Raw genomic sequence first — 144,179 nt, forward strand, 5'->3', positions numbered from 1 at the left:
GCAGAATACTTAGATGTTGCATACTGATCTAAATTGAAATCAGAGAGGGCAGCCCTGGATGCAGGGGTTAGCAGAGAAATGATAGAAGCAGCATTTCTTCTCCCTCCTATGTTCTGAAATATTGCTTCTCTTCTCTTTTCATTTATGCACACTTTTGGTCTCTATCCATCTTAACCAGAGCAGTGCAGAGGCTTTACTCTTATAGATGCTTTGCGTTGTGGGTTTGTTTTTTTTTTTCTTTCCCTGTTTGTTTGCCTTTTGTTTGTTTGTTTTTGTTGGTTTTTTTTCCTCTCCTCATTTGCCCCCTTTCCTTTCCTTCAAAGAGCTTTCTTGCCTGGAAAATCGCAGCCACCTGCTTCTATTGTGAGGCTGCTTGCAAATGCGAACAGCCACTTTACTGAACACAACTGCCTTTGGGCAGAAGCAGGCCCAGCTGGGACTAAGATCTACAAGTGGACAATTAGCAGCCAAGTAGTGGACTAAAGCTGGTTATTTTTATTGCTGCCCTGAGGAGATACATCAGCCAAGGCAAAACATTAGTATAACCAGCAAGCTGTAAGCATCTGAAACTTCTGCAGGCCCTGAAAAGCCTGTGTGCTACATTTCTGCACAGCACTGCGTAGCAGGAAGATGTTTTTCTCATCATTATGTTTGTAGCAAGAAAGCTATTGAAAGAGAAGCATGAAGCACCCTTGAATATCATTTTTCGTATCCCCATTTTAAAAGCCAATTTTGCATTTTTAATTGCTTCACCACTTCATGGTTTTTCAGTTCTGGCTGCCAGCACCACTGGTCACTGATGTGCCAGAATGGCATCTTCCACTTGTGCGTGCATGAGGTGAGACGGTGACCCTCTCTGCTAAACCCACACCTCCAGAACCAGCCCAGAGACACAGGGCAGACTCGTGACTCATCTGTCCAGTTCTGCTGCCAGAGAAACTGAAAAGGAGGTGGCTACAGTTTTCTTACGCTTCTTTGTGCCATTGACACCATCAACCAGCACTGCTGTTTGGCAGAGCTGGGCTGCCCTGTGAGGTGAGGATGCAAATCAGAGGTGGACATTGCAATGGAGAAGTAGCCTTAAGTTGTGGATATGCCAGTGTGAAACTACAAAGCCTGCTGGGAATGACTTCTCTCATCATAGATATCATTTGGAATTCGCTTCTTCCCGATTTTCAGGCGTGTTTTATCGCAGGAAATGGGACATTAGAGACAGGACTGGAACTTCTTGTCTGAATCCTCCACATACTGTTACAAATGCTCTTCAAGCCACAGTGACAGCCCATGTAGTGCCAACCTGGCAGCTGAGTTCCCAGAATAGATACACGTGATTTTTTTTTAAATCCGTTGTGATGTCAGAAAACTCCTATTTTTAGCCTTTGCCTCATCTATCAGCTATAACTTGCTCATGGTTGCTGAGCCATAAATAAAAGCTAGCAGTTAACATAGGCTAAGATTCACAAAATCATTTGAAGAAGTTAAAGATCATTAAGAGAGAGCCAGAATCTCTCACATGGCTTTTATTGCCTTAACCTCATGGCATGATGAGAGGCATGAAAATGTGATGGAAATACACAATAGTTCATTGTAATGCAGGGAAGCTCTTTCAACATATTTTATATCTATTATAGTGAAAGACTTAAGGCACCAAGTAGATAAATGTTTTTGCTCGGCCTAAAAAAGTCAAAGGCTGAGAAGGGGGAACAGACAGATACTTGTACTCCACTTCCAGAACACAATTTGTCTCTCCCGCAGTTACTGGAAGGAACCGTCTCCTAGAAGCGGACTATAAACGCAGCTTTGGGTGAAAGTTTCATACGGAGACATCTGAACCACACGTATCAGAAGTGAAACCAGGCATTACAGTCTGCCCACCTGTGGGTGCCTACGGCTCCACCAGTGAAACTCCCCAGCAGCCCCAGGGTCCTCAGCACAAGCTGAAAGCCCAGCAGGGTGAATCCAGACTGTACCCCTCCTTGCTCTTAAAATCCTCTGGGACCTTTCAAGGTTGTGCCAATTGGCAGGGCGTTGACCATTAGTCTTTCCAGACAGACCAAACCCCGCCTCAGTTCTAAATCACAGAATCACAGAATGTTGTTAGGGATTGGAAGGGACCTCGAAAGATCATCTAGTCCAATCCCCCTGCCAGAGCAGGAACACCTAGGTGAGGTTACACAGGAAGGCGTCCAGGCGGGTTTTGAATGTCTCCAGAGAAGGAGAATCCACAACCTCCCTGGGCAGCCTGTTCCAGTGTTCTGTCACCCTCACTGAGAAGAAGTTTCTTCTCAAATTTAAGTGGAACCTCTTGTGTTCCAGCTTGAACCCATTACCCCTTGTCTTACTGTTGGTTGTCACCGAGAAGAGCCTGGCTTCATCCTCGTGACACCCACCCTTCATATATTTATAAACATTGATGAGGTCACCCCTCAGTCTCCTCTTCTCCAAGCTAAAGAGACCCAGCTCCCTCAGCCTTTCCTCATAAGGGAGATGCTCCACTCCCTTAATCATCTTTGTGGCCCTAAACATCTATTCGGTCAAAGCATTGAACACATCTCCCACAACCAGTGAATAAAAAACCATCACAGAGTCCAAACAGCAACATGAATCTCGCTAAGAGGTTGGTAGAGATGTTGTACATTTAAGTTAAAAGTATTCGCTGTTCTTTGTTCTGAATTATTTACCACAAAGCAAGAACATGCAACGGGACTATGATTATTTTGAAAATACAGTCAGAACCACTCCTTTCCATTACTGTAGGACAAGCAGTAAGAACACAGTCCTTCTGTCTGGAATAATTTCTTCAAGAGAACTGCAGTGAGCTACAGAAGATAGTGCAGAGTTTATACAAGTACATGTCTAGGATTATTTATCTCTGTGGTGGAAGTGCAGGTTTCCACCTGGTGAATTTGATGTTGTTTCAGATAGGGATTCTTGAAAGATTTCAACTTTAGATTAAAGATTTGTGAACATCACATGAGTGACAGTACAGGAAGTTTGCAGGTGATCTGTTCAAAGGTATACAGTATTTGAGGGCAGAATTATTTTAATTCAGAGGGTTTTGTATATATATATTTTTTAAAGAAACTAAAGGAGACTTGCACCTTAGAAATGCTTAGATACACACCTAGATTGGCAGTCAGGTTAAACCACAAAGCTCAGTACATTTACTTATGTGCTACACTTTAACATTAATTTTGAGAATTGCAGATTCAGTGCTTTTCACTTAAACCAGTACAGAGCCTGCAGTAAGGTCAAAGACAGAACATTCCTGTGCCCTGTGCAACTCATGCTCATTCCTGGCAGGTTTTCATCTCTCTACCGGGAAACTCCTTCAGGGATGCAGCCTGTTCACCCAAAACACCTGTTCGTTCCCACATGGTACCACCCTTACAAGGCCTCCTGATGTGTCTCAGCAGCTTTCCAGTGTTGAGCAAGTTGACCTTAAAACTTGAAGTCAAGACCATGATGGCTTAGCATATTCAGAGCCCCTGATCAGCTCCCTCTCATCAATTGATCCTAAATTAGTTTAAAGTTAATTTAAATGATATTCATCTTCTAGGATTTGTTTGCTGCCTTCAAGCTATGCTTTGCAAAAGACTGGAATATCTAGGGAGTCATAGGTTTTAAAACAAGTATACGTAATCCTTCCAACATGGAAATTCAGGGCTGAATTTGTGGGAAGCCAACAATTCATGGAAACATAATTCCAACTGAAAGATAAAATTAGCGAAGGCAAAAATATAAAGGGAAAGTAAGGGGCTATGAGATTATGTCATGCAATCTTCTGGGATAAAAATTTTAAGTCTGGCTTCAGACTTCAGTTCCCAAGGCCTGCCACTAGATGGTAATAAAAACTAAAATAATAAAACAGACTTGGCATAAACATCTCTGCCGACTTCAGCCACAGGAGTTTCCCAATACTACACCACAGCCCCTCTGTGTCTGTGAGCCTGGAAGAAAGTCACTTGTCCCCTCGAAGTCCAGCAGACTGATCTTAACTCCTAATCACAACAACTTGCAGCAGCTGGGCTCTTCAGCTGTGCTAGGAAAGCGCATCGCACAGGGGTACCTGCCAGTGGGGCCGGCTAGCGCGGCCACAGGGCAGAGCTGACCCATGTCACAGTCCCCTATAGGCCCTGGCTACACGCCACACAGGAGCTTTAGGCAAGTCTTTGCTCCACATTCACACAGGCACCCACCTTCCCAGAAGCTACCTGTGCTTTAGACACCGCTCCCAGCTGAGCTGGGTTTCCTGACCTGCAGTTCAGAGAAGAAAACAAGTTTTTCCTGGACATATCACAGAAATGACTGGGAGGGACTGCTAGGCTTTGTGTCACATTAGTACCTTTTAAGTCTGGTTGTGGCTCAGGTGTCCCACTCCTCCACTGTATTTAGGGTAAAGGGGAGATATGTCACCTCCACTTTCTGCTCACAAAGATCTCAATTTCTCTCAGATTGCTTAATCTACTGAAAAGTGTTCAGCAAACCAGCAAATAATTGTAGCCTTCAGCTTGCCTGGAGCAGATATCATACCAGACATCGAGGCAGGTCTGACTGGACCCGTTCATAGGGTGGCATCATGTCAGGGTCCAAGATCATCTGAGATAGTCTGGGACAGAGACAGGCTTTTGGCAGAAAGGCTCACTGCCAAAGACCATCTCTTATATTTTCATCAGGTTTTCTACTGTGCAGTTACCTCAACTAGTTTGGTCTCATCCTCTGTTGTCAGTTCTGGTGATGGGAGTGTGGGGTTCATTGCTTTTCAGCTGTCCCATCTAGCCCATTCCTAGGATACTTCCTTCCTTCCTCTCTCTGCCTCTCCTTTGGGCTGACTTTACCAAAATCACCAGACTGAGAACTTCAGCTGTCCATTTCTAGTCTTTCCTGAATACACTAGGAGAGATCACACTTGGTCTGCACTGTGCAAGGCAGTCACACAGCTTCAGGAGTCCAGCTTCTCTTCAGATGCAAGATGACATGCATAAGGAATGGGAAAGATTTGCTGTTGCCGACCAGGGTCACTCATTACCTTTCTTGTAGCGAGGCAAACCCAGGGTACCATGGTCCTGGCTGCAGAGGGCTCCCGGGAGGGGACACTTGCCTTTCCTCTTAAGGAAGGTCTCCACAGAGCATCCTCCTCAGCATGGCACAGTAACCAGGCAGGGGCTCCACCTACCACCACTTCCACAGAGATTACCGTCTCCCTCTAGCAAGACTTGAGTAGTCTGGAAGGAAAATCTTAAGCAGAACATTTAAAAAACCAAAATAAATGGGACTGCTTGAAGCACCACACTGCTCGAAAGGTGTCAGGAGCTAAATTATTCCAGAAGCATCTAACCATATGCTGTCAGGAAGAATCATATGTTGGCAGAGAGAAGATGGACAAAACAGCCTGATGGATCCCTTCTTTCCATCCTAGCATCTATAACTTCTCTGTTAATGACTTGTAATTGTGTCCTGCACGTCAGGACACATTTTTATTCCATGCTTGATAAAGTGCCAGGGTCAGTAAGATCATTCAATTAACTGCACAGTCCAATACCTCCCCCAGCATCAAAACCTCCCATCCCAAATCAGCAGGGATTGTATTTCTGTACCTCGGCAAGGGCCCAAGGGAGAAAGGAGCAGAGCAGAGAGAAACATTCATTCCCCTCATTTAAAAATGTAAAACACATTCAGGACTGCGTGTAATAGTGTTGTAAATCTTATTTCCATAAAGTACCTCCAGGGCTAATTCACGAGACATTAATCATATTCCAGCTTCTCCCAGCTGTTAACTCATCTGCAGGGTTTTTAATAAAAGATGTTGTGTGCATTTTCAAGAGGCAAAATGGTACCAACAAGGGTTGGTCTACTCAGAGCAGAGATTTCTGTGGTCTGGAATGAAGGCCACCTTAGAGGCTCTCCAGCTCCTGCCCAGCAGGTTTCAGTCCCCAGCTGAGCCCTCCCTGGCTCCGACCAGGGTTACCTCACCCTCCATTCAATGACGCCCAATAGTGACGAGGTTTGGCCAAGGGACAGGCAGTAATATCTTTCCAGGTCACTTTGTGCAAGTGCAGTCTGATTTATTCCCAGCCAGCTCATTGGCATTGTTCAGTGGCAGAACCCTAAATTATTCCTTTAAATTTATTTTGAAATTCCAAGCACTGCTTCCCTTCCCCTAACCTCCTGGAACTATAATCTGATTTGTGGATAAACACACTCTTTCCTTTTATCCCACCTGTCTGAAAGTTCTCTTTCCAGGAAAGGCCTCATTTCATCTCTGTGTCATGTTGGGGAGGTGAAAAGCTCTCAGGGGGTCTGCCGTTTCAGGAAGCAGGGAACACAACTGTCCCCAACTAGGGAATGTGACAGCACATCCAGGGAGATGGGACGCACCTCTTTAAAATGCTGCACAGGCAAATCTCCCTTGGTGAGACAGCAAGTGAATCCAAGTTGCAGCAGCAGCTGCATCTGCTCACTCATCCCCTGGGCCTCACCAAGTCCTTGTCTCCTTTTGCTCCTTGCAAAAGTAACCTCTCAGATTGCCAAGCTTGTCCCTTTTCCTCCAGGTGAGCCTGGGATAGCAGGGGAGAGTTGGCTTCATGTTACCAGCCAGGCAGCAAGTCTGCCCTCATCCCCTTGTTCTTCAAGCTCCTTTTCCATATACAAAGCCAGATTTGGGAGGACTGCATTGTCTAACTCCATGCCCTAAACCAGCTTGCCAGCTAATCCTGTTTTAAGTGTACTCCACATTTAAGGCAACACCACTGCGACTACAGAAGCCCCTCTCTTACCCCACTTAATTACGCTGAATAACATTAAAAGCAGCCTCAAACTACAGGAGCCCAGTTGTCAAAGGGAAAGTGGCAGAGGTTTTCCAAAAGCAGTTTCCTCTTCACCGTGAAAGCTACAAAAATTAAAAGCCATGAATCACCGACATTAATCAAAAAGGGAGAAAGCTGGGCATCTTCCCAATATCACAACCGGTAGTTTCCAGTAGTGGTGCTCACTCAAGGTAGTATTTCCGCTGGATAACTCATTTTTGCTTTGAATTATTTAACCACTTAAAAAAAAAAAAAACCACACCACCACTTTACACTGAAGTGCCCAGGTGTTTAGATCTGTTGTTTTCCAAGTAAAGTGTTTCAACTTTCTTTTCTCAAGTGAAGTTAATCAGCAAATTTGCCTCAATTCCTCAAGTTGTGTCTTTAGAAAGAGAAATCCCTGATTTTACTAAATCTAGGAAAAAAATGTCTTTTTTTTTTTTTAAAAAAAAAGGACATGGGTAATAGAAAGCCAAATTAAGCACAAGTGGGACCGCATTCAATTTAGACAAAGCCACAGTGAGAGGAGAAATACGTCTTAGTTTTTACTGGAGGAGAAAAAGTGTAGAAGTTTAGGACTAATTGTTGGTAGGCAAACTGCTCTGTACTTCAAATTGTCCAGCTTTCCCCGCAGTTGTGTTTTTTTTTTTTTTTCCCTTAAAAACCAGCTTCAACCTCCTTCTCTTACCATAAGCAGCTGCGATGTCAGTGCCCTCCTGTGATCCCAGATGTAGAATGGGACCAGCAGCTATTCCCAGCTTCCCAACTGCTTTGCCAACTTGAAGGACCTCAATGGGTGGTTTAAGGCTGACAGGGATTTCTCCAGGCATCTCCCAGCATTGGCTGAACTTTCAGCCAGATGCATCACAAGGGATGCAAGGCAATCAGTGCCTGGACAGGCCAGTGAGCCAAGAGACTGTACTTGCACATCTTGCAGGGGTTGGCTGCTGCTGCACAACAGAGAAGGGAGACCAGCATTTGCTGGGAACAGGGACCTGGCCCTAAACCCTCACTGAGTACACAAACCAGGGGAGGTCTAACCTCACCAGTAGGTCATTCAAGTGCATGTGAGAACAAAGCAAAAAAATACCCAAGCAAATCAGAGTCAAAATGCTGATTGGTGCTGCACTTGGGATAAGAAAGTACAGTCCGTGCTCCAAACCTTTTGTCTGTTGACACCTACAAAACTCATGCTCCCAAGCTCAGCACTGGCACAGATGCATCCCCTTGGGAATGTACCATCTGCAACTCTCTCCTCAAAAGAGCTTGTGCTGCCTCTCTCCTCCCTTCTCTTTACCTGCGCTGTGTCTTTTCTAGGAGCCTTTCTTCAGAGGTGACAGTTCAATACTGTAGCTACTCCAGATACGCCACTCTCCAAAGAAAGGGGAACGTTTTTCTGTGATTGGAAGCCTCTCTCCTACTAGTCCACTGCCCACTGTGTTGCAAGCCTTACTCTCCCCTCCTGTTGTGTCTCAGCTTAATCTTTAACACCATAAAACAGTGTTCCAGGAATACCTCATTAAAGGCAGAAAAATTCAAGAGCATGTTATCTAGCACCTTGACTGTATCACAGCTAAAACGTGGTCTTGCAAGTGACACAGCCAGAAAAAAACCAAACAAATGAACCACAAACTACAACAAAACTCACAAGACCAAACCAACCAACCAAACAAAAAACCCACCAGAAAACCAAACAGCTTCAATTCATTTTCTCACCTTTGTTTTGCCTTCATTCCTAAAGGATGTTGGTTTTGTTTTAGTATTTCTGTAGGATACCCACTGCCCCACATTGCCTTTTACTGCGAGAAAACAGACTCTCCACATCATTACCAAAGAACCTTGTTCACACTCTGAATTTTTCTGCATTTCACCTTGGAAAGTGCCATTCATATCACTGCTATTATCTGTGTACTTCTTTTGAATAGTAAAAAAATCAACCAACCACAAACCAACACCAAATGCAATTAAACCTATGTGATGCCAGCAGTTATCTTCACATTTTCCATTGTATGAAGTGTCTGCACTTCCCTTCTCCCAGCCCCCACTGAAGAACCAACGCTCCCCCCAAAAAGTCCCAAATTGTCACACATCTGGCAGCTAGCAATAATTATTTTGGAGTCCCACGGCTGCAACTCGACAGAACCACCATGAGTTCTGTGAGCAACTTAATTTGGTCACCTTGGATAATCTATTTGTTTTCTTAGTGTTATGTAGTTTAGATTGATTTTTCTATTATTTTCAGCCCCACAGGAAAGAAAATTGGTAAATAACTTTTTTTTTTTTGGTTAAATTGTGACAATCATTAACTGTCAACAGACCATCAGACGATCAAACTGCCACCAGCAGAGATCACTCTGTAGGGGGGAAAAAAGACCACAAGCTCCATAGGCAATCTCAGGCCAGGCTTAGGCAGAGCTAGTATTCAGTGAACACAACCAAAGCCAGACAGGGCTCCTGCTTCTGGCCCCACAGAACCATGGAAATCCAGTTTTCCTCTGTGAAAAAAGGCATTGTGGACCCATAAGGGTGCAGTATGTCTTTGCACCTCTGGAAGAGCACAGGCACACACAAGACATAGCTCTGAGCCTTCCCCTGCAGAGCTCAAAACCTGCCTGGTCAAATCCTGTAGCCAAGCATGCAACAAACTGTCTGCCAACTGCCCTGCTTGCAGACCACGTGTTGATACTGCCCTGCATCCTCTCAGTAACACATCCATGAACACTGGTGGGAAGATTAAAACCACCCTCAGCTCTGAGCTCCAGACTTAAGATACAGGCAAAGCCAACTTCTCCATTCCCCAAGCCACTCCTTATTTTGCCCTTTCTCTGATTTTTCTTGCTCCTCCTCTTCCTCACCACCTACTCAACCTCTCAGGAAAATCTCTAGCAGCAGCTTCACATCTTCAGACCCTCATCTTCACACTGAACTCTCCTACTTCACCTGATCCTTAGACAATAATACAGCACACCCCAACACTTACCTGAAAGCCTGCATCAAAAAAATACTCTCCAAGATCTACCCCTGTCCCAGCCCTCCTCCTAAAGCAGCCTTCTCCTGCTGGACTTTGCTCCTTTTAGCTCCAACTCACGACAGCTGCGGCAGGCAGGGCTGATTGAACAGGGCTGGTGAACAGCAGGGTGATAGGCACCTCTGTTGTATGTGAACACCAGCTCTTCTGAGATGAGGCACCGTTAGCATAGAGGGTGGGCAATCAAACATCACCTCTTTTTCCCCTCTAAATGTAAGATTTCAGGAAGTCAGGGAGAAGAACACCTCCTGTTTAGACAGCATTGTTCATGTAGCAGCATGACAGAGCAACATGCTCCTCTACAAAGTATCTGCTGGTATCATAAAACAAAGCTCTTGCTCCCAGGATTAATATAATTTGGGGACTGGGACATAGTTCTCCTAGCAACAAAGATCCTTCTCCTTAAAATTCCCAATTTGTGGAATGTCAAAGCTATCTATGTGCCAGCACCTATCCTTAAGAAGCAATTTACCCTCCATTTCGCTCCAGCCAACCTGGCCATTTCATGGCTCAGAATAGCACACATCCACAGCAACACTCTTCTTTTCACAGAAGATGGAGGGAAGTGATACCATTCAGAGGGACCTTGAGAGGTGGGCCCGTGTGAACCTCATGAAGTTCAACAAGGCCAAGTGCAAGGTCCTGAACGTGGGGCAGGGCAATCCCAAGCACAAATACAGACTGGGTGGAGAAAGGATTGAGAGCAACCTTGAGGAGAAGGGCTTGGGGATGTTGGTTGATGAGAAGCTCAACGTGACCCCGCAATGTATGCTTGCAGACCAGAAAGCCAACCGTGTCCTAGGCTTCATCAAAAGAAGCATGACCAGCCTGGTTGAGGGAGGTGATTCTCCCCCTCTATTCCACTCTGGTGAGACCCTACATGCAGTACTGTGTCCAGCTCTGAGACCCCCAACATAAAAAGGACATGGACCTGCTGGAGTGAGTGCAGAGGAGGCCACAAAGATGATCAGAGGGCTGGAGCACCTCTTCTATGAGGACAGCCTGAGAGAGTTGGGGTTTTTCAGCCTGGAGAAGAGAAGGCTCCAGGGACATCTTATAGCAGCCTTATAATACCTAAAGGGAATGTACAAGAAAGCTGAAGAGAGACTTTTGACAAGGGCATGTAGTGATAGGACAAGGGGTAATGGCTTTAAACTGAGAGTGGACTCAGATTAGATATAAGGAAGAAATTCTTCCCCATGAGGGTGGTGAGGCACTGGAACAGGCTGCCCAGAGCAGCTGTGGATGCCCCATCATGATGGTGGCTACAGGCTTACCAAGGTCTCTTACTGTCACCAGTCTGCCTTGTTCAATGTGGTGAGGTTGCACCCTGGCTGGTGAGGGTACTGCTGGCACTGCGGTCACCCTCTGTCCCCAGTTTGTTTTTCCTTTCCTTGGCTTTCCTTTCCTGCTAGATTTAATGGGAAGAGAAGATGGGAAAGGGAGGACGGAAGGAGAAAAACCTGCCCCCGTGCTCAGACTGTCAGTGCCTAAACAGCAAAGACTGAGCCAGGATGTGGTGGTTGTTTGCAGCAAGCACATCTAGAAATTAAAGAAATAAGTCACCAGGTAGGTGGGGAATACAGTGAACCACACTTCCTACTGTCGCATGTACAGCGCTTTTACTGACTTTGGAATGACTGAGGGGATAAGACCACACAGCTCATGTGCTTGGTTGTGAGCATAAAATTAGCTTGTGGAAATCTGCATTTCCAGGGTGCAGCTCAGCTCTGGTGAAAGCCTCTGGCAAAATCCTACTGCTTTAATAGCATGCATGGAGAAATCCAGAAACACCAGGCACTCTGTTGATGTAACTTGATGGATTTGTCAAACACATTTTTGAAAATTTACTGTGTTTTTATGTGGTGCAGAATCACGAGCTTTTTCCTGTGTTTGATACAACTTAAATGCCTTGAATTGCTTATAAGAGAAATCTGACTTTTTGTGTGCTGGTGCCATACCACATCACATTGAGGCAGAGAGTTTGGAGGCAGCATGTGCCAAGGGTAGGAAGAGAGCAGTTTGCCATGGTGGGACTGTACTCTGTGTATGAGTCTTGACTTGACAAAGTGGGAGGCAAGCTGAACTGGTGGTATTGCAGGCTTTGGGAGGATGGGAGTGTGTGCCTGGGATCAGCAGAGCTCTCTTGCATTAGGTTTGCAGGATGGCATAGGAAAAGCATTCCCATCACTTGGCAGCTGGTGTAGGACTTGTGCAAAGGGCAGCAGGGAGGAGAGGACTCCCAGGTGGTGGTGGCAGATCATGACAAGGAGATGGCTGCCTGTAAGAGATAAATGTGTCTTGCTCTGCCAGGTGATGTGGCCTCAGGGTCTAAAGAGAGGGTAAGTGTCCCAGAAGATCCATGGAAGGAAGCATTAGATCTTACTAATTGTCCCGTGGGTGAAGGAAGGAAGAACAGCTATGCTCTGCAAGATACAAATGCTCCTGTGAAGCTGAATGCATGTTGGGTTGGGAGGAGGTGTATTTGCAGTTCCACAGGTGAGATGCTGGTCCCCTGGGTCTGTTAGTTAGGTCTCTTCACAGCCCAGCTCTGTCCCTAGCTCATTTAAACTTTTTTCCCCTTAAGTAAGACTTTGGCTGGCAACAGCTGCTCCACTATCAGTGATGACAAGTGGAGAGGAGTGTGGAGCCAAACATGAAGGAGGAGCAGAAGGAACAGTGATGGAGAGCAGCAGCATTGCAGCGGCTTGTTAGTTTTGGCATTGGCCAAACTGGAAACAGGGACATGTAGGAAGCAGGGTCAGGGGAAAGTGAATAGCAGAGAAGCCATGGAACATTTCAGCAAAGATTTTGCACAGTCGCTCAGCACTAGCACTGCTGGTGCTGTTGTGAGTGTATTTCAAGCTTTTATTAGTCTCTGGTCCTCACAAGCCTGGCTGCAGCAGTGGAAATGAGGTGGGAGCAGGGTTTCTCCAACTTGTGAGCCAGAGCCTCTGACTGCTGCCTTCAGAAGTTGGTGATGCTGGGGTCTCCCATGCCCGTGACAGAGGTTAGAGCCTGACCAAGCTCCTTTACGGGCCACAACTAAGACCATCTAGCTTGCATTGCATCTCTTGTCCTCACAGATGTGACAAGGATGTATAGGCTGATGGGGCATGAAATCATGGTCTCAGCCATGCCTACAGTCTACTTGGACAAAACAGTGTTCTCCCTTCTTGTCAGGGAATGAATGAGGACTCTTCTGAACACACATGGGGTTTATACTTACCATGCAAACAGACTCTGTGAGCTACAGAGAGATATTGCCTATGTTCACATGGACAGGAACTGTTAATTGAGGACAGGCAGTGGCACTCGGGAAGAAGGAAGAGCTTTGTGCTGGAGGCTCCTTCCTCATCACATACACATCCTCCTTGTTGGTCCCAGCCAGAGACCATCTGAGCCTTGCTAATGCTCAATGGAAGGCAGAAGAGGTGGAGGAGGTGTGGGTGCTCCCCGAACAGCAGCGCAGGCGTTCAGGGCTGTAGGAACTCACTTGTGCTTATTTCCAAGCCTAACCCTGGCTCTTGGACTCGGTGCAAAGAGCCTCAGACATCAGGTACATTAACAAGTAGGCTTTAATGGTCCTCAGCAGGCAACCTCAGCCCTGCCAGGCTTCCCGCAGCACAGATGGGAAGATCAAAGTTGTCATGCGTGAGTGCCAACCTGACTGATGGTGACATGGGGGAACAAATATGATTAAGCGGGAGGGATAAGGCTCTGCCCAGGTCTTCCCTGACAGCAGTAGGAGTTTGAAGAGCAGCTGGTGTTGATCTAATGGCCTGTCCTGGGTTGGGAAGGATGAGGAGCAAGTGGGGGAGGTGCCCAGCCCAATTTCACACAGTGCTATATGGCAGTAACTCAGCTCCGGGCACTGCAGTTTTCAGCCCTTCCCTTTGCTCTGAGTGCATGGGGACAATCTCTCCTCCTCGCCCCAGACCTCTGTTCTGTAATTCAGAGCAGCACTATGGTGCACACTGAGCTTGGGTCTTTTCAAACCTGAGCCTGAGAGGGGGATGGGGAATTTCCCTGCTGTGATCCCACTTCTGATGCTGACTTTGTAACAGACACTTATCATGAATTAATTATGCATTATTAGCATCCATTATTCATTCCTATTATGTGTACATACATGTGTGGCGCTGAATAATAAAGGAATTATGCCAAACAATTAGATGGCCCTCCACCGAGAACAGCCTTGAGAAGAGGGGGTGTATCACAAACAGAGAGGGTTTAGTGAGGACTGGCATCAAACTAGTTGGGGGAAGGAGGCAAACAGACCATGCAGGAGGAAAGCCAGGGCAGAAGGCAAGAAACTGGAAGAGATGTATGACTTACAGCTGGCTGAACAGACTATTTTTCATACGAGTGGCTGAACCTAAAGCAATCAGAGGAAATTTGGATCAACCATTTTGGCAAAACAAAATAACACCCTAAGGATCATTAAAGTCAAGACTAAGTGGTTCCTTCAATAGGAAAAGAAAAGCTTCCTTTATTGTCTAGTCTAGTTTTTAATGTCAGGCTAAACAAAATTTGCATCAGTTTTGAAATTTTAATAAAGGCCATTTCAAAACATTTCAGTTTGATGTCAAAACAAAAATGTTTCAACACGTCTTGCATGCTTTTGGCTGAAACTGTTTTTGGAATTTGACCCAAATTTGCACACAGGTTTGGTCTACTTTAAAAAGGATATTTTTCAGCTATTTGGTATATTTGTTTTGATTATTCAAGGCATGGTGGGGAGGGTTGAGGAAGGAATCCCCCAGTGCTCGGAGGAGAAAAGCAGATCAACCAGCAAACCACCAGAGCTGCAGCAAAGCCAGAGAGGGGAAGCTCAGGTTTTCAGAATGCATCTCAATTGATGGAGATAATTACGAGTGCCCCATTTCCAATTTCTTCTGGGAATTCTCTTATTTAATAAACTCATTCTAACCAATTGATCATAGCCCCTCCAGTACTCAGCACATGTCAGAACCATTTTTAAGATGGAAGAGAACACTTTGGATGTAAAACAGGAGCCAGTGCCACACTTTGTAGAGATCTAAATCTACCTTAGCTGTAGTACAATTGAACTAACTTGCTCTCTTCACATGCCCACTACATAATATGTTCATGAATGTCTGCTTCTGAGCTTTGGTCCGTGCTGAAACCAGAGTTCAAAAAGCTCAGGAGAGGCAAGGACCAGTGGGACTTGCCCATGGTGTTCCCTGTAGGCTGCACCCAAGCTGGGGAGCTCCAGCAAGCAGCTCAGATGAGTGACACAGTGCAGTCACCTATCCAATGCAGCTTGGAGACATCTTGTCTGTGAGCTGTTTTGGGCTGATTTCAGTAGGCTGAGCCCAGCAGGACAAGCGTGTTCATGTAAACCTTCTGGAGGGTTTTGAGCAGACAACTGCTTGGCTGAGTCTAGATTACTTCTCTTGCTCTCTTTTTTTCCCCCTATATTCTCAGTGGAGTGTTTGTACCAGCATAGTTCTAGTGAAATAACGAGACAAAGAAAAAACTTTTTCACAGGAGCATCCAACATGCTGAAGACCTTATTTTCTAAACTGATATAATTAAACCAGCTCCAAAAAGAAAATCAACAACTGCTTAGGTGAGCTTTAAACCTAGGCTTTTAAGTGTATTACATTAGACCTACACAAATGCTGTGAGGATGCCCTAATTTCCTATTGCAATTTAGTCTGAACCCATGAGGAAAACATTAAAATTAAGTCCTCTGCCTCCAAAATAAATTCTTCTTAGCCCAAACTGAGGGCACCCAGACTAGCACGGTTCACTCGATTCAGCTACCAGTTCAGATAACTGGTGTAGGCAAAACCTTAGCCATGTGAAGATGGTTTGTTCTCCACACAGAGAGCAACGATCCATTCAGCTATTTCATCTGGCCCATGTTCTAGCAACAGTCCAGGTTTACAGGAAGCAGAAATACGGGGATAGGGATTATCCTGGACTGTCGTCCCGGTGTCTGGTTTAAACAGAGCTCAATGTAACTGCTCTGTAAGTAAAGCTGGGGGTGAGAAAATCGTTTGCATTCCTCAAGGAGGCTGGGAAGCAGCAGCTGAGGTTTGCATTAAGAGTAACACATCTCGAGGGAGAGAGAGGTCCAAGGCTCACAGTGGCACATTTGTCTGCTGCAGCTACAGCTGGATTTTGTCATAGTCAGGTCCCGTGGGGAGTTACAAGTCACTTTTCCCCAAGAGACACAAGCTTTTTTGCAGCTGCTGAAATTCCCAGAGTGATGAGGGCTGAATCAGAGATGCTCACCCTCCTCTTTCTGTTGCTCATGCTCTCTCAGACCTGCATCTCTCATATACCCTTTCTATCCAGAGATGCTTTGTCTGCACAGAAAAGTTGCATAACCTGATCTAGGTGTTCCTGCTCCAGCAGGGGGATTGGACTAGATGATCTTTTGAGGTCCCTTCCAATCCCTAACATTCTGTGATTCTGTGAAATAAAGACAGACATCTGCACAAACCCTCTTCTTGGTGCCCGTTGTACAAGATTTCAGTGCCAAAAGTGTTTCTGCCTCCTCCTCAGTGACAACATCGCTAGTCCTAGGGCTTCATAGCCAGCCCCAAGAAAGTGAATGGCTGCTTCATATCTCTCCTTTGCACTCCTACCTTCCCTCGTCAGGAAGACTCAGGTACTGACTGGTACCCTTTCAGAATCAGGAGAAGGGTGCCAGGAGCAGCCAGTATCCTCTGTTGGGTGGCTAAAGCAGCACTGCTGGCCTTGCAAGGGGCTGTGCAAGGTCCCATCATGGCCACAGCTGTGACACTGCTTTTGATAGAGGATATGGAGACCAAGACACAAAGCCAGCAGCCAGCACCACGTACTTTTGGCTGGCAGGAGCTCAGCACTGCGGGCAGGCGCAAGCAGAGGGAGCAGCACGCGTGGAGCAGCCAGTGGTGGCTTATCAGCCAAATGCTTCTTGGGGCATCCCACTGAGCAATCAGACCTTTGTAGGAACAGCAGTAGAATTTTGCAGGCCTGGGGCTGCAGAAACGAGCTGCTGGCAGACTGCTCGTGCCCAAAGGGACTTTGCAAAGAGCTGGGTGGGTGGCTGGCAGGCTGGGAAAGGAGCCATTCAAAAACAGAGGGAAATAATTTTTCCAGCTCAGGTGTGGTTTTGATGTTACATATGCATTTTTTTCAGCCTAAATGAGAATGAAAATATCAAATGAAAAATAAGATCTAAAAGGGACCAAATAAGCACATTTAAGGTGCTGAAATATTATCCTGGTAATTTTTGCGTTTCATTTCCTGGTTGATCCTTTAAATGCCATGTATTGTGAACCATAAATTAATATACATTTATGGAAAAAAGATGGATCTTTTTCGCTTAGAGCATGTTTGCATAGGGTTTTTTAAAATTTTTTTGAAAATGTATGATTTATTGAGACCTTCTCCATCCCACATTTACTTTTGACTTTACAGAATTGTTCTTTGATTACTAAAAAAGCAAATAATTCACCGAGACACTCATAACCCCTCTCTGGCTTCCTCCAAAGACTACGTAAGCAAGGCCATGACTACGGTCGTATACCCAAGGGACTCTATATCTAGACTTTCAGAGGAAATCAAAAAGTTGGAGGCCCGTGACCTGAGGCTCATCCTCAGCCCTGGGGGACGGGGCTCAGCCGATCAGGGAGGAAAGCTTTTCAAAGAAACCCCACGAGAGACAGACGGCTTGTGCCTCTGGTAAGGGTGAGCACACAGGACACCCAGATGTGCCTTTTCCCCTCCAACCTTGCTGTACTTTTCATTTTTGACTGGGGAAAGGGGCCAGGGGGAATTTAATTTTGCTGCTTTAGACACATACAGGCTCATCTGCAATGAGAACATCGCTGTGGTCATTAAAAGCAAACAGAGCACGCTGACTCCCAGCATCAACGTTGCTGCAGAGGGACAAGGTGAGAGCTGGCAGGCCTCCAGGGAGCCCATGACTTTCCCAAGGTAGGGGACAACTGGCTTATCTGGGCCAAGGTGAAGGCATTCTCCAGACAAGGAACCCAGCCATCCACTGGAGAATGGGTAAAGACTGAATTTTCTGTCCCCAAGACATAAATAATCAGTGCAAGAGCCTCAGCTGGAATAAAAACACGTTATTTCACTGGCTTCTCATTACCACTGCTGTTTCATCAGTTCTTCACAAGACAAAGCCACACTAACCTGGTCTAGTGATGGTGGCAGCCCTATGTGAGGTTTGTGTGGATGATGCCCACCACCAGTGTCTAAGGCATGGAAACCTGGGGGCCACGTGAAGGGGACCCCTCACCAGACCGCAGCACGACTGGCCAGGCATCCTCAGCATTGCTAACAGCAGAGACACAAAAGGTTCCCTCAAGGTGGGAAAACCCTGGCGCTGGTGGGCTCTTCTGCTTCCCCAGCTTGGCTCACAACCTTGCAGCAGAGGATATATTATGCTTGAGATAAAATACGTTTGAATTGTGGTGTGGTAAAGCCCCAGATTAGCAGCGTGCTAGCAAAAAAGCACCAGAATGATGCAAGATCAAGCAAGAAAGGTCAAATTTGTTACATCAACCTCTATTTTGGCTGAAAATGTATTCACTTTTAGCATTAAAAAAACCTTTCTCTCAGGGTTAGTATTTTTTTGCAATTTATGGAAAAGGCAAGCCACTGCTGTGTTGCTTTTCAGGAATATTTTTGGATTCGTTAAGGCTCCCGGGGTACCCAAAGCTAAAATTATTATTTGGGCTTTGGTTGTTATTGCTGCCAAAAATAAATCAAGACCAAATCCTCAAACAGAATCTCATTAGGGGTTCTTTAAAGGTCAATTTAAAGAATCCCTACAAGATGGATTATTCAGTTTGTGTTAGAGCAACCTGGCCTGGAGCTTGGCACACGTCTGAAGAGGTGCAAGTCCCCCTCGTCTCTGCAAGCATGCTCCCTTGACCTTGCGCCCACCAGAGCCAAGAACCATGCATCACTGGGCTGAAGAAGCAGCCATAGCAAATAACAAAACAACTGACTCAAAAATCTCGGTGCCCTACAGGGCCTGAAGCTGCTTCTCCCCAGGGCATGTATCAGCACTGGCATTTGGGAATGAGATGAGTACATGGAGATAGAGCTGGGGGTAGGGAGAGAAGTGACATGATAGCGCTGATGAGCCTCAGAAGCCATAGTGGGACATCACAAGTTCCCCCAAACAATCTGGTAGATGCAGAGAAGCTCATGATGATGAATTCCAAGTCCTGAATTTACATCTTTGAAGCTATCATTGTAAGGGAAAAGGTTAGACTATTTTTTGTTTGTTTGTTCATTTTCTTAAGTGGCAGCTCAGACTAGGGCAAACACCAGAAGGATAAGCACTGAATTGGGCTAAATATTTCATTTCCACAGATGCTGACATCAAGTTTGTAACAAAGAAATTCTTCTGCATTGTGGGGTTTTTTGGGGGCGGGGGGATGGGTGTGTTTGGTTGGGGGTTTTTTGTTTGTTTTGTGTTGTTTGCAGGATTTCATTTAGTTTTATTTTTTTTAAAGAACCTTCTGCTAAATTTGGGGTGTTCAAGGAAAAAATATAATTAAGGTAAAAAAAATTACTTGGAACTTGAATGAGGCACGTTACAGGAAAAAAAGAAAAAGGCTGAAGGAGTAAAACTACATCACCTCTGCCTTTCTTACAATTTTCATATGCTCAGCTGATCTGCCTCGTGCAAAGATCAAGGAGGGCTTTGCCCTAATTTCTGGCAAAGAAGAGATTTTTGTTGAGTATCACCAGAGATGAGGTTCAAGTTTAGGCAGAAGGGATTGCAGTCCATGTCACAGAAGGCCTCCCAGCTTGCTGTTCCCTGTGCTGTGAGGGGCATCACAAACATCAGGGACCTCACCCGGGATATGCTTGGATTTAACAAACCCCAAAGACGTGTTCCTCTGTGGCACCGCACCCCAGGCACGCAGGGACATAGTACTTCTGGTACTATCAGTGAAGGGCAGCTAAAGAAAGACATGATGCTGAAGGAGCCACAGCTTCCTTTTGTTATATTTCAGAGAATCATTATAATACTTCACAGGAGAAATTATGTTCATGCTTCAATGCAGTGAGCAAAAGCATCCCATTTCCCTCCTCTGCCATTCGGGCTAAATTCAGTTCTTCCTGGTGCTGGTATCTTTGGAATACATCCACTGAACTTAGTCTGGATTTCCACAGTGGCATCTGGGAGCGGAACATGGAATCTTATTTATTTATTAAGGCTATATGGGTTTGAGATTTGTTGTTGCAGGAGGAATCTTCCTCAACATTTTTTACGCTCAGCTGCAGAGGGTTCAGTGCTACATTCAGAGGAACAGAGCCAATTATCAGAGACAGGGCTGCAGCCGGCTGCGCGTTGCAATCCTCCTGTGCCGCTGCCGAGTGCCAGCTTCCAGGAGATCCGACCAGGGTCTTTCCTGGCTGAGGAGCCTTTGACGTCGTTGCTGATGCAGAGGCAAGGGAGACACGGATGGATTAAAATAGCACAGCTATTATCAGCTTCACTCAAAATTCTGGTTCATTTTAAATTCATTTGTCAGGAGAACAAGAAAACTGACTTTTTTTCTTTGAGCGGCTGTTCTCCCTCCTGACTCCAGAAGCATCTCAGTGCCAGGAACAGCAGAGTCAAAGGCCTCATGACAGAGACACCATTTGGCTCCCAGGGATGCTCCCAAATTCTTTCCAAACAAAACCAAGTGGCAGTGGCTCGAGTTGTGTGTCCCACTGGACAGCGGTGACATACAAGAGGCCAACCCTGTCCTACTGCCCCAATTACTTTTGAGGTAATGAGCCAGCCCACACAAGGCGAAGTCTCATGAGCCTGCTGCAGTCAGAAGATATTCTCTGAGCCGGGAACTGGAGTTCCAGTTTCACCTTCATTTCTGGGCAAGTGTCCCCCTCTCTCTTCTGCTCTCTTGCACTTAAGCAAACAACCATTAACAGCACTTCCCACAGGCAGAAACCCAGCCAACAAGAGTAATGGGTAGAGACTTGACAGGACCTGGTTCGGAACAGGGTCCTTGCGCGGCTCAGCCAGGCCCTGCACACACACAACAGCCCACCCAGGGGAGTTCCCCGCACACAGCCATCCCCTGCCACAGCTCGTGCTCAGCTCAGGATTTGAGGTGGTGAGAGCCTGTATCCCATGTGTGAGCCAAGCTCTGCCTGGGGGGAAACAGGGAGAAGCGTGGGAAATGGAGGAGGAAAAGCCATCATGGACAACAGCCAGTGTCTTCACAGTACCTCTGCTCTAACAGCTACAGGCTTCCTCAATTGCCCCCCTCTCTTCCCTTCCTCCACAATTCTGCTTCCCCCTCCTTCCCAGCCTCTGGATCAGAACACGCTTTCCTTTCTCCTCCCTCCCTTCCCTATGGTAATTCTTGCTGAATTCATGAAAAAAAGATGAACACGTTTCACACACAGCTGCCCATCTCTGGAGACCACTGGAGCGAGAGCAGGAGCTGCATCGCTGGGTACTCCGCGGCAGAGCCCCTGGGACCCATCCTCCCCTTTCCTGGGGATGGGGCTGCTCTGCTGACATGCTCAGCTGGGCGTGAGAAGGGCTTGTTAGGGATGGAGGACTCCTGCGGGCCCTGGCCATGGCACGGGCAGCGCAGCCCCAGCACACCCTTCGCTCGCTGTCCTCTGCATGTCTTTGAGGAGGGATTCATCCCCTCTCAACTGTTTCAGGGCAACCCCTGGTCTCCAGCTGGAGAAAGACACTTCCCGTTCATCCACCTCAGCCCCATAGCACACGGGCAACCTGTCCAGGGAAGGGGAATTTAGGATGGGCAGTCTGTGGTTTTATGATATTTAATGTAAGTGCTGCAGCTACTTCCCAGTAAGAAGACATGGAGCACATGAAATGCCTGCCTTCCTCCAGAGCCTGTCATGAAGTTTGTAGAGAATCACTATAGCCCATCTCTGAGGAGGGGCTCCCCAGGGCCATCTGCCCTCCTGAGCAGCTGGCGGAGCAGCCTGTGACTCGCTGCATTCTCTCTCCCTGCCAGTCCTTGCTGTGCTTTGCAAACCCCTGATGGTCATCGAGGTTCTTGCTAGCTCTGCTCCCTGCTGTGCTGGAGTCACCTTGTTGGATTTCAGGTGTGCTCTGGGCCTCAGCACTCCGTCAAAAAGGAGGTGGTAACATATCATGATGTCAAGGGGCTGTGATGTGCACAAGCAGAAGGCTACCGAGAAGCATTCAGCTGCCTAAAATATGAATTCAGAAGATGTCAGTGATTTTGTCCAGCTCCTCATTGCTGCTGACCACACCTCTTTGTGAGGCAGAGCTGACAATGTAAATTTTGAGTGGGAATAGCGGCATTTGACAATAATGGCACCTAATGCTATTCTTTTTGTGACACCAGTGCCCCAGTGCTCCTGAATCCTGACCCCACCACAGACCTGTCTCTGCTGGTGCCCAAAGTAGAGCTGGCACAGGAGCAAAAGCACATTGGCTGGGCTTGTGGACTGGCCCCATCACTAACTGCAGTGACTCTTCCCCAGACACCACTTGTTCATGAAGAAGTCTCTGCTCTGTGTGCTCCTGCATGCTGGAGGCTCTAGATTGTTCCCTTTCACTGTTCACTCAGATAATCCAAGTGGGATTTCCCCCTTCCTGGCATAAGCAGCATCTTGCTGATTTGGGGCAGCTATGTTGATGTGCTAATTGCTGCCCTTATCTACCTCATGAATGCAAGCTAGAAGGATGCTTGGATGAGAGTACATGGAAAGAAAGGTGTGATAGTTCTTCAGCTGCCCCCTCCAAAAACCAGGAGTCTTACCCCTGAAAAGCACCCACTGGTGAAGAAGAGGCCACTGGTTGCCCTGAGGAACGGCAGTTTGCTCCAGCCCACAGACTGACTGCAAAAACATGCCCACCCCTGACTAACCCATCCAATTCAATTAAATCCCAGAGCTGTTGGACCAGAGTTAAAAAGTAACCAGTGGAGAGCAAAGCAGGATTATTGCATTCCTTTGGGAAGATTTGTTCCCTATGCAGGGAAAACCCTGTGCTTCCCCTCCTCCCCAGCTTTGGAAGAATTGCCTACGCAGTTTTGATTTGGTATTTCCCACCTCTCTCCCTTTTTTCAAATCCTTGGTCTTGCCACACCTTCTGCACTGGAAACAAAGCCTTAAAATAGATTAGAGGAGAAAGGGAAAAGAAAGCATGCTGATCTCCCAATTAGCACAGAGCACTTAAGCAGTCAGACCTTTGCATTTTAATTGTAATCACTCCAAACACAAAAAGCTGAAGTGACAAACCCCACAGCTAATTCCAGCTGATTAAGTCACTCCCCATTGCAAGGCTTGTGTATGTTTCTGGTTTAATTCCTTGGCCTCTGGACATAGCCCGCTGATAAAGGCAGTGCTTTATTTTTACTCTCCTCCACCCAAATGAGTTTGCTTCGCTGAATCCTATTCTAGAGTCACGTCTGCATATCTGAGCTCTTTCCTCTGGTCTGGACCATATCTTGTGGTGCTGGGGACATCCGCAGCACTGAAGGCTGGCGGCGTTGGGTGAGAAGCAGGTGAAAGCAAAACAAGAGTCAACACAGTTCAAAACATCCCAGAATAACTCAGGTGGGAAGGGATCTCTGCAGGTCTGTGATCTAACCCCTGAACAAAGCAGGACTGCCTTTGAAGTTAACTTAGATCCTCAGGTCTGTCCAGTCAAATAATGAATATCTCGAAGTATAGAGATCCCACAACCTACCTGGGCCTGTGTTTTGATGACTAAATGCTTTCTCCGTGGTAATTTTTTTCCTTTTATCTAACAGAATTTCCTCTGTTGCAATTCTGCTTCTCATCCTATTACTGTGAAAATTAATTAGGACCAAATTAAATCAGAAAGAGAGTACACACACCCAAGAAGAGCTCCCAATCCTCTTTGAAAAGCAGGGTGCACAGCACAGCCTCAACTTTGAGCACAGCAGATTCAAACCAAGCCACAGATTCAGACTTGCTAGAGATTTAGCTCCAGATCAAGATGTGCATAGCTATGTACACAAATAGACGTGACTCTCAAGAAGCCACCTCTCCACAGCCTTTGCCAGAAGCGGCCCCTCTTTCCATTATTCAATACAGATACAGTGTTGGATCTTCTGACATAGTCAGTCCACTCTTCCCACCCCTGTCACTACATAGTGCCACCAGTTACCCCTTTAACCACAGAGACTTTCTATTTGAACCTGATGTGGTCTCCTTTCAGCCAGATACACCTAAGATAAGGTCAGGACAGAGACCAAAACCAATGACATCTGTCACTGGTTGAATCAACATCACCACAGCAATACTGTGTGTGGAAAGACAAGCAGCATATACCAGAACAGTGCAGAAACATGTGAAGAACAATACACAACTAGAGTTATGCACACTGGATCAAACTCCTTGCATTATTGTCCCTACACTAAGTCCTGAAGATGCCCGGGCCATCATGTATCAGAGTAGGATCAAGGTGTGTACCTCCAATTGTGAGACTGGCAATTCTTTTTGAAGGTCCTGACTGAGAAAGCTAGGACAAAAGTTAAGAAGAAAAATAACTAGGAAAACTGTGTGAGACTAGTACAGAACCCTGTAACACATTGATTAAAGAAGACAGAGAAGCAGACAAAAGGTGTAAATCTAATGTGACATTACATAGGAAACACCCTTTGAAGGATAGAATGACCGGGTCCCCACTGCTTCATGACAAGATGCTGTTCTGGGCTAGTCATGGCTCTACTCAGGAGGAGCTGGTTGTTGAAGGACCCACAGAACTGAAGGTTTACATGACCTTTCTGGTCCCCATTATTCCTGTTGCTTCAGCACAGGAGCCAGCATGAAATGTCAAGTTGGTCTTTTGAGCTTAGAAGCAGTGATGTGCTGCAACTGTTGTACAGAGCTCACAGAAGGGTTTTCTTTGCTTATTGTTGCTTTGTAAATTAGTTCCTTTAATCAAAGTGTTCTTTACCTAAGAGCAATTCTTGGAAGCAAAAGTAGATGTGAGGGCTCAGCTTTTCTCTAGCAGACATCCCTCTCAGGTCCTGCAGCTGGGTGCAGAGGGGCTGGTGCAGCACAGCTCATGCCAGTGAGCAAGGGAGAACCAGGTTCCTGGTCATCACCACTCTATAGGGCAAGGGATGTACAGTGTTACCTCGTCTCTGCCACTTCCAGCTCTGCAGGTGCTCAAATGCACTCAGGATTCAGTCTTGCATAGTCAAAATATGTACTTCAAAGACATCCCCTTTCTGTAGAAGGGGTGGCTCAGACTTTATGTTTAGTACATTGTGTTCAAGAATATCAAAGCCCAAAACTGTGGACAACGCTCAACTCAACTTTAATTTCCTCAAGTAAGTAGGGCTGCACTCATACAAACACATTATTTTTTTTGATAGTCAAATTAAAGCAGCAATTCTCACAGAAGGGTGGGACATGAAGAGTGTATGGCTTTACACTGAATCAGATATTTCATACAGTAGGCTTAATTATTTTTTAGCACCATCTGAAGAAAAGAAACAAAGTAAGTAGTCTCATAGAATTGGGGCAGGAGGAGAAATCCTGTTCACAGCATAGATCCAGCAGTTACAGTCAGAATGTGGGCAGGCTCAGCTCCCTTCTCTGCCAAAAGGGGTTTGAAGCAGCAGGTCCCACACCTCTGGGGTATGGAGGGCATACCAGGCTGATCTACCCCCTCATTTTGGTGGCTTTCCCGTTTACAAGCGTAACAAAATTTTCATTGTCACGGGAGGTAGAGGCAATGGACTGCACCCCCAGAGCATGTTCTCCAGCAGCAAGTAGAGAATGAGTTCAACTTTGCACCCAGGAAGGGGTTGGGAAATGGTAGGAAGCAGGCAGGCTTGACACCCTCCCTGCTATTCCATCACCTGCCATTAAATGCTTTTTGGCTGTGTGTTCAGGGAAATTCCTCACCTGTGGATATGAGATCACCCCATGCACCATATGGGTCCTGACCAAAAGAGCTTGCTGACCAAGAGTGGCAGACGCACTCACTCCGATAAGGTCCAGGACTTTCAACATGGCAGCTGCTGGCTCTTTTGTGCCCTTATTTTCATGCCTCCTGTACCCCACCGTGGGTCCCACCACATGTGCACTTTGGTCAGGCACCAACCTCCACATAACCCCAGGGCACAGTCAACAGTCAGGGTCCTTAGACAGCAAGGTGTCACAGCCCAGAGAAGCTTCTGAACCATGACCATATAAGACCACAGTTCAGATTCTACCTGCTTATAAATGGAACTGGAGACCCTCTTTGAGTGGTTTTCCTTGGAGCAGCAAGACTGTGATCAGAAGCCCTCCTCCTGGAAACTGGGATGTCATCCAGGGAGACTTCCTGGGATTGAGTGCCCTCACCACCCGCTTTCCCCTTGGTGAATGATTATTTCTTCCGGATATACCCTTGGGTGAGCCCTCAGCTTGTCCCAGCCCCAGATGAGTGATCCTATCTTCTGGATACCATTGAGTGACAATTTCCCTTTAGGAGTCAGTACATGCAGCTTTAGATCATCATTCTTGTGAGTTGTTGTGTAGTAACAACATCCCTGACTACTACATCAAAACTGTACGGTGTTAAATGTTATTGGAGTGGTGTTTGACTTTGGATTATCCCCATTTCTCATTGGTTTCTGTTGTCTGGTTTCAGTTTCATAATGAAATAAAGTGTGTTTGAGCTAATCCTTTGTTTGGGTTAGTTCTGGTATACCTCTGTGACACCAAGGAGGAAAGAAAAGCATCTGCCCACCTCCCCTCTTGCTCCCCAATAAACAGAGTGAGGGACCTAGCAGGGTAAATCCCAAGATGCTCAGGAAGAGGCCATATCGACTGTGCAGATTTCTCACGCCACAGACCAGCTGGAGCCAGACCAGCAAGTCTTGCAGACTTTGACCACACACACTACAAAGGAACTGCATCCAGGAGGCATCACCTCAAATCCTTCTGCCAAGGTCCCTTAAAAGAGCTATTTGGTCTACAGAGAACTGAGGAGCAACCCAGACATTTCACAATATTGATCCCTCATCTCCCAGTCAGGCAGGAGGACAGGACTCCCCTGCGAGCATGGCTCGGACAAGGAATTCCGGCATCCTTCACAACCGAAGGGAGCCTGCTCTGTTTGCTCTAGTCTCTCTCAGCCACCTCCTTTCCCTCTTGCTACATACTTAGAGAAATAAATCATTTAAATAATCATCCTTAAAGGAGAAATACAAACCCCATGTAGGTAAAGGATTTTAACACCGTGTTTCTAGGAACAGAAGCACGAATAAGTTACTGGAGCTCACCATTCATGCGTCTACATTAGCAAATACATTTGCCTGCCATTCCAGGGCCTGACCACCCAGGTGCGGTAGCTGCAGGAGTCATGCATGGCATTTAACTATGTCCACTGCCTTCAGATTTTCAACCACTTGATGAGCAAGAAGACAACAGCTTCAATAACAAGAAACAGCCTGTGCAAACCTGAAGTATTAGACACCATGGTGGACCCTTAAGACATCCCAGGAAGTCCCTTACCCATTTCAAGACTTTGTTAGAGAACTTCTGCCACCCCACCCCTTCTTCTAGAGCTCAGGCTCTCTTGCATTCCAGCCTTTGAGGTCAGGGCTTTCATCAGATATGTTTTGGCTGTCTCAGATTTTACCTTTTTGAAGAGAAGAGTTGTCCCAGCAGTCCTGCTACCAAATGCCACTAGATCTTCTGCGATGATGGGAAGCAGCAGGAGTGGAGCTGCACTGTGAGTTGTGACAAGGGCAATCACAGTCCCACAGTATCCAAGCATAACAGGACTAGCAATGAGATCAATTGACAACCCAGTAACTGTGAGACAAACATGAGACAAAGACACAAACACAACGACAATCCCACCAGCAAACCAGGACAGAACTGAGCACCAACCCACCAGCAGCACAGCTCATACCAAGACCAGGTCCCAGCTGAAGCTGTTCAGGCTAATTAGAGCCTGTTAGTGCAGGCAGGGCCCTAACACAGGGTAGCAAACACCAAGACTCAGGTGTGCAGCCCTGGTTTGCTTTAGTGGGTTTACCTGCTGGTCCCCAGCACACAGCCTGCTGTAGGAGGGATGCCCCTCACCTTCTGCAGCTCACTGGGGTAGCACAGAAACTTCAAATACATGTCAAGGAAAGAGAGAAAAGTCACTCTTCTTTCTTTGTCTCTTTGGCTTTAATGTCCCTTGTGCCAAAGTCTGGTGGGAATGGAGGCGTGTTGGTAAAAGCAATGGAGAAAAGGCAGAGGACAATAATGAGCTGCATGGCTTAGTCCCTGCAGCTGAAATGGGAGATGGAGGGCTGGGTTCACAAGAAGCTTCCACTCCTCAGAGACACAAAAGAGAACAAAGACACATCTCCACGGGCAAACCTAGTGTGTGTTTGAGTCCACCACGGTATTGAAAAATTCACAGCACATTAAACAGAGCAAAGATATTCAGCCTGCCAAGGGACTCTGGCCCCTGTGTTCTAGTTAGATGTCACTGGTACCAAGTTCTTCCAGGCCCAGTCTTACTCCTCATTTCTTTCTTTTCTAAGTACAAATGATAACTATGCATCTCCTTTGTTACATTCATACTCTCAGGAGCCTTTCTCCTTTCTCGTTTTTATTTCTGCTCTGTGTTTTGCCTTTGTATAATGCATCCTGTCTTCTCTATTTGCCTTCTGGCTGAAACACTTAGCTAGCTGAGGTTTCCCCCTCTTAAGATTTTCCTCTCCTCTTGGAAAGCTTACAGAAGTGCTGAGGCTGCAAGCTTTGTCCCTCTCAGGAAGATGCATGGAGCAGGTAGGGTTGTTGTCCTGGGACTGTGGGATATTCTGAGGTTAATTTGTGAAATTAACTTCAGACTCAGCAGCTGCTGTGGCTGCTAGTGCTCCAAGGGAGAAGGAAAATGCTGATGGTAACAGCTGCCTCCATGATTTATGAGACATATAGGAACATCTAGCAAGCTCCAGAGAGTTGCATATAGAAGGGGTTTTTCCTGTGAATTACCTTCTTTAAGAAAAGGTACTAGGCACATGTTTGAAGGGGAATTGCAAAAGACTCCCTCAGTGGTGAGCAGTTTCATCTTCCTTTTGGCTGTCTACACATCAAACCCCTCCCTGCCATAAGGAATGATGACAAAATGAAGACACTTTCAGGGAAACGATCCCCTCTGTAAAACACTGTCCACTCACCTCTAAGGTCTGTGGAGAAGATATTTTTCACTATCCCAATACCTCAACATGGCTTTTGTCTTGTAGTCGCAAGTAGGTCAATGTGTGCGCGAATACTCAGGGCAGTGAGAAGACGAATGAAACATCATCTTCGGTTTTATTCTTCTTGACACCCTTCTGTGCACAACCTTTTTATACAATTAGGGTGACCCAGAGTACAAAACAGCTTCCACCCATGCAGCATGCATGTTGTCATAATATAATAGGTTGTAGGAATTTCTCCCTAAGTTCCAGAGCAGATACCTTATCCTGCCTTCAAGAGCAGTGCAATGCTTCCCCCAAATCCAGCTGGGCAGTTCCACCAGTAAATAATGTCAGCTGATTGGGATGACAGTCCTATCTCCTCTTTCTGAACCATCACTGGAGGGGGAGTAAGCTCTCCTCTGCAGCAGAATCCTTGTAAATTCCCCATCAAGACCACAAATTTTCTCTGATTCTGCCATGCTTCAGCAGATAGGTTAGTGCACCTGAACTCTACTGTTTTGCTTTTTTATGCCATTCTTGAGTGCTCCCTCTTGCTCTGCTTACATACCTCCTGAGGCATTCACGTGCTCCTGTAATGTGAATCCTCATCGCTGTTTCATAACATGAAGCCAGGTGGAAACTTTATCCAACAAAAATGTAAAAAAGAGCAGTCATGTACTTCTATGCCACTCTTGTTTCCACTGCATAAATTATGGTTATTTCTTTGTCCAGCAAAGCTGATCAGAAGCACTGTAGCAAGAGAGTCCCAGATAAGGAAGTTACATTCTTCTGTGGAGGGTATACACATCTATGTATGTTGCAGGGGAAGGGAGCTAAAGATTTTGGAGTAGGTACAGAAATACTGTTAGACACAAATATTCAATAATCTTTAGTTATTTGCCTTTTCACTTCTCCAAAATCTTGATTTTCACTTGAAGCCTATTATCTGATTAATAAACATTTAATGGTAGTTTCCTTTAATTTAACTTTTGCTAACAGGCTCTAGCAGTCACATTTATGAGAGCTTGTCTCCATGACAGAAACTTACTTTTTGTTTTTAAATGCAAACACGGCCCTGGATATATTCCCATGAATCGAAGAACATGTTGTTGTTTTTTTGAAGAAGGACTTAGAACTAGGCTCATGATTAATTCACCAAATTAAATTAAACCAGTTGGCAACTCTGATTTCAAGCTGGCTCATTTTCACCCATCTGACTTCAAAATGGCAGAAGAGATTTTGCTCAAACTTTACAAAAAAAAAAATAAAAGAGCTTGCCTTTGGGAAAAGGAGCAGAGACTAGAAATAGAAACATGAAATAGTAATACTGTTTGTGTATCCTCCTTGGTGATAAGCAGAAGAACTGACTTAACAGTGTTTCTGCCTGCAGGTGCATGGCAGGGGAGGAATGTCTTTGTCAGGCGACAATGATGTTCAAGTGCAGAACCAAGACGCCTCAGAGGCTCTTGGTCCAGCAGGAGTGTGACTGGTGGTGCTCAGCAGACTGCTGACTTTCTGTTCCTCTCCTAAAAAGAGGCTCGACCTTTACTTGCAGCACCTGCCTTTAAACTCGGTATTTTAAAAAACTGCGGAGCTGCTCTTGTTGCGATCTTCACAGCTCCCTGAGGAGTGTGCATCTCTGCATAGCAACTGAAAGATGAATCCAGTTGAAAATGTACTCATCATTCACCAATAAGCCCACAGAGTGAAAGAATATACAGTGTGAGGATGTGGGTGGGTGAGGATGGATCTACCCTGTGAGATCGGGTACATGGTGGATGGACCATCTCAAAACAGTACTGCTGTGAGCTCTATATCGTGCCACCAAAATGTTGGCTTTTCCTGCATGCTGAGAGTTCTTTCCTGAGGGCTTGTGCAGCAGAGATCTTTGACATGGAGCACGAAGAACGCAGCTTCATATGTGCCATATCTGCTGCTGGTGCTACTTCTTATTCCAATGACTTCTACTTTCTAATTGGTCTTGCATGTTTACCTGACAACATCTCCTAAGAGAGTGAAATCACTGCTAAAGCTGAACTCTTCTCTTGTCACATGAATGCAAGTGCAGGCGAAAGGGATGAGTAAATCTTTTTTCCATATGGTGGGTACAGTCTGAAGTCAGACCCTTCCTTGACACGCTATAGTGAACTTTAGGAAGCTCTTCTAAATCCTGATTTAGGACCTGACTTGTAAATACACAACACAAATGAAAGTGATATTTAACACACAGGCTACAGAGGTGAAGTTTCAGTCCGAAAAATTGAGATGATTATACAAACCCACCATCCATAACAGCTTGCATAAATCACATTCTTAACTCCTCTGTAGACTATTTTTCCAGCTATAGACCTTGCTATCATATTTTGTGCCTTCATTATTGCAAGGCCAGACTCCTGCACTCTGCTTAGTGTGACGTCAAAACTTAAATGAACCCATTAACAAAAGCTGGTGCAGACCCTGACATGATGCTTGTCAGCATATCTGTTGCTGGGTTGTTTGACCCCAAGCACACTAGTTTCCTGGTGGTTTGTAGGAATCAGGCTTTATGGTTTGGGGGCTTTTTTTGGCCAGGTGATCAAAGGCCTCAAACCTACCTGCTTTCAAGGTAATAGGCCCTCAGTTTCATGGAGAAGGAGCCTTCATCCCTTCAGCAGCCATGTTCTGGGATGCTGTGTTACTTTTGCCTTGTGTTTGCAGCAGCCTGCCCAAACAGAGCCTGCAGTCATGGAAAACCTGTCTACAGAGCCCTTTTGGTGTAAGAAACACAGTGACAGAGCTGGCTGTTGCAAGGGAACATGGGCTGTCTTCAGGTTGTTCATGACTGAACAGCTCTGTTTGGGGGAAGAAGTCCCTAAGTGGGATTCCATGTTGAATCCCCTGGCTGATATTGCATTTCCCATGGACTGGTGAGAGCACACGGAACAGTTAATATTTAAACTGTTGACACAGTGCCCGATTTAGACAGCTGCTTGAGCATCACCCTCATTTGGAGAAGTGTATTGTCTGGGGGAAAGCTGCATGATCTAAACAGCAAGCACAAAATGTTTAGGCTCCCTCAAGCCACATGTTTGCGTTGCAGCTGAGTCGGTTTGGCTCCTTCTACTCTCCAGGCACAGAGTAACAGGGTCTATTAGATGAGACTTCACAAGACAACTGGCTGGAAAATGTTTGTTGTTCTTTTCCTCCAAAACTCTGCATTTTTCTCAAAAACTGTTTAAAAAGTGAAATCATGGTGATTCAAATGAAAAGCTTTTCATCTGCCTTGAAATAAAAAAAACTTTATTTCATTTAAGTTTTTTAGTATCCATTTTTCTCTCAATATTTCTTTTTATAGATTTCCTTCCTTCTGCATCTGCCTGCCTGAAATTAGTCAATGTCAATTGTGTTAATACAGATCAAAACATAATTTATTCTTGGACACAAAATGCTCTGAAGACATATCAACAAAAAATAAAACCTTTTTGACACTGAAGTTTTCACATGAATTAAAGACATTAGTGTGAAATTTTCACGTCGACTATTTTTTAAAAAAATCTCTGTTTTTTCTCAAATTTAAGAGGCTACGTATTCACTTTAATGCATGATATTTGGCAGAGCAATGCACCAAACTCTGCCTTGTTCTACCTTCCAAACTTTTGGAGGTTGATCTGCAGTGGTATTTCCTGCAAATAGAAGGAGAATATTGATATTCCTGCATTCTGTTATACAAACTGATCTTGAGGATTTCTTCTTTCCAACAGCAAGAGAATTTCCAGGATAAAACAATCTGAACGTGTTCTTAATGTTTTTACAAACCTTGTGAATCACTTTGGATACTACTATTTTGCAACTTAAAGATGCAAGCCATTGAAAAGTCAAAGGAGTTTGGATGCTTTAATCATTTAAGGGATTTTAAAAATGTGGAGCTTTACCATTATTTGAATATTCAATATGTTTACTAGCACCATGAATGATAACAACATCCCTGCTGTTATCAACAAAAAAATCCTTTCAGTATCCCATTACAGAGGTGGGCAGGCATTGAATTTAAGTGTTGCTGCAAACAGTGCAGAACTACCCTATCTGGGCTTCCAGGGCATTTGGGTATATACTGGTGCCACTTACTAAGGATACGGATTAATATAGAAAAACTGCTGAAATTCTAATCTAGACAAAATATTCTTCAGAAAGGGACAGAGTTATCTTGGGCAGGTGTGAACCCTGAAGGTTGTCTATGGATGTGAAGCAGTTATTAGCACCTTGTCCCAAACTACAACTAGAAGAAATCCTTAAAGCTTTTTCCCTGTTGCAGTATGAGATCTTGCCATGGAAGCCCAGGGGACAATATATTAAATAGAAAAGAATAGCAAAGTAAAGTGAGATTAACAGGGCTAAAATATCACTTTAAATTAAATGAGATGGCAAGATGAGGAGTTTTTCCAGCAGCTAAACATAAACACGGTTATCTCTTTAATAAAATGAAGGCAGGAGGAAAAAGAGAATCACGGAAGTTCTCCAGAGTGGCAGGTTAGCAGGAACTGTAACTCATCATCACAGCTTGAGAAGATTTCTGTTGTGCTGGTCTCCTCTGCCCTATTCTCCCATAATTTAAGCATAAACATGGCAGACACTATCCACTTGCTATTTCTCTTTTAAAGGTACAAAATAATTGGCTTTTACTGTTTCTCTTGGAGGGGGGAAGGGGGCAGATGGGCGAAGCCTTTTTAGCTTTCATCTGTGATTGTGGTGAGGCTGAGACCCTCAAGAGTTTGGACATCAAAGACTGAGGACTGGATGTCTAGCTCACGTGTTAGGTTTCAAAAAGCTTCAGCTTTAAGTAAATATGGGGTCAGTGGGAAGGAAGTCCAAGAAGAGAGGGCAGCAATGCTCCAGGGCCGCCCCAACACTGTGGCTGTGCCAAGAAAGGGCAGCGTCTCAGCTCAGCAGGGCTTCAGAGCTTTTAAAGACAAGAACTGTCCTAGTGACAGGCAAGGAGACCTAAAAGTTGAATTGTCATCTTTGAAGAAAGCAAGATAACAGTTTTACATAGACTTCAGTGAAAAAAATCCAAAGGTAAAAATGAAACCTTCCTTCCCACCACCTGCTAAATACCATACAGCTGGTTTGCTGAATTGGTGGTGGCTTTGGTCGGTGATGGAGAGGGAAACAAGGACTGCATTTCACATGTTGGGTGCTGAATGCAGCTCCTAGCACGATTGTTTTCCTGAGATCCCATTGGCAACAGATCCCAGCTGAGAAAAGGTACATGTACCTGAATGCCCCCCTGGAGCATATTAGGCAGTGGAAATTTTTGATATTTTCCTGCCTGAGTGTGAGAGAGACATCATCTCTCTGCTTCAGGGATGCAAGTGTGGTCCTGTCTGTGGCAAGGAGACTTCCAGTATCCCACCAGTGTCTCTGCACTGCTCACTTTCCCTGTATTTTTAATCCTTAGGTGCATGCTTAAAGCATAAAGCCACAGAGGTATGGAGCAGACCAAGCTGTGAAGAATGCAGCCTGGATGGAGCATGGACACCCAGTGCAGTTGCAGTGAGGGACTTTGGGGTGGAAACGTCACTTTGCACCACAGGGATGTGCGGACTCAAAGCTAGCTCCCTCTTTTCACCTGCAATCAGAGCTGACCATATGTCCCACCTCCCCAACAGCGTCCCCCTGTGTCGCCACAGCCCCTCGCTGAGCGATGCCGACACACCGCACCACCCTGGCTGCTCAACACGTTTGCCCACGCTGCAACAGCTGTCCAGACAGCCTTACTTGCACATCCAAAAGTCATCTAGACGACCTCAAAAGGCCAAGCCTTTTAAACTTTTAAAAAGAAATTTGGGAGCTCAAGACAGCTTATCAAATGAAATACCTCAAGGCCTTATTCTAAGTGCATCGGTCATTTCTGAAAATGGTCCCATTTAATCCACTTTTTGTTAGCATGGCAAAGTCTAGAAGTGCTTGAATACTGTATTCGTTTGCAGAAACAGGACTCAAGAACCTTTGAGAATGTAATCTCTGACCTTTGTTCCTCATACTTACAGTAAGTCACTCACCTTATGGTGGAAAAATAAGACTGGGGATTTATTCTAATTTTCCCTTCTGCTTTAGGCAGTGTCATAGAGCTTGTGCATGCCCCAGCTCTTTGTTCAACCCAACAGAACACTTGGACATGCAGAAAACTTTAAGTCTTAGCAAAGTCCTTTGGACGCACATTTGAAATGGCATCACTACAGTTATGTTTAAAATTAAGGACAAATTTGAGTCCTCTGGGTGGTAAGGTTGGTTTGTTTTTCAGAGGTCAGAAATACAGATTTGGCCTAAAAATGGTGCCTTGAAAGTGGAAACATGTAAGAACATTCAAACCAGCAGAGAAAAAGTTGACTGTTTCTCCTTCAAAGGCTGTATTTTATGTGTTACTTTTGTCCTGGGGAGGGAAAGAAAAGCAAACCCAAAAGCCCAAGAAAGATTCCTAACCAATTAATAATTAACAGCGTTCAAGTACATTTATGTCCACATACAGCATTTGTTAAAAAAAAGAAATATTATTTGTGTTTTAACAGCTTTCTTCAAAAAAAAAAAAAAGAAGAAATGAATGTACACATTACATTATTTTGGCACTGGTATGGACCATTTTTAAAAACATTTGTTGTTAGTATTTATAACGGTTTGTACAAAATTGTAAACTATTTTTAAGTTTGTTTGTTTTTACTTTTGTTCATCACCACCTTTCAAAAACTGTCACTGCGGGAACGAAAAATATCCTAAATGGAACCCCAAAATAAAATCAAAGCAACTCTCCTCGCCCCTTCCCACCTCCCCTCTGCCCTCCTGCCCCGTCTCCCGAAAAGAAGATGAAGGAGACAGTTTTTGAAAGCACCCAGCAGTAACTGGTGAGCGCACTCTCCCCGGAGCCTCCTCCAGCACCTCTGACTGACACGGGACGGCTCTGAGAGCAGGAAGTGCCACCCACCAGTCACACCTTCCCACCTCTAGAGTAAACAAAGATGGCTCTTTAGGTCATTTTATTTTATTTCTTTGTTGTTTTTCCCTTTTTTTTTTTCCTCCCCCCCCCCCTTTTTTTTTTTTTTTACAAAAATTTCTACATCTAAATCACTTTGCTAGAAACATTATTTTTCTTTCATTTTTTTTTTTTTTTTACATTAAAGCAGAATCTGCTTTTGTGAAAAAGACAAGGATCAAGGTCTTATTTCATGCAGAAAATGCAAATTAAAGATCATAAAAATGAGTGGTTTGTTCTGGTTTTTGTTGGTTTTTTTTCTTTTTTTTCTTTTTTTTTCTTTCTTTTTTTTTGTTACACTGTACAGGATGCAATGCAGCCACTCATAGTATGTTAAGATGGTTCACAGCAGTCCCTTTTGATAATATACATTGACATTGACATTGATCTCCCTGTCCTGTTGTCATTGTTGTTCAGTTAGTCGTTTGTCTGAATTTCAGGCCACATAAGATGTCCCCAGTTAGAGAAGACGTTGCAGCTTCTTCATCTTTGAGGGAAAGATGGATGAGTGCAGTTTGGGAGGATGATACGTTGGCATAAATGGTCTAGATTTTCCTGGGAAGGATGTCCCAGCCTTAGAGGTCTAATCTTGTTTGCTTTCATCCCTCTTGGGATAACATCCCTGTAGTGAGCATATCGTGAGAGGGCATTTGTCCTTCAGAAACCAGTTTCTCTTCTGAAAGGGGATGTGATTTCACACAAAGACACAATGTTATGGCATGCCAGGCAATGGAAAGAGAAAGTACTGCAGACAGGACAATAGTCCTTCCACCGGGGTCATATGTACTTGCCAACAGATGCGATGTTTCTGGGTAACTCTTGAGGCTTTCCTTTATTCTCAGGTTTTCCATTTTCTTCTAGCTATTCATCTTTCCAGATGTTAGAAACGCTTCTCTGTGACAACTGCAGAGCCTTTCTAGGGGGTTGCTCACCAAGAATCTTCCCTTTTGGCCTGCAAAGCACATTGGCCCCAACCCAGTGAAGCTGTGGGATCCAGGCATGATTTTGAGCAGATGTGCAGTTGTCAGGTCTGCTTCTGTCCTCAGACTTGAGCAAGGGATTGGGCTTTGCTGGACTGGGGCACTGTGTGGGTTTAATCTCAGCATGTTTCTCTGCTTTGCCCATCCCCTTCTTGCTCCAGTGCAATTGAAATGAGAGAGGGGAAGGCTGGGGCAACCTCACCTCCCTTGCTAACTTCATCATCACCCAGCCTTGGCAGGGGCCAAAACACAGGGATTTCTGCCCAGTCTCTGCCTAGGAGAGATTCTGGGACATGTGTCCCTTCTCTCTGCCTCCAAATTCATGGGGCACAAGGCTGGTGAGATGTAAGACCAGCCTGGAAGCTGCACTAGCAAAAGATACATTCCTGTTCAAAATACCCCTGATGAGTCCCCAGATATCCCTGAGGCAGGTAGCACAGCAGTCCCCAGAACTTCAGGTCCTGTGGGTCACTGTCTCTGAAGAAGCAAGGTTAAGCATCTCCAGCTGTGTCAACACCAGCTCTCTCGTAAGGTGCACCTCCTCTTTGGCTTTGCACCTGACATGTCATGATATCGCACAACAGCCACTGTTGCAGTGAAGATTTACCTGCTCACCTCCTGCACTCACCACTGAGACCATCTGGTCTCATTGGGAATGGCCATTGCCTTAGCAAGGCTTGGTGCTGCAACAGCACAGGCTCCATGGCCCTGGGCACAAACAGAGGATGGTGATGAAAAAGGAGAGACCAATCAAATGCACCATCCCCTACAGGTGAAAATAAAGAGGACCTGCTCAAGGATAGAGCGGGGCCAAGCGAGTCTGTCCCAGTGTAGGGCAGAGCATCTGTCAGCAAAGAGGCAGTGCTGGTTCCTTTCTCTGCAGAGAAGAGTTGAGATCACCCACAGAGAGAAATGCCTCTCCTAACCTGAGATAGGGTGTTCCTGATGCTGAAAAACAGGCCATTGCCCCTTTTTTGAGTCCCCAAGAGGCACTGGCATCACAACAAAGGCAGTCACGTTTTCCTTCCTTGCTGGCCTGGCTTCTCCCAGGCTGTTGGTCTCCAAGCCCTTCTCACTGGGCTCAGCAGTACCAGGGCTATCTCTGCAAAACTGGGCAGCGTGAGCAACATGACAGCATATCCAGAGAAGCACACCGCGGTCAAAGACATGGGAAAGGGGTGGGAAAGTCAAGGAAAAGATGTTTAACCCTCCTTGCCTAGACACTGTCCACTGGGTGCCCAACAAGGTCCCCAAATAAGACCTGGACCCAGCATGTAACTGAGTATGGCAATTAACCCTGGAGCTGCCCATGTCATGCAGCTGGCATAGGACTGAGAGCTGGGAGGCATTAACCTTTACAGAAGGCAAATCAATACTGATCTACTGTTTAAAACACATACTGGAAGAGAAATTATCACCCTCTCCAAAAAAATAATGTTACTCACCACTGTGCTATCTCATCCTTTCTGGGAGAAAAGTCTGCCAGCCCAAATGCCAAGCTCAGCCTGTGCAAATGATAAAATGTTCATCCCTGTATCATAAAAGGCTTCACCAGCTCTCTTCTCCCCACTTTATCACACGTGTATTCAATACCACTCTGCAAGAGCTTTCTGCCTGTGGCACTGGCAAGTCCTGGCTATCTTAGATGGGAACAGGCAGCCCCCAGCATGGAGCCGAGAGCAGGACGTTCGGGATGGTTTGTGTCTATTGTCTCTAGCAGGGGGATGGTGACAGCTTAAGCTCCTTGGAGCAAGGGACCACATTTTGTTCCAGAGTTTTCTAGTCTAGAGCACAATGGGTTGCAGGAGCTCATGCACACACAACTCCTTGTTTTGTCTCCACAAAACACCTGTCCTTGCTTACCCACCAGTCCTTCTTGGCATGCTCATCAGCAGAAATGGCTGAGTCAGGGCTGTGTGGCTGCACCATGCTGATGTACTCTAGCTGGAGCAGCAGCTGCAGTGAAGTCTCACTGCTGAAGAATGGCCTTTCCTAAGAGGATCGAGACTTCCCTCTGATCTGTCTTCACAGAACGGATTTTTGTTGTATTTGTTTTTGTTGTTTTTCTAGGTTTTTTGGTTTTTAGCCTCACTGCAATAACACAAACAATACAATATTCATTGGCCCAGCTGTAGAAAGAAGCCACACTTCTGCCCCATGGAGGCAAGACTGTCCTCTGCTTTTCCAAAACACTACATGTAAGACAGACAGGCAATTTCTCACATTGATTTTTACCCTTAACACTCTTCCCAGGCCAGATAAAGATGGATCGTAACACAGAGGGTTACTCATGTCTCAGACTCACTACTATCATCATCCTTGGTATTCCACATCACTCATTTCTGCTAAGTAGAAGCTGCATGGAAACCAGATGTCCCTCAGTTCAAATTCAATCAGTGACCTACGCTTGAGCCCACTCATTTGTACTTCTGACCTTCTGTACTTCTGCTGAAGAATTTGTCTCTGCAGGGCCAATAGCCACTTAAACAGATAACTAAGCTTAACACAAGGTCCCAGCTTGGTACTGTCTTCCAAACACATCCTTCACAAAGGAAACAGGAACCCACGACAAGATTCTATTGAATTGCAAAGGGTCTTAAGATACTTTTTTTTCACATAGAGGGCTTCTTGGTACCTCTTCTAAGCAGTTGATCATTTCCGAGCACTTGTCATCCTAAACTAAGTCACAGGGTGGAAAGCAGCAACAGCAACAAAATCTTCTAAGATAAAGTTCAGGCTTGTACTGCCTTTACTCCATCTGCATTACATCATTTATACAAGTGATACCTGATTTAATCTTCATCTCCTTCACTACATCCCAAGGGAGAGTAAGGCATAGTGCAGGCTGGCTCTCCAGGAAGAGACTGTGTGTGCAAGAGATTAGAGTCTAATACACAGCCTTCTCCCACTGGCCCCAGGAATAGTGGAATCAAACACTGAAAATTTACTTACACACCATCGCTTCCACCTCTACTGCCCACCTCTTCTTTACTGTGCTTGGAGGTGGATCAGGGAGCCAGCCCTAAGGTCACCAGCCCAGCAGCCTGCGCCTCCGTGCAGGCACAGCTTTGCCCTCCAACCCCTGTGGGAAAAGTCTGGGGAAATGTGTTATAGTAGCAGCCTGGAGGACAGTGCTTCTTTATTACACTTGTCACCTTTCAGCTATTCTTTACTTCTGAATGTACAGAACCGTTTTTATTTGGTTTACATCAAGACATTAGTAATCAAACATTTTTTTTCGGAAAAAAAAAAAAGAACAAAACCAAACAAAAAAAACCAAACAAAAAAAACCAAATGAGAAATAAAACCCAAGCCTCAACACTATATACATCTTCTCCCCAGTCTCTGCTCCCCTCCCTCCTTTCCATCTTCCCTCCCTCCCAGCATCTGCATCAGGTCCTGCTTCCAGCACATAGGTTTCACTTCTCTCACCCAACCCATACCCTCAACCCAATTTCCATGTCTACTGTAAAGACGTCCCACCCTGCTTGGTAAGCCCAGTCTCACCTCCAAGAAAGCATTAGGTAACCCACATGGCATTCCTTCCCGGTCGGCTCTGATCTCTGACACCAGAGTAGAGCTCAGCCACTGCCTCAGCTTGGCACAGTGGTCGCTCCCCCACCACATCCCAGCCCAGCTCCTGCAACATTGTCCAGATGCAAATGATTGTCCCTGCCTAAAGGGACTGAGCTCATACTGATGGCAGTGTACCATGAGTCTCCCTCTATTTTCCCTGTTCCTGACCTCACCACCTCCCAGAGACTGTGGTCTCTGCCCACTGGGGACTGCTGCCATGGCTGGGTTTCCTAAGTGCTGCCTGCAGCTGCACCCAGCCTGACTCAGTGGAGGTCCCTGGTTTTCAGTGCTCCAGTCCCTTCAAAACTATTGTATTGCACATATATTTTCACTACCTCTCTCCTATTTCCTCTGCTTCCAAAGTTACCGCTCTCTCCTACCAACAACTTCTTCCTCATACCATCCTCTCCATCAGGATTTTGGTAACCAGCTTCCCTAAAGCCACTGTCCTTTGGTCTGCAGCTCCAGAGGTTTCTCTTCTGCCTGGTAACAGCTCAGAGATTTAAAACCCCTTCCTCCTCCTCCCCAGAAAAAAACAAAACCAACTCCCTCCCTCAGCCTTTATCTCCTCCTGCCAGAGCCTCTGGAGCAGATCTGGTCAAACAGACTGGCCGGATCAGTTCCCCGCATGGCTGTTTCTGGGAAGGGAATGTGCTGTCCATTGGACAGTAGAAGTGCCAAGCCTTGGCAGGTTCCCTACTTATTTGCAAGACATAAGCTGCTGGCGTGGTGTCGGATGTGCATGCAAGAAAGCTGGATGCCAGTTAAGACCTACAGTCCTGTTTGTTTCATGCACTGGGAGCTTATCCTATATACACTACGGGCTGGTTTATGCTCGAAGACATGAATATAAAGGTATACATTTTCCTTTTACCTTAGTAGCCAAAGCTTTATTTTCACCCATGGAATAGCAGGGGTTTGCTACCAGGGCTCTTATTTTCCTCTTTTGCTCATTCTCTTATTCTCTTTTCAGTTCTTAATACTCAAGGTAAAGGGGGAAGAAGAGGGGAACAGGTAGGATTACAGTCCCAAGGTCCTAGTTCCTAAAGGTCCCTGAGTGATAGCACTATACAGTATCAGAAAATGAAGCGATAGAGTTGTGTTGGCCATGTATATCCTGAGAGAGATTTCATTTGTATTTCTCCTCCTTCCTTCTCCTCCTCCACGTGCTTGCCTTAGGCTGTTATGCATGGGAAAGGTGCAAAACATTCTCCCCCAGCCCAGCTCCCTCAGGCAGCCTGGAGCATCCTTCATGCTCATATTACAATCTCTGCTAAAAAACATAACCCAGCAAGCAGCAATCCTGCCCTAAGCTGCAAACAAACCAAGCCCTGATCAGAATTGCCTCCTTTACCACTGCAGCAGAAGTCAGAAGAAGCTTGACTTTGGAACAACATTCATACTCTTTCCTCCCCTTTTCCTCACTGCTCTCCCTTCACAAAGAAAAGGTGGACAGCAGTGAGCACACGAGCTGCAGCGTGGAAATCCCCTCAACTTTTCAATAATACAAGATTTGAACTCACTGCATGAGATGTTCCTGCCTTTCCTCATGCTTGTGATGGCTTAAAACCTCTGATCCTTGAGTATGACTAGAATGCCTATTTTTCTCCACTATCTTCTTTCTGGATCACTGGACCTCAAAACAAGACATGGGTTTGTTGCCTTTCTTAGGGGTGGACACGGACAGCTATGGAGAAGCAAAATGGAGGTGCCACCTTGGTTCTGGAGGAGGGCATTTCTAAAGGCCTTCAGCATTCTTCCCTCACTCCTGTACAAGAACATATTTGTTATTATCCATCCAACTCACAGGACACTCAGTTGTTCTCCAGCTTTCTGCCCTATCACCAGAAATTATAAGGCAGTTCCTGAACTGTGAAAAGTCCTGACCGCACACTCTTTGGCAAAGATTATTGTGTAGGACCAAATAGTCCAGATGTCTGGATATACTAAGACTGACTCTATGAAGTAAAACTGACTTGGTAATACCAGGTCAGAAACATTCAAAGAGAGAAACTAGGATGACTCCTGATAAGAAAGAGAACCCAGCCAACAGAGAACCAAGGCAATAGCAAAGGAGCCTGGCTCCCAGTCCCAGCAGGTGAAGAAGTCAGCTGAGCAGTGCTTTTTCCCTGGAAAGCTTTTGGATTGTCGATATGAAATTCTGGGCTCAATCTCTGATTGAAGCCTCAAATATTAAACAATATTAAACAGAGCCCCCTGTGCCTGATCTCCAGCTGCTGGAGGCCCTGGGCTGTACCTGCAGGGTGCTGGATGGGGTCAGCAGGACCCCACCCCATGTGGGGCTCAGCGCCCGAGCAGCAAAGAGCACAGGTGGGTTTTGCATCCTCTGTGTGCTGCTGACCCTGCTGGCCTTTGGGACCAGCCGAGAGAGCTTTCAGATGCCTAACTTCTACCACACATTTTTCAGGCTTTTACTGCAACTATCAAATTACTGGAGTTCCTGAGTCATCTCCCTCAGCTTCATAATTTCTTACCACATGGCCATTTGTTCTCCTTTCAACCTTCTTATAACTACTTCTTTTTTTTTTCCCCCCACTTCTATCATTCTGACCACCCTTTACATTGCTATTACATATATAAAGGGTGTGTAGATATTTATTTAATCATCAATCAGCTGGTTAGACTCCCCTTAAAAACTCAAACTGCTGATAGGCAATCTCCATCTGGGAACTACAGTCACCTGACATGCATATATCTCCCTACAATATACTGCTGATGTCATAAAACACAACTTTATGACTTCCATTAAAACATTTAAAAGCCATTTGCAAATAGAATCCCACTAGAAAGCGTAACTTTCTCCATTGGTAAAGCTTTAACTTCCTGCATATTGGACAGACAAAACTACCCGATCCAACCCTAGCCCCATCATCCAGCTCCATTCGCTCTTCAGACTAATTCCTATACGGACTGATCTAGACCATGAACTGCAATGATATTGGGAAAAAACATTTTCAACAGCTTTGCTTCAAATGGGGAAACAAGCAAGAGATTGTTCTGCAGGGCAGGTGGGAATTAAAGTCTGATTTAACAATTGTGCAAAAACCTTGGTGGGTCCAGGGAGGTCTGGACTGAATGTGTGCATGTGTGATCATGAGAGCAGGAGACAGAGATTGGGGGTCAATGAGAAAGATGGATGCTCTGCTTTTATGTTTAAGATTCTGTTAGTGGAAAATGCATAAGACACAGTACTGATATAAAAAGAACAATACTTATTACTCTGAGTCCTGATCCTGCTTCATCCAAGTCAAGGCAAAACTTTCCATGACTTCAGTGTTACCAGGTCAGGCCTAGAGGGATTCACATTTTCATAGCACTGTACAGACATAAATTAGTGAATGAAAAGGCATGCATTAGATGCATCTGTCATCAGAAAAACAGAAATTGGTCTCAGAGGATCACTGTGCTCTCCCAAGCAGTGGGAATCAAGGAAAAAGGAAGAGAATGCTAGCAGGAAGATAAAGGGATGGCTGGATTCAAGGCAGGGGGTGTGCGTGTGTGTATCTAGCATGTAAAAACCTCCATCATGTAAGAACAAGGTTCTCATCATTAACTCCAGGAATGGCAGAATGACCCTAGGGTTAAAGATTTGCACTTGTGAATTTATTATTTTCATGGCTTTTATTAATATTATAAGGGAGATTATCAATCATTAGTGATTGCCAAAGTGGCCAATAATTCAGTGATTTTCCTGAAAGTCACTGGCTCCTTTGGAAAAAGTTGACCTTGCTGTCCAAGGCCAAGTTAACCTTCTGTACCTTTGTAACGAGTGCCTGTGAATGGAAGCTGCTATAGACTTGGGGGCTTCCACAAGCACTGAGAAGCTCAGCATTTTCATTGCAACCTTCACCCTGCCCAGTCTTTGAAGACCATCATCTTCCAGAGGGATGATGCTCCATGGAACTCTCCTGCATCCTTAGCTGCATTTTCTGCAAGAAGGGACACAGGGTGCTCTTGTATACACTCTGCATTTATTAACAGACATAAAGCAAGGTCTGATAGAAGCAGTACAGATCAGAGGCTACCAGCCCACCATTTGCTTCTGAACTTCTTAGGAAGGGGGATAGCTGATAGGTCTGGATTTTTTCGTCCTGAAGCAAAAAGTTAAATGACATCCCCCCTTTCCTGCACCTTGTCATAGGCTACGGTCACTCAGTGGGCTGGAGTGCAAAGTCCCTTGTCTGGCACAAGGAACAGGTAGAGAGGGGGAAGAGTTGAGTTTTCAGAGTTCTGCATTGCTTGTCTCCCCAAATTCAGTAAGAAAGATGCAGGGTGGGAATGATTAGGAAAAACCCCTCCTTTCAGGACTGAATCAGTTTAGTGTGTTAGGGATCAGATGCCAGCGGTGAACAGCAGCACTGTCCCATTGCTGATCCCCAAAACCCTCTCTTTCGTCAGCAAGTATGTATTTGCACAATCTACCTCCCCAGCTCTGTCTCTAATACAAGCTGGGACTCCAACCTTCAACCTCACAAAGTTGCAATGAGCAAACAAAACCCCGCTATTCCCCCCAAAACACTGCCGGTTAAATGTCATCTGTGTTCTCTTTCTACAAAAGACATTACAAAACCCCCCTCCCCAGCTCCCCTCCCCAGAAAACATGCTTGCGCACACACATCCGTATCTACATACATGTGCACACACATTCATACGCACATTCACACAGGAAAAACAGCTTGCAAACTCCTGAAGGTGGAAAAAGGCAACTTGCAAATGTGCCTTTGTTTTTTTATAAGCTCCCTCCTCCCACCCTCCCATAACCCCACATTGTCCCTCCCTCCCAAATAATTGCCTTGTCCTCCCCCCGCCCCGCTCTTCCAAAATAAATATTCTTTTTATTTGTTGGTTTAAAAGATTCTTTTAGGCTTGTAAGCAAGAGAGAGGGAGAGAAAAAAAGAAAAGAGAAGTCTCATAGCATGAGAATGAACCCCCACCATCTCATGAATCCGTGAAAGAATAACCATGAAGGGGTTAAGAGCGGTGACAGAAGAAAGTTAAAAAATATAATAATACTGAGAAGAGAAAGATGAAATTCAGTAGTGAAATGGAAGTGACGATAGTGCATTAGTGAGCACAGCCAAAGATAACCTATCAGCATCACCAGTTTTTGACTCAACTTCTTTAAATCTCCTTCCCTCACCTATTTTGAAACATTTTTTGGTGATTTTTTTTCTGTATTTTTTTTCTTTCTTTTTTTGGTGATTTTTTTTTTTTTTAAGAATTGTTTAAGTCCTTCAACAGGAAATCAAAATCAAGACAAACACATCCCTCCCTGAAACCAAATCCCCTCCCTTATGCCCCTCTCTCCCTTACCCTCCCTCCCCACACTCCGTGGTTCTACATGTGCTGAAAAGAGAAGAGTAAGCTTAGAATAAATCTAATGAATCAAAGGAATAAATGATAATGATAGTAAAGAGTAAAACCCAAACCCAAAAGACCACAACACTCCTGTGTTGTCATTGTCTGAGTGTCTGTCCCTATCTCTCGCGGAGGCTGCAGGCATCAATTTACATAGTACAACCAGTAAACAAGGTTGAAGAATCCAAAGGTGATGGGAAAAATGATTCGTGACCACTTGTCAATGGTGCTGACGTCTGTCAGGTCTGGGATTTTGAGCTTCAGCTTAGACGACCGCCGGCGGAGACGGCAATTGGCACGGTTGCGGGCTGCGGCATGGTGGGTCAGTGGGACGTGGCGGTCTAGGGTTGGGTGGTGACCAAATCCATCCCGAGAGGCCAGCTGCTTGCGGAACTGGATTCCTGAGCCTTCAAAGGACATGACAGAGTTTCGAGAGTCGCCAACGCTGCTCATCATGTCCGTGGCCAGCAGCTCATTGTTCATCTCCAGAGTGCTGAGGAGGATGTTACCATACGGATCAACCTGGAACAGGGAAGACAGAGAGAAAGGTAGCGGGCATGACCTGTGCACAACAGACTCGGGGCCACACGGCCAGGGATGATTTTGAACAGTTTTCTGTGTAACAGTACCACTGGATGGGTCACTTGTGAGCTCTGAACCTGGACTTCTGCATTTGAAAATGTTGTCCACTGATGCTGGAGCTGAAGGACTAGCCACATGTGCTTGCAGCAAATTTTTGAGAGGGCTAGTGTGATTCTGCCAACATATTAGGACCAAAAGGCACAGTGGTACTTTTGGGTACACCAGCCCCATGCAAGAGTATGGTCCTGATGAGACAGGCTTGAGGATGATGACAAAATGATCGAGGAGAAAAAATTCCCAGCAATCACCAGACAGAGGAACTGGAGTTCATGTCTCATGATGAGGAGAAAGTCTGCTCCATAGCTCACCCAGGACTGAGTGGACAGTGGAGCATCTGAATTCTCCTACCACAATGAAAGAAGGGGACAAACCTGCTCTCTCACCCTCTTCTCCTCGTAACGGTGGCGTTCGTTGTTGGCCTTGCTGATGCGTTCACTCTGTTTCTTCTGCTGCCGGGGGCCTCGGCCGAAGAATATGTAGTTGACAAAAGCATACTCCAGGAGTGCCAGGAACACGAAGACAAAGCAGCCCATGAGATAAACATCAATAGCCTTGACGTAAGGGATCTTAGGAAGAGTCTCCCGCAGATGGGTGTTGATAGTAGTCATTGTAAGCACCGTGGTGACCCCTGTAAGGAGAGGGTAGGTGCTCTATTACCAAGGTGAAAAGGTTTCCTGAAACACCACTCTCAGCTTCCCCATACCTCCTCCCAGCTGGACAACCTCAGGAGGGATGGAAACAGTGCAACTGGGAAGAAAATTTTCATTATTCTAAGGCCAGCTGCACAGTACAAATCGCTGCAGAAAGTAAACCAGCTGCCAACAGTAGGAGAAAATGTCAAAGCTAAGTAACATCAAGATGATGGAGATCAACATCCTCTGGACCTTGGTTCTTTATGTCCTCCCTGATCCTCTTTCCCTCAGTGTGGTAGGACACATTCAGTTTTGCTCTCAATCTCCCAAACTCTTCTCCTCCCTTTTTTCCACTTCATGAACTCGTAAGGCTTCCCTGGACACTACTGAATGCCTCAGTATCCTTGATATGAATTTACAATCTGCTGTTCCAATACCATGAATAGGAAAAAGAGTGAAGAGATTCCCTCTTCATGGCAATCTTTTTTGCCTGCCTCATAGACTTCTGTGTACATTCTTGACCCCATCAATTCCCACCTTCCTTTTGCCAGCCTTACTACTCTCACTACTTCAGTTATCATCTGTGCACACTTCTCCCATGGTTCTCACGCTCTCCTTTTTAGGCCTATTTGTATTTCCTGCATCTTAAATAAACATTTCTTGTTCTCATTGAACACTTTTTTCCCCCATCTACTCAGTCTCCAAAGCCTGGTGCACCATGATTATTCTCACAGCTTCAGTCCTCTTCTTCGGTTTCTTCTCACCCTCTTCCCTTCTCTGGACTGTCAGAGTGGTCTCAGATCTGTCTGACAGTCTTCCACCAGCTTCAAAAAGATGGCAATGAGCCTTCATGCTTCCTTTTTGGGGACAATAACTTTTCCTCTTCAACCTAGTCTTCTTTTCCCACTTCTCTAGCCCAGCTGTGATGTTCTTCTTACTACCTTGCTGATCTCCTTTTCTTCTTATTTCCCTCCTCCTCATCTCCCTGTTGGCAGCTTAGTCTCCATGACCTTAATTTGCTCTTCTGGTTTACCTCTGGGTAAAAAAAAAAAAAATTAAAAAAAATTGCTCTTCTGTGTTACCTCTACAGTGATGGCTCTCAAACCTCTCTGTGCATCCTGGACCTCTGCTTGTCCTCTTTCCCCTTCACTCTTATTGTGTCTTTAGTGTCATTCCTGATAAAAGATTTAAAGAACTAATAGTCTTCAATTCACAGAACAGTAAACAGAAGGGAGATATATTTATATACATACAATATATTATATTGTCTATATTTAGACAGTAGTCTAAATATCCAGAAATCTAGGGCAAAGAAAGGAGGAATATAATGTTCTCCACATCTCCATTAAGAACTGGACAAATTACAACGGAGACTTAGGACAGAGGCAAAGAAGAGCTTTTTTGACTACACAGGCAGGTAAATCTGGAGATAAAGTGCCCAGAGGAGGCTGTGGAGTCTCCTTTGGAGCTTTTTAAGGACAAGTTAGATAGAGAGCTGTCAAGAATAGTTTAGGGAGAGCTGTTCCAGTTCTGATCTACAATGTTTTTCTTCTGTCTTCTCCTTTGAATCCAGATGTCAGCAGAATTTCAGCAGCTGTGCGTCTCATGTCCACCCTTCTGCTTGTACTTTTTCTGTGCCAGCAATGTCTGCCACGGTCACTTTTTCTTCTCTCACTCTTTGTGCTCTTGTCAATGCAACTTACCTTTTAAATTTACTATGTCCTTCTCATTCCCTCCCTGTCTCCCTGCTCCCGTCTCTCCAAGCAAGCACAGCCAAATCATCCATTTTATATCTTTGTACACACCATCCCTCCTCTCAGTCTTCTCAAACTCTGTCTTCTCCTAGAGCTAATTTAAGCCCCCAACTTTTCCTGTGTAGACCCAGCATCTACCTGTGCTCCATTGCCTCTCTGAGCCTTTTCCCACTCTCAGATGAAATCCTTCTCCCTCCTTGGCTCTCTTATTTCCTCTGAACTTTCTATCATGTCACACAGCCCCATTCTCATATGCCAGCCATCCCCCCTTTCTCCTGCTCCTTCTTCAAAATCCTCATCTGCAATCCACCCCCACTTCCCTTCTGTTGCTTAGAAGACCTCGGTTTTTTTCTTCTTACAGGAAAACATTCCTATTTAGGGAAGTGTGTGCTTAAGATTAACTTGGACTTTAACTACTGTCCCACATTCGCCTTGGTTATAAAGGTTTTCATCTACAAAAAGTGTCTGTATGGGGCCTAAACCATCACAGAAACGTGTAATGCCACTTCCTTTATTTTTTCCACCTTTTAGCCATTCACTCACCATTCACTCACCATTCTAACTACTCTTCGGCACCCACCCTCAGCATTTATCATCCAACTAACCATTTCTGGCACACCTGGCGAGCAAGAGGTACCTAGATTTCTCTACTTAAGAAAACTAGTACATATCAGAGTGAAGGGCTCGTAGTATGTCAGAGGCTCCTGTGTCTGAGAAGCTGTGGCCATTTATGCTTTTGTTACAGAGCTAAACTTGCACCCACAGAAATTTATAGTAGTGCTTTTACAGATTCAAATAATACAGACTCAAGCTTGGGAAGTACTGGTACTTTCGAATGAAAAAATAGTTATTCTGGCTGCAAATTTGAAATTTGTTCTCAGGAAAAATGTCCTTCATTTGGGACAACAAGTTTGACAGACCTACGTGGCTTGCTTAGCTGCTACTTCATAAAGAAAAAGGTATTTTCTTTCTTACAGCCATCCTAGTTGATCGCCCTCAAAAAAACCGCCTTCTTCAAGATGCAATGAAAAGGTACATACCCAGTGCTACTCGTGCAGCAGAAGCATCGTAATTGATCCAGAAGGAGACCCAGGAGAGGATGGTGATGAGAATAGATGGCATGTAAGTCTGCAGGATGAAGTAACCAATGTTCCTCTTAATCCGGAAGCTCAAGGATAAGCGCAGATATGAACCTGTCAATGAGACATTAAGGGGAGATGTTGTTTGAGAGGAGGGCAAGGCTGTATTTATGGTAAGAGCTTAGGTTAGGAATCAAAGCTTTATTTGGAAAATGTTCTCAAGAGGCAGAGATAATGAGAAAACTCTCTTTTTTTCTTCATTTGGTTTTGCAGACTCATCAGTTTTTGGAAGAGGGCCCTTCAGAGGCTGCTCAGTTGGCTCAGAATATTAAGAAGAAAGGAAACTCTACATAAGTTATGTTATTGTGTCAGACATCATTGGAGAATGTCTGTTCGGTGCTGAAATTGCTATTATGGTACATGCCAATTTGATACATGCTTGCACAGGAGACTTCAACCCTATATCTGGACGCAGTGAGATGATTTTCCAGTGTTTCATGTGCTAGCTTTTCCTCCAAACAGCAATGAAGATCTGAATCATATTTTTCCTGTGCTGTTCTAAAAATGGGTTATGGTCAGACTGGGCAAATTCATATGCAAATGGAATACTGTTAGTTAATCTGTAGTTTTGGTGGTTTTTTTTTTCTCCCAAGTTGTTGCAACTTCCTCCTAATATTTTAGTAAACCTAATGGAGATAGTGAAGACAATAAGTACTTTTACTGTTCTTCAACTGGAGCCAGGCCATTTTAACAGGGACAAAGCGTGGCCTCTCTCAATGCTGTGAAACAAAGCCCAAGTCATTCGTCCTTCCTACCTCTGTCCCTTAGGCAACATAGCAGCCTGAAACATGGGTATAATTGTGGGTTGGCAGCTAAAGTAACAAGAGAACAACAGCCTTTAATGATCAAGGAGTTAGACTGGGAAAAAAGGAGGTTATGTTCTCTCACCATTATGTGCCATTTGCGTAGCTTGAACACAGTATTTCACCCGTTTTTTGTTGAAGGTCTTAACTGTTTAGACTGCAAACTTTTTTTGGAGGAATACTGTCTCTTGTTGTGGGTCTCTAGGTTACCATTGCAATGGGACCCTGCTCCTAGCATGTCCCTGAGGCACTGTTGTAACAGCATCACCATCTGCCACCACCTCTGATAGACTCAGGCTGTGATTTGATGGCATTTCAAAAATTGTCCTATTTAAAAGGTGTATGGCATGCTGTTTTGGCAATGAACTCCATGCCAGATCAAAGCGAAGACAGCAACCAAAATCTAAACCCCTCCGACTTTCCAGCTGGCAGCATCTGAATCGTCCAAGATATTCTCTCCAGATCATTTTATTGCTGTGCACAGATGGGTTTGCATCATGTCATAGGCCACTTGCTTTTCAACTGATATATTCTTCTGCTTACTATTGCACCTACATTAACTTTGAGAGCCATTTGCAAACCACATAAAAATAAGCTACAAGCTAAGAACCTTCTAAAGAGATTTTGTTTTGAGCTCAGTTAGTGTTTTGACTTAGAAATGAAAACACTTGCTGGGCACAGAAGATGCCTCTTTTCCAAAGGAACAGGACCCTAAGTTGAAGCCTAGATCCTAAGTTAGTGCCTCAGTATCCGCATCAGAGGAATAACCACATTGAGGTTGATCAGTAGAAGGTTTGCACATTGCATCACACCCCTTTGGCAGACACTCACCGGTGGTGAAGACCACTTCCCTGCTGACCAGTCTCTGCTCGATAATGGTGAACTGAGGCAGTTCTAGCACCTCCATCCCCGTGACAGCAGAATCATTTCCTTGCCAGAAGAAGACAATGTCATCAACTGTGTAACCATCTGCAGAGATGAAGAAGCACAGAGAGAGAACTAAGCCAACAAGCTGAAGCAGATGACACCCCCATTTTCACTAAAGTGATCTGGAAAAGGCTTCAAAAAAAAGCCCACACCATCTGATAACAAGCATAAGTCCTCCTTGCTGACGTTCTTTTCTTCTTCAGCTAAGCTTGGCATTACAGTCCTCGGAAGAGGAAAAAATTGGTCAGAACTCCCACTTCTGGCTAGAATTCACAAGAAAACGGTGCGAAGTGGTCCATCAGGCCTTGACCTGTGCTACATAATCTCCATGGCTGACATGACAGCGACTTGTTCATCAGGAGTCTCTGTCAAATGAAGCAAACATGGCATTTTGCTTTTTAAAAACTGCCTCCTTTTACCAGAAGGGGGAGACCACACAATACGTTCTGGTGGGGACTAGGCAAATCAAACACCTAAGTATTAAAAATTCCCAGAGAGAAAAAGATTTACAACAGCAGTTGAAAAGAAATTTGAGCACCAGAGCATCTCCCTCTTCTACATAGTCTCTGTCAAAATTTAAAGCCAGGAAGTGAACAAAGTCTCTGACATCAGAGGCTGCTTTTACCAAGTGCTGGCTGAAAAGAGCAGCAACGGGAGAAGAGAGGAAAGGGAGTCAGGCTGGTAACAAATACTCATCCCTTACATTTCAGGGTAATGGACTTGTTAACTCAGCCAAGGGTACAGCCTCTTATTTTAACGCCAAACAACACACGCCAGACAGGTCTGCACAGGCTGGAAGTGCTGAGGAGCCCAAAGCCGCAGTCCCAGCAGAAAGACTTCCCAGATGCTCTGGGCTCATGGGGAATGAGGCCCAGGGGATGGAATCATGCAGCTCTCCTTTCCACCAGTGTGATATTCACAGCCCTGCACGTTGCCCTCATGGGCAAGGATTCCTCTCCGCTTAAAAATTACTACTGCTTGTGGCAAGTTGAGTTTTGGAGCACTGCAGCTGCTGTTGCACAAGGAATGGCCTCTCATTCTAAGCAAAGTGCAGAGCTGCATGGGAGCACCTCTGTGTGCAAAGAAGCAGTAAGGTACAGACAGGTTTTCGTACGGCAATGGTGCAAGGCTTCCTTTAGAGCATGAACTTCATCTATGCCCACAGACAACTATTATTCACAACCTGCACTGCAGCACAACAGCCTCCCTTTTCCATAAGCCCTCACAGCAGAGAGACAGTTGGCCAGCAATACCCAGCAAGGCTAAAATCCACTAGCGAGAGCTGCCACCAAAACCAGCACCAGTATATTAGTGGGATCAAAGGACTGAAGGGCTGTTGAATGTACCATGAAGGAAAAGTTCTTCTACCTAGCCTTAGGGGACAAGGGTTACCCCAGATCATAGCTGAACCTTTAAGGATGGTAGCATCCTGCAGCTCCCGAGTGGATAAAGGGCTGAGCAACCTGGTCTGATCTCATAACTGACCCTACCTGGAGCTGCAGGCTGGACTAGAGACACCCTAAGGTCTCTTCCCAAACCGAATTATTCCATGACTGTGTAGTCCCCAAGCCCACATCCTGCACTCTCAGTCATTACTGTGCTTATTCGTGGGTACTAAAAAATAATAACTGTCTTCCAAATGCCAGGCCAGATCTGCTTCTGATGTAAATCAGCTAAGCCAGGGCTCCACCTCCTCCCCCCATGGCAAGTTCCTGCTCCCATAGCAGTAAGTGGTAAATCACCCACAAGCCCACAGAGACTTAGGACCCCTAGGTTATCATCTCATCTGCTGCACACACCGGAGCGTCACAGGCTGTTGCACTGCCTCGAGTACCCCAGCTTTGTGCACAGGAACTGCTATTTGCATCTGGCTGCAACGTCTCTCCCAGAATGCTGAGACCAAGTGTGGAAAGTGGCAAGAAATGGCCAAGTTCCCCACTCCTCCCGGTGGCTGGTTCCAGTGGCTCAAACACTCTCACAGCTGAAAACATTGTGCGATTTTACATTTGAATTAATCTGGCTCAGATGTTCAGAACACTGGTGGTTGCTCTGAATTTTTCTAGGAGGTTACCAAGCCCTTTCCACCAAGCACTCCCCTCTGCAGAGGTGCACCCAGCCTGTAAACAAGTTGCCTCTCCACCTCCTTTGCAGTAAACAAAGCAGACTGAGCTATTGAGGTTTCTCACTGCAAAACATCTGCTCAAGCCCTTGAACCACTTTTTAGCATCTTTTCTCAACCTCTTCTGGTCTCTCAACTTCCTTTCTAAATTTTGGAAACCAAATATAGACAAGAGTCCCTTTCCCCATCTCACCAGTGACATATTCAGATGCCAATCAATTCCCTGCTCTGACTCACAGCTCCCCTGGTTTATATAACGCAGGCTCACTCCGGCCCTTTTTGTTAGAGCCCTGCTACAAAACCTCCAGCCGTGGTGCTCGGGACTGCCATCCCTTCCACGTTTCCCCCAGTTGCTACTCATGTGGGTACGAGTCCCTCAGCCTGGCCCGCGCTCCCACACCCAGGCGCAGATCTCCACATTTAGCCATTTTCAAATGCATTCTGGACGTATTCAAATCGGGAGGTATTCAAATGCGCAGCAAGCAAGCCACGCAGACTGCTATCTTCATCATCCACAAATTTAACAGCAGTGACTTCAAATTTACTTCCTGATCAGCAAAGAAAATGTCAAATTACAGTAACTAATTTTAGGAGATATCGCAGTTAACTAGCTCAGTTCCATTTATTCTATGACCTGCTTGTATTGGGTACCAATTTTTTAATTTTTCTTTTTTATTATCACATTATGCAATATGAAATCAAACATGTTTCTCAGGAAGCCATTTTTAAAGTGATTCTAAAGGGAAAGGTTGTTCAGTCTAAAAATAAACATTTCACTTTGATTTCTAAGCTTTAAAAAGAAAACCAAATTTCCATTTTACTTTTAAAAAGTAAAAGAACTTTCACAAAGACTAGTCATTTCAACCTGAAATATCATAAAGTATTGATACGATGTCTTAAAATGTCAGATTAACAGCCTGTTTGCTGCCTGCCTCATCAGGTTTTTGTTAGATCCTGGCACACAGCTCAGAGATACATGCAGTGAGGGCAATTTTGGGAATGGAGAGATGGGATCACCAGGCAGTACCGGCACTGGTTTCCCTCCTGCAGGTAAGTGCTCTGAGCTGCTGTGGAGAAGGAGACCCCAGCTGCCTTCTGCTGCCTTACAAACCCAGCACCCCTGCACCACAAAAGGACTACTTTGATGGTCTGTTTGGGGGTTTTTTTATATGCACTTTTTTTTAAGCCAGCCATAAAAGGACTATTATTCCAGAGTTGCATGGACTTGAACGCAAACAAAATGGAGCCCTGCAGATTTTGACTGTGCAAGTGTGTAGAAGACAAAAGGCCTTAGGAAGGAAACAATTGAATCTCTTCATCTCTGCATGGATCTTAGAAATATTGTAAGGAAATGTAGCTTCAACTAACAAATTGGCTTGACATGTCCCATTAAGAACAAAATCGCAACATGGGGAACTGTGGGTAATTCTCTGCCTTCTGTTTTCTTGGTTGTACCATAAACTATTCTCGAAATGCTAAGGAGCGCCAGAAATGACATGTCATTAGTGCCTCCAGCAGGACCTAATTTACATCCCATTACCCACCACGCCAAGCGCTGCGCTGGCTGCGCATCCCAGGCAACCCGAGCGGCGAGCGGGAAGGGGGCTCCCAGGCGCAGGCAGGGCTGGTAAGGCAGCACGGTGCCTCCCGACTATGGATGCTGTGGGACCTCTTTTATGAAAGAAGCAATTCTCTGATAATCACCACTGAAGCTGCATCATCATTACTGTGAGATCTGCTGCTCTGGACCGCTCCTGCGGGGATCCTGCTGTGCATTTTGATGAGGGACAGCCGGACTCCCTCCACTGGCATGGCCAGGAGAGGTTTTCCATAGGTGGGGAGGCACTGTGGGAGGGCTTGGGTCACACCTCCTGTACAGAGCAAGGGCAGCCACAATGTTCCCAGGGCTTTCTTGGGGCTAAGGGAGGCTTCCCCTAAGGGTGAGAGTGATTTTAATACCCAGCCTGCTGCTAGAGCTCCATTTTCCCAGGCATTTCACCCACAGGGTCCCCTCAGGATAGAGTTTGGACGAGGGAGCCTGGTCCTTCCCCAGGAGACATCCTCCAGGAGGGGTGGCCCATAAGACCCCTGGGAGGCACGCCAGGAGCGGGAAGCTGTGGCTAGGGCGGGTGGCACCGCGTGGTGGAGGACAGACAAAAGGTATACGCACAGCTCTCAATTTCCAGTGTGCAGTTCTGCTGGTCCAGGGGGTACCTCCGCAAGTCCATCATGCAAGCAGCCGTGGTGGTGATCCTGAAAGGGGAAGGAAGGAAAAAAAAAAAAAAAAATCAGTTGCGTATTTTTTCTTGAATTAAAAAAAAAAAAAGGGAAATGAAAGGTAGACGTGAAAGTCAGGCAGCATTTGGGGCCGCTGTTTCCCTGGAAACCAGGGAGATCCATGGTGAGAGGTGTACGGGACTGAGGGGCTGGATGCAGCTCACCCTCAACTGCACGGCTTAAACCCTTCATGACTAACGTTAGCAAGGCAGTATCTCTGTTAACGGGGCAGGGAGGGATTTGTGTTCCTCCCCTGTCCCTCTCTGAAGAGAGACAAAGAAACCAGGAGCAGGCAGAGCTACAGGCAGAGGGGACAGGAGAGGCATGTCAGTTTGTAAGAGGGAGACAGCTGACATGCATCTGTAAAACAGAAGATGCATTAATCAAATTGTCCAGCAATGACCTATGGAGAGGAATAGCTGGCTATATTACACCCCCCTTTCCTCCCAAGTCACCCCAATGACCCTACTTGCAGCTCCCCATCCACTCCCACTCCATCACACGCACGTCAGCGCTGCCAAATCCAAAAGCCCAGACCCCACCGATGGGCCCTTCTGCTCCTGCAGGCTCACGGCTCTGCTAACAGAGTTACTCTTGGACAACCAATTGCACAATCAAGGTTCATGAAAGACGCAAGTGTGTGTGCATCTCCCCCGAAAAATAAATACGGGGAGAGAATGAAGGTTGGTGTTGTTTTTGAGGCGTCAGAGCACAGGGTGGTGACAGAGCAGCATGGTGCCCGTGGTTGGTTCACATGAGGGTGTGAGGGGGGTTTGTGTGTGCACCACTCTCTGGGATGGGGAATTTTGGGGTGAGATAAAGGAGGGAAGAGGGCATGAAGCAGGGACAGAGCAAATCAACAGCCGACTCACCAACCTGGCAACACTACCCTGGAGTTAAAAGGCTGGCCCTGTTTCTCAATTGTATTGCTCTGCTCACCCTTTAATGCAGTTTTCTTTCTGTGCAATGTATGTGTGCAGAGTGCTGATGAGGGGGGAGAGATTGGTGCATTCCCCCCCTCTTTTTTTCAATTAACCATCTGGAAGGCATTAATCAAGCTACACATTTTTTACTATGTAGGCATAACCAGTGAACTGTTAACAAGAAAGCTTTATCTTCTGAGCCCTGTGGCTTGGGAGAGAGAAAAGAGAGGGGGGAAAAAAAGAAAAAAGAAAAGAATAAAAGGCCAAGAAAGCAGAGAGGGTGACATGGTGAACCAGCAAAAAAAAAAAAAAAAAAGAAAAAAAAAAAGGAGAGGAAAAAAAAATCAATGATCGAAAAAGAGACCAGAAAGGGAGAGAGAAGGGCTGAAGCTGGACAAAAAAATCAGAAAGGGTGGGGGGAATTAGGGGCAGGAAGCACCCCCGGGAGAGAGGACAGCCCCTGGAGGGGTATCGGGTGGGGGCTGTAGCAGGGCAGGCGAGCGGCCCCCGCAGAGCTGCTGGCGCTTTAAGAAATCTCGTGTGCTAAATTTATCTCTCTGCTGTCTGTGAAGACTGTTTGTAGGAGATGAAGCCTTGAGGAGAGCCTTTGCCACTGCCTGCCATGCTATAAATAGATCCAAAGAGACGGAGGGAATTTATATATATCCTCACTGGGTCTAGATACAACATTGCAACTGCCCTTTCTCCGAGCAGGGGGCCCAAGTGAGCTCTTACCCTTTTATCTGTAATGCGGTCGGGGTGGGGGAGAAATCTCAGGAGGGGAGAAGGATAACAGGACAGGAGCCACTTAAAAATTATCACCATGGCTTCAGGATTGCATGTATTGCTTTTGCAGCCTCCCACTTTGGCATTTTTAGGAGGGCTGCTGGAAGCACAATGCCTCTCCCACCCGGAGAGCTGTGCACATGAGCCCACCGAGGAACAGGAGATCTGAAGCACACCTGGGGGGAGCTGCACCTTGCCAGGAAAGCCCAAAGTGTCCATCCTGGCCAGGCACCGAGACCAAAGAGTCATGAACGGGTATGACTCATTCCCCTATGCCGCACACAGCATATACTGTATATATTATACTGCACCCGTGGGAAATAGCAGTTACAAATGCATTTTCCTGTTTTCCCTAAAGTGCGAGATGCAAAAATGTATTAAATGAAAATTTTCCACCCCATTTGTGGGACCCTGTGGGCTAAAACCTTTCCATAGAGTCCATCCCAAAATTGCAGCCTGACTAACTTGGCTACACAAAGGACACCCAGGGGAAGCCTTTTCTGGTTCAAGAGGGACCCTCTCGCTTCTCGACAGGATTTGCTTATCACCTGCAGTGCTGCTTGGAAATGCAGAGCACGACACAGTGAGCTATGGCTACCACACTCCATGCGCCAAATTCTGCTCACACTAACAGCCAGCATAAATCCAGAGCCACTCCAGCGATTCTTGCAAGATCGCGTCAATTTATATCAGCAGAGATTTACATCAGGGCAGAATTTAGCCCTGTTAATTCAAAAAAGAAGAGAACCTCAGGACAGGTAGGACAGAAAGGAGAAAAGCAAGATTAAGAGGACATCTGTCCTCAAAAGCCAGATAATTTCTCTTTCCTTCCAATTAAAAGGCAGGTGTATCCACACTGTATAGTTCAGCATCCTCCAGGGATACCCCTGCTGGCTGCAGATCCCAAACTCCTGGTGATCTGCCCCTGTATTTAGACTTCAGATCTCAAAAAAATCTTCCTGGACACCAGCTTCACTTTGCCATATCCTGCTTGAAGTCCTTGGTGACCCACTGCATCACAACTCTGCCATTGCTTTACACAGCACCTGCCACTGTTGGTGAAATATCCACCTCTGGCCTCTGTGACTAACTCAACATTTTCTTGCCACTAGAGAGGCCAACGAGATTTCTCTAGCTCCTTTTGTGGCTGTATACTATGGGTAGGTGGGATTCGAATGGATGAGAGGCTTCACCCACCTCTTACACCCAAAGGGGAATGGGAGCAAAACTCAGGCACCCCAGTGGCCTTCTGGGGTCACAGCACATGCCATCTCTGGTCCAGAAGGCCACAGGACAAACCTCTGCTTCATGCTTTGATGACCATAAATGTATTACTTTGACATGCTCTGAGCTGTTGTGTGAAGAGATGTGTTTGCTTGGCACATAGAAGAGCATGGGGAGGGCTGGAGGGATAGATGGGGGAGTTGACCCTGAAGAGCTCCTGGTTGTCTCAACAGGGTTAACAGGCAATAAAGGTGGAAGGAAAGTAAGGCGCGGAATAACGAGCAGAAAATCAAAGAGTGATGACAGCATGAGCACTGATTGGGGTGGCAGGAGTGGAAATGAAAGGCAGGAGAGCAGATAGTGCAGGACAGGAGGCCACTGGGGTAAGGGAACAGAGGAGAGGAATCAGGGGAAGCAAGGGGTAAAGCAGCCTGGGGAAAGAGACCTGGAGAAGAACGGGAGGTTAAAAGACAGAAAGCAGAGCACGAGTGGATGCTTATTGTGAAAAAGGAGATGAGGAGACAGAGAACAAACCATCACCCTGCAAACAACTCTAGACAGAGCACGCTGCCTCCAGGAGATGCAACCAAAGTGAAAGGGAGCAGGGAGCGCGGGGGCCAGAGGCAACGCTGGGGAAGGATGCCACCTTCCCTGTGGCGTTAGCATGAGGCGCTGGCCCCTAGCCAGGTTGTGTCTTCTCCCTCCCTCTCCTTCTCTCACGCTTCTCTGCCCACCTCCCTCCCCTTTTAAATTCAAAAAATTTGTGTGGTGTGAAATTTCGCCTGCCTTGATGGCAATTCACAGAGACAATGCCCATGCAAGGGGAGAGGTTTGCCTGCGCTCTGCACGATGCCCTCAATGAAGCGGTCCTGCCTCCTCCAGCAGCCCAGCCTGGCCATCACCACCATCCTCTGTCTCCACCTCCCCTTTCCTCCCTCAATCTCTGCCCACCCTGTGGGTCTCCGGGTCAGCCCCCTCACATATCACAACCTTTACACCTCCTTCCCCACAAAAAAAGACATCAATACCCTTGCCCTGATAATTTCTCCTGAGTCTGCAGGCAGTCATGCTATCAAGCAGCCAAGTCCTCACTGCCCTGCTACTCCACTGCATAGCTTGCAGGTGGACACAGTTCATCTGGGGGGAGACAGGGCTGTGGAGAAACCACTGTATATCTCAAAAAAAACCAATCAAACAAAAAAAACCCACAACCACCAAAAACCAAACAAAAAAGGACATGCATTCATGACATGTCGAGAAGCTTTGGCAGCAGAAGCTGAAGTACCATGGATAACTTGCTCTGAAGAGCATACTTCAGCCCCAGGAGAGCTAGAGACCACCTCTAGGAAAGCAGCCACAGAGCTTTAAGTCAAACAGGATGAGTGCTAGGTCTCTATTTATTACAATGAAAGCTCTGCCTATCTGCTTGTATTGCCAAAGTAGATGCTGGCACACAAAGGGTAATGCAACCTGACCCTCCTGTCCCTCCACCGCTGCCTGCTCTTGCAAGCTGAACCCAGCAGCAGCAGAGGACTGTCCCACCACAGCTGCAGCTCAAAAGGGAATGCTCAAATTTCTGTAAGCCATCAGTCCTCCACAAATATTTGAGTTCTCTGACATGAACTCCACCAGCCATTTCATTCCCTCTCTGATCCTCCTCATTGCTGTTTACTTATTAATGGCTTCTTCTGTCTTATTTAGAATGATTATATAAGTTCACAAACATGGAGCAGCATAGAGCTCCAACCTGCTATTAAAACCTACCGCAGTCGAATGTCTTCTTTCCTAAAACTCAGTATGGATGAGAGTTGGAGGAGTACTGCACAAATACCCCTACTGTTGCCTTCCTAATAAAAGGAGGGACGGAGCCAGCAGTTCAGGCACTTACCCTATTTTGCAGTTACAGATTAAGTGTCAATTTGCAGGGACTAACACAAACACTCTCACAGTAAAAGATAAATATTTAAGTTGCTGGTTGCAACTTTTTGGATTTCAGATCTCCCAAGAAGCTGAAGATGCTCCTATTCCACACAGACTCCCAGAGCTCACAACAGTTCACAGAATGGGTGGAAACAGCTCAGGTTTTGCAGGACTTGTGCAGGCTCATCCCATGGGTCAAGTTGGACTAGTAAGGGAATTCTGGTGACTAAGAGTAGAGGGAGAGGCAAAATTGCTGTTTTGCTGAACATTGGGAAAAAACCAAAATTGAATTTTTACTCTGCACATTTTCAAAGTCAGTCATAAAAACATGCTGGCAAATGTCACCTTCTGCCTGGCAGCAAGCACAAACTTTGAAGGGCCTGGAGGGATTTATAAACCTGTGGTGAATTTTGCAATTCTTTTAACACGGTCTGATCTTTGCAAACTCCTAGAGGTCATGTTAGAACCAAGAGCAAGGCAAGGATACGGAATATTTTACCCCTGTGCCTGTTTGCCCCAAACTGACTCCACAAGCCTTGGCACAATCCTGCTAAGGTCATTCTGTTTCCAAAAGCATCTGTGCTTGCATAGGCATCCTTTGATAAATAACGGTGTGCACTGCACTCAGATGGGGATGGAAAAAGAAAAAGGTTCTTCTAAACTAGTACTCAGGGTACTGGTCATCTAAACCAACCATTTTTCTACCCTGGAAGAGTACAAAGCAGAGTTGCCTTGGCTGCAAGGTTTTGTTTTTCTGTCTCTCTATTCCAAATGCACCATGTGCCTGGCAAGTCGTCAATGGATTGGGGAACAAGAGAGACCCAAGTGGAACGTGTTTAAAAAGAGAATAATTTTTATGGTTGCTTCAGACAACAGTGACCTCCACTTAACAGAGCAGGAGGTCTCTTCCTTCCACAGCATCAGGCTGGGAGGAAGTCGAATTAATAAAACAGTAACCCATGACTTTAACCTCTAGGATTCAGCAAAAAAAAAAAAAAATAAACAGGGTCCAGGGATAGGCTCAGGCTGGTGTCTGGGATAGGATAAGCAGGAACACTAAGAGGTGCTGCCAGAGTGAGCCAGGGGTTCAGGGCATGCAAACTCTTTCAGTGATCTGTGAGGAGATGGTGGGAATCAGTTGTTTGTGGGTACTACTTGACCTCTATTTTTGCTAATAAGCAAGTCAGAATTATAGGAGATGTAGCACGGGCAGAAATTCCAGCCAGGCCCTGATCTTGCTTGCTGCTGTTCTTGCAACATTAACGATGGAGAAGCCGCTCTGGCTTGCTGCTTTATCCTGTTTTAGTGAACTCCAATTTCTTCACTGCTTCTAAGGTTATTCTGAAATTCCACATTATTAAACTTCCTTCCAGTGTTTCCAGCTAAGTCCCTCATCCCAGCCCTGGGAGGCACAAATGAAGAAGGGGATCCGTCCTTAACCTCAGCTAGGGAGCTGAGCTCCTATTTAAATTCTCATTTCCCCTCACCCACCTAACGAACTCTTCTCCCACCGCCACATCTTTGTGCTACGGAGCTGGCCCAGAGCAGAGCTCTGTGATGGGAGCAGCACAAGGCTGCAGAACGAGCTCCATGGATGGAAATAAGCCTAACTCTTTGCACCCAAGCTGTCAAAGGGGAGATTTCCATTGCCTTTACCTAACCTGAGGATGGAGTAGGCAAAGCTACTAGAGACAGGGTAGAGCCTGAATCATCTCTCACATTTCCAGAGAAACCTCTCTCAGAAAGGGAAAGGGAAGCAAAAAACACAGATTTCTTCCCTTCTGGCCTCTGAGGAGAAGAAAATTTCTCAGTGGTCTCAGTACAGAAAAATCTCCTCAATTTTAACCCATCAGACCATCTTCACTGCTGAAAATCAAATAACACTCCTGAAGAGAACAAGGACATGGCTGCAAACAGCAAGCTTCATGTGAGACAGGAGCAACCTTTCTACCAGGTGGATAACCCAAGAACCCCAGTCTGGGACCTGAGGAATGTAATACAGACCAGGCTGGGTCCTGATCAAGAGACAGGTTGGAGGTGGGACCTGTGAAATGCCCACGATGAGCTCCAACAGAGCCACAGCCGTGAAGAGAGGGCAGGACAGCCCTGGACACACCAAGTTGGCACGGGGGTCTCTGGTGCTGGATGAGTGAGTGGGTGGGATACTTTACATGTGACTGTTAACCTGCGTCTCTTCCCTGTGTAAGGTGAGCTAGAAGCAGTGTTCTAGCCGCTGCTTTCCTTGGAAACAAGGCCAAGAGCACAAGCGGGTCAGCAGTAGCTTGCTGCAGTGTGAGGGCTGACGTCCCCCAGGAGCCGCTGCCTCGCGGGGAGCAGCTGAAGGATGGGAAGATACCCCGTGAAAAGCAGACATTAAGTGCTCCCAAAGCAGATACGCTCATCTTCTCTCAGTCTAAAACTGCAAATTTTGAGTTGTTTGAAGTACGACAATTCTCTCCAGAGCCCTGCTATGCCTTGGCACCTTTGCATGCATCCAAAGTGCCTGATTTCTAAAACACACCTCATTGCAGTGACTATCGCGGGCAGGAATAAAATAAAAAAATAAAAATTAAAACCAAAAAAAACCCAACCAACGAACAAAACGCCACAATACACATGCATACACTCCCCACCACCGCTACCACCTTCGCAGGAGGAGATCCCTCATTCTCTCTGCACAGGAATTAGTCTCTGTCATCAAATTCCTCTGCAGTTTTTCAGCTGCTCAGTTTACATTGCCTGGGCTCCCCGCCAGACAGGCATCGCATCTCGCTCGCTGTCCGCCCGGCTTCACGCCTGCTTCCCCGCATCCCCAGCCCCTCTGCTCCCCCTGCGAGCTCAAGGATGCAGTCTGGGCTCCTCAAAGCACCTGTGCTGCTGGAATCCAGTTTTGTCCCTAATTAGAATGAAATCAAATAGCTTCAAGATTTCCCTTGAGGATATTTTAAAGCTGGTTTCAACTATGATTTCCAATTAGCATATGAGAATTTCAGCATTGTTACTGTTGTTTCTATTTTTAGGTCTCTGAAAACAGATAGCAAAATACTGGTGACATCAGCATTTGACAAGTGTCAACTTGTTTCACTACCAAGTGGATGCTACATGGTCTACGAAAGGAAATAATCTCATACGATAACGTATAGCTTGTAGGTGTGATAATGTAAAGCTTATTCAATATTGTGGCAGGGGTGGACTGGACAGTCTCTGGAGGTCCAGAGAAAGCCTTTGATGATTCCCTGTGTTGCTCAGATGTCAGTAGTGGTAGTAAGGCAGCTTGAAATAGCGAGGGAAATATTGACATAAGTGAAAAATTCTCTACATAAAATTAAGAGTGAAACATCAACATCCTCTGAAATGTTTTTTCTTAAATGAAAAAATTTCTCCCTAATTTTTCATTTAAAATTTGATGACACCAGTGCAATTTCTGACAAAAGCCATTAGGAGGAAAAATATGTTGAATTCAGCCAGTGCTATCCAGCTCTTCCTCACTGTTTTATCCTCCTTTGTCCACTACCCAATAGCTAGTTGCTTTGTCTTTGTGGGCAGCTCCTTTAAGCTTCCCTTCATATTGCAGACTTTCCACATCATTTTAGCACCTTCCTGCTGCGTGCCACGGGTGACCAGCTCTCCAATGTTTCACAGACCCTTTTAATTCCTGCAAGGTGTTTGGGGGCCAGGCAAGATCAGGCACCGTCATGCCAGGTTACGCCTCCTAAGAATCCTGTCAGCTCTGCCCGTTTGCATCTCCTCCCATACTCTGCCCTGGTGAGACCACATCTGGAATAGTGTCCAGTTCTGGGTCTCTCAGCTCCAGAAGGACAGGGAACTGCTGGAGAGAGTCCAGCGCAGCCACAAAGATGCTGAAGGGAGTGGAGCATCTCCCGTTTGAGGAAAGGCTGAGGGAGCTGGGGCTCTTTAGCTTGGAGGAGACTGAGGGATGACCTCATTCATGGTTATAAATATGTAAAGGGTGTCAGGAGGATGGAGCCAGCCTCTTCTCGGTGACAACCAATGATAAGACAAGGGGAAATGGGTGCAAACTGGAACACAGGAGGTCCCACTTAAATACAAGAAGAAACTTCTTCCCAGTGAGGGTGACAGAACACCAGACCAGGCTGCCCGGGGAGGTTGTGGAGTCTCCTTCTCTGCAGACATTCCAACCCCCCTGGACACCTTCCTGTGTAACCTCATCTGGGTGTTCCTGCTCCAGCGGGAGGATTGGACTGGATGAGCTATCGAGGTCCCTTCCAACCCCTGACATTGTGTGATTCTCTGATCCCGTTTTGTGTTTGCAGAGACAAATGTGCCCTCTGGGCTGGATCTGGGCTCCAGGACCCTATTTGGCCTTCTGGGATTTATGGCATTTGCAAACTCCCCGGGGAAGGGGGCAGGGAGCACCAGTCCTGCCTCCAGCCCTGCAGCAGCCCGGCATCGCTGCCCTGGCACAACCCGCTGCTAGTTGTGCATTCCTTCTGTTGGAGACCTGGTAACCAGCTTTTAATCCGAGTCCAGTGGGAGTTAATTTTGGAGTAAGCTTTTGTATCGAATGCTTTCCTAAGATGTAGCTATATTACATCTGCTGCACTCCCCTCATCCACTAATTTGCTAATTCTACAGAAAAAAAACAAGCATATGTTTTTCTGACACGCAACTTTCACAATGGAGCGGAGGAATAAAGGGCTTCATTTACTCATACAAACAAGTTATCTGAAGCCTGATCTTGTTCTCGCTGAAGTCCGAAACAAAATACCTATTGACTTCCACGTGAGCTAACTTGGACCTTGGGATCTGGTCCAGCGCCTGGGCCCGATCCTGCCAGTCGCTTGAGCATTTGCTGCAGGCAGGGGCCTGCCAGGGTGTCATCGTCCCCGGTCTCTGACATCAGAGACCGCTGGAAAGAAAAATGACTGTTGTGCCACAAATAGCATGACTGAGTCATTTTGATACAGGATCAGCTCAAAGGAGGGGGAAGCGACTTACAAGAAGGTAGCAGGAGAAGGAGCAGAGCTGTAGTATCTCGCTCAGGGAAAAACAAACTATCAAACAAAGGAAAAGAAATAGAAATTGTCTCCTTTGGCCTTCTTCCATTAGGGCAACTCCATTTCATGAATCCTTCTGAAAAATGCAGGAAAAGACTAAAAGCAGGCTTCAAAGTACAGGGAAGACCTGCACTTTTCTTCCTGTTTTCAGGACAAGCATGGGTGCATTTTTACAAAGATAAAGGGAACACAGGTGAATGACTTCTTACTTTATTACACCTGCTGTACACATGGCTATGTATTTTTGGATAGGATTGCAATTATTTGCACCTGCAAAACTGGACCTAGTACTTCTGTGGTCAGCAACATCACAGGTGCAGCAGTCAGTACAGAAAACAGCCCTAAAGAAATTTTTGTCCATACTACTATTAATAAAGCCAGAGGGACTACAAGCATTCAGGGCACCCGGCTTGTCCCCCAAAACCCCAGTGCTTTCAGGATGGTAAAAAGCCAGCCGCCCTGACCTGAGGTACATTTTGGGAACAGGAGCTGCAGTTGCTCAGTGCTTCATTTTTGCAGTTGCCATTTTCTCCAGGGGCAAGAGAGCAGCTTCCAGGAAAACCAGCCAAAAGTTAAAACAACACAGGCAGCTCTTACTATGGCCCTGGAAATAACAGGGGCAAACAGCTGTCATTTTCTTTCTTTTGGCCTGGATGCAATTTTCCTCATCTCACCCATTTATGCAGGTCATGCGAGGAAGCTGAGCTCCCTTCCTTGTGCTGCTGGGCCCCGCGGGAGGGAAAGGGAAGGGACAGTGCAGGAGGTGCTTGCACAGTGTCCCAGCCCAAGCCAGCTCGAGTACAAACCCTCTAAGGGCTTCTACTGCCTGTCACCTGTGCTGCAGGGTTCACATTCTCATTATTTGAGCTGACTAAATGGCAGCTGATAAAAATGTACTAACATTTCTGCTTCTTTTGCTGTGCAGGTGTGTGCAAAGAATTCCCACCAGCATGGGGGAGGCAGCTCTACGCTCAGGTGGGCTGGCTCAGCAGCAAAGAGCAGCCTGAGCTTAAGAGCGCTCTTTGCACCCTCCTTCCCAAAAGGCTGGACTTATGTTCCTATCTACTGCAAGTCAAAGCATCTTCTTGCCTAGCCTTCACTCTTGTTGTAACACAATGAGGAAATTTGGGGCAGTCAGCTGTGGGAAGGCTGCAGTCTTTCTGGTGGGCCAGTAAATCTGGCTCAGGGCTCCCTGGCAGTATCAGCCAAACAACGTCACTGGCCCAAGGTAGAGAGATAGATGGACCTGTCCCAGGAAGGGAGAGGCAGAACTGGCACAGAGTCACAAAGTTGGGCTTGTTGCACCTTTTGCTGTGTCCAGGCCTGGAGCAAGGGGCATCCACTGATTAGAAGGGAAAAATATTACATACATCATCCCACATACCACAGCCTGTCCCTCAGCACCAGCAACAACTGCTCTTTCAGCTTCCCAGCGCTTGCCATAGGGAAAGCAGAGGGCATAGCCACCTTGCTGCCCTGGCAGGACAATGCCCTGGGCAGCCTCCTACTTTGCTATGCCTATACCCAGCCTTGCCCTCCACAAAACAGACCTGCTACTTCAAGAGGAGGAAAAAAAAAAAAAAAATCATAAGAAGTCAGACTTTGCCACAAAACATGAAGCAGCAGAGGAGCTGATACTGTAAATGGGAAGGGTGGGTGTACTCTCTTTGGAGGAGAAAGGTCTTTCCTCCCCCTTCGCTGCACTGGGATGTAAGCCCAGAGCTGCTATCGCAATCATTTGTGAATGTGGAGGCAGGTCTAAAAAGCCAGCTGTGAATTTTGGTAGTGAAAAAAAATAGGCAAAAAAAACCTAGGAGAAAAGCTGAAAGCAGACAAATACAGGGTTGGGAAAATCATTGCCTAGATTTCAGCTATAGCATCCAAAACCTGCGCTCTTACCTATACCTTCAAACTCCCCTTTTAGCCACCTGCATTTAACTTTCTTAACTACCCTGGCATCTCCACATATCCAGATAATACAGTAAAGTCCAACATCTGCCACCTCCACCACATGCAAGCACAACACTTTCAAAGGCTGTGGACTTGCCTATGTTATTTCATTCCAGACACCACAAAAAGCCTCCTCACTGAGGACCATTCCCCTACTAGATATAAATTTTCAAGTATCAATCTTCAGAATTTCTCTGATAAAGAGACATTTTTTAACTGTACAAAAACATGTCTCCTATCTCGTACTCAAAAGTGACTAAAGTGATCTGACTCAAATGCTACAGAAATTCAGTCTTAGATACAAGAGTAATGAAGTCTTGTCTCCATAGGCCAAACTTGCAGAATATTACAAGCAACTGAAAATGAGTGTTTCAAATGGAAGTGTTACGCAACATGAATGACAATGACCTGAAATACTCAGAGCAGACTATATTCCCATCTCCAGCATTTGTGTGTAGCAGCACAAGAAACTTTGAAGGCCTGAAGAAAACAACCATTTCCAGCTTGGAGAAAGAACATATCCTTAAAACTGTGCAACACCTGAGTATCTTTTGGGTCCTCGGCATATCAGAATATCTCTGGAAATAGCAAAAGTTTAGATGAGATGTCATTCTCAACGGCAATGAAAGATTCCACTTAGACTTACCTCAGGCCATACAGGACAGTGCCATCAGGATGGAGCCTAATCATGCGATTCTTCACCGTCACCCCATGCAGAAAGGACTTCTTGTCATTCAGAAAATAGGTGTCAGGCAGCCATAACTGGTCAGCCACCCGGTTGTCCAGCGTCAGGTTGAGGGGAAGGTCGTTATACGCCAGGCGTTTGTCCCGCCAGCTCTGCTGGAAGTACATGGTGATGGTGTAGTCCTGGGAGATAAACATGCAAATGTCAGCCTGGATCCAGGATAGGGAGGTAACTCGGTCCCTTCACTACTGCTGCTGCCAAGACCTTTGGTGAGTCTCCAAATTCCTTGGCACTCAAGTGTTTGTGTCCACATCTCCACCAGTAGGGGGAACTGCGCTTTGTTCTGGGAAAATGGAAACAAGCCCGAGCTTTGTAGGGGATGAAATGACATGACTCCAATCAAACAAAGCTGCATCCCACTCATGTTGTCCCAGCCTGCTTAGAGTTTGGCTGCAAAACTAGTAGTAATTAGTACTATGGTAACACTGAGGGATGTCAACCGAGAGTGGGCTACACTGTGCCAAAGATTTCAAGGATTGATTTCTCAATTAAGTCATGTAAAGGTGTCTGGACACAATGCAGTTACGTTCACCCACCGCTTGTTACCACACAGTTGGTAAAAGTCAATTTTATTTTGAGCAGAAACCCAGGAGATTCCCAAGGGCACATGGAGAACCTCACCTCAAGACCAAGGTTTCAAAGCCAACCCAGGCCAGCCGTGACAAGCTATTAGCACTTGCCTTGTTATATGAGCTATATTGGGAGTTCATTGCCATTCTCAGGAAGGACATATGTGGAGGAAATCTGTCACCAGTGGAGCATGATCCACTGCTAAAGGGGCAGTTCTGTAACCAGCCCCAGCTAGCACAATGCCATATGTATCTCCAGCTCCTCTCCTGTTCAACAGTAAAAAAGTTGAAACTTAAGACTGTTGCTAAGCCAATAATTTTATAGAGGGCAGGGAGAGCTGTTTGGCGGCTCACAGCTGTACCTCTGCAGAAACCATACCAGTTGCTGGACAGTAACAGCACATCCAGGGGAGATCCAGAGGCCGCAGATCAGCTTATTCAGAGACACAGTATTGCGTCACCATACTAGAGGAACAATTAATTCTTCTCAGGTAAACGAGTAGTACAAGAAGGGGTCTTGTATACACCAATGACAGAAAATATTCTCACAATGGGTCTTAAATAGGCTAGTAGCCAAAATTTGGGGGGATAAAACAGATAGCATTAAAATAACAGGATGTTGATTAGTAAGTAGGTGCAACTCTTGCTGACAGTGGCCCTAGAGAAGTCAGTGATTTTTCACAAGTCCTTAAATGAACAGCATTTTTGCAGATGTGTGTAAATGACCTCTTCCCAAGCAGATACCACAGTGCCACAGGAATCCTCCTGACCACACAGTTTTGCATGATGGGTGTTTCTAATCTGCAAATTCCAGCTCTGTGCAAGGGGCTGGCAAGGACCTCGCTCACGCACTAACATCTGGGCTGAGCACAGAGGCATCCAGCCTGCCTGTCTTCTCCCACTGACTTCACTCGAAGCCAGGTTTGATTAGCACCTCTGAAAACAAGCACAGATAATCTCACATTATGGGTATGCCAGCTTTCAGATATCTAACTATGATTCACAAATCCAGACCCCCATGCATATCCAAAAGGTCACAGAGTAAAACTGTGCTGTAGATGGGATACAAAAGCTGTATCTGTCACTTTCTGTGTTATATTGAAAAGAACAAAAACACAGTGACAGCTTTCTGGCCAAGAAACTGTTTTGCTTTGCCTTTAAAAGGACTGCTAAAATCCTGCCTCAGAAGCCTCTCAATCCATCTCTCAGGGGCACAAACATTTTCATTCTAGTCAAGACCTTGCAAAGGAAAGTACTCTCCCTAGTTATTCTCCCAGGGTGTTTGGACCTGCATTGCAGTGAGAGCACAGAGGAGCAGAGCACCCAAATTCCTGGAGCCTCTTACCCCCTTGGTAACAGACTCTTCTCCCCTGGCTGTGGGAAACTCAGTTACAGAGGCACCATTTCCATTTTCCCCATTTGAGACCTCCACCTGCACATCTCAGCAAGCTGCTTCACTGACCTGCATTTTCCTAATCCTTGACAGAGCTCTGCAACACCTCACCCCTAACCAGGCCACCCTGCTGACATTGCAGGCTCCTGTCAGCCCTCAAGCAGCAGCAGACAAGAGGTGGCAACGATCTCGAGAAGGGCAAGCTGCTTACAAAGTGAACAGTCATTAACACCCAAGAGATACACCTTCTAAACACAGCTTCTGTACTTCCAGGATTGATGGGAACAAACTCATAAGGGTACAGAAATAAAAGCTTACACCCTAGCCCATTAGGCTGATGATGTTCTTCAGATGCAGAGACCTATCTGGGGAAGAACTGCCAGCTGAGCCCTGGGCTGAGCTCTGTTCTCAAATCTTCCTGGCTTCTTGGCACAATAGATTTATTTGGGCAGCATCACAGAAGTCTGGAGCACTTGATAATCATGGTTCATCTGGTGCCTGAGGTTTCCCTCAGCCCCTCTCTCTGCTGATCCCTGTGCTCCACTTCTTGTTCTCCTGCTCTCCCTGCCCCATGACATGGTTGAACAGTGGACAGGATTTCTGGGCATAATGAAAAGAGCAGGACAAATGTCGACCCCTCAGAGCTCAGTCGTTCCTGGGAGGACAGGTGCCACTGCCATACCGATGGGCACAGCACTGAGCTATGCGGAAGAGGGATGCTCTGCCTCCAGGCCCTGGGGAGAGGGCAGGGTACAGATCAGGGGGCTGTAAGAAGCCCTGATTTGGCCCGCTACAGCAAGTGAGATGGACCAGTACTCAGGAGATAAAGCAGTGAGCTTGTCTTCCCCTTCATACCCCATATCCTGGTCAGGCAGTTGCAAAGTACCCAAGTGACACCTTAGCATCAACACCTGGCCAGGCTCCAGAGCTGATGAGATCTTAATCTTAATCCTTTCAGAGGTGTGTAAAATAATGACCAAGGATGACATCGTTCTGCAGAAGCAGAACTGCCAGATGGAGACAGTGCACGCAGTTGTTGATAAGTTCAAGAATCAGAAGTAATGAGCCTGATTTCCACCAAGTTTTGAAAAACAATCCCTTTGTTCTAGGGTTTTATCTGTCAGTGGGCTAATACAAGGCTTCCCCAGACCTCCCACTAACCCGTGACATTCACAAGCCTACTGATGCCACAGATACATCACAAACTGGGTTTCTCAGCATCACCAGCAGATAGAAAGTTGGCCCATTTACCACACTCAATGAAGAGCTCCAAAACCAAACACACCTGAAGCCCATGCACCCCTTCAGCTCAGCACTGAAGCACTTTAATGGGACAACGCAGCTGAATTTCCCTGTCACCTCTGCTAGGGATGAACAAGTGGGATTTCTCTGTGCGTGCATACCCAGTAACAGCTGTCTCTGCTGCTGCTGGAGAAGCAAGTGAGCAGTGCAGCTTAGATCCTCTCCACACTGCACCAGTGCACCTCCAATAGCAACAAAAATGCTTCCAAATATCGTGTCCTGGATTCCACTGGGCCTTTCTGGAGGACCGTAAAGTGCTCAGGCGGGGCCAGGGTCTGGCCAAGGCAAATCACTGCTCTGGCAAGAATGGGAGAGCTTTGCAGAGAGCTCCCAGCTCACCTTGCCAGGTACACCTACTGCACCAGGGAGAAAAGGCAGGACCCATGCCTGTCCCGGGTCACCCTGTGCAGCCTCCTGCTTCACCTGGTGGCTACTGAGGGAGGAGAGGCAAGCCTGGAGGAAGGGAGATACCACTCCTCATCAGAAGCTCCATACAGGTTGCACTGTAAAGCCCTCTGGAAATTCTTCAGTGGGAACTTAGATTTCAGTTTTTAAAATACAAAGGGTGTGACAAAAGGAAGGGAGCTTCTGAAGGGTGGTCATGACCAGAAGTTATGTGCCTCCAACTAGTCCTCTGTTTTCCACCCCCAGAAAAAGCAAGCTTTCCAAAGATACCTGCAAACTTTCTCTAGCTAAGGTTTGCTACTGTAGCTTAAGTGGCCGTGTCAGCCTGTACCTACGTACCCTGACCAGCATCCCACTGCGGGAAGCTGAAACACTGTAGTCAACAGTGCTGGCAAGGGGAAAGACTGTTTCAGCCCCAGATGAGCCCTGCTGAGTCTCGCTGACCTACAAAGCACATGCCCCTTACACCAAAAGAGCTTGCATGTTTCAAAACAAGTTGTTCCTCTCGCCTTCATTTCTGTGGCCAGAGCCTTTGGTTTGTCCCAGGAGTCTGGTACCCAGTAGCTCACAAGCTGCACAGCTCCAACGCTGCTTCCAGCCCTTTTCTGTACCGCAGCACTCCTGCTCCCTGCCCTGCAACGCAGATCCGGTGGTCCGGCTGCTCGCGGGACCACACTCAGCCCCTCACAAAGCCGAGATGGCACCTGAGTCTGCAGGAAGGCTGCTCAGCATGACCGCCCTCGTGGGACCTCCTCCTCCACATGCTTCCATTCGGTCTGCACTGCCGAGCAGCGCCTTCCAAGCTGTCAGTCCCAGCCCCCTTTGCCTCCCCCACTCACAGGTTCTGCAAAGGCTTTGCTTGCTTTCTCTCTCCTCCTCCTTTCTGCGTGTGATGCACATGAAACAGAGGTGAGAGCAACACGTGGAGCCAGCAGACGCTCATGTTGCAGAGGTGCCTCCCTGCGAAGAGGGTGGACAGTTCACTTAGAGGTCCACAAAAGCTTAGTTGGAGACCTCACATGCTGAAATGACAGCGCATCCTACCAGCTGCTGAGGACGGGGCAGCCAGCATCCATCTCCAGACAAGAGAAGAAGACCGATAGTCATGGCCTTTCCTGATATTCAGCAGAGACCCCAAAGATGACATAAGATGACTGAAGAGGGAAAGGCTGAAATGTTGACAGGAGAGAGGCATGGATGGAGGACAGTATTTCCTGCAGAACCCCAGAGGCAACAAATTCAGTCATGCATGCACAGGGATTCCCCAGTTTCTCAGAAGACAGTGTAGATAAGTCTAAGGGAACAGCAGCTGAGGCACAGCAAGAAGTGAAATAAGCTGGCACCATTAGTATGAATTCAAGAATGAATTTCCAGAGGCTTATACCTTTATTAGCATCTACCATACAAGCCCTTGCACCTCCATCTTACAGAAACCCTTTGGAATGTAATGCTCACTTATCCTTAGAAAGCAAACCTGGACTCACCCTGGACCATTCCTCACTTGTACTGACTCTGTGAAGTCCGGGAGCAGAAATGAGCCCGCTGTCACAGGACAGCAAAGCTGCCTCTTGGAGCAGAAGTGTCCCAGGAGGAAGATGCCAGATCTGAACATAATGGGAACAAACCCACTTATGCAGAGGAATGCAAAGTTCCAGGAGGCCAAGGCAGTGATAGGACACATGAGTCCTGGAAAGGGGACTAATACAGGAGAGCAGATCACTGCTGATGCTGTGAGTACAGGTTGGTCGCCACTGAAACACTGACAAACCAGAGGGCAGGGTGAAGCTGGAGCACTTTGGGGCAGCAGATACTACCTGAGGCCACCACAACCCAGGTGAGGACAGGGGCATGTGGCCAGTTGCTTGAGGGCCAGCCATGCACATTGAGCAGTGTGCAGGGGTGCACCCAGACCACCAATGGACACAACACTTCAGGGAGTCAGCTCAGGGTGAGAACCTGAACTTCCTTGTCTACAACAGATCAAAGAACAGCAAGGGGTAGAGCAGGATCAACTGAGGCAACCCAGTGACAAGGGCAGCACTCTGCAGAGAGCAGCTTCAGCCTTTAACTGGAAAGCCACCTAAGGCACTCCTCCTTTGCACACACTGACACAGAGCGTCTAGGCTCAAGGATGGCCTTTTGGAGGACAACAGTGTGTGTCCCTTTCTGCTCACTGCAGTGAGAGAAAGAGTCCAAAATTAAGCAGCCCCTCTTCCCCAGAAAGAGCTGTGCTGCTCCTGCACAGTGTCATGTCAGCATGCAGAACGCAAACACAGTGTATGTCCCAAGTGGTATTCTTACAAGTGTGCTTGTGGTGATTTGGGAGACACAGTTGTACTGTGCCAGGCAAGAAGTCTTTCTACATTAGTATCTTGTCTTCAGTAACAGCAAAGAGAATAGCAGGGAGGAATACAAGCAGAACAGGGTGGCTGTTGTGATAGTTACATCTCCAGCTATTTGAGGTTTAAGGTTCTCCTGAGCTAGAACTTGTACCTTCTTAATTGGAGATACTCAGTTTCTCTTCTGAAAGTTTGTCTTATCTCTCAGAATAGTTATCCTTTGGAATCTGCAGTCTTCTGGTAGTGAGTTCCAGAGTTCAGCTCTTCACTGCATTTACATCACTCTAAAACAAATATGAGGCTTGCTCTTTTCTGATTCGCTGTAGTGTCTTTATTAAGTCAGTAAATAACCATATCCCTATACTACTCAAGCTTACAAGGTCCCACTCCCTTTTAGATGCTTGAGGGTTACTGAGCAGAACACAAATAACTACATGCATTCTCAAAAGCAGGAGAAAGGCTCTGATAGAGGCAGGAAGCAGCAACGGAGTGGAGAACTGTTGGATGGGTTAAATGCAGAACAGAGCCATATGATGTGAGTCTCTGCAATGAGCCTCTGTCCTGCAATGAGTTGTTGCACAGGAACAGACTGAAGGCAAGGTAATGGAAGTAACTTTCCACAGAGCCTGTGGAATTTGCTGTTACAAAAGCATGAAGTCAGAAGCTTAACAGTGTTTTGGAAGATCTAGGCATTAATGTGGAAAATACAGTCCAAGTCATAAAAGGAAGGAACTAACAGGAAAGAATAGCCCAAGGATGCAGAGCCTCCTGCTGCAAAGCAGAAGCTCCATCCTCCAACAGAAAGTCACCAGAAGTGTCCATCCCTGGTGCGCTCCTTCATGATCCCTCAGCACAGCTCCTGGAAGATGCAGATCATTGGCAGGTCAGGTCAGACCATTTTCCTTTGTGTTGTGACCCATAGAGTCCCCAGTATTAAACTTGTCCAGAGGCAGAAGTGTGCATTCTCTGTGGGAGCTACACTAGACATAGAAGCCAGGATTAGAAATGGAAGGAATAATGTATGTGAAAAGGTCAAATCTTTGCTCAGAATACAGTGTTTCTGGTAACATGGATGTCTCCCATGCCTGGTCCATTTTTTGTGCATGACAAATGACTCAGATACCTTTCAGAGGGGCTTTTAAAGTGAAGGTGACTATTCCAGGCTTCTAAGGGGAGGTTGTGTTTCACTAAGTGCTTGCAAGGTACTGGAAACACTAACTTTTCTGCAGGAGAAAGTGCACACTGCTCTTCTGCTGTTGCATGACTTTGGGCATGAGGGCTAAAGGAGGTTTTGCAACTTGCCTCTAGCACTAGCTGTGCCACTTTTTCCCCCATTACCCCTCCACCCTGACTTTGACAAAGCACCTCCTTTTAGAAAAGTGACCAAATAAAAGTCCTTCCCCACATAAGCAAATGACATATGGTCTCCTTGCCCAAGATCACAAAGGAACATTAGGAAAGCCAAGATGCTCCAGAAAGATGGAGAAAAATGGAACATCTGACTTAGTAAAAACCAAGCTGCCAATGCCAGAGACTAATGAACAGTTTGCTGGCTTCAACTTCTTTGATGATTAAACACCATCTCCTGTTCCCGTCATTCTTGGGAAAGAAATTAAAGGACAAAGTAGTCCTCAAGTTTGTTTCATTTTAAGGAGGGGGCAGGGGAAATAAGAGGAATTATTTTTAAATGGAGGAGACAGGATGTGTCTGCAATCAGTTGCAAAGAATTGGAACAGCATAAAATGGACAGGAGAATACATGAAGGACAGAGCAAGACAGCCACGGGTCTTCCTTAGCAAGCTCATTTAAGAAAACTACTTGCCCTCATAAGGGATTGTCCATTTCCATGCAGATAAATCAATGGCTCCCAGACCTTAATGAGCACCAGTTACTCTGACATAAGTAAATACCTGGTAGCCGTTTTTCCAGCTCTAAACCAGCAGAAAGTCTGTTCAGACTGTCACCTTTGCTTATGGCAGGAGGCAGCAGCTCTTGTACTTACTGTACTTTTCATGGGGAGAATATTCTGCCAAAATGCTGCTTTTAATCTCTCTTTTCATGCAAGCCAGTGCCCAGTTTACAAGTCTGAAGTTCTGCATGACAACCGCTATATATGAAGTGACAACTATTTTAGATACTGCCCTTCTCCCTAGCTTTCACCTTAACAGGTGAGAAAGCCACAATATCTTTCCACCTCCCTTATTTTTGAATAACCAGATGTCCTGGTTTTGTTAAAAACAAGTTTCTCTTTTAGTGAATTTTTTCCCTGTCAGCTAAAGTCTTCTTACTAACTGCTGTTTTCCTGAAAGTTAGGTACATGTTTTGGTAGACATAGCAATGGAATGCAAGGTCATTGATAATGATGCATCCCGCAAGATGTGCTAGCAGGATGTGAACTGAAAAACTGACCAACTAAAGTATTCCATCCCGTTCACGTCATACTTCATATAAAAGTGGAAGATCACGAGGATCTCGTCCCTTTTCCTTATGGCCGACATTGGGAGAGGACCTTGCGAGTTGTCCCTGCGAACTGAGGCCCAGTGACAGACTGGATCCAGTTCTGGTTGGCTGCAGAGTCCAGTCCAGGACTTCGGGTGCCAGCCCCACATCTGCCGGAGCGGTTGCCGGGACTTTAAAGATTGGTTTTCTATATTTTGTATTATTTTCTCTATTTCTATTAGTAGCATTAGTAAAACATTTTTAATTTTTTCAAGTCTCTTCTCTGTCCTTCTTTTCCTCCCAATCGCCTGTCCTTAGTGGGAAGGGGGGAGAGGGAGGGGCTAAAGGGGGAAGAGAGGGGAGAGGGTTAACAATACATCTGCCACGGTTTTATTGTCACCCTGCAATCAAACCACGACACCAGATGTCAGCACTGACTTGAGGATAAGGAAAAGCACCTTCCACCTGCAGTATCTCTGCCAGTAATTCAACGGGACAGGAATGTTTGGGTTCTAGGATGTGCTCTGTGCCATTCTGTGCTGCAGGCTTTTGCGCACTTGAACTTGTTTTCTTTAGGACCTGAGAAATACTTTGTATGGAGATGTTCCCCTCACTAATCTGATCTACTTTTGCAGTAATTTGCATGTGTTTAATTGCTGAATGCATGTCCAGAAACTGGGACAGATACCGACTATATCCTCAACAATGAGGGGTGTGCAAGTAAAGCATCACTTCGTTGCCCTATTTCTCTCCTGCCATGACCTATCCCTGCAACACCTAGATTGGTGCTGGTCCTGCAGGTGTAAGATAGAGGACATACCTAGCTGGATTCTAAGCCAAAAGGGCATTGATCTGCCCAGGACAAAGCTTTCAGACATTTGAACCTGTGTATCAATGTCCTATCTAAGCAGGAGGCAGCACCATATGTCATCTGCCTAACAGCCTCAGTCATGCTGGAAGCAGAGGTCAAGAGGAGAAAGTCAAAACTGGTGGGCACAGGGACGAGTAGCACCTGCTCTATCAGCACATGCAAACCAGCAAAATTGTTCAGTGTTACAGGCAGCAATCCCAAAATCACCACCTGCATCATGACATCTTCCTCGGGCAAGCTCTTAGAAAACAATGCCAGGCAGTTTCTCTTCTTAAACCATAAAATCTGTGAGCTACTGCATACTATTTCTGCTGGTCTGGTCTCCTCACTCCGTTCCCCATGAACTAGCGGCTGGGCCAAACCTGGAGCCCATTCTACCCCCAAAAGCAGGACTGTTTAACCTTCCCATTTCTGAATCATCAGCTAGCTTTCGCCCCAAACATCATCATAACTTGAGAAATTGTTTTTCCCAGAGAGGAACCACTTAATGAAAAATGGGCAAACTAATTTTTGGTTCCTACACCTTTCCATCCCAAACCAGGGCAGAAAGGCATGCTTTGTCCAGATAGCCAGCTAAGGCCAGAGAAGCAAGGCCACACCTTCAGTTCAAAAAAAGGTGATGCGTCAATTTGACCAGTTTTCAGGCAGAAAGTCATAAGGATGGTGCTTGCACTGTCTTCTCACTGACAAATGGGCTGGGAACTGGTAAGGCCTCATGGTAGCACCAGGAGAGCTAAAAACAGGTAATATGCTCACTTCAACAGGGAGGGAGCTCAGGCAGCAAGTCCCCAGCTGACTAATTCCTTTGAGGAAGATGACTAGTTAGAGGGGTGACTGGCCTGAGATAGTGCAGAGAAGGCAACAAGCTGACCCTCCCCTCTGTGAGAAGAAAAGTTTTGCCAAGTGAAGTCTTTCGCAGGAAAGACATGGATCCCAAACAGCACAGGTAACACGGGTACACTTCCCCCTGCTGGAGATCTTTAAAGCCTTATTGCTTACACCTATGTGCTGCTAGTGCATCAAGTGGCTTCATAAAACCTTCCCAAATCCCTTCTCTTTCTTACCATATTTACTTAAGGTAAAATCTTAACTTAGCCCCTTTTGTTGATTCTCTTAACCTCTCTCTAGGTATGCACAAGGTCACCCATTACCACAGTGTGAGACACAAGCATTAATGCACTATCTCTGTGGAGTCTCAGAGAAGTGTTATGATCACGCATTGCACAGCTGGGAAAGGGAGTCCGAAGGCACGCTTACTTTACATCAAGCTTTCTGGTTTCAAGTGCTTGGTGATTTAAAATAGATTATGCTGCCATAGGCTTCTGCTGGCCCGTGACAGGAAAACATGGGGGTTGCAGAAAGACCACCTTTACCTTCCACTGTTCGTCTGCACTGATCTGGTGCAATACACAACTGCCTTCTACACCCTTATAAGCCACGGGACGGTGCTGGTGCCTGTATCCCACCTCTTCCCCTCTCTCACCTAGCTTCTTCCAGCTCCTGTTTCCATACATTCCCAGCACTATCCTTACTGCCTTACAGCATGTGTTGCCAGTGTCCTCCTGCATACACATATGGGACATATCTAATATACACCCATTAAAGCTCAAAAATGTGTTTAATAATCACTTTGCATTTAAACACGCTACAACTAGCCTATTAGAGCAAATTAAATTTGCGTGAGACATTTGAGCAGTGACTAGCGAAGATAGTTTCTGAAGTCCTTAGAAAGATGGGGGAAGGAAACTGGATTATGTCAAGGGAAAGGTGATGCTGGAAGACTACCAATGCTCCTTAAACCTTTTCAGAGGGGCTTCACAGCCTCTGCATGTATCCTCAGAGAATTTTCACCTTGTAGTGACCTTCTCACCTCTCGCTTGCTGGGAGATGCTCACTTCAAGTGGTTAAAACTCAACAGGCTGTCTAGCAGGAGCAACCTACTAACAGAAAGATGTAACTTCTCCAAAACATTCCCAGAACTCTTCACTCCTCTGTACCTTTTCTATGTTTAAATGAAACACCCTCATTACCTTTCCAAGAGTTTTACTGGACACCAATCCAGTCAGACTCTACTCCAAGCTGGAGAGGTTCTGCAGCCCTCCACATAGACACTGACTAGTAGAGATCATGAGGAAAAAAGCCTGGAGGAATGCAGACTTAAAGCAGTAAAGAGGCTTAGTAGCCCATTGGAATTAGGTACTCTAGAAAACACCTCTGAGGATCAATTTCAGCTCATTCAATGCTAATTCTGTAGGAGATTTTGGGTGCTTTCACCAGTGCCTCACTTTCGCTTATCTTTAAAAAGAAGATGCTGATGCTAACTTGCCTCCATGCTGCAGTTTAGGATCCCAACATCTCCAGGCAAGTGCTAAGTGTTTAATGAACAGAAATTACTTTTTCCCCCCTGGGGGAAATAGAGCTTGTAATTCCCTGTGGCAGTCGAGACCACTAATGCAGTTTGGGGCTGAAGAGGAAGGGAATCATATTATGAATGAAGCAATATTATTATTTTACATGGCATAATAAAATGCTGTATGTACAGCTCTGAGCACTGAAATCATGAGACTCTCTGCAACAATACCAAGACACACAACGCTCTAGAGACACTGTTTTAACTTACAGAAGGAAGGTTTGATATTCCAGGTTCTGAAAACTGTCACAAAGATGCCATTTCCCAGGAGGCAGCCAGAGGAAAACAAATCCTTTAAATGATATAAGCCAACTAATATGTCCTGGGCAGAACAATCACCTCAACTAGGCTGTCACAGATTGGCTTGACCAAAAGGTTAGAATGGTGTTTATTTCCTGTAGAAGGTAAAGTTTGATCTTGTAGGAAGGATAATTGGGAGTACGCAGATAAGATGGTGAAGTGCAGAAGAGTAGAATGTATTTCTGGCCACAGGGTTCAGGTAGGTCAAGGACGGTCTCCTAAGGGTAGAGGATGGCAGCCCTGTGGTTTGAAAAACAGGACTCTTCAACAAACGCAAGCAAACTGGATGCAAAGTATTGCACTTGAAAATCCTAAGACTCCTGCACACAGGGACTTGGTTCTATACCTGAGGTGATTGCTTCTACATATGGACACTGTGCATAGCCACATCCGTGGTCCCTAAGTTGACAAACTCAGTAAGATTGATTTATTGGTAGAGAAAAGGGCTAGCAATCAGCTGTCTCAACTGTAATGTGAATGGAGCACTGTACAGTCATGCTGGGACAACCAAGAAGTACAGGAGCATCAACTGATCTGTCCTAGGAAACTATTTCTACTGTCAAGGGTACTGACCAGACAGTAGTCTACCTCTACCTCCGTCCATGGGTTAGTCTGCCCTTGTTTATGGCAGGGTAATGCCAAAGGAACCAGTCCAGGCTGACACCAGCAGCAGTGCACGCAGTACGGCCCATACTATCATTCTCCCACTTTAGCAATCCAAGTCTTGGCTGCAAGATCATAAACCTGATGGATGGGTGAAGTGCAGTTAACTGACAAGAGCATGCAAAAATGCAGCTGTATGAAACACTGCTGATTCTGCTGAACAAGCCAAGCTTATTACAGGATGCATGAAGAAAAGGGAGGTTTCAGCAGGCAGTGAAGGTCCACAAGCAAGCAGCCTTTGACTTCATGGCCAACTGGATGGCCGAGAACAAGCTGCAGTCTCTGTCCATGTTGAGTGAGTGCTCTCTGCAGTACCAGGACCAACAGTCCCAGAGCCAAGCAGCTCTATTTGCAGAGCTGGCTGAAAGTTATTGGCAGGGAGCCCATGTGAGCTCGGTAAATAAAGCATCCAGATAATAAAAATACCCAAAGGCACTGTTTAATTTTTCCAAGGGTTCTGATACAGCCACTAATATTGAGAGGGAACAGAAATCTTGCAGATAGGAACAGGAGTACATGGCAATGCTATCCTTCCAGATGAGGGGAAACACAAAGCACCTGGTAGCTCTCATGGTTCACACCCTGTACACCTGAATACCTGACACTCATTTATGGGGGGAACAGCTGAAGACGAAGAGGCTCGGGCAGGAGCTTTTGTACTGTAAAACCTCAAGTCTCCTTGAACTTTACCTGCAAACTCTTGCTGGATAGAAAGGTCAGTACTTTGTGTATCCATGACCTAGGAACACATCAAAGGGGATGGACAGGGAGATATTATAAAAGCCACAGGCTGCCTTCCCCTGCAGTTGTACCGAAGTTAAAGGAGCTACTGTGGCAGCAGGTTGCTGCAGTGGAAAAAGGACATGAGGCCCAACCTGTAAGCAGTGAGTATGTTTTGTATTTGCTTCCCTCCTCACTAGAGCCTCAGATGATAGCTCAGTGCACCATGCAAAGAAGGGGCAAAGGATGTAAGAGGTCATACTCCAGCCTGGTAACCCACTGCACCCTGGCACAGACAGCAGGAGGGCAGCTTGCACACCTTGCAAGCAGGGATGTGGGATGGGCTGGTGGATCTTCCCTTTTACTCCCTCCTCTGCATTTTTTCTGGCTGGAGCTGGCCTGAGACTCTGTGTCAGAGCAGCAGGGACTACCTGCATTTCATCCTACATACATGCACACACTCCTTCCCTAAAATGATTCCTTTTGTCTGACTAGAGGACCTTTCTGGATCTCCAAACAGCTCAGCAGATCCTTTTCATTTTACCATCCCTTTTCCTTGAATGTTCATTTTTGTCTGTAGCCTAGCAACTCAGCGCAGACTCAGAATATTAACAACTCCTGTCCCCACACATGGTCTTCTCCGGAGGCCTGAAATATGTGATAGCAGAAAGGCTGAGAGGGGTAAGAGCAGGCACAAGTGATATAGGGAGCCTCTACCAGCACTCAAAAACAGCAAAGCTATTCAGCTTTTGTATGTCACCTTCACTTAACGTGAACATTACATAGAGCTATATATAGCACCATTTATTTACATATTCAAATAGCAACACGACACGCACACACTTGTATTTGGACCCAGGTTCTATACTGAGGTGCTGGCACTTTTGTGCACACACACTCTCCACTGCTAGATGCTTTAAACATATATGACAGGATGTCAGAAGGTCATATTCTCAAGATCTAATTTGGTTTTCAATCAAACCAGATGAAGCTTTCACTTGTGGGAAGATACTTTAGCATTCTGCAGTAATTCTCTCCTATGCTACAGCATTGCTATTGAAACAGGTGGCAGTTTGGAACATTGATCACAAATACAGACAGCTTTTTAATACATATATATATAAATATATATATAAAAATATGTATAAAGGCTGTGGGAGTTCTGCTTGAGCAAAAGCCTGTATAAAAACTTAAGGGAAAAAAAAGAGACATTTTTATCCTGTGCAAAGTTTTCTTCAGTAGCAATTCTAACTACTACAGAAATGCTGGGGTGCAAGCTGAAGTGGTTCATACCACCACCATACAACACAGACATGTTCAGATCTAAAGATAACTTGGCTGATACAGGAACAGATGGAGCACTGCAATACATAGCACTGCTCAGCTAAAAACATGCTGCAAACTGTGTAGCCATGGACTCTCATCCAGCATGGGATGGAGTCACCTATGAAAAGCAGCATGAACTCAGCCTCTTCAGGGAGAGCACAGAAATATTCTCATTTGGGAAACTGCCTGGCATGCAAAACATGTGAACTCTGTTTCTCAGTACCGGAACAGGGTTGACTCAGCCCTCCTGAGGCTTGAACTTGTGATACTGCAGGGCTTGCAGAGCTGCTCCTTGGGGATAACAGCATCATGGTAAAATGTAGAGGGGGGAATCATTTGCAACAAGCATTGCTACCACATTGCCACCAACAGCTTTCCTATAACTGAGAATTTTCAGTTATGCAAAGAGCTTTCTGCAAACCCTCCCATTAAGATATCATGTTAATGCTACAAGATCTCTAGGAAGAAAAATCATGGTAGAATAGAAAGTCTGAGGGGCAGAGACTCATTTTCTAGTCTATCAGTTCACAGCCTTTCTTCAACTGAGAGCTTGTTTCAACAAGGTTTCCACAGTTCACCATCTACTGATTTATGTACATGGCAAAAATCATGCAATTGAGCCAACGAAAATATTTCATTGAAGAACATCATTGATGTTCAAAACATCAGAACCTTTCAGCACAAACATAGTAGATGTCTTTATAGGGGAAGCAATAAAACTGTCCCTTCTCACATGAGGACACCTCCAGACAGGACAGTGGCAGGGACTTGGCAGGACCGCTGCTTTACCAGGCTGCTCTCTGCTACACCTGCACTAAGTCCTTGAGACCTATGTCTCAGAAGGAATCCCTGGTGCTTTGTGCAGATCCTACCTTTCAGCTGGCCATGGCATTTGAAGAGACTGTATGGTGATCTTTGGTTTGTTACTTAGCAACTCGACTGAGATATAGTGAATTCACTGGGCTGTCTCTACAGTCAAGCAACACCAAGACCACAGGCAGACTTTTTGTCATGGGAATGGGATAATCTGTGAAATATTGTGGAAAATGCCCAAGATTTTTCCTTTCTACAAATTGCCATAAATGCAGTAAATATTGACATATGAGTCACACTGACCTATTTTCTAGTTTTTAAGCTGGGACAATCTCTTTGCAACTGATTTCAGAAGCAGTGAATGGAGAGTACATCAGGGCCTTTCACAAGTTTGCTTTATTCTTAACTATTTTATGCAGGAACCCTATACTCTTGTGGAAGGACCATCCCTGTCTTTTGGGCAGAAAGGGGGCCACTGCTTGTTTAAACTACTCCCCATCACCACCATCACATTGCAGAGCACCCCAAGGCCAAATGCTTTACTTGTCTTCATGCACTATCTTAGTCCATGGGAGCTTTCAGCACAATCAGAAGGATTTCTCTTAAAAAAAAGAAAAATACAAAAAAAGCCATAACATGATGTGAGCAGATATCCACATCTAATTCCTGACTTTTTAGACTGTATTGGTGCTGCTGGAAGTTACCCTGAGCCTCAGCAGTCACAGAATTTCACCACTGCAGGGATAGACAAAGTAACCTCAAATCTAGCGATGGCAGATGAGATGGGTCCCTGACATCTTTGTTGCAAAGATGTTTCTAGGAGTTCAGTAGATTTCTACTCTTACCATTCATCAATATGAGCCCCAGAGCAGGCACTTGGACCTCCTGCCTGCAAGAACCAGCTCAAAGCTATGTCTAGAGTGGTTTGGAGGTTACTGTCCTCCCTGCTACAATTGTCTTTTATTTCTCCAAACATCCCTCTAGCAGAAGGAAAAGGCATCAAGATGCTGTTGCTCTCCTTCAGCTAGCCAAGTGCTTACGTGCTTGTGCACAAGATGCTTCCTATTACTGGAGAAGCAGAGATGTGAGACCCACCACGGTGACCATCCGTAACTGATGGCAATGTGCACGGGACACTGCACACAACCACTATGCAGGACTGCCCTTTGCATCACCTGGTAACTACGCCTTTCAGGAAAATGCTGTTTTTCTTGTGCAGAACCACCACTGTTTTATTTCCCAAGCAAACAGCCATCCAATGCATTGCAGGCCTGCACACCAGGACTTGAAGTGACAAGAGCTGCATGACCCAAGTTGTACTGAAGCAATCATCTGCAGAGGAAGGCACAGACACTTGCCAGCTCTGAAGAAACATTCCATCTCAGCCTCATGTTTGCAATACCTTAGTTTAAATCACAGCACATACAAGGTCCTAGCATGTGAAAAAAAGCACAAACCCACCCTGTCCATGCCAACACAAAGCCTGGGGATATCTCACCCTAAGGCAGAGCTGTCCCATTCTTACTGTGCCACGCTGGTCCTTCTCCAGCACCAAGACCCCTCAGCATCCTCTGCTACCTGCAACACTACTATCCCAGAAGCCTACAGCAATCCAACAGGGCTACAGCCACTGCAGTACCATTACAGCACACCACCTTTAACTCAGCACCAAAGCTGCCTCTTAGTTTTACCATATTTTGGCAGCCTTCAACATTCAGCAGCCTTAAATACAAAGATGTAATGTATTCACATGCATTCAATGTAGATACCACAGTGTCACAGGGCTGGAGACACCGTAGGCTACAGCGAAACATTTACAGCACTGGAGTGTCATGTCATACTTGTATCTCATAGCATATAACTCCAGAAACCTCGGACTGTAGGATTTAAATGTTTGAACCTTTGTTTTTTAAAAACCTTTGGATACATAGAGACATAGAACAGACTAACTAGGAAATATCTGTATGTCATTTCTGCATTGAAAATAGACGGCAACAAAACACAACACTTTCAGTTAAGAATATGAAAAATGCTAATATTTGAAGAGGATATGTGGTAGTATAAGGTACAGTATAACAATAGAAACCTACTCTTAAAAATGTGGTTTGTTAAAGCTGAAGACATCTGTGCCAATGGAAAATCCTTTTCAGGGCCATATTGTAGCAAAGTTGTTTCTGTCTATTATTTCAGTCATACAGAGGATCCTCAAAGGCTACTGCCAAATTTGCATCATCCCCAAGGAAACTAGGGGTTTGCATACACAATTTGACTGTCAGAACAATTTGAGAATGGATTGGACATCATGCATTGAGATCAGTGATCCCACATGGACATACATTTTCCTGCCTTTCTCTTCCCCTTTCCTGAAAGGGCTCAAAGGTTAAGACCAGAAGAACCTGCAGCCTAAGCGGCTGCTGTGTTTTGTATCAAAGAAAGCCTCTCCTATGTAGCCCAGCCATCCACACTGCTTGCTTTCATCAACTACACCAAACATACAGCAGATTCAAGCACATATATTATTGTGCATGCTTTACACTGAAACTGAGATTCAACTAGTCAGTGCATATTCATATTCCAGTGAAAAGAGAACTGCAAAGCCTGATTAGGACAGATTCCACTACAAAGATTTTTTCAAGCATGCCTAAGAAAATTTGACATCATGAGAAGCATGATGCCCCACTGATGACAGCATAACGTTGTAGGATGAACTGTCCTGGTCAAGAGCACCCTTACACACAGCCTGATCCACTTTGTTTTGAGTTAAAAGCCAATTGAAAATCCTTGCAGCTTATTGCTGTCTTGGGACATGCTTTACATCTCTCTTGAACAGGGAAAACTTATTTGCTAAACAAGACAGAAGTTGGGAAATAGCAGACATGATGCTTCCTTCCATAACTCCCAAGAGCTCCAGCACAAGTGCAGTCACTCTGACAAGACAGTGTGACAACAGGTGACACAGGAGTAGGGAGCAGGGGGCAATGAAGCAAAACGTTGAGGTCAGCTTTGCCAAGGATCCTGCACCAAGCTCTAACCTGTCTGCACTGCAGACTCTTCCCCAGAAAAAGGTGTTGCCAATCCCACAGATATCATTCCTTTAAAACTTAGATTCCTGCAAACATTTCTATTCGGAAGCTTTGTTTCTTACACTAGCCCTCTACAACAATTCTCTTGTAACTTTTCAACTTGTCACCAGGTTTATAAAACTTTAAAGCTAGTGCTATAACAAACTGAAACAATGTTATTGCAGATGTAGGAGAGCATCTTGGGATGAATAAATTATAGGAGCCACAAAGAAATCACAAGTCTAACGGCTGGATGCTCTGAGCTGTCTACGGTGTGCAGGTACACAGGAGGGAGCAGGTTTAGGACTGCACAGATCACAGGGCAGGAAAATTAAAGCGTCATGAAGGGTAACTATCTCTTATTTCAAAGAGATACAAAACTTCTGGTTGTTTTCCCTATTGAAATAATTCATTAATGCCTGAAAGGAGTCTGAACTGTCTGGTGCTAGAAGAATATTCCCCCTAAGATTACCTACAGAGAGAGAAGGCTACAGTTGAAAGGATTATCCTCTAGTCTCACCATGCAGTAAGTACAACATACCCTGAACAGGTCAGTCCTCAGATGTCTGTTGAAAGGACATGCAGGAGTGGGGGAAGAATTCCAGCTCCCTCTGAAGCCATTGGTACTGGTTATCATCAGAACCGGATCCACCGAAGCAGGCTGGTTGAACCAGACCAGTCAGCTGATAGTGGCTTTGGGCAGCGTTCAGGCCACGTACCACACAGACAGAAACCTGCGTGCCGCTCCATGCTGCCGGTGCTCTTCACTCTCCTGGGTCAGGAGGACTGCTGGCCTCCTCAGTAACTCAAGTACTGTACAAAGAGGTCTGAACATAGCACCGTGCAAGTACCACTATACACCAACCAGCATCTATAAATACCTGCATGTGGACCCATGCTTACTGCAATTCAACCAGCTGTAACAAAATGGCATTTACCAGATAACTTATCCATCCCTTTTGCCTTAAGGTGAACTAGGAGATACTATCCTTCCATTATTTGCAGATCGTTCGAGCTGCTGAACATAATTATGAAAACATTCCTTCTTTCAGTCTGTCTTTAAATCCCCAACTTGCAAATTTGTACAGGATAAGAAAAGGCTTCAGCTAGGCCTTTCATCTTCATGGATCAGCAATTCCCAGAGGATCTGCCAGTCAAACATGCCCTTCCCAATACCTATTTGGCCTGGCCCCTGACATCCTTTCCCAGGCATTTCAATTGATGTCACTGATCTTGGCTCAGCAAATAATCCTTCTAATCACTGACAAGAACAGAGGCTGCAGCTCAGCGTTGCTTAGCAGGGCTAAGAGGAGTGCACAGTAATAAAGCATTACTCTAGCAAGCGAGCTTGAAAATATGGCTGATCACACACAGGCAGCGGTTGCAATCAACAAGAAAGTGCCATTTTTTTAAGCTAAGGACTATAGTTTTGATCTCTCATCATTGGGAGATAATTACAAAGCCAGCACCGTACCTATGAACATTCTGCATCCTTGTATGACTCCATCTTCTGAGCTGTACAATGGCACCACATCTGGGCATGGCCCTCAAGGAGATGGAGATGCATCAACTTTGTATAGCAAGGCACCAGGAAATACATAGCATGTATAGGCAGCTGCAAAGCTTTCTGTATATCAGAGCGTCTGTGAACTTCCAACATAAGGACATAACTGTGTTGCCTTTGCAGAGAGCCCTGTATCCTCCAGGATTGAAATGTCATCATATCATCATTCTGGGAATACAGTTCCCATAACCCAAATGATTCTGTGGGAGTGAAGGCACTCCTGAGACCATGGGTGGAGCCATATTCCTTTACAGCCCCGCATCTACCTGGACTCCTGTGGAAAACCACTTTTTGAAACATGCAATGGCTAGTCACTGACAGCACTTATTACCCAACATCACACAGCCAGCAAATGCCAAGAATACCAGGTAAATGCATGGGAGAGCTGGGGGCTCACCTCAGCCTGCCCAGCCCCAGCACCAGGGCCATTGTTCCCAAAAGGATGTCTGAGGATTAATTAATTATCCTACAAGGGGTAGTAAGTAATAACACTCCTTGTGGAACAATAGAAGCTATTGGGTTGCCATGACAACCCAGCTTCACTTGTGTGCCTTTAATTTATTCATTGCACAGTCCCTTTCCTAACCATGCATGATGCCAAAAATGCCTTGTTTTTCTTGCCAGTATGCAAGTCCAGAGCAGGGGTAAGACCCAACCCTTTCCCCGAGGCATCTGTCACACACAATGATGCACATAAAATCCCTTCAGCCTGGAAACTTACATCATATGAGAACTCTTCTGTTCCCTAAATGTTTGTTCTTTAAGAGGATTCTGATTTTTTTTAACCCTTTTTGAAGCTGTGTTACCATGGTGCTTAGAGATCTTGATCTTGAGTAGGTTCTCACTTTGTCCCCCATTTCCCCCACCCTTGCCCCAATGTATGTAGGAAGGATGGACAGGAGATTATGTTTGTTGAGTCAAACAGAGAGCCAGGAGGGATAAAGAAAAGCCCAGAAGTGACATGCCTTCGCAGTATCAACAGGACCATGGCATGTACAGCACTTGGTGCCCAGCCTGATTAAAGCCATGCCACAACCACCAAAACACTCAATGTCCATCCCTAGTCCTGCCCATATTCTGCAGGACTCAGAGCAGCATGTGGATGAAGGTCCATCAGGAAACCCGCTCTCCCATGCACCTCACAGGAATATTATTGTTGCTGTTTCTCCCCAGCCCTGATCACACACATTTGCCCCAGCCATCCTGCAGCAGAAGGAAGCAAGTGTTCACTGGAGAGGGAACAGCATTGCATTCACATGGCGAGGGTTGAAAAATGTTGCTAAGAGAATGGCCGCTAGCCAGGGACACAGCATGCCTGGCCACAGCTGCTCACGACAGGCATATGACAAAGCACTGGATCAGTCTTTATTGTCCACCTCCAGCAGGAGTTTCATCCTGAACCAGTCTCTGCAGTGCCCATCTATCTTCTCAGGTCTACAGAGAAAGATCAGGGAAGTTGTTACAGGTAAACTGAGAACCAAATCCCTCATACCGTCCCAGTTATGTTTGTGCAAGCTGAGGTCTTATGCTACAGGTCCAGACCCTGAATTGTCCGTGCTGGCTCTAGCAAAGAGGGTGACAGCTGGTTCACCACACAGGAAATTTCAGGTCCAAGTTGAGACTGGGGGAGGAGGTGACTCAAAACTGAGTTCTGCCCTGACAGGCAAGATAGATGGAACTAGGTTAAGCCATCTGGCTCTTCTAAGTTGAGTCTAACCTCCAGCACAGCTACCCAATGCAATGGGGATGTAGGTCTCTACCTGAATTTCTGACTGTACACACTGTCCAGCATCACTGTTGCTAGACTGAGGTGTAATATGCCATGCAGATAATACGGTAACGGTGGGATGATAACAGAGTCCACAAAAGAAACTCTTTCATGGGAGAAGCTGAAGGTTCATGGCTGGCCCTTCACCCTGGGTCATATCAACATATGCATTAAGGATTTTCAAGCAGTTTGTAAAACAAAAGTTAGGTTGTCTCACCTCACCTCCCCTTATCTCCCCCATGAAATGACAGAATAGCTGGTGGGCCAGAAAAACAGGGCAGAAGAGTCCAGAAACAGATAAAATAGGACAGGAGCATCGGGAGACCAAGGTTTTAATTGACTTGAAAAGCAAGAGCTCTAAACTGGCCTAGGGTTCTCCTGCATAGGTCAGGAAGTGAGGAACAGGACAGCTGCTGGCAGGAGGTCCCCACCAGCCTTCCACTCCACTCATGCTCTTGGAAAGCAGAGGAGTTTGGAGGAAAAGTCTCTGTGCAGGAGAGAGGAAGGTGAGGTTAGGCAATGATCAGCACAGTCCATGCCCTCTGCTGGGTTCCAAGGGCCTATGAGAGAGAGAATGCACAGTCCTGGATGTGACCTACATAATTAACAAATTTCACCCCAAACCATTGCTATGTGAGCAGACAATTTTTTTCTTCTCAGTGGTACAAAAAGCTCCGGTTTATCAATGCCACCCAAACCCAGACCTCCATTAGATGCACCCCTTTCCAGTAGAGATCTCCAGAGAAATGCCAAGTTACGACCAGCAAACATGAAAAACCACTGACTGTTTTTCAACTTGGCAGGCACAGCCTGACTGTAAAGCCACCACTGCCCTTGTGTCAGCTGAAAGATACAATTCAGATCTAATCTTTTAAGGCATAAGCATTAATGGCTCGAAGAGGTGGCTGTGCAACCAGCATGGAAATATAAGAGATGAGAGTCTACTCTGGATAAGATGCCAGCAGAGATCCTCCATCCACATTTTCACGGATGACACCAGGGATATTTCAGTGTGCCAGTATAGACGCTCACTAACCCTCCTAGAATTTACCCCACATTAGGAAGTGAACTACAATGTTTCAGCATGACCAGCCGCATCAGAGGTGCTGCCAGTAGAGGTAAGTGGCTACCACTGAGGTCCCACATGCCAGTCCCGTCTTGCAAGTGTTGTTTTAAGTGAGTTCAGGACTCTTCCAGCCTGGGGCTGAGGCTGTGGGGACAAGTGACTGGCAGTCCCAGTGACATAGGCCACTGAACAGGTGGAAGAAGCAAGGCTCAGACCAAAACCAGTATGCCGAGAAAGAAATTTGGAAAAGAACCTGAAAAGCTCATTTCCTGTGGCCCACTGTTTGATTTTATTTTTCACCACACTACATGTGGAGAAGTCATCCTTGAATTCTTTATGTTTTAGTGAGGAAGAATTCTGTTTTAAATCAAAGTTCCCATCAGCCCTCAAAATTCTGTGTCCAAAGCAGAAGTAAAGCATATTTCTTCAGTACCAGACAAATGTCACCCTTCCTCCAACAACTTCCCAGCTGCAGAGAAAATCTATTGTAGAAGGTGAAGGAAACAGGGGTGTGACTACCCTGGATTTTCAGAAGTGCACCCTGACATCTTAGGTGGCTCCAAGGATTTATTGTCTTAGAAGTACATCTCAACAAGAAAATGGGAGAACAGTTTATTAGGTTTTTTTTTCTTTCCAAACTTACCATGTTGACTTCGGAAATCTGGTCAATGCTGGAGATATGGATGCTCATTCCCACTGTGACAGGGTTACCTGAAAGACAAATGAACTGGATTAGGACCTTATTCAAGCCCTCCTCCCCTATCTGCTATTAAAGAATTGCCTAGAAATGCGTGGGTATGATTTGAAGCAGCCTCACATTCCACAAGTATCAAAAATTTCCAAGTCACACATGCTCAACTGACCAGAGTAGATTTCTCTAACTCCCAGCCTTACAGACTCACTCCTAGGAGTACTGCAGCCTAATCTTGCTTCTTAAATTCCTGGAAGTTAATTACCCCCTAGTTATACAATTCTCTGTTTTGTTTTGGTTTTTTTAAAAATGCTTTCAGAGACCACCAGTAGGCTTCCAGTGGGCTTGCGTAAGGTGTTACTGGTTGACCATACAAAGAATATAGCAATCCAGCCCATGCAACACATGGGCAGGAAAGATACTCCAGCTCGCTCCTCTATCACTCTGTCAGCTCTCAGTGCTCAGTCTAAAAACCTCATGTGAGTTTTAATACCTATGATACCAGACAAGTACAGGAATCAGATCTATGTCATGAGAAAGCAGCATTTGCATAGTGGCTTTTCAGAGTAAAGCAGCGCTTGGATTAAAGAACAGATTCCTCCTTTTACCGTGGGCATCAGGGCATGTGCCACTCCGCATCATCTTGCCTGCAGCCACAGAACTGTGGTAGATACCTTTGCACAGGTTTGCTGGGAAACTCAGATATTCCCTTACCCAGTGACCAAGCTACCCTCATGCCTCTGTAAGTGCCACCAAGTGCGGCATGCAAGATGAGCTTGTGAAAAAACACAGTCACAGTCAGACCTATTGCCCTCTCTTGCCCAAGTGAAGCAAGAACTGTATTGGCACTTCCCACAAACCTGTGGAGTCAAGGCAGAAACCAGCCATTTCGGACAATTCTTCCAAATGTGTTGTCATCCCAGCTAGATCCAGACTCATACCCAGTTCTACCTAAGCCCCTCCAACTAGCAGCTCCCACAGTCAGGCAACAGGACAGCCCTTTCAGTGGGATTTAAGCCACATGAAACAATTTGCAGAGATACACATATCCACTACCAAAACCAGCGAAAAACCTCCTGTAGGGTTTCTGAGTGCTATCCCTCTCCTGTCATCCCACAGCCAGAGCACAAACCCAAACCCACCACCAGCAAAGCCTCTTTTCTCACACATGCAAGGTGGAAAACAATTCCTTGCAGTGCAGTACTAGAATGGAAAAGGCAAGCAGGTATGTCACTCAAGGTATTAACCCTTCCATGGACTCATTAGTAGATCTAAGGGCTGAAATATTTACAGATAATAATGAAATGGCTTATAAAGTAATTAGGAGATTGGGGGAGAGGGGAGAACCACACAACTGGAAATGAAGTGATTTTTTAATTATGTGTTACAAGAAGTAGGGAAGTAGTGTCATTAGGGCTGCCTTGTGATTTGGTGTACTGTTAACCAAGACCCTCTGCTGCAAATTAAGCAGCATTATCCTTTAATGGAATATGAACAACACTGAAAACATTAGAATCAACAACTGTAATTAGGCCCTGCTATGCAAATCTCCTTAAAGAGGCAGTGCTCTTCTCCAGCACCCTTGGCTCACTGTCAGGGGTGCCAGAGGCAGGGGTGCTCAAGAGACTTTGTAGCGCCTCTGAAAATCCCTGCATGGGCACACTCCCAGCCACATCTTTACTGTACTGCTGTGTTCATCTTTCAGAAGGGAAACAGGTGGGAAAATAATCAAGAGTCACTCCTGGGAGAGCCAATTTTCCTGCATCCTCCCTTGCACCAGAGGCTGACAGTGGCACAGCAAAGCTTTTAAGAAAGTCTCACTTTGGTAGTTTGTCTTTTTTTTTTTTTCCCCCTCTGATATTAGGGCCTTGTAATAGAAGCCATAGTAAAAAGAAGGAAGTCACCACTGCACTGAAGACCTTACAGACTAATTGGTTAGAGGAGGAAAGACAGGGCCATGCACATGGCTGCGGCAGAGCTGGGGACAAGCTGGCTCCTGCTCCTGAGCCTTTCTGCCATGCAGTGCTGTTCCCTCCAAGAGCTGCCCTACTGTCTGCTTGGCTTCCAGTCTGTCACCATCAGTACTTGTGCTACTGTGGTTATGCATCCTCTCCTTCATCAGCGCAAAAAGTGGTTCTTCCCTCCACTGCTGTGTAGGAAACCCACTGAAACCAGCGGGATGGGTGGTTATAACACAGGAGCACTGACAGTGGTGATACACAGATATTTGTCAAATACAGAGTCTATTCAACCTATCTGTCTAGACATTTGTGCTGTGTTCATCACCATGGTATCTGAGCGCCTGAGGTCATGCAGTGACTCAGTGTCAGAGCCATGGATAAGATCCAGACCTCCCAACTCCCAGCTCCAAGATGACCGCTGGGGTGGAGGTTGCCACACTGCTCCCCATCAGCTTGGGCTCAGCTGCACACAGCTCCCGTCTGCAGTCATCAGTGTTCCTCTTGGCCACTCTTGGCATCATCAAGACCTCTGCATCCCATCTATCATAGGCAGGTGTGAGGCTCCACTGCCTGCTTGCAGCCCCTGGGTTGTATGACCAAACCACAGGCAGAAGCATGTGATCATCATAGAAACACTCCAAAGGTGAAGATATGCAAAGTCTCGCCTTTACTAGACCTACTCGTAGCTTGATCACAGGGAAGCTGCTTCACCTTCTCCATCCCTGTTGTGAAGACTGGCTCACAGTCTCCTCAGGACAGGGATGAAGAGCATGTCTGTTTACAACTACCTGAAAGGAGGTTGTAGCATGAAGGGTGTTGGTCTTTTCTGCCAAGTAGCAAGTGACAGGACAAGAGGAAATGGCCTCAAATTGCACCAGGGGAGGTTTAGATTGGATATTAGGAAAAAACTTTTCACGGAAAAGGTTGTCAAGTACTTGAACAGGCTGCTCAGGGAAGTGATGAAGTCACCATCCCTGGAGGGGCTTAAAAGGCATTTAGATGAGGTTCTTAGGGACATGGTTTAGTGCTAGAGTTAGGTTAAGGTTATGGTTGGACTTGGTGATCCTGAGGGTCTCTTCCAACCAAAATGATTCTATGATTGTATGTACACAGTCAACAGAAAAAGCATGCCTTACCTCTTACCACAACCCAGTGAAAAACTAGACCAGCTGGTGTCAAAAATTGAGGCTGTAAGTAGTACACAAAACAAACAAAGGACATAAATTCTGCCAATGTTAATAGCTTCAGGCAAGAGGGATACAAAAGTAGGGTATCTAAAATGTGGGATAGCATCATCTGTAAATTTGTCCAAAAAGGCAGAACTCTGCATTTGTAGCTCTGAGACAAGGCAAAAGAAATAAACAAACCTGATATTAAAGATCATGCTTTTATCTGTGCCTTACCAATGGGTGCAAAAAACTAGACCTTCTCCCTCTAAAGAAAAACCTTATGCCTTGAAAAGTTTTGTAGGCAAGATCACAAGGGAGGAAGTGTGAGAAATTCTGCCACTTTCACCAGTGAACAGCACCCTCACACATCCTCATTTCTCACCACCACTGGAGACATCACCAGCATTTTGTCCCAAAAAGTAGTTTGATGCCCGTGAAAAATGTACTTGGGAAGTTGGAAGGGAAGCAGACAAAAGAGTTATAATAAAACCTGTCCTTTTTCTGCAAGTGATACTTGTCAAATATAAAAACAGTCAAGGTAGAGAACAAGTTGTACTAATCTGCAATATTTTCCCAGCAACCAGTTATTACTTTCATATTTTATCATGTTGAAGAGCCCCAGAACCTAGAGTCATGTTGCTACAGAAGTAATTCTTATGGCACAACTGAGGAGGAAAGGTCATGTTTCCAAGCCTGTATCTGCTTGCACTACAGTCAGAGGTGATGGCAGCCTGGATCAGAACATCCTTCCAGATTTCAGCCTGCAGAGACCAGCAAAGACAACAGCACAAAATTCAGTGTAATAGGTCTCCAGACAGTGAATATTTACTTGGGCAACTGCCCTGTACTAAGGTCCAAGCTGTGCTCTCTTCACTCCTACCCAAGAAAGTTATGCTAGAGCAAACTTGGGTTTCCATGCCATCAGATCTCCACCTGCAATACAGACACAGTCAAAAAGACTCAAAAACAGCATGCAAAAAACCAGAGCTTCCTTCATCATCCACTCAAGCCATGCCATTTTTATGAACTACAACCAATGCTTTGAGGAGTCTGGTTCATGCATTGCTGACCACGTGAACTTGGCAATGCTGGCAGAGCCAAGGCTTGCGGTCATTATGGGACCGGCATCAGCCTCAAACATACCCTTCAGCCCAAACTACAGGAGCTAAGGCACTAACAGGGATCCTGGGAGGTTGCTAAGGTCATATCTTTTATGGAAGCAGACAGAAGTTTCTTTAAACTACCAGTATCGGAAATCCCACAACTCCTCTGGACAATCTCTTCCTTCATTTCCCTGCACTAAGGGCTTTTCCTAAATATTTAAACTAAACCTCCCATTCAGATTAAATGTATTTTTGTCTCATCTATTCTCCACCTCCCCACCCCCACCCCGCAATGATAGAGAATAAATCAATTATCCTTCCCTAACAACAGCTTTTATGTACTGAGAATCCACCACGTCCCCCTCCCTCCACCACCAATACAGTCCTGTCTGGATTAAATGCACCTGATTTCTTCAACCTCTCCTCACAGGTCATGTTTTCTAAAGCTCTGACAATTAGTGCTGCTCTCCTCTGGCCTTTTGCCAATTCATCTACATCTCTATTTTAAAGCATGGTATCCAGAAACCAGACACTGAAGCAAAGATGACACGTACAGGATTCTCATAAAACCCCAGAAGCCTCTCCAAACCCACTGCACTCCAATGCTCACTTTGTGTAGGAGCTTAAAGATGTTAAAGGGGCAGTCTAGCTCTTGCCATTAGAGTGCATCAGGCATGCGGGATGAGGGAGTACAGCACTGTCTCTTTTGGACAAGAGGAAAGATTATTCAAGACAGCTTTGTGCATGAGCCCCAGCACTCCCTGCCTGTGGCATCACCAGTCTCTGAGATCCCCGCGGTAGCAGGAAAGCTGATTTAAGTTCTCCTGCTGAGTAAACGAAGCCAATCAGAAAAATTTAGAGGCTTCAGCCACTAAACCTACATATAGAACAGATCTGTGTCTTACCCTGCAATGGTAAATACCCACGGACATAAGACTCCATCCATAGAAAACCCTTCTCTTCATCCCCAGCTCTCCAGAAGCCAGAGGACAGCAGTGGCACCAGAGCCCAGAAACAGCAAGTCCCAGACAGGTTTCCCTGTACTGGCTGGCAGAAGCGTTTCTGCAAATGTAGGGTGATATAGGCAGGCGTGAAGAGGGCAAAGTTGGCTGATATACATAGGTACAGGATTGCAGTGCCTTACTTGCATTTTCAATGATTCCCACACCAAATAGGATCAGCAGTTAGGGTGTTCTCAAGCTTGCCAAAGGCAGGACCAGCACACAGACCGTCATTCCACTCCGAGGACATTTTCTTTCAGTGTTGTCACCACTTTCCTGAACAGGCAAGAACTGTTCAGTATCTGCTTGCTCTTCCTGTATAAAATGGTTTGTCCAAGCCGCTGCCTCTGCTTTGTTCACAGCACTGAACCTCAGGGCACCCTGGCTTTATGTTTACAGCTTAAAGCCACGACCCACGTCACTGCTACGTGCAGCAATGAGTTGGTTATAAAAGGGCTGAAAGACATGGTTCATTAGGAGGCGAGAGCTCCCAGGTACAGAGGGCAGCACATTCAGCACAAGGCTTGTCACTAGCTGAGTTGCTGCTACATGGACACAACCATACGATCTCTTAAGAAATCCCACTCTGTCCCTCCCAAAACAGATACTCTTGAATAATTTTCAGCTGATGGAATAATTAGTCCTGGGCCATAGTTTTTTAAACCCTCTCAAAAGATATCTCAGACACTCAGATTCACTGTGGAGGAGTCTATACCTACACCTCAGGACAGGGAGAATGGAAATGTTCCTGGGTTTTCACCACAGAGGAGGATTGTAAGAGGAGTTCACAAGTTGCTATCTGCAAGGCACAAACCAGACTCCTCAAAGCATTGGTTATAGTTCATAAAAATGGTGTGGCTTCAGTGGATGATAAGGTAAGCTCAAGATTTCAGTCTTGACATCTGTGAGCACAGCTCAATAAGGAGGCTCTGCTACAGTAGTTAATAGGAGATCCACCCAGCAGGCAGTTACCCAATGCTAATTTTCCTATTCCTTTCCTGTTCTTAGCTTAGGTACAGCAGCAAGCACAAACTTAGTAAGTGTTAACATTGCTTGAGCAGCATGAGAAATTTCATGAAAGCAAAAATGTTTTGGGAACCGCTTTTATCCAGCATCTCTGATTTAGTCATACCTAGAAGTGCTGAGTTCAGCAGGGTCTCTTAAGAAACTCCTTAAACTTTTCCAACTAAATCTAGGTTTAAATACCCATTAAAGACTCTCCAGCCATTTTTCCACTTGTTTTTTACTCTTATTTCCATGACTTCTCCCCCACCCACAGCTGATGCTGGTACTAATCTTGTCAGGCTCAGCACAGCAGCCAGGAACATCAAACACATTCAGAAGCTGATATCTAAGCTCTTCCCCTACTCTTAGCTGGTCACTCCATGACATCTGTTGGATTTAAAAGAGCAAAGCATACCATGACTTTATGCTTTTGACCACCATTATACATTACCAGAAAGAGAGATGGTCTCACAGCAAGTCTGCATATATGACTTCACCTTCTTATGGTGATGAACAGAAAATATGAGAGACTTGCTGTTGTTGAGGAATCTCCTCCGTATGAAACAAGCGTCCTATTTTGGAGCTGAAAGACAGGGCTCGGGTCTCCAGAATATCTGGGGCTGTCAGTGCCTGCTTTTAATATTTCCTTGTGGATTCATTGTGCTGCAGGGGCAGGGGGGGTATCTACCATCACTAATTCTCATGGAGATTGCAGCTAGTCTCCAAGCAGGTCTGGCAGAAAACATTTTCTGTTGCCTGACAGGTTTCCTGCATTTTGCCATACTTCTTTAGGGAGTGTTTGACACTTTTTAAGCCACTAAGCCTGTGCACAGAACAAGATTGCGCCTAACCTTGCTAGGCTTTCCATTCATCCATCCACATCAGACCAGACAGCATCACCCTGTGCAAGGAGGCTAACGAGGATGTCCAGGCTGTACCATTCTGCTCTCCTGGCAGCCTGGCTTTTTGCCTCATCCTGTTAGGCAACTGAGTCTGCACTATTCATTAAACAACAGGGAATACTAGGGAATTCCTAAGAGAAATTAAAGGTTAGAGCAAGCTCTCACCAAGATAGTGATATCAAGGACAGCACGCATGTTTGATGGGGCATCTAAGGGAAGGCATAACCATAGCACAGCTCTTGAGCAGAGTTTTGGAATATCAAAAGAATGAACAAATTAAGGGCTTTAGTAAGAGACAGGCTTTCCTCCAAGCAAGCAACGAAGCAAAATCTTCAGCAAGAATCCAAGAGACACAACACTTGCAGAGCAGGAGAAACTGACCACTCAAATACTGCTATCCCGTGATGCTCTTTGCAAATATAATACATAGGTTAACCTTAATGATGGCGGCCACATTTCCAACATGTTGTCAAATGAAGCTGTCCCTGTAGATCTGAATAGACACAGAGTGTTTTCTCATGCAGGCTGTGCCTGCTTGTGAGCCAGTGCTGAGGGATTCTTTCAGAGGAACAATGCTTTCCCAATATGGATGCAGCACTCATTCTGTGACTATTCTAGGGAAAGAAGAGAGCTAAGGAGCACAATCTATGAGGCACAGTGGATTACCTAATCTATCTCACGGGTGTTTTTAATGGATTAGTAGGTTTTAGAGTGGGATATTGCAAATATCCCATAGAAATTTAGAAGTGAGAGAGAACAATCAACTGACTGCAAAAAAAAAGGTGTAAAGATTGTCCCAGAGGCATTGAAGGATTACAGAGGAAGCTAAATTAAGGTTGATTTTAAAAGATGTTGGTAGATGGCTACCCAAGCTGAATAAAAACAAGGTATCAAATGTACAGGCTTAAAAATGGAACAAGAGAGTGGACACCAACCCTTACAGCATATGTAGTATTGGTGGACTCAGTTCAGCAAAGCACCTGTACACACACACAGGCCTTTCAGCATTAAGAAAAATCACTGGCTACTCAGAATACCTTCTGTTCTTGGGAGAGACCTAGGTCAATATTCAGGAGATAGGTTTTTAAAGCTGTTTCATCCTCAGTGATAAAGACAGTCTTCCAAAACCTTCTGTATGCATATCTCTTGCCCGGGTGATACACACTTGGGTAAGGTTACAGCAAAGTGAGGGGAAAACACATTCCCAGCTTTGTCAAACTGCATATTTGCTCTCATTTACAGACATACACAACTGCATCACCTTACCAGACCTGATCGTTATCAGCCTGGTACCACCAGTGGGTCCCAAGCAATCAACTCTTTAAGAGTAACTTTACCAAGAGCACCAATTCCCAAGTACCATCCATCCCTTGAAGTATGCAACACTCAGGTCAGACCACAGCCAGCTTACTTTGCAGGGCTGCCACAGCCATCAGTTTCTTTATCAGAGCAGGGTGGATTTAGCAGCCAGATCCAGATCTGACGATCACCAGATGAAGGCAATGCCCTGACCTCTCGATACACTGTGCTGCTACAGGAAGGATTGGTCACCTGCCCTCCCCTTCCGGAGATGCTCCTTCAGGGCACTGACAAAGCCCTGTGGCATTGCTGTCTGCAGGGCACACACTTTGTGTTTTGCTTTTGAACCCCTCTCTGCAGAGCCAGGCACTATGAAACATTGCATTTACCTGCAGTTACACTGAGATAACACTGGGAAAAGCAGAGACACCGAGCACCCCAGATCCCTTCAGCTAGCTCTCCACCAAGAGCAGTAGCAGGAGGGCAACAAGGCTTCCCAAGCAAGCATGTATTGTAGACTGACAGCAGATCAACACAAGCCAGGCATTTTTTTCCCCAGCAGCAGTATGAAGCATCAGACTCACACTGATCAGCCGCCCCCACATTTCTCTACCTGAGAAGACTTCCCACCTACCTCTGTCAGGATCCTGGCAGGCAAGTGCTTCTCCCGTGAGGGTCCTGCCAGTGCAGCCGTGGGGTACAGTTCTGCCCACCTGCCTGGGAAGCTGTGGGGGACTCAGGAGCTGTCCAGCCTTTTTGCCTTTACACAAGCCCTCAAAGCTCACATTTGTTCCACGTCCTCCCAGCCAGCCTGGGCACCTGTCTACAGTCCAAGAGCCACCATTGCCCCAGCTCGGGCAGGCTCAAAAGCCTTTGGCACCCTGCTGTTCCTCATTTTTTAGCCCACTCATTGTTATCCTGCTTTTTAAGAGGATAGATCGTCAGAAAGGATTGCACACAGACACTAAGTGCTTTAAAACCCATAGGTAAATGTGCAAAAGGGAGCAGGGTAGTTAATCATGTACCTACAACTTTCCACCAGAGCACATTCACCACAAACCTCAGCACAGGCAATTGCCCTGTCCTGCCTCGTCTCCAGCTCACCAGGTTACCTTCAGAGCAGACCCACTGCCAGGGCTCCTTCACAGCCTGGAAAACATTATTTACAATCCAAAACACTGGATACCTGCACAAGCTCCAGTGCTACAAGGCCCACAAATGCACACAGATTTTTTTCAAGCAGGATTAGGACTGAATCTCTAGTACCGGGACCCCCACAGCGCCGTGCCACTCCTTGCAGCAGCCCAGGAAATAAGAGTGCAGCAAACTACCTGCAGAAAACACAGCACCATCCTCCCACCCACAGACAAACAGCTCCTAAAGGCAGGGGTGGCGCTATATGTGGGACATCCCATCTCACTTCATCCCATCCCAACACTTGCTGGGAACTGACACAAGATCCAACCACCCAGCTCACTCGCTCCTTCCTTCCCTCCCTCCACAGGACCCACCATCCCTCTCAGGTGGGGCTGCCAGGGTGGCACACACCTGAGGCCATTTAGCAATTTCTCATGCATACCAGTGGCAGCTGTGGAAATTTCTCCCATGTTGCCCATCAGTCTGTCTTACTTCTCATCTGCCCACCCAGGGCACAAAGGTCCTGACCCATCTTTTCAGTACTGGACTCTTCTGGCACATTACCAATAAATGTCCACTACACGGAGGAATCTCTCTCTTATGTGCACTGGAAATATCATCCCCTAAACAACTGCAGCCTGGCCTGTACTTGAATATGTGACCTGTCTGGGAAAACACTCTCACACATTACCAAATCCTGAGCCATCTAATCCCCTTAGCTGAAAATGAGCTGAATCAAATTAACTTAAGTGGGTTAACACAAGCTTCTCTGTTCATATCAAATCCATTACTTCATTTTGGAAGTATTTGTAACAACAACAAAATATCTGGACTTGTCATTTTTATCAAAGGGACAACAAGAAGGTGTTTTCTTTTTATTCGCCCTGTTTCCAATTTTTAATAAGTTAGTCACACCTCATCGCTGTTTATGGACTCTTGTCTTCAAACGACACCACAGCATCTAACTCCTGGATTGAATCCAGTTGGACATGCACAGCATGCAGGGAAAAAAAGAAAAGAAACAAGATGGCCAGGACAGGACATGCCCAACTTGCATAAATATTGAAATCAGGGCTGGGACATCAGCGGACAACCCTGCTGTGGCCCCCTTGTCATACTTCCATGAGAAGATTTTTTGACAGTGCTGGACATGGCCCTTCATCTCTCAAGACAGTGCAAAGTAAATGGCTGGGGTGTCCGAGGGAGAGGAGGTCACTCTTTTCTGTTACTTCTGTCAAGTCCTTCAAGGACATACAGCCCTTTGGTGGTGCCCACCTTATCCTTCCTGATAGAGCCCACTAGTAGGGCTTTTGTTAATGCTGATTTCAGATGCCTTCCAGCACCATCTCCTTATGCCACTCACCTGGTCCTTTCCTTACCCTGTGAAGGGCACGAAGCCCTTTGGCTCAGCTCAGAGGCAGAGCTTTAGGTCACAAGGAGCCCAAGGCTTATGCTCAGTGACAGTCAGGACAACTTACAGTGCAAGTATTGAAAAAAAGGAGTGAGTCAGGCCTGAAAATACCATGACATTCACATTAAAATCATGAGTCTGAGTTAGAAATCATGAGAAGAAAAGCACACATGCAAACAAGCCTCCTCCTTTCCAAATGTTATACATGGGATTATATGTTTTCATCTCCCCATTTCTGAGTCTCTTGGATGTGCCTTATTCAGTTTGTTCTGCTTTTTCTCCAGTCTCTGACAGAGAAAATCTCAGAGAAATTCTCAAGACAGAGAAAATCTTACAAAATTCAGTGATGACTGAGAATTGCAAGAGTTTTGTAGGAAGAAGAAAATAATTCAAGTTTGTAAGTTGGTCACTTTCGAAAGATTGACCCCTGTGCTAGTGTTACCATCCTTTCAGTAATGACTGATTTGCAAAAGTGTCCTGGAAATCCAGCAGGACAAAATTTGCCAGGTTACCTTTCACCCAGCACCTTTTATTGAGATAGAACTAACTGCCATTTGTTCACCAAAATAATTGCTTTCACTCAGGATGCATGGATGAGCGAATCTTGCAGAGCTTTTACATATATATTCATCTCCAGCAATTCATCAACATAATAATGACGCATTATTAACTTGAGTACTCATCAATTTTTTTTTCTCTAGCTTCAAATACTAGCAAGGAGCTCGTGTGCAATAGGGAAGAAAAACATGTAGTGTAGGGGAACTTGTGATGGATGTTCTATTTTTGCAATGAAAGGAGAATAATAAGAAAAACTCAGCTCATAGCCTACCCTCTCCCTCACTTCCAAAAATTTTCTACCTATCTGAGACCCTTCCACAGAGGCCAGCAGACTGGGATTTCCCGCAGACCTTCTCCCCAGCTGGAGGATGATTTCTTCTTCAGGTAATAATGTCCCACCAGTAAAATCCCACCCGTAACCAGGGCGGCCTCCTCTCCTGATGTGACAGCCGCAAGCTTTGCCACTTGGAATAGGGAGCCCTCTTCTTTATGTTGAACTGCCCAGTGCAGCCCCAGAACCAAGTGACGCAAGTTTCCCCCAACCTGGTGAAGTCACCTGCTGTGGATTTTCTCACTGTGGACAACGCATAAGAGAAGAGCAAGAAGAATACCAGGAAGCTGCCGGGTAGCTGAGATATGTTTGAAAAGATCTCACTCATCCTGGTTCTGCTGTGCAGCTGCCGTTACAACCCAGGGAAGAGGAAGGGGCAGTTTGGTGTTCTCACCTCTTACCTGACTGACGAGCCTTGGTCCCAAATGCAAGCATGGGACGATAGACTGCCATAGAAACCAAGTAAGGCATATTGCTTCTGGGTCATTGCTCTTGGTAGGGTGAGTGCACAGTAGATAAAAGCCAACTACGGCTTTCAGTGGCTGAAATGACCCTGCAGGCTCAGAGAGCAGAGTCTCGCACTGGGACAGGGAAAGCTCTGGTGTCCATTCTTGCTGACAGCCCATGGTGACGTTCATTAAAGAAGCACAAGAAGAGTGAAGGTTGGAATTCGTGCAATAACCAGGACACCCTTCCTACTTTTTCTACTACATGACATGATTGTACACAGTGAATATATTATCTGCCACGTATAATTTTTTAAAATATTCTGTCAATAATCAAATTTTCAAAATTTCATTTCTTCTGAAAAAGACAGTGAGGAGTGTCCTCCTGCTCCAACCACCAGAAGGGCAACTCTTTGTGAACAAAATTAATGCCCATTCTATGCGAGAGCCCTTCCTATGACTATACCCCTTCCATTTCTCTGCAGCAAGAAGTGGGCCCGTCTGCCTGTTCCCTTTGGGGATTTCACAGGCTACCACAGTCAAAGGAAAGGTCATGGTTTGGTGGCCAAGCAGTGGACCTGAGCACCGAAGGTTCTCAGGTCTGTTCTCATGAATGAAGAGCAATAGCAGGAAGAAGAACTTCCCAGTGCTGTTCCATGTACTACCACGGGTTTTCTGTGTCATCCCCAACAACTTGTCCCCTCTCGGTGTTCCCTAGATATGGACCTAGCGGTGATCCATCCTCCCACAGGTAGTTGGGAAGATTTGTTTGTCAATGTTTGTATAGCACAGGAGCCTTGCTGCTATCTGTCACACAGAGCCTGTAACGCTACCTGAGAACAAATTATATCCGTGCATAATGAAAATCACATCCAGCTCAGCCCTGATTTGAGAATCCTTTTTGGCTGGTGATGATGTCCGGAGCAGAGAGAGCACAGCTTGATTTCCAGAGCCCAGGCTGAGCTGGCAGTGCTGGCAGGTAGAAATATCTTGTTTTGACTGGTAAACTGAGCAAATTTGACATGGAAACCACTGAGGGAGAATAAATATGGAACAACAAGATGTAATTTTTACAGAGGCTCTTTTCCAACTATAACTGTACTCAGAGCCCTCCCAGACTTGAACTAAGAGGTCCTGAGGTCTGGGGAGGGAAATTCAAGCTACGGTAGGTTGGGCTGAGGCTCACCCCTGTCAGAAGCACAGACATCTAGAAGTGCACAATTACTTAACAGCACTATTCCTGCAGGACTGCAAAGTGCAGGAGAAACAGGAAGGGGATGGGGGAAAGATCAGAGAAGAAAAAGATATTTTAGCTCTGACACAGAACTAAGGATAAATGCCAAAACCAGAAGAATAGCCTATAGGAACTGCATAATCAATGTTCCCCAAACCAGCCTGAAATTCATACCCTGCTCAAAGCAAACAGTGATGCTCCTACAGCCTGGGAGGAAGGGTCGACTGAAAAGTGCTCTGTTTCTTTCCATTTAATGGAAACAGGATCAACCACTGGATCTCCAGAATACCTGTTTATTTGACTGATCTGTTCCTTCTATCGAGCTTCACCATTCAACACTTCTCTTTCTCACATATTTGATGTGAATCCCTTTAATGGGCTTTATGCCATCATTAAGCACATCATTTGTCTTGTCCATGTTTCTAGTCATGTTTTAACAAGTGCATGATATTTCACATGAAATATCAAGATATAAATAGACACTTAACAAACCCCACCAAGGGCTATCTGCAAGAATGGATCTTACAGACTTCTGCACCAAATGCTGTCACTACTGCTGAAGAACCATCTTACATCAGTTCAGCCTGACACTTTAGTAGCCTCCAACTTTTTTTTACTTTGAACAAGACATAGGTGAGAAAAGTGACATGCACACACAGTCTGTCTTTCATGTAGCAGTAAAATGACAGCACATTCCTTGGCTTTTATGTTTTGTGCTATGTGGGTTAGAAATATTTTTCTGCCTAACTGGGATATTGGGAGTCTTAGGAAATGAACAATGCAGATATGTAAAGCTGCTCTGACGAACAGCTCTAGGGCTGTGAGAATATATTTTGAGTAATCAAAAGGACTTGTACTAATGGGTTTTACACTGTTTTTACATTTTGCTTTCAGTGGCAGTCCCTCAAAGGCAAGTTTACTGGCAGGAATAATCTCAGAAATGGTGAGTGTTATGTAGATGTTAGTCAAGGAGAAAGATGCATCTAGGTGAGATGGCAAACATCCTCCAGACTGGCTATAAACAACAATCTACTTTCAGTCAGTTAATTAATTAAGAAGCATTAGAATTATTCTACTAATCAATAACTTGAATGCATTGCATTTGGTCATAAAAAAATCTATGACTAAGGAAAGAGGAAAAAGTCACAGAATAAATGCTTTGTTAAAATGTTTACGACATCTTTATCTTCAAAAGATATCTCAGAGCTCCTCGCTAGCCACAGCACACTACCCTTCACTAGCCACAGTGCCCTGCCATGGACGAGATCCAGCAGCACTGGAAAACGTCTGTGTCGGAGGCCGAGCAGAGCTGCAGGGAAAGGCTGCACCAGCCACGGGTGAAAAGGAAGCAGGAGGGCAACTGGATGCATTATCCGACATGGGCTTTGGCACAAACATGGGAACCGTTTCCTCCAGTTCCTGTGAACGGATCCTGGCTTAATGGATGACAGCAAGACTTCATGTCCTCCAGTGGATACCAAATCCAGAAAACAATGCCTGGTACTACCAAACACAGCCCTAGGGCAGGCACACAGATTGCTTGGAAACCCAAGTCCAACTTGACTCGCCTGAGACTCAGGGGAACTCATCTTCGTTGTTGTCTTTGTCACGCCACCCAAAACTCCCTCCACTGCTCCATAGCAGAGCTTCCTGACTCTGAAGGAGGATAATAAGGCCACAGATGGATTCACAAACCTGTTCAGCGTGCAGCAAGAAGTTCGCAGGCTCTGTGATGCTGGAGGAAGGGACTGGTCTAATATTCTAAAATATTATTCAACTCAAAACCAAACCAAAACAAAAACATGAGAAAACAAAATGGATGAAATTTAGGCGTAAGGAAGCCCACTGCTAAATGGAAGTTACGGAGCCAGTTCTTAGTTAAACTGCACACAGGATCCTTGTTCATTTCTTTTCCTTTTTTGATAGAGAGTGAATTTGCTCTGAGGATGACGCAGGATTACATATCAGAGGATAACACTGACAGTGAGGTCCCTGCCTGATTTGCTGAAGCAGCTGATGGCCATGCAGTGAGTGAGGGGGAGGCCTCCAGGAAAGGAAAGATGTTTGTGTAGCTGAGTCCTGTCCGCCAGGACTGGATGTGTCACGGGGGTTCCTACATGCTCCTTCCCACGCAAGTCACCTATATCTCATAGGTTTTTGTGAACTCTGTGTATCTCTCTCGGGGCATTGGGGCTGAGCGCTCGCAGCTGTGGCTGAAATCAAGAGGAGCTGTGCTTTGAACACGCAGTGTGCTGGCTACAATGCTGCTAAGTATTCTGGTAAAGCAGGTGTTTTGGCTGGACACCCCACAGCAGGGGATACCTTTGACTCCTTGGAGCAGAGGTGTAAATATTTTCATGCTGTACAACAGTTATAAAAACAACCAATTCTATGTTGTGAGCAGGGCTGAATATAGAGCAGTCAAGAAAGCAGGAGTCCAAGACTGTCTTTGCCTGCTCAGTCCCAGGCTTTGCATCAGACATACATCTTACTCTAGCCTGGCTAAGTCTGTCCTAATCACCTGCTATGACCACCTCAGCTGGTTCCCACTGTCATGGTCCCAGCCTGTCCCGCTCTTGAATGAAGGGGAAAAGAAAGATCAGCTTCATGTGGAAATGGCATCTCTTGTGTGCTCTGTAGAGGTGTTCAGGAGGAAGCAACTGTTGGACCTTGCCTCCTGATGCACCCTCACAAGGGGACCAAATATAAATCCAGGGAGAAACCCCAATGCTATTCTTTCTAAAGTCCTGAGTATCTGACTTTACAGCCTCAAAGTCCTTTTCACAGCATGTATTTCCCATAAAAAGAGCAAAGTGAAAAAAACAGAAATTCCATCATGTGGCAATGTGTTAACATCCACATATGTCCCAAGAAGGACTGGATCCTTTCATTTCCTGCCACTTCAGTTAATGAAGTAAGACACAACAGCAGGAGGTTGTCATCTTCCTTCTGGATTAGCCCTAGAGAGGATGCGACCCATGGTCTGGAGCCAGAAGTCATGTAAATGGGGGAGGAAGTGAGGGCTGCACAGCTGCAGCCAGTTTTACTGACCAAGAACATCTTCTTCTTAACACTCTTTTCTCAGAATGGAAAGCGGGACTACTGGCAGCCCTGGAGGCATATCCACCTTTTCTTTGGCCATGGGCGACACTGGGCTTTGTAGACCTCTTCAGGCAGCTCCTGCCTCTCCTGCCTCAATTTATTTCTTTTCCGAATCTGATCCATCTTCACCCCTCTGCTTTCAAATTTAGAGCTGCTCCTCTGCGGTGCGAGGGTACGGGGAAGGAGGGGTGGTACTTTCCACTGTTGTAAGGCTCTGTGAAGTGCAGCATTGCAGGTTAACCCTGTCTCCAGCTTTGGGCAATTTCTCCTACAGACAGTGAAGGAGATGGCCCTGGCAGAGGAATGCCTTCCTGCTGAGTCTCAATTCCCTGCCCCAAAAGCGTGTAAAAGAGTTGGCTCAAGGCATCTCAGAAGCGTAGGGAAAATTGAATCTGGCTGCTTTGAGATTTAAACATCTCTGCACAGAAGTGGAGGGGAAGAGATCTCAAGAGCTGAGGACTAAACCCTGGAAAGGCACATTTGCAGCTCCTACTGCCCCCAGCACAGGCAGCCCAGGACCAGCGCCCGCCCCACTGCTGGGCTGCCCCATTCCCAGCCCCACATTGTGGTCATCCCACAGCAGCACCACCCCTCTGGGATGCTGCACCCACACTGGAGATGATGGGGATGCAGCGCTTTCTCCAGCTGGGTTGCTGGCAGCACCAGGCAACCGCCAGCTACACATGCACCTGGGCCAGCCCTGCTGGAGGAGCAGCCAGTTGCACCCCCCAACATTTTATGAGAAGAAAAAAATCCAGCATGTACATACCCCCAGCTTGTTCTCAGAAATTTGTTAATCATTTTGCCGAAAAATTACCCCCTGCCCTTTGACAAGTCAAAGCAAGCTAGCTGCATGGAAAAAACACAACCACTGTGGCTGAACCTTATACGCAGTGGAAAGCAGGGACATTTTCAGGAAGCCTTAACAATATACAATACCACCACCCTTGACTACATAAGAAACCAAATTCTCATTCCTTCCACTACAGGACCACCAAGACAAGCTGTTTCTGAGCCACACAAGGCTGGTGGGCCAGGGTTCAGGCCCCCCTCTGTCTCCTGCCGCATTCGTACCAGCCAACGCAGCTGCTCAGCCTGCCAGCCCCGCCAGTTTCGGAGCCCTGAACTACTGACGATGCTTCACTGCAACACTTTATGCATCAGCAATCATTTATTTTTACAATTCTGGGTTTCAAGTGATGCTGTTACCCAGAAAAGGGCTGAAGATTTCATCCCCGGATTCGGTGAATTTGGAGTGGCCTTTGAAGAAGAAATGCTGGGGAACAATCAGGACAGGGGGCAGGCTGGGTCCCAAAGATGGTGCAGGAGCGATGGAGCAAAGAGGGGCTGAGGGCAGGAGAAGCAGGGGAGAGAAAGGAGGGAGGCCAAGATATTGCAGCTAAGGAGAGGTTTGGGTGTCAAAGGAGGGGATTGAAACTGAGCAAGGGTGATGAGAGCTGGGAAGCCTGGTCCATGCCGCAGAGCAGATGAGGAGCAGGGGACAGGCTCGTTTCAATCCAACATCCCCTAAGCACTAATTGCCCTTTGAGAAGCCTGCCTTAAAAATGGGGCAGGGAAAGCTGCTGGATCCACAGGCATGGAAACATAGGATTAACTGCGTAATCCTGAGGGCTTCCTGGTCATTCCTTTTTTAGCAGGCATTTTCAGACACTGTGCACACCAGCCAGGAGAAACAGTAAGAACCCTGCACTCTAGGCGGGTCAGGGGCAAGGAGCAGAGAATGCTCTCACCTTGCTTTTGGCTAACAAGATCTGTAAATGACGCTGGGCAACTATAAAGGGTCCCCTTTCCATACGCTCCTGGGAAGCAGAGCCATATGCTTGAAAGTCTTGCAAAGTTTTGGGCTGTAAATGTTGCACCAACAGAGAGCAGCTGAGTCACTGAGCTCAAGTGGGATCCTCCTGCCATTCCTTCATTGCCTTCTCTACCCTGGGGCAATACAGTCTTCCTCTGCTTTCTTTTTTTCTTTCTTTTTCTCTTTCTTTTTTTTTCCTTCTCCTTGGAACTGCTTCTGAAACTAAGTACCTAAAAGCACTTACAAGGGTTCTGCTCTGAAAGCTCCCTCTCTCCCCGACCTATGGCCCTGCAATGCTTCCCAGACCTGATCTGCAGGATCGCCTACTCATCCAGCCCTAAATCATGAGCATCCGGTTTGCCTTACTGTGGTGTGATTATTGTACTTGCAATATACCCACTGAATATTGCCCCCCGTACTGTCCATCCCCCAGGCCAGGGCCAGCTGGGTGACACCTACCTGTGATTTGATATCCCTGTGAGATATGGTGCCCTGCTCCCCCAGAGTTCAGCAGGCTCCCCAACAGACCCTGCCAAAAGACCTTGCTCTGCATAGTTGCTGATCTTGCACCACCATGACAGAGATGTCCCTCTGCAGCAGACCAAGAGCCCTGGCTGGATCTTTCTCCCACCCTGCAAATCACTCCTCCAAGGCTGTTCCAGATCCTCAACACAATCCTGGCCAAACCCCTTAGAGCTGCTTTGCAAAGAGCTCCCTGTCCTTTCAGTTCCAGGCCACGTCCTTGCTCAGCCCATGAAGATTGGTCCCTGCATGTCACACCCTGCCACTGTCCCACATCTCTCCAAGATGCTGTGCCACTCTAGGGCTTGAAGAACTGTGGCTGTGAAGTAAGAGGGAACTGTCCAGGGCTCCCCAGGCTAGCAGGGTTTACCACCTGTGCCCCAAGGACTGATGTACTTGTTGGTCCTTCAACGCCAGCCCCTTCACTTCACCTCGCCTGGTGCTTGAACACCTTGGGCTTCCTCCGCTGAGCCAGGGTGGTTTTCTGGAGGAGTTGCTCCCAGATTTTTCCACCACCTCCACATGGCTCCAACTTTCCCCCTTTCTCCCATGTGTCCCCCCATTCAGCCCAGCTCCCCAGATGAGCACGTCACAGTCATTGCCACAGCATCACCCCTGAGAGCCGACCTGCTCATCGGCCTGATGGGTTTCCAAGGGGGTGGGGGAGAGGGGAGGAGAGCGAGTGGCTGATGCTTCTCAGCCACTCAGCTCGGCCCAGAGCTAACGAGGCATCTCAAAATTAAAAAGTGAACTGCAATCCCCAGCAGGCCTGTCCTCCTTTTGGCATTAGTCGGAGTTCTCTTTCTCTCTCAAGAAAAAGAGGACTGGGGAGCCCGGAGATGCATTTGGAGCCATTGAAGCACCACATCCTGGGGATGGTGGGGGTGCTAAAATGAGGAAGGCAGCCTGGGGCTGCTGTGCCATGGAAGTACTGGTTCTTTTAGCAATGTTGTGAGGTGCGAGATCTGCCTCGCCAGGCTAAGGAGCACAAATGGTACATGGGAACAGGCTCTTCCAGTACCTCTACACCCAAAGGTCCCCAGCTCCCTCCTGCTCTGTGGGCAGCAACCCTGGGTGTGTGGAGGAGGCACCCCAGGACACGGAGGTGGCACCTTGCCCTCAGTGGACAGTGCAGGGGTGATTGCCACCAGGCACTGATGTGGGGGGAAGATGGCAAGAAGGAAACAACACTCCTGTAGGAGGAAGATATGGGGAAAGCAAGCAGCAAAAGAGCAGAGAAGACAGGAAGGGATGGCAGCCTGGTTTCTTGCTTTTGTGGGTTGCATTTCTCACATGGGAATATGTCTGAGAAGGACCTTTCTCTGCCTGCACCTCTGGAGTGCCCATCACTGGCTGCTCTAACCTTTCTGCCCTCGATGCCCTCATTCTTGAGCTGCAGAAGGCCAAGAGCTCTGGCTTATAGAGGTGCTCACTGGAGCAGCTCAGCCTGGCTCACAGGCTACTGAGTGGTAGCTGCTTTGCTTCAGTCCTCTCCTCTCCTTGTGCAGGCAGCTGCCTGTCCAGCCAGAACCCTCAGTCACTGCAGGGCCAGTCCTGAGACAGCCCCATGCCATTCCTCCAGGGAACATCGCTCCAAGCAGGACCTGCCACCCCTCTAAGATGCCGTCTTGGACATTCATAGCTCACCCTGACTGTTCTCCCCGGGATGAGAGCACAAGTGGGTGAAGAGGGATGGCTTACACCCATCTTGCCCAGCTGGAAGGCAGCTGAGGGGTGGCAGGATGGTCCAGGTGGAGCACGAGGGAGGCTGCAGGGCTGTGTCCTGGAGAACAGCCCATCCTCAGGTTGCTGGGCCTGGGGTTCAGTCCAGTCCCACACGTCCTTGAGACATAGCAGGTCTGTATAAACACAGGTTCCAGGGCTTTGCCCAAAATGTCCCTTTTTCAGCTGCACACAACTTATTGGGAAACTTCACCCTCCCCACAACAAGGCTATGGATGAACTAGAATCCACAAAGCATTAGACCCATCTTGACATGATGCCACTGGATTTCTCCTAGCAATGGATTTGGCCCAAAATCTCAGAGAATGGGTAAGGTCTAGAGACAGCAGTGGAGCAAGAAAACTTCCACCTCATTCCCCTGGGTTTGTAATGCTAATGATCTCCAGCTTTCAGGCTCACCTGTCCGCCCACCCTTCCCTCAACTGTAAATGCTGCAGGGGCAACTTTGTCCCGATAAGGTTATCCTCAGGGAGAGGGGGTCAGACATGCTGAGAGTTAGGGCATCCCTGCACACTAAGCACCAAAGGCATGGTCACTGGTGCTGCCAGCCTGGACTTTGCACTCACAAACAAAGGGAAGGACAAGAAAGGGTGAAAAACAACAGCGAGATGAGTGCAGGAAAGGAAGTTACCATAGTCTTTCTATTTCTCTGCTTGAGTGAGGGAAAATGCAGTTTGTACTTTGGGAATTCAGAATAAAATTAAATAAAATGTAACGGTTGCCCAAAACCATCCATTTTACAGTCAGGAAGGACGCAGTGCCTGCTGAGACCAGCCCATGCACCACACATACCTGGCAGGGTCAGCAGCACCGCCGGCGCTGAGCCCCGTGCTGCCTTGCCCAGACTGAAGGAAGGGGTGGCCCATGTCCTGGGGGGTGGCTGGATGACCTGGGGACCTGTCATCAGAGCGCACAGGCTGTGGAATGGACCTGGGACGCTGGACCTCCAGCCCCAGTTACTCGCACCACCCTTCTGCTCTGTGCCTCCGCGGAGTCAGATCGCCTACTGTTTTACTGTATCATAATCATCTCGATGGCTTACAAGATGGTTTTCTTGCAGTTTTTATGTCATCTCTGCAGTTCTCCTCCTCATAAAATGTGACTGCACCAATTCCTGTGATTTGAGCTGGTCAGCTAATAGGGACATTTCGTGTTTCCCAGACAAAGCCTTTAAATCAAATCCAGCCACAGTCCATGTTCAAAGGAGAGCAGGGAGAGGAGGGGAATCCCTGTTTTCTTGTAGAGCTCTGCAAGCCCTTCCAAAGCAGATCTGAAGGGCAGGTGGATGGGGGCAGGTTTGGGTGAGATGCAGGGAAATCTGAGCTTTCAGGGAGAGACAAGTTTGTTCATGGGGTCATGGGAAACTGGAATACACCGGGGTGACTTCAAAACCAGATTAAATCAGTGGGGATATTCCCCCATCCCCAACTTCGAGGAACACTGGATCAAGCCCTTGGGAGAAAACTCCTCCCTTGCATCACCATGGAATTGGCCCTGGCGTCTCTTCCCCTCGAGAGCACAAGCATGAATCTGCTTCCCAGCAGTCATCTGCAGAAGAACATCTTGATGTGGTTCCTGTCCTCCTGCAGGCTGAAGATCCTCCAATCCCACACATCTCCCTCATGAGGAGGAAATAGCATTTCCCAGAAAAGACTGAAAACAGCCAAGCTTGGCAGGCTGAAGCCAGAAGTCCTCCAAATCCCCCTCCCTGTGCAATCAGCTGTGGTTCTCCCCTGCCTGCTCCTCTCCAACAAATGGACTTCAACAGTACCCTGGAGAACGACAGTACCCAAGGATTATTTTGTATTATGTATCCACCAGGATGAGAAAGAGAAGGCCCTTCCCATTCTCCTTTTTGCTCACAGGACAGGACACAACAGAAGAATTGCAGATCCTTGTGTCTCCTACTGAACAGCAGCCACACCACCAGCTCCCCAGGGAATATTTATCCCGTATTGTTGCCCAGGGAGCAGCCCAGCAGCCCAGCCAACAGCCCTGCCAACGATCACCCCAAACCTCTGCAGGGTAAAGAGCTAAAATATCTGGCACTGCCAACAGAAGTGGAGGAGGGATGACCTTTTGTCTGTGACGGAGGAAAGTTTGGAGCAGAGGAAAAGCAGAGTGTCTCTGTCCCAGCAAAACATGCCCAGAAACACCACACCATGGACAACCCAGCTACCTGCAGAAATGGGTGATGATGGGGGGAGAGGAGACAGTGAGAGAAGGAGAAAAAACAGGAAGCAAGAAAGAATGTGAGGGAGGAAGCAAGAAGGAGATGAGAGCTAGCAAACAGCGGAGGGCAGGAGATGTCAGATGGGAGCATTTCACAAGGTCAGTGTGTGCTGCGGGCGGCCAAGCCAGCAGCACAGACACACAACAGCCCCCGTGCTCTGCTCCCCATACCGGCCGCCACCATACCTCCAAAGTCAGGCCTGAGGCGGACGTCATAGCCCTTCAGCAGTTTGTCCACAATCTCTTTCACCACAGAAATATTGCCAGTGGATGGGCTGAAAGACAAAAGAAGAGAGTCCTCGTCATCTTGTGTGCCATCGGCTATGTGGGTGGGGGTCCTGGCCAGGCAGCACCACCACAGCATCCCTACGCCAAAGCACCTGCGTGTGCTACAGACACCCTAGTCATAGGCAGAGCTCCCCCATTTTGTTTCTCACTCATATTTTCTGTCCCTGGCACAGCTCTTGGCGCCTGACCTGCACACAAAACCCACAAAGTCCTAAGCTGTCCTGGGGGGCGGCACTGGAGTCTCAGCAGGTATTTTGGCTCCTCTTCTGTGGCTCACCCTGACTCCTGGGTACCCCAAACTCCATACGCCCGTGATCCCGAGTGATGTATGTCTGCATCCCAGTGGTCCCACACGCCTCATTGTGGGCACTGCTCACCACACACGTTCTCCCTGGCCACCAACCCACACACTCAGGGCGCCTCACTGTGTGCTGCCTGTAGGTGGGTGCACACACACACAAAGGCAGGAACTGTCCTTTCTGTTCCACCAAGCCATGCACAGGGTGGCTGCAGTCTCTTGCAGGGCTCGCTTCCCTTCCCCTGCCACGCTGGACACTTGTCCCTGGTCTCACACTGCATAACACGGACTTGTCACGCACTGAGGTCCCCACTACACAAGCTCCCCCCAGCAGGCCCCCTGCACTGTCACATACTCCCATGCAACCTCTGCTTCTCAGCGCACCCAGGTATTTCTTCATATTGTTGTAGTAAAGGAAAAAATAAGGCTCCTTTTGTCCTGTGGCCTCACTATACAGCTGATCTTTGGCATGCAAAAATTTATTTTCTGTCACTCAGCATCACCACGACTTCTTAGCAACGTGAATCAGGAGACAGAGACAGGGAAGGAGAGTCCATCTTTCCCTCTGTGTGCCAGGGCAGCAATCCTTTCCCTTCCAGCCCTCTGACTTGCACACAGGGCAGGCAGCCGTCCTCCCTAACACTGATCCAGCTCCTCCAGCCATTTCAGCAAGAAAGGAGCTCCCTCTAAAAACAGCCCAAGAGCCAAAGTGAAGGTGCGAAACCAGAAAGCAGAGAAAGCTAAAAATATTGAACCTATTCAGTGTTGCGGAGTATCTAGGTTTTCTGCCTGAATACCCAGCCTCTGTGCCTCCCTCGTCCTCTGCTTTGCATGAGAATAGGGACCCTGTCAGTGACAACTGCTGCTCTTTGCAGTCACCCACCACAACAGCATGTCTCCCTGTCAACACCGCCTCCCACATTCATCCAAGTCAAGCTGGAAAGCTGCTCCATAGCACTACCTCTGCCAGCCAGCCCCATGCCTCGCTGGCCACTTGGCTTTGCACTGACATGTCTGTATGCAGACACACATGCAGACAGACATGCGTGCTCTCCTGATTGTACAGGGGATGTACAGACTCCCTGCCTGCGCACACAGACACGCAAACACATGAAAGCGCTGGAGCCTAAGGGTACAGCTGTTTTACGTGCACAAACAACCCAAGTCTGTGTGTAGGTGACTGCGTGTGCAGAACTTGCTCCATTGCGTTATGATGAGACACTGAGCTGTGGGCACGATGTATGCAGGAGCACAGAAACAGGCATTTGTGGGTGCCCGAGACTGGGTTCCCAAGGGCCCAGATTATCTGTACAGGTGTGGGTGGAGGCATGTGGGACCACTGGGGAGTCTGGGCATGCGTTAAGGCTCTGGATGCACAGCCTGCCTATGTGCAGGGATTTCTCAGCCGAACATAGATGTACAAATGTGAGACAGCATGCTTCCCAGGCCCAGATTTGGTGCACAGACAAACCATTCAGCACTTGTGCTTGGGGGGCAAGGTGTCTGAGCTGCGTTCCTGAGCATGCACCTTAGAGGGGTACAGCTCTTTATTGCATTGCTTTTATTACTGTAAAAAGGCCAGAGAGCTGTGCACGGGTGGACATTTTCACAACACTGTGTCTAGGCTTGTAAGGTCTGCTTACACCTGTGGATTTCCATGCAGGTATGTCAGGGTTTGCAACATGCTTATGTATATCTGCTCACTGTGGACTGATAGTGTGCATTTGTTTGTCACTAGCCAGTCATTCCTAGGTACACAGATTTCCATATTCATAGATTTCCATATTCATTGTATAGACACTATGTATTTCTCAAGGGATTTAAACACTTCTGTTTACCTTCACACAGCACATCAACTCAGGAAGCAGTGTTACCTCCTTAATATAGGCAAGGAAAGTGAGGCAGAGACAGTAACCAATGTGCCAGGGGCCCTGCAGAAAGGGGTAGAGTGAGAAGGGGATGTAGGGGCTCTTTCCTCCTCATCAGCTACAAGTTGGCCCAGTGAGGGTATAAACTGGCATCATGGTTAAGGGCAAGGTTTCTTGCCTCTCAGTGCTCCTTTTGATCCAAAAAGCCACGTCCTTCCTGCTGAACAGGCAAGTTGTGCATTTTCCCAGCTGTGGGCGAGCAGCTGCATGTAAGTGCTATTCCTGGCAAATGTGGGTCTGCATTCGCTTAGGGAGCACGTACATCCAGCCTGTGAACTGAATTTTTGAATACTGTGTTCCTGACTTTGTGTGGGTGTGCATGTGCTTTGCATATACATGTATACTTGCAGCCAAACCTCTACATATATGTGCACCATGCTGCTGGCTGGGTTGTGTGGGAGTAGCTGAAGGCAAGTGCACACGGGAGAGTGTTTTATCTCCAAGGTGTGCACTAATATACATGCAGATTATAGGTGAATATCAGTCCATAAGCAAATATAAACACACATGCAAGGACACATCTGAGCACAGGCTTTTGATATGGGCATTGCTCTTTACACATTTGCTTGGACGCTGCTTCTAAGCGTGCCTGTGTATGTGTCCATACACAGCGGAACCATGCATGAATGGTGTGGGTAAGGTGGGCATGAATCTGCGCATGTGCATGTTTATAACTATGGGAACATAAATCTTTGTATATACAGATCTGCAAGGCTGTGCAGGGACCTGCATGTTCAGTGTTCACGGCTGAGCAAGGAAATGCCACAGCACCCCCTCCCCAGCAGACTTCGTGCACGCTGGCAGCACAGAGGTACAAACCCACCTGCCTGCATGTGTGAGAAGGGAGAGTGAGGAGGCGTAGGCAGCGCTACTCCTGGGTGTGAAGGCACCAGATAAACGCGTGTGTTGGAGCAAACAGGTGTGCTCTGTACACCTTGTCCAGGCTGGATGGGTGCCTGAACCTCCAGCTGTTTGGTTTTCTCCTGGTGCTCAAGACACACACCGGGAATAGCTGCAGCTTTAGCGCGCAGGGTATTAGCGCAAACATTGACATGGCTACACGCAGAGCAGGTGAAGCATGCTGTGCTCTGTAGGTGTGTTGTGAGACACACGTGTGGGCACCCAAACGGGCACGGATGAATGCGCTCATGCAGAGATGTATCTGAACGGACAGTACCCACAGATGATCATGTCGAACGCCATAAATCTGCGTGGAGGCACAGACGCAGGCTTTGCCTCCCATGCACCGCAGAGCCGGGGCTTTGGTACAGGCACAGAACCCTTGGATGTGAGCGTGGCTGCGTGTGTGCTCTGTGTGTGTGTGTGCAGACACAGGCACAGCCAAGCCGGCCCTGTGCCAGAGTGCTTATGCACGCAGCCCGGTGCCATACCCTCCCTCAGCTCCTATGGACACCACGTTCCCCAGCAAAACGCTTCATTTTGTCATTTTCCCCCAGGTCGTGTACGGCGGGAGGACGGGAACGGGGTGGGGGGGACGCGCTGCAAGTGGGCTGTGAGGTGGGCTGCTTCTGCTCCACATCTCATGTATGAGCATCCCTCCTCCCCTCAAAATGACACAGACTGGGAAATAACAACAGCAGGCAGCACGGGAAGCAATTTGGGGGAAAAAAATAATAATAATTAAAAAAAAAACAACAACAAAAAGAACAAAACACAAAAACTCCCCTTTCCCATATACGGATCAATGGGGAAAATCCCATACAAAAACAAACCAAGCCTGTATCAGCCCCCTGCCCCTGCAGGCTAAGATCGCGATTCTTACCTTTGCGCACAGCAGGCGAGACAAAGAGCTGCTAAAGCAGAGACAATTCCACTCAATCTGTCTGCCTGAAATGTCCACATTTCCACAAAGACGAAGGATGAAAAAAGATCTTTGGAGGGGAGGGGAAAGAAGGATGGATCTTCTGAAATCCCCCTCCAAAAAAAAGGGGGGGGGGGGAGGGAAAAAAGAAACCAACCCCCCCAGTTAATGATTTCCTAGAGAAAAAGAATAATGGAAAAAAAAATTAAAATGTGGGGGAAAAATATCCCCCCCCCCTCCTTCAGTGCCAGTCAAAGAATTCGTTTCTTCTTCCTTTCAGCATCCTCTCAACAAGAGACATCCTCTGGCAATGGATAAAATCCCAAGAGAAAGAAAAATAAAATGCCCCCAAATGGGCTCAGCAAAATGTGAAATCGAATCTCACAGGTATGCAGAAGAAGGAGAAGAAGAATTAAAAAAAAAAAAAAAAGAAAAAGAAAAAAAAAAGAACTCAGTGTCCCCCTGAGCACTCCACTTGGATTATTTTTCCTCCTGCTCTTTTGCCATCCAGTTCTGCAGATGTTGCATGGCTCCTGCTACCCACCTTCAGAGAAGAGGAGGAGGAGAAAGAGGGAGTGTGTGTGTGTGTGTGAGAGAGAGAGGGGGGAGGTGTGAGTTATCGAGCTATATGATTTTATTCTGGATTTTACCTGCTTGCTCCCCCTTCCCTCTTTATTTTCTGATGGGGAAGGGGAAGCAACCCAACCCCACTGTGCAGTTATTTTATTTTAGGGAAATCTCAGGCTCGTCACTTGAAATGTTTGGAGCTTTTTCTGAAAGGGTTAAAAAAAAGCAAAAACAAATGTAACCCAGTAAATAAATAAATACATATATGCAGAAAATAAATAAATCCCTGTCTGTGGAAAGAGCTGCTCTCCAAGGGAGGGCTGGATATCTCCCTAGTGCTGTTGCTGCAGCTCCTGTGGAGTTTTGCTGCTCATTGCAAAGTCACAGGAGGAAGGGAGGAGGGAGGGAGTTTGTGGATGGGGAGGGGGACTCTCCAGACAAATTGGGATCCTGACGTCATGGCTGACAATATTAACCCCTGCTGGCTTGCAGAGGAGATATTTTTTTCTTCTTTTCACAGGAAGATGAGAGCAGGGGAGAGGAGGGGAAAGGTGATGGCATTTTGGCAAGCGGGGGGATGTGCCTGGACAAGAGTGGCTCAGCTGCAAGCACTGATGGGTGCTGTGGTTGCCTGAAATAGTGTGATCAGCAAAACCTGAGCTGCTTCCTTCAGCCACAGAGATAAAAAAGGAGGTGATTTACAAAGATTCCCCCATGCCACAGGGCAAAGTGGCCTGATGGCCTCCTTCTGGAGCACTGGGGAAGACCTGAAGTCTCTGGTGGGGCTGGAGACTTCCCCAGGCCAGGGAAGCCCAGCTCAACAGGGCTGCTCAGCTTTCCCTGGATGTTACTGTGTTATGGGTACGATACAGTTTGTGGGAAAAGGGAGCCTGGGCTTCCAGAAATGCTGCTGAGGATCAGCTCCTGGCACTGTGGCTTTGCCTGCTGAAATGGTAACAGCCATTGAAACCTTCAGAGTCACGATCTCCTGCATACCAACTTCTGACCTTTTTCTTAAAAACGTAACTGAGGAGTTCTACATCTCCATATCAGGCGTGCAGTAACGTATTTCCATGGAGGATTTTTTCCTAGGGAAAAAAAGAGATCCAGCAGCACTTGGAATGTGGAGCAGAAGCCATGGCTCAAGGAGGAAATGTCCAAGCCCTCGTGCCGGGGCTGTCCCGAATGCCATCTCCTGGGCACCTGCCTGGCAGCTCAGAGCTGACCCTCCAAGCAGGTAAGTGTCCCCTGGTGCTGGCTGACACTTATGTATTGATGGTCTATAAAGCCCTCTGGGCTAAGATGGCAGAGCAGGTGTGTCACTGCAGATGGGCAGAATGAGGTCCAAAATGCCCTTGAAGAGCACAGACTCATCCTCCCTTTCCCTGCAGGGAGATCTGCCCCAGCTGGGCAAATCCTTGGCTCTGGGGTTCATAATGCTCCCTTCCCTCATGCCTGATATGGCTCTTTGTAGTTTCCTCATCAGAGTCACACCACAGGTCACATACTCCACACTCCTCTCAAAAACAGGGATAGAGAGTGATGATTTTGAAGAACTTCCCTGTTGCAGGCCAGACTGAGCTGTTGCGATGCAGAGACATTAAGACAAGGAAAAGCTGGGTTGTGTGATGCACTGTCCCAGTGTCACAGCTCAGGCCATCTCCCTTGCGGCCTCTGTCACAGTGGGGGGGTCTTGGGGGCAGCCAGCATATGAGGCTTGTGGGGAAAAGGAGGGCTCCAGGAAGGTTTTCCATCTCCAGTGAGGCTGTGCTAGAATGGGAGGGGAAAATTGTTCTCACCTGCTGCTGAGATGGGTGGAAAATGATCTCTTGTTTTGTTTTGAGCCCAGACCACCCCTGCTCCTCCAAACCTCCATGAGTTAAGCTTGGAGCGGTGATCTGCTGTTTTTTTCTCTCAGGCCAAAGCAGGTAAGTGGCACTTGTCATATGCCAGCGAATGTGTCCGTGCATGCAGAGTCGGGGGCCGGGATGCAGCATGCTGCCCGTGAGCGTTCACTGCAGACCGCTCGCCGTGGCCTCCCAGGCTGCAGGTGGATGCAGGGACTCAACCATGATATCCAGCTATGGCTGGTGTTATTTAGCTGCATCATAGCCCAAAGCAGCCACTGCCCATCTGCCAAGGCTCTCGGCGCTGGGCTGAGTGCTGTGCTGAGGGTGTGTGCCCTCAGGATGTGCCCTAGTGTCACCATTCCTCCGTGACATGAGCAATACATGCTTTGTCAGCTCCCCTAGAAGTTTTTGCCTGCCTGATTCCTGTGGCTGAGGGGCTCACCTTTGCTAAAGGGCTGTGGGGAGACAGGCCAAAGCAATAGGGATTCCCAATGTGCCTGTTGAAGAAGAGGAACCCGCCCAGCAGATTTGGGCTGTGCTCAGACAGGCTCAACCCCAACTTGAAAAGCAGATGGTCCCACCATTTCCACAGGGCGGTTTGTCTCCTATGTGGTCACTTGTCTCACCCAGTGTGCTTGGCTCTACAGTGCAGGATGCAGCCAGCCATGGCATGGACAGATAGGCCAGGGTCTGTGAGATCTCCCTATGTCCACTGGAGCCCTGAGCCTGGGATGAGCTGCCCCAGCACCTCTTGGGTGCCAGCCATTGTACAGGGACAGTATTTACCCCATTTTCTGCTGCCAGCACACAGGTCTCCTGGCAGTAGTGTGTTTCTGGAGCACTTATTCTGAATTAAGCTGCAGGGTACCAGGGAGGAGGTCTTGGGGAAATGAAAAGCTTTTGCTGCTTACCAAGCCTCTGGGCACCAGAGGCTCTATTTAGCCCCTCCTGGGCCCTTCCATTCCCCCCTTTTCTGGCCCCTTCGCACTGCTCTCTCCCACCAGCTATCATTGCATGTTACTGGCAAAAAGGTAAGTGGAAAGCAAATGTCAGAGGCATACATGAAGAGGAAAAATTATGCTCACAAACGGTGACATTTGTGCTTGCAAGTTCACCCAGTTGGGAGCAGAAACCATGTCACATGAATTGTCTGACCACTCAGCCACAACAGGAAACTCTGGAAAGCCAATTGCTTAGCAATGAATGCATTTAAAGAAGCTGTTGTGTGCTCTTGAATAATCTACCTGAAGCCATGTTCATGAATAAAGTACTGCTTTGGAATTAGTCACCCATCTCTGCTGAGTCTCATTAAGGCTGATGCACATTGACACATGACGATGCTCAGTGAGGTGTTTGTTTCTTGCCCTCCAGAAGATGGACATCCTTGAGCCCTTCCCAGAATCCCAAATGCTGGGTCCCCCTCCCCTGCTGGGGGCTGTCTGCTCTCCAGTGAGAGCCCAGCAATGGGCTTTTCTGAAGTTCGTATTCTGAGTCCAAAAAGAGCTGCAAGAGGTTGTTGGAGATTATGTGCTGGGACCATGACCACTCTGAAGAGGCCATGGAGGTTTGTGTTTTCGACCACTTTCTGTTCTCTATTAAATCATTCATTTTCACTCCTCTCTTACTTGTTGCTTTGCTGCAAGCTCCACACCCTGCCCTCCCTTCTTATCCTGTGTCCTCCACTGACTCAAAGTTGCAGTTTTACAGTGTTGCGCCAAAAGCCTCTACAGGTTATGGCTTATGGTCCACAGCCACACGAGACAGTGCAATTTCTTTTTTTTTTTTTTTTTTTTACTTCACTTTTCCCCTTTTTTTTCTCCGCGGTGTCTAACAGTTGAGCACTTGCTGGGTCTTTATCTGTATGCTACCTGACCTCTTTGGGTTCATGGCATGGGAGAGAAGGATCAGTGCTCTCCTGAGGGGTTTGCAGGAGTAAAGCAGCAAGACAGTCAATTAGATTGTCTTTACCTTTTAGGAAAAACATGGAGAAGGGAGGCTGAGCTTTGCTAGCACCAAGGCATGCTTCAGACCTCCTCTCTGAGCATGCAGATGCACTCAGCAAATGAATTCTGGGTAGGTATTTCAGTAGAAAGTATCCAGCATTAGGAAATATAATTGGAACTAGTGCTAGGGAGCATGCAAAAATACAGGTTCACTAGTACCACTTAGCTCTGTCACCTCCTGCCCCAAAGAGGTGTCATGTGTCCCTGTCACATCCAGAGGGAACAAGAAGGTCTGTCCCTTGCCATCATGATTATCGCATAAGTACCGCTATTCCCAAGGGCTTGCCATCAAGGTGGAAATTCTTCCTGGTCCCCTCTCCCCACTGGCAGGATGGTTGGCTCTTCTGTCAAACCAACAAATCCCAGCAGAAGATAGTTGCTCTTCTAAAGCAGAAAAAGGAGGAAGAGAGGTGATGGCAAAACCAGGCACTAAACCAGAAGTTTAATAAAAGCCCTGCAGGTAGGGAGAAAGTATTCAGCCTTAGAGCTAACACTCTTATGCTGAAGGTGGAAAACACCCTGAAAGTAAATGAAGTGTACCTCATGAGGTGAAAATAGAGAAACGCAGAGGCAAGGGAAGCTTTCCCACCTGGTGTGGTACACAGCATCTGTCTCCTGCTGCAGCTGCATCCAGGATTGAACTCACCAAGCCAGAAAGCCTTTGCGGTTCTAGCTCTAGGTTCTGACAGGAGAAGTTTTCCCTCCAGCCATCCTGCAGGACAAATGCTCCATCAGCAATTCCAGGGCCACCTGATCGCCTTCAGGCATTGGCAAGAGAAGACCACAAGTTGCTGCCCCCCTGTACTGATGGGGCTGATGGCTACCAGCACCTGCATGGACAGCTGGGACTGGTGTTTCATCAGCTCCCTGTCCTCTAACTCACAAATCACCCCTAATATATTGGCCCGGGAGCACCTCTGCTTGGATGCACCACATGATAGCTGTTATATATTCCTGAGTATCTTAAAGGCATAGTGTATATACAGGGTTCCCTATCTTTCCAAGTTAAAGATCCTTCATTACTTTGCAAGATACGGCAGAGTTCTCCAGAGTAAGTGAAAATATTTACCATTCTTAGGAACCATGGAATAGGTGAATTGGTGTATCTCCTCTGTGTTCCGATCTCTTTAACATGTTCCTGCGCGTGTGTTGAGGGATGTAGAGCCTTAGTCATCTCATGAATGCACATATGGCTGTATGTGCCCTTGCACATCTCACCTCGGGGCTGTGAACACGTACTCCTGACCTGTGGCAAAGGCCTACTGAGGTTTGAGCTTAGCACATAAATGGCCCCAACTTTATTTTCTCTTTGCATTTCCATGATGGTGGTTAGGAGCAGCAGTAATGCCCTTTGGGACTGGCATTTCTGATCGTATTATGACTGGCAGTGTGAAGGGCCCAAAGCAGTGAAAAGGCCCTTCAGCTCCTGCAGACAGTTAAAAAGTGCCAAAAAATGCCTCCCTGTTCATTATTGTTAACAATGAAGATCTGCTCTGACATGGGGGGTGTTGTGGGGCCAGTGTCTCCCATGAGGAGTTTCAAAAGATGCAGCAGCTCTTGCTCCTCAGGATGCTCCTTCCCATTTATGTCAGCAGAGAAGCAACCTTGTGAGTCAAAGTTCCTGGTTTGGGTCATGCATATCCAACAAGAAGTGCTGGAAACAGCAATAAAATGTATTGCAAGGATCTAGGTAAAAAATTCCACTCCTGACTACCACATGGAGGTGTGGACGGTTTTATCTCTTTCTCCTTCTGTCCTTGCAGCTCTCCTGCTCTGAGGAGGGCCGGAGCCCAACACTATCAGGCAGGAGGAGCTGAGAAACCCAGTTGCCGGTCCCCACTGGCCATGGGGACAATGTGTTCACAGAGCAGGTGCCACCTGGAGTTGTCTCCTCCCAAAGCCCTGCAGCATCCACCACCTGCACTGAGGGGCCACAGCAAATGTGATAAAAGAGGTCGTTCCTGTGTACCATGAGGCACGTGCACTCAGTTCCCCCATTAGCCTCAGGGAGGTCAAGCCATTGTGGTTTAACCCCATCTGGCAATTAGGACCATGTGCTGCTTGCTCACCCCTCTCCCCTGCCCACCTCAGAGGAATGGGGAAAAGAATCAGGAAACAAAAGATAAAACTCGTGGGTTGGGATAAAAATATTTTAACAGAACAGCAAAGGAAAACATGAACAACAGTCCCAGACATGATGGACTTGTGCAGTTGAAAAGGCAAAGGTTAGTTCTTTGTTCCTTTCAGTCACTGCAATATTTCAGCTCACTGATGATTTCAGAGTGGTTTTTAAGGCATAGTCCTGGTTCAGAATGAAAAGTTGACACTTCTGGTGATCAGATGTACAAAACACTTCAGTAAGGGAAAAGAGGCAGGTGCCATGTCTGTGTCCTGGGGAAGGCTCTGCTTTTGTTCCAAGCTACAGAGACTAGGCATGGGTGATTATTTATGTGGGGAGTGCAAAACTGGTGGAAAAGCCTCCTCAGTGCCAGGTGACGTCAATCCCAATGACCATGCCCTCCCAAGAAATGTACACCACAGCTGCCCTCCTTAAGGGAAGGCATATTCCTGTGTCCCAGTGGCTGCAGAACATTTAGCACAGCACAGCCCTGTAGGCAGGGCCATGGACACTAGGACAGCAGAAAGTCCTGCACTGCAGCACTGTCAGCCTGTGGCTTTCCAGTGTCACACCACGCTGGGAAGCAGCTCTGCTCAGTTGCTTCCCAGGGGCAAACCAGGACCCCCTTAATTATGTGCTGGATTGAGAGGAACCCACTGGTAGTGCAAGTGCCCCATCCCCAGTTGGGAGGTCTCTGACTTCCCAAATTTGGTCCCACTTAGTTTTGACTGGACACCTAAGGCAACTAACAGGCTTGTTTCTGTGATGGAGACAGTATGCTGAGTCCAGATTTTAGTGTGGAAATGCAGGAAGACACATCTGAAATGTGCTTTCTGAAGGTATACGCTGCTTTGGGAAAGGTGTGATTCCACTAGGACTCCTGCCTGGGATGGGGTATTTGTAATATGTTCTCACAAGGAAAAACCGAGTATACTCCTTGCTAACTCAGCATTTTATATGAGATAATATTAATGTGCTTTCCCATGGTGTTTAACCACTGCAGAAGTTGCAAGGGGCTTTGGCTGACAGCTCTAAAGCAGGTGGCTGAGAGCTGAGTGACTTTTATGACCTGAAAAGGGTGATAATTGTGCCAAAATTTGCTCTCAGGAGTATTACACGGCTGTCATGAAATGCAATTTGTACATTGTGGAATGTAAGACAGTGAGACATGTGTCTTGCTCCTGAAATAGGACTGATAGTCCATCAACCTGCTGACAACAAGTAAGCTCTGGTCATGCCTCAACTTCTGAAGCTATTTTAGCATTCACTCTGCAGATGTGAAAACAAAACTCCCATGTAAGTATGCAGAGTACCAAATCAAAGCCTGCAGACTGCAGGTCCTGTCCAGGCTGAATGTGGGACACCTGTCAAACAAATCCCTGTGGGAGACAACCTTTCCTACCGCTCCCAAGTGTCTGGCTGTGGGGCTGTGTCTGGAGGGAGTCGCTGCCTTCAACCAAAACTCAGTGTGGGACTTCCCAGGTGCAAGACAGGCAGAGGGGAAGGTGAAGTGAGGAGCTGTACATTAAGCATGCCTCCACCTTGGAAGAGAAAACAACTGAGGTGGGCTCTGTGTTCCCTCTTACACCACTAAGAAACTGCCTTGGTCTGAACCAGACTAACAGAAAACACAATGCCGGTCCCGCAGATTGGCAGAAATCTTGCTGCTCATCCCTTGTGACTGCGGCATTGGAGGTAGATGTCAAGCGTGAGCAAGCCACACAGTGGGGACAAGGAAACCATGGCTGGTCCCAGCAGTAGTTAATGGTGTCTCCTCTCTGCCTTCATCGCTTCACTCCACCCCAGTTTTCCTGCTCGAGGCAAGGCACCACCCTGGCAAAGCCAGCAGCCAACAGTGACTGCTAGAGACCACCCACCCTCTCAGACCTGCCAGTCCCTGTGTTTGTGAGGTCCCTCTTTGTAGGAACAGGAGGACAATCCCCTGTATATACAATTTTTTTGGACTTTGAGAGTGAAATACATGTGATGCTGTGTTGCCTGGCAACAGGCTGCGAGTGATGGAGCACAGGGCAAGTCTTCTCCAGGGCTGTGCTGGAGAGGAGCATCTCCAGGCACGGTGCCTGTGTGTGTGTGTGTGCACATAGCAAAGGGAAGGGGAGCATGATCCAGCAGAGAGGGACAGGTCTGGGAGCAAAGGCACAGACAGAAAAACATGAGAAGAACCAAAAGAGGGAGTAAAGTCTAACTGAAGGTAAGGGAAAAGAGAAGTCAGAGAGAAACATAGGGAAGGGAAGCCCAGGGAAGACATCTGAGCACTCACTGAGCTGCAAGGGCTCATGGCTGTGACCTCCTAGGGACAGTTGCTGTATCTCTTCAGATGTGCCCTAGCTTTGACCCAAAGAACTGCAGGAAAATACAGTTTTCCTCTGAGCAACAGCAGCATTTCTTCACCTGTAAGGGATTCACATAGTCCTGCTTCCCTCACAGTCCCTGGAGACTTCAAACAAGTTTTGAAGCTGATTTCACTTATTTGGGCTAAGGGAATTCTTCTGAGCAAAGAGCATCCACACAAGGGTACGCTGTGAATCACACCACCTTTCAGACAAATCTCGGAAAGGATCCCACTCCCAGTTTAATTGTCCTAAGGGGACCACACTCAGGCTCAGGAATAAGGCATGGTCAGCACGGAGGCTGGGAGTTTAATCTTCATTTCCTTTAACTGCTTGGGAAAGAAAGAGAGAGAGAAAGAGCGAGAGGAAGGAAGGAAGGAAGGAAGGAAGGAAGGAAGGAAGGAAGGAAGGAAGGAAGGAAGGAAGGAAGGGAGTAAACAGACAAGGAAAGCAAATGGTTTCCATCCATACTAAATGCTTTTGGTCTTGATAATCTGCCTCAAAGCCACAGGTCTCCCTGCACCTCTTTCCTTCCATTTGTATTCACAACTTTTGGGAATCCCTTTCCCCACATCCAGGTGCAGACCAGAGGGGAGTCCCTGCCTGGAGCTGAGCTGTGGTGGGAGGGAGGGCAGGGAGAGGGTGGCCCAGCCCTCAGGGAACACCCCTGGGGAAGGCCACCATGCTCACTGAAGTGACACTGGATCCTTTCCCATCTTGAAATCCCTGTTGGTAGGTCGCTCATTCACTGCCGATCCCCCTGGCAGGGGATTCCTGTAATCCTTCTTGCCTGGAGCACAGCACCATGAGTCCTGGCTGCAGACCTCTGTCCCAAACATCCCAAAGAAACTTGTTTGAGTGACGTTTTGTCCCACACATGAGGTTTCCCCGCCTCCCTCTGCTTGCATTTCAGCCCGTTTGAAGCACTGAATCAGGCAGGAGGCGGAGAGCTCAGTGTGTACGTCCGTCCTCTGAACCACACAAGACTGGCCTTGCACAAAGCACATTGCAAAAAGGATGTCAGCCATCCCTTTGGCCACCCTCTGGCTTTCCCTTTTGCTTTTTTAAAGCAACCATGCTATCTCACAGTGTCCTCAGGAGGAGGCGTTCATCCGCGTTGCCTCTGGGACACATAAAACAAGGTATCTTGTTCATGCTCACACAGTGAGTGAGTAGTAGGGTTGTGATAGACTGTGGTTTTCCTGTGCTCAGCTCTGGAGTCTTAATAATTAAGATAAACCTTTCAGCTCAGTCCTTTCCATCCTGATGCTTTTCCAGCCTGACTGAAAACAGTGTTGTAACAGGACTTCAACCTGGCAGGAAATCCCAGATCCAGCTGTTGATTTATCCCAATTTGGAAAGATGAGCAAAAATATTTTTTCTAAGTACGGTTTCTTCTGAGGTGTTCCACATAAAGTTTTGTTTTAGCTGTACCTTTCTTGTCATTTCTAATATGAGGCAATACTAAATTTAAACTGATAAGGACTGCAACACTTATGAGACCAAATCTATTACAATCTTCTATCATTATTATCGAGGAAAAAAAAATCAATCTCTCTCCACAGAACATTCCCATTTTGTACCATGTTTTCTGAGAAAATTAATCTATTGCTTTATTTTTAAAAATTAACGTTCAGCACAGCACCTGGGAGCACAAGGGGAGGCAGCATTCCTTGGGGCTGGTGCTCACAGGGTGAAGCAGCTGCAAGACCGGAACATGCACTGGTCACACTGAGTTTGCCTGTGTCAGCTGTGTTGCGAACCACGTCTGTTCTCGCCATAACCTGGGCTTTATAAGGAAAATAGTTTGGTTTTTTTTTTAAGGGTGATGACCAGAAACCTTGACAGAGAGGAGGGTTACGGCACGTTCCCTGTGCAGGGTGGAGAGGAGCTGTGACTCCTTTCTCAGCCATCCTCGTGCTGGGCTGCTCTCCCTTTCACTCCACTGCCTTTTTCTCGGGCACAAAAGTATTTTCTCAGGAAGAGCTATCTATAATTGAAGCAATAGCTGAAACATCTGATTTTCCACCAGTCAACACCTCCTGCTGCAGCTAGCACCAGCCTAAAGTGAGTGCAAAGACATAACACTTTAGTGGCGTGTTACATTTGCTTTATGCTGGTGCCAGCTGTTGCAGAAGGTAGGAGAAAGTAAGTTGAAGCTCGCACAAGAGCTTTCGGGAAGCTATTGACATAAATTTAGGTCATCTCTCATATGTACTGTGAACCAAGGCATGGATGTAGAAGTGCAAGGTTCCTCATGGCATGCCCATTTTTTCTTCGACAAGGTGCTTCAAATTCTTTCCATTCAGGTTCCAAACTGATGTTTTCTTTGCCCACTAAATCTATTCAGGGGAAATATTTCCATGTGAAGAAAGTCCCCAGGGAAAACGAACTTTTCCAAGGAAACTGCAAGAGAATAAAGCAACTGGAAAGACAACTGTAAAGCACTCCTGCAATGCTGCTCGGAACAAACCTCCTCCGTGAGGGAAAGGCAGTTTCCTTTATGAAAGGGAAATGGGAATGGCCAAAGCGCTCAGCCTTCTTGTGGGATGTGCAGCAGGGGCTTGGAGGGAGGAGCAGCAGCGCAGGTGAGCAGAACCTCTGTGCTGTGCTGTCCTGGGACCCAGCAAACCCTTGCTGGGTCAGTGGTGGGTGCTGACACCAGGGTCTCGCTGGCCTCTCAATGCTCCCACAGGCTGCTGTTTGACCCCGAACTCCCCATTCCTAGAAACTTGACCTTTCTCTTTGCTTTCTTTGGAGTTTCTGGCCCTCGTTTGTAAACCAGAAGGCTATAGGAGGTGACCTCAGGCTAGGCTAAAAAACAGGCATGGTGTGGGCACACATTTGGCTGGTCATGATTTTCCAAAGCCAGCAGCTAGCCATGTTGGGCTCACAGGTACGAGTGACTGCATTTTTGCTTGTTTCTTTAATTGGATAAAAGCAAATCCCACTCCTGACTTCCCCGGGTGCCCTGGTGCAGTGTTCTGCAAAGCCTAAACAACCCACAGCTCAAGCTATATCCAGACCTTTACATCTTCTTGGGTCCTCTTCAGAGGAGAACACAGCACAACACTGCCCACACTGAAGTGAGGTGACCTGTATTTCTGCTTTCTTCTTCCTGCAGTCTCTGTTATCCATAGCAGCGGCCACTTTTCTTCTGCAGTTGGAGAAGACAAAGGACTTTGTGGACATAACCATAGGAGAGAGCTTCCAGAGGCAAGCCCGGGAGCAAAGACAGAGCTGGATGCCTGTGTCTGCAAGGAACCTGCACTAGGGTGCCACAGCCAGCAACCTTCCAGAAGCAGTAGCTTCCCATCCTGCTTCCCAGCCCATTCTCCCAGCTTCCAGATGTGAAGCTGTTTTCCAGACCACCAACATAACAATTGTTCCAGCAATGACTGTCCAGTTCTGCAGAGAAAACTGAACTAACAAATTGGTGATGCCCAGAGATTTAATCATAGAAACAGCGGTTGCAAGGGAACCTGGGAGATCACCTAGTCCAACCTTCCCCCTCACTACAAGCCATCCACATCTTCTAACCAGCAGGCAAAGCAATGGACACTCCTGATCCAAGGGAATTCTCATTTTCCCAGTCTCGAGTAAGTGCTGGTTGCCATGCATTACTTTCTCTTCCAGCACAAACCCTGTACCCCTTCACCACATTGCCATGTTGACTCTTCCCCCCAGACCCAGGGGCAGAAGAGGGGACAGCCTAGTGGGAGTGCGGACAAGGGAGCAGATCTGCTGCTTCCCTCTCCTTTGAGCCAACCAACACCCTGTGAGAGGTTGCTATCTCCTGGTGGCGGCACTCACATTTACACCCACAACTCTTCCACAAGCATCTTCGCCCCAGTGGAAGAAAGCAAATCCCATCAAACTTTCTCTTCTTTGTTTCCTGACTAGCTCTGCAGGACATCTCCCTGGGAAGCTGGTGCTTTAAACAGGCTCAAAAAGAAACCATGCTGGCACAGGGCTGGGCAGCCTGGTTCCGTGGTGCCTTCGCTCCCTGATCCTGCAGAGGGGGAGAGGAGAGCACAGAAATAAGCAGGCAGGGGCCCCACAGCCCTAGCCCATCCATGAGCTCCCTCCAGCCCTGCACACTCCCCTGCAGCAGCAGCGAGGGCAGGAAGATGGCAAGGCATTGCAGAGAGTGAAGAAGCTGTTTGCTTTATTATATCTAATTCACAGTGGAAACACAGGGGTCAGGAGAAGGCTGTTTTTCATGCCAAGATGTCCTGATTAAGTCAAGCACTGATGATGACATCTTTAAAGGGTTGATAAGGGGTAAATCATCTCCCAGCATTGGAAGTTCTGGGTAAAAATTACCAAAAAATGCCCTGGTTAGGGGTCAGCATCGGCCAGGCACATGCACATCCCTCCATCGCCAGCCGCAGCCCCCAGGAAAGCTGAGCGTTCCCTCACGACACAGGGATGAGAGCCTCTGTTGACATGGCAACGCGGGATGCTGCAGCAGGGACAGCCAGGCAGGAGTTTGCAATCGGCAGAATGGGGAAATGTGTGATAGATTTAAAAAATACCAACTGCACGCACACTCCCTCACTCACTCCACCTTGTGCTGCCAAGTTGAATAACGATGTTGTTGTGATGTTGTTGTGGTGGGAGAGAAACATCATAATCTGTACCCAGCTGTCAGGGAGAGGGGAGAGAGGGAGTTCAACTGCTTTTCTTCTTGGTATCCCCCCATTTTCTTCCCAACTTCTCTCCCTGAGGAGGTTAAGCCAAGCAGTGGGCAGGGATCTGGGGTGCAAAAAGGAGACCGAGGCTCTGTTTATGTCGTGACATCCCACGAATGTCACCACCACTCTGGACTGCTTTAACCTCCCCATTACGGAATGGAGATGGTGACTCTGAATTACTTTTTTTTTTTTTTTTAATGGTTAAGATCCTGGGCTTTTAAAGCATTAGATAATTCTTGTCCACTATTTGAAATCATGCAGAGTGCTCTCTCAGGAATAGAGTGAAGAGGTAGAGGGGTTAAAAAATAGGTCTGTCTGCATGGCCAAAACCTCCACTGCTTCCACACAGGATCTCTGAGATGCTGGAGAAGACATCAGGACACCCCACACAAACGGCAACAGCAGCAGTCCCTGTTGCCACCCCAGAGGCAGCCTCCCAACCCAGAGAGCTTTGCCCATGTATCCACAGCAGGCAGGCATGCATTACCATCTCACACATAACTTGGGACAGTGTGACACACCAGTTTCACGCAGTTTTGGTTAATGCCAGGCTAAGTATTCTGCTGCTTTTTGTCTGGGTATGTCAAGGAGATGTTTCAGTCTGGCACTGGTTTCTACCCAGCCAGGACTGCAGATTGATTCAGGACTGCAGATTGGTCCAGGTTGCACTTCAGGTCTCTTGCAAGGGTTCACTGAGGTTTCCCTCCAGCCTCTGAGCAGCATCCATCACTGCAATGGTTCTGCAAGACTTTAATTTACACCAGAGCGTTGTGTGCTGCTCCTTCCCATACCACAGACAACAGCATAAAGCAAGATCTGACGAGAAGAAATGTCACCTGTGACACCTAAAAACGCCCAACCATCAGGATACCCACCCCAATAGAGTTTTGCCTTCTGAAGCTGCAGCTGTATCAGGGCCCTGAGGGCACCATCAAGCCTCAATTGCCCCAACCAGCCCCACCTGGGATGTCCACTGACACCCACCCACCCATTGGGCCATGACCCTATTTAAGCTCGTGATCAGAATGTTACCCCTTGTTTTGGGCCATGCTGTAGCTTTTTCTGGGTCTATTTTTGTCTCTTAGAGGGTCCTTACACATATTTTCCAGCCTTGTCTCTGGCTGGACTCCTTGGATCTGATCTGTTACCTTGCCATGTGTGGGAGACTGCCCTACAGTTTTCAGGCGTAGCAGGGATGCACCCTGGTTGGTAAGGACACTGCCTGCACCATGGTCACCTTTGGCTCCTGTTTTTTTTTCACCTTCGCGAAGCAGCTCCAGCACCCAGTGGAAGCAGCTCTCAGAGGACCCTTCTGTAGCCTGTATGCAAGGAGGAAGGCAGGCAGCAGATGTGTTCCTGGAAAGAAGGTACCAGTTGAGTCCCCCATGCTGCAATATCTCTTGAAGTACTTCCCAGCTGGGAAGAGCAGGAGTCAGTTTCTGCTCCTAAGCAGTCCTCAAGGTAATAAGGGATATTTTCCTCACCCAAAGGGACAAGAGGAGTGTTCAAGAGTCACCCAGGATGTCTATGTCGCATATCAGTGTTTTGTCACTAAAATACAACTTGAAATTAAGGTAAGGTTTTAGGCTCTAATATTTTACATTCTCATGTGGTTGGGGCTGATCATGAATAGGTGGGTAGACCATTGTGTCTCTCTTTCACAAGTGGGGAAAAGGCAGAAGGGCTGGTCAGTGAGAAGCACGCAGCCCAGGTCCCACATCTCCTGGGCTGCCTTGCTTGCACCTTCTGGCCATGCAGAGCACAACAGCTTTGCAAGACTAGTTGGTGTCAGGGTGTCTGCTTCTGTGTGGACAGACAGGACCCTGGCATGGCTGTGGGGTTGAACAGGTGTCTCGGTGCCAGCAGCAGATGGAGATGTGTTGGATCTCACCAGTGACTGAGCTTTTGAATCCCTTTCCCAGTGCTCTGCTGGCACTGCAACCTTCCCCCTGCACCTTGCAGACAGGCTGAGCAGAAACCCCAGTGGGTTTCTTTGAAGACAAGTTGTGTGGTCCTGTGTGAGTGCTCAGCCCTGGTGCAGAGCAGCCTGGGATGGCAGAGGAAGGAATCTCACCTCTCTGGAGGGGAGTGTAGGGGAATGATGCAGCTGTTTTCCTATACCTCTACCATATATGCAGGGAAGAGAAATCCATTCTGGCAGCTTGTCACTGTGTCAGAACCAATAGCGGGTGGCTGAGGGAATCCCTTGCAGGGGGAAGCACAGCTGAGCCCAGCCAGCTCCTGACAGAGATCCTCTACAGAGTCCCAGTGAGCAGCACCCTACTTCCCCCCCACCTTCATCCTCCCTGGAGGAGCCTTTTGAGTTTCCACTCTCCTCTGTTCCTTCTCCCACAGCACCGTCACCTCCCTCTCCTGCATTTCTTCTGCCTCACTCCACACTGCTCTGCAGCTTTCTCTGCTCAAAATTATTTTCTGCTCAGGGAATTCCTCTCCCTCCCTCTCTGCTCTCCTGCAGTATTTCTCTCTGGCCTTTGCCCTGGGAGATGTAGTTGAGCATTAGCCCAAACACAATCTCTCACTGCTGATCTGTAGCAGACTAAATTACTTTAAAGTCCTCCCGCAAAAATGTCTTGTTGCAAAACCAGGGCATTAGAGAGGAAGACTTTGCTCTCCAGGTGGGATGTTTACTGAGGAATTATTCTAAGCACTGATTACCTTAGCAAAGTGTTGTGTTCACCCAGGGCAGTCCCAGCCTGAGCAGAAACAAAATCTGAGCCTTGGCACTGCTGCCAGCACCCTCCCTTCCAACCACAGGGAGGTGCCAGCCTCCAGCAGCAAACCATGCCCACCTGTGATACCATAGGGATCCCCTGTATCCACCCCACAGACTGCAGTAAAACCATCTGCAATTAATCACCTGCAGATCACAATCAGCATATTTAGTGATTGGTAGGTGCTGTGTTTCTGTGGGAGGTCTCACAGGTTGGACTTGTTTCATCCTTGTAGCAGAGCTGCGGGCCAGAGTGTGAGGGACCCAATGTCAGCGGTGCAACCAGATGTCCTTAGAGACAGGCATCTAAGGCACTGCGGAGCCTGTTGTGGATTTTTTTTTGTCCCTGCTCTAATTAGGCACTATTTATTGTTTCTGCCTTTTATTTTAGCCTTCTTCCTTCTGCAGTGAGTTGCTGAGGTTTGTGAGTCCTCTGCAAAGTGTTGAGGGGACCTTAGCAATTGCTGCCCTGTAGCAAATGTGTTAGGTTTTGCCTATTGAGCTGGACTTAATACTTGGTGAGCCTTAAAGCAGAATGGTTGCCAGGGTGCTGTGCATGCTGTAATGTGTGTATGTGCTGCAGCTGCTCATCAGAAATTTAATGAGGCAAGAGAAGGAAGCTGTATGTATAACCTTTCTTTTAAAATACTATAGCAGCCTAACACAAGCTTGTGATGGAGGAAGAGTAGCTATTTTTAGCAAAATGCTTCAGGTGAGTCAAAATTTCCCCCTTTGTTGCCTGTGTCTTCAAAGCACTTCTTTCAGCCTGAAGAAACAAGGCTAATAAGCCTCTGTTGCTTTTCAGTTCTCCCGGCAATAAGTCTACAGTCTCTTAGATGCTGCTGCAAATTTGGGCATGGTGTTCCAGCGGCAGCCTGCGCCTCTGTGTCACAGTGCTAGGTAATAAAATGAAGTGATGTAAAATGATAATGGATATAAGAAAGCTGGCAAACCCTTTATGTGGTCTTCCCTTGAAAATGGGCTGGGATGTATTAGCAGCTACTCTTCAGGGTTTCTATGGAGAATGACCTGGATTAGCTTAATATTCTGCAAAGGAAGGTGATGCTAAAACTGTAGCTGCCATGAAGATGTGGGTTGTGGCAGGGGGATTGGGAGGGTGGTAGCCTTATGCCTTTTGTTGTGGTTCACCCTCACCCGGCTAGGCTAATGTATGCGGGAGCTGAGGGTGTTGTACTCCCAGCTGAGGAGGAAAACTGGGTTGACAAAGGGTCAGGGTCTTAAATTCATTGGGTAATACTGACAATTGTTTGAGTTTTTTCCTCTAAAAGATAGTTCCCCCTGGGTGACTGGCAAAGCCAGCTCCCTGGGGAAAGCAGTCCTGTCTAACCCAGTTTTATGCCATGCACTTAATGCAATGAAATCTCCTTACTTTTAGAAAAAGATCTTCACTTACTACAAGATCCCTTGGCACCCTTTTTTTTTTTAAAAAAAAAAAAAAGCCTTGCTGACATGCTTTTATTGGGCTGCTCTTAAATCTGGTACAGATAGGAGCTGTTATGCAGGTTGCATTCAGTTAGTAAATATTAATGCTGACTTTCTTAAGGTGAATGGTGTGTTCCTATGTTGTTGGCAGATAGCTAGTCTGGTATAAGAAATGGCTTACAGTACCTCCACTTTTGATAAGGGTTCAAGAAGGCTTGAGCTCTTAGAGTTTGAGGCCAGAAGCGGTAATTTGATAAATTGTTCTATCTAAGGTGTCCTGAAGTTTCAGCTGGTTAACACTGAATTGATGAGCCCAGTAACTTTAGCTGGAGGCAGAGTAGGTGTTTGGCAAGCCAGCTTGTTAGAAGGGTTGTGTTTTGATTTGTAGACTTCTTGTAAACAGAAGCTCCTGTGCAACCAGATTGGTAAGGAATGTAGTTGCAGAGAATGCAAGACTTAATTACCTTTGTCATTAAAAACGTTTGGTTTGTGACTTTTTTTCTTGTCTAATTTCAAACTCTGAAGGTCACTTCTGGTAGAAGCAGGTCTTGTTTCTCAGCTTCTTCCCCTCTTTTCTCCTACGGTTAAACTAACAGCTTACTGCTGAATTTAGAGGGCTTTGCATTTGAAGCTTTGTTTTTAATGATGGTGGGCACCTGCAGCCTCCTAACATGGGTGCAAGGTGTGGGAGTTGCAGAGCTGGAAAAGTGGGTCTGTAACTCATGGGAGTGTTTATTGGACATTTAAGCTCTCCTCACTGGTAGCTGATAAGGATGTCCTACATTGGACTCAAGTCCAAGGGATTACAAATGATCCTGTAGAAGACCTAGTCGAATGCCAAGTAGTCTGTGCTGTCAATGTGATGCTATATTACAAAGGCAGCTTATCCTCACCCCAAGACTTCATCCAGGGCCTAATGGGTCAGATAAGCACAAAGGGCAGAAGAAATTTGTGGCTAAAGCTTTGACTGGAAGGCAGACGCTAATTCTCAAGGCTGCCGTAGAAGCAGGTCATGATGAGTAGCAATCTTGTGTTCTATTTGTTGTGTCTCAGCTTGAGGCTGCCAGGGAGGTGTCAAAGGTTTCTTGGCCCCTCTTTGCAGCACACCTTCATTAAGTTCTGCATCTTCAGAAAACAGTGTTACTTGGACCAAATCAAAAACTTCATTGAACAACAACAACAAAAATCTGGACTTGGCTAGTGAGACATTGTGTTGTGACACTTTCCATGGAAATACATACACTGAAGGCAATTTATGCACCTCTATGGTACCTGGTAATGTATATACATATTTAACACAGGAGAAATTGCCTGCTACAGGGGGACTGAGGCCTGTTTGGCAAAGTAAGCACTCTTCCATCAAGTGAAGAGATCACTCTGCTTCCTGGAGTCAGCAAGCCTCTGTTATATTTAACCCAGCATTTTTCACACCGGGAGTAAGTACATTCTTTATATCTCGTTTCTGCGCTGTGTGCCATGCATGTTGCATCATGATTGTGAGAAAGGTGGTGCATTCCCCATTTACACCTTTGCAGGTTGCTTAGCACATCTGAGGCTCGTGGAGGGGGGAGAGGAGAGGGAGGCAAAAGCAACTGCAGAGCTTGGAGCCTCTGGTCCTGGCTTATAACCAAGCTCTCCTCCCTTCTCTGGCTGGCTTTCTGACCTCCTTTCAGCCCTGCAGGTAGTGGAGTAAGCAAAGAGTTGAGTTTGCTCTTGGATGTTAACAGTGTGTGAAGTGACTAAGCAAATGGAGGAAGAGGTGCAACACAGTTCCTCTAGGTTTGGGATAGCTGTGGAGGTTGAAAAAGTGCTGTCCTGCCCCTTGCAGGGCTTGGCTTTGATTAGTGTGGTCACCACTTTCTCTCAAGTCACCTAGTTCAGGCTGGGAGCGACCTTGGTTGACCAAGGCTGAACCAGAGCAAGCTGAGCAGGAAGCTCTAAGCTCTGTGGTTGCTCTTGTGTCTTCACTCTCCCCCATCCTCTGGTGAGTGCTGCTCCACTGATGTGGTGCCCTGTACTTAGCAGGGCTGGGGATAACACTGCTCCTCAAGGGAGTGTTCGGGCTCTGTTCAGGGGCTGCTTTCCCAAGAGCAGAAAGACATGAGGGTTGTGATGCCTCAGCCTGGAAGAGGGGGCTTTCCATGCCTGGGGCTGAATGCTGGAGCAGGGAAGGGACAGCAGTTAAGGCATGTGGATCCTGAATCCCCTTCTCACCCCAGAGGCGAGTTGTCCCCTTGGGCAGAGCTCAGGCACACTGCTGCAATGGCATAGGCAAAGGGGACCTCAAATGTCATGCTGCTTATTATCTCTCTGTATGCTGGAGGAAGAGGTAGCACCTGAAGTCTTCAATTAACATTAATCAACAACCCTTCTCCTCATGGAGAGCCATGAGAGCTGGCAGGGGAGGAGGAGCAGAGCTGGAGTGTGCAGAGCCTCTGCTGGCAGCTGCTGTGGCTGCACGATGGCCACCAAGTAGTGTGGGACAGGGGCTTTGCAACCCACTCCTCCATCCCTGGGAGAGGAGACTGTTGCAAGATTCCAGCTGAGCTATTAACTCAGCTTTCCATCCCTGGCAGAGCACAGAACAGCCTTTGTAGCCATGTCCTGCCCTGCAGAGGGTGAAGGCTTCCCTGTTCTTCCTGCCTGTCCAATAGGATACTGGTGTGAACAGCTCTGCTTACAAATATACATGAAGAGCACAGAATTCTTTACAGAAGCAGACTTGTAGCACGAGTCTATTCTAAAAAATAGGGGAAACTGAGGCATGCTAATATAGCAACATGATGAATATGTTAGCAAGTCTGACAGTCAAGAGTATAGACCTTGCAGGCTTTCCCCATCCTAAGCAGGGTTAGGAAGTTACTTGGAGGGGTTAAACATGTCATCTGTATAGGAAAGATATGTGTGCTGCTGAGACCTAGGAAGGGGTGTGTATGCAGATGCGGAAAAAAGGCAGGACAGCGGGGTCTGGAAATTACTGTACATAGGCAGCTGGCCAGATGCATGTTGAAAGGACAGTATGTGTCCTAACTGATAGAGAATTGCTATCTGAGAGATGGGACTTGGGGCATGGGGTGGAAAATGGGGGGAATGCTGGTAGTTTCACTTCAGGTTAATGAAAATATGATTAACAGTTGTAATTAACTGATGAAATGGTGGCTGGTTCTTTGCCCCCTCCTGATGATTTATGAGGTGCAGAGACTGCCTGTGTCCATGGTTTCTGCTTATGGCAGCACTCTGCAGCATCTCACAATTTCTGCCTCTAGCTCGGGTGTGGAGGGGGGGTTCTGTGGTTCTTACTGATACAACTGGTGTGTGGAGCTTCTCTGCACCCTGGTCTTGCTGACCATGATCCCAGCCCTGCCCGGCTGTGAGGTTTAATAGCAGTGAAGGTAATGTGGGAATGCTGAGGCAGGAATTGAGAGGAGATGTTTATCTATGACAGCAGCTGCTCAACAGCAAGGCTGAGAGAGAAAGCCTTGACCACAGCATGACTGGGGGCTGAGCTGATCAGGCACACCTGGATGAGATGGCATTTCCTGATGTCAGGGGCTGCCTATGGATCTTATTGTGTGCCCTAGATCTGTAACGCATGCCAAGCCTCAGACACCAGAGAGGCTTGGGGTGTGCTCACAGGGTGGAGCTGATGCCCCAGGTTCACACTATGGGCTGGGCTTGTTGAGCTTTGGTAGCCATTGACTCCTTGGCAGATCTTCCAGTTTCTCTTCCTCATTCCCCCAGTGCTAAGGTCGTATTGCCTGAGGGGGATGTGACCCAGAAAATAAGGGTGGAATCTCACCAGTCACAAAGTGCTGAACTGATGCTGCATCATCTGCTGAATTAGTGCCTCATTTTGGTAGCACGTTTTTGGTAAGGTACAAAGTGCCAAAAGTGATCCTACATGCCTCTGTCTTGTCCAGGCAGTGGCTAATAGACTGTATGAAACAGGAATAAAAGTAGCTATGGAGCTGAAATTGCCAATTTAAAAATCTAGGCAAACTTGTACAAATATGTGAGAACAATACTGGAGGATGCATGAACTCATGAGTAGGGCAACTGCACGGGTGACAGGGAAACAACTTGGGTTTATTGCAGTCTGAGGGTAGCATTCATCCCTACAACGAAGAGATACAACATTTCTGGTGCCTGTGCCCAAGGCAGATCAGGAACTGGTACTTTGTCCCATCTGACTATATTGCTTTTACCGAAGCAATTGCTAAGGATGTGCTTTTCATTGTAGAGGGGAAGAACAGGGCAGGTGAGCTATATTTTGTTTGTCTGATTGCATATGCATGATCTAAAAAAAGTGACTATCCATTTCTCTGAGGAAACCTGATGAGCATTAAAAATACAATTGCAAGAATAATCAGGTCAGACTTCAAACAAATGCAGGGAAGCAGATCTGTTGAAGAAACAGATACCCTGCTACGTCATACTTTGAACAATTCTTAAAAGCTGATCTTCCTCTTGGAGATCAAACAAAGGTGTTTCAACCTGCTTGCCCACAAACTGTGAGTAGCCAAGGAGTTCTAATTGGGAAAAAACAAAGCAAACGCCATGGTTTTATGGGGTGTCAGCAGAGCTTACACAGGCTTAGGATCACAGTGGGTTGATGGAGGGCAGTGAACTGGCCTGTTTTCCAATGGGCCCTGCTGCCTGCTTGGCTGGGAGAGTTTGAAGGAGTGTCGTGAGTCTGCAGTGACCCTGTGGTATGTCTGCAGGGATGATGCTTGTTTGTGCTGAAGCTCTTTCTTCCAGCAAAGCCAAGGTTAGAGGTGCTACCAGCTGTCTGTAGGGTGTTGAACACAGGTTTGGGGAGACTGAATTTCCTTTTCCCTCAAAAGCAAAGCCAATGATTTCTCAGGTGTCCAACTGGGACAGTTGTGTAGGCAGGGAACTTCTGCAGATCTGCAGTTGCTCAGTAGGGGTTTAACCCCCTGGCTTTGCTCCTTACCTTGCTGGGGTCTGTCTGGGGCAGTAGAGCTTGTAGCTCAAACTCTAGCTCTACTGAAAAGCAGCAAGTTGAAGATGGAACTGTCTGTAGCTCAGTGTGGTGGTTTTTTTTTTTAAAAAAAAGTCCAGATAAACAAAAATGCCATCTTACAGTCTCAATTTACCTGCAGAGGGACACTTTCATGCATCATTGGGATGCAAATGCTTGAATAAGCTTTAGTTTAAAATGGAAGTTCATCTGGGAAAGCAGAGGTCTCCTGTGGACATGTCCACTTACCAGAAATGCACTGATTGACCTGAATGGCTGTGGCATATGTCTGCAGGTGACACTATTATTGCTTTATAGCTTTTCTGAGCAACTGAGCTTAGCAAAGACCATGTGTTAAAGGATGTTAGGAGTGCTGTGCTGGGGGGGAAAGCCTCTCTGACAAGGCAGGACAGTGTCCATCTAACCAGAGAGTCTGGATTTTGCTGGATTCCAGAGTTGCTCTTGAATCAGTCTCCTTCTTTAGGAACCAGGTACTGCTGTTGTGCAGAAACTCCCAGGGAGCTCCCTGCCTGCTGTTTGATCACTTCTCTGCAGGAATAAATATGCATAAATAAAACAAGCTGTATCCTTGTACACCCAGATCACTGCTACTTCTGCTTTGCAATGCTCATCTGGCAATCTGCTGTCACCAGTGGAGTGCAGAGGTTCCTGTCTAACAGGTGCTTTGGTCTGAAAGCTGTATGAGTGTTCCGTGGCCTGGCGGAGGTGTGGTTCTCTGCAAGCTCTAGCACTTGCAGGATGGGTGGGGAGGACGGAGCTCTCCCTGTCGGGCCCTGCTTTGAGAGTCTATTCTTGCTTAACGGGGAAATGTTTACACTTGTCTGTGCGGACCGATCGCAGACGCTGTGCATGTGTCCCGAGAGCCCCTCTCCTGGCCCTGCCGCATCAGCGGCGCTTCTCTCCCGTGGCTGGCAGAGGGCAGCAGAAGCCGCGGAACCGGCGGCGAAGCCCCGAACGGGCCGAGGCGGGACGGCGGAGCGGCGAACCACGCGCCCGGCCCCGCTGCCTCCCTGCGGCCAGCCCGGGGCTGGTGCGGTGGCACTTTTTCCAGTGAGAGTGGTGAAGACTGATCAGAGGCTCGAAGAAGGGCAACGTCTGTTGCGGTTTGCCCGGCCTGTTTGTTGAGCTCCTGCACTGGATTGATCCAGCCTCCCTCCAGACTTCTTCCTTGAGCAAGCCTGCAGGCAGATGCTGTTTCTGCCAGCAATACCTCTTGCCCTGATCTCTGTGCCGCTGAGAGGGGCTGTGCTGTTTGCAGTAGGCCTTCTGCTGGTATGTGGGCACACAAAGCATCAGGATCTTGGCTGGAGCAAATGCATTTCTGTCCCATGTTAGGAATTAGCCTCATAGCAGCATCATTCCTCAGCAGGACTGTGGCCCGGCTGGCCCCTCAAGCATATCTATTGTTGCCACGGCTCCTGATACAGCTGCCATTTAGGGAGCTTTCATTGTCCTACAAGTAATTACCCCTTCCAGCCTTGTCTAGGACCTAGGAGGGAAGCGGCTGGTTTTGGCAAAAGAAACTTTGCTGCCCCTGGTCAATGTGTGTGGTGATGCCCAGGAGCTCTGCTGCACCCTTG

The 144,179-nt window shown here is 46.8% G+C and overlaps 1 protein-coding gene across 2 annotated transcripts; it reads right to left on the reverse strand.

Moving 5' to 3' along the window:
- Positions 1-46,091: 46,091 nt before the first annotated feature.
- LOC135993381 (gamma-aminobutyric acid receptor subunit beta-4) lies at positions 46,092-119,877 on the reverse strand. Of its 2 annotated transcripts, none has more exons than XM_065643205.1 (9): positions 119,798-119,877; positions 115,687-115,775; positions 92,481-92,548; positions 68,729-68,949; positions 56,134-56,216; positions 51,749-51,886; positions 50,016-50,168; positions 46,973-47,217; positions 46,092-46,469 (listed from the first exon to the last, which is right to left on the reverse strand). In XM_065643205.1, the coding sequence occupies exons 1-9, from the start codon at positions 119,875-119,877 to the stop codon at positions 46,092-46,094; spliced, it is 1,455 nt and encodes a 484-aa protein (XP_065499277.1). The 2 variants fall into 2 exon arrangements, with proteins under 2 accessions (XP_065499277.1, XP_065499276.1); XM_065643204.1 differs by having other exon boundaries at positions 46,961-47,217.
- Positions 119,878-144,179: the final 24,302 nt, after the last annotated feature.

The sequence above is a fragment of the Caloenas nicobarica genome, chromosome 12, assembly GCF_036013445.1.
Source record: "Caloenas nicobarica isolate bCalNic1 chromosome 12, bCalNic1.hap1, whole genome shotgun sequence".
Taxonomy (NCBI): domain Eukaryota; kingdom Metazoa; phylum Chordata; class Aves; order Columbiformes; family Columbidae; genus Caloenas; species Caloenas nicobarica.

Excerpts from the sequence above, each read along its gene's own strand:
- LOC135993381 (XM_065643204.1), bottom strand. The coding sequence starts at position 119,877 with ATGTGGACATTTCAGGCAGACAGATTGAGTGGAATTGTCTCTGCTTTA. Across the intron at positions 56,217-68,728 it reads ACTGTCCTGTATGGCCTGAG|GATCACCACCACGGCTGCTT; the intron begins GTAAGTCTAAGT and ends TTCCCCTTTCAG. Across the intron at positions 46,470-46,960 it reads AGAAGAGGGTGAGAGAGCAG|GTTGATCCGTATGGTAACAT; the intron begins GTTTGTCCCCTT and ends TCCCTGTTCCAG.